Source organism: Miscanthus floridulus, chromosome 8 (genome assembly GCF_019320115.1).
Source record: "Miscanthus floridulus cultivar M001 chromosome 8, ASM1932011v1, whole genome shotgun sequence".
Taxonomy (NCBI): domain Eukaryota; kingdom Viridiplantae; phylum Streptophyta; class Magnoliopsida; order Poales; family Poaceae; genus Miscanthus; species Miscanthus floridulus.
The window spans coordinates 39,343,681-39,464,394 of NC_089587.1; the positions used below are offsets into that span (position 1 = coordinate 39,343,681).

Consider the following 120,714-nt stretch of genomic DNA (forward strand, 5'->3'; position numbering starts at 1 on the left):
CTTCGTTGTCATTGCCTAGCCTTAATCGGTCAAGCATTTCTATGTCCTTGGCATTTTGCACCACATCTCCATTAACCTTGTCATCCTCCGTTTCATTGTCTACTTCCATTTTGATCGCTTCGGGTAAGACTATCTCAAATGTGCCTGGTAGCCCATCTTCTTGAAAGAACTGTCCATCATATGTGTTTGCGTTGAAGTTGTAATCGTCATCGTTTGGGGCAGGTAGTTTACCGTGTGGAGACACCTGCTGCACAATAGCCCAACCCTTAAGATCCGCTTTGTCTTGGTTGGCATATCGCATATAATACACCTGCACGGCCTATTGAGCCATAATGTAGACATCTTTTCCTGGATAGACGAAATCTTCTCGAATCTCGACTAGCCCAAGATGAGGGGTCCGTCTCGTTTCTCGAGGATTAAACCAGTGGCATTTGAACATGACAGGTTTATGTTTGTGACCATGAAATGAGAGTTTATATATTTCCTCAACTCTACCATGATAGTCGAGGCCATCAGTGCCAGGCGTGCAAACTCCGCTATTTGTGGTTTTCCGTTTGGGCCGAGTCTGCTCATATCTTGTTGTGTGGAAGCGATATCCGTTCACGTCATAACCGGTAAATGACTGCACCCTAACGTCATAGCCGCCTGCAAACTATCTCAACTCCTCACTCATGGACGAGTCAGTCTGGGCCTGCAAGCTCAAGCATGATATGTCGTTATATTAATCGAACGAACGAGAAACTTGGAATATGGAACGTGGGAGCTAAATTGGACATTAAATGAAATCAGGCCTCCCCACACCCGCACCCCGAGAAAGAAGGGTGTCATGTTCCTGCGAGGTAGGATCCCTTGATTGATGCCAGGACTCATGAACAAATTCCCTGTCCGAACGAGAATCAGTGGGGTTGCATGAAGAATATTCAGGGCGTATTGAAACAAGTTCGTTGAGAACTTACTCGACGAACGGCTGCACCTCGGGAAGGTTGGTCAACACATATAGCATGACACTTCGCCACTCTTCATTTCCCAATATCTTATTGGTCGATCCACTTGCACTGCCGAGTTGGCCTTGGAACAGGCTGTGGGTCCATTCATTTTTGCCAACATTGTAACGAGGGAGTGGATTATGATTGCTAGGAAGTTTTGGCTTGTAGTATAGTGTTGTGAAGTTTGCCACCTCCTCCCTTAGACTTGCCTCTGCAATGGAAGCCTCAATTCTGGCTTTATTTGTACATTTCTTGCGAAGAGTCTTTAGACATCTCTCGATTGGATAGCACCACCGAGCTTGCATGCCCCCCCCAAACGTGCCTCGGACGGGAGGTGCACAATCAGATGCTGCATGGGCAAGAAGAAGCCGGGTGGAAAGATCTTCTCCAGCTTACAGAGCAGCACAGGTGCCGCTTTTTCCAAGTCCTGAGCGACGGTCCGAGATATCTCCTTGGCACAAAGCTGACGGAAGAAAAAGCTCAACTCTGCCAGCACTTACCAGACATGGTCAGGGACATAGCCTCGGACCATCGCTGAAAGAAGCCGCTCAATCCATATGTGGTAGTCATGAGTCTTCATCCCGTTCACTCGTAAAGTGCCTAAGTTCACTCCCCTGCTCAGATTCGCTGCATATCCATCTAGGAACATTAACGTCTTGATCCATTTTAGTACTTCCCTCCTTTGATCGGGTTCCAAGACGAAATCGATCTTAGGTCTTTTCCATTGTTTGTTTCGGCCACTGGGAGGCCGCATCTCTTGCTTCGGTCTATCACACAACATCGCTAGGTCCACTCTAGCCTTAATGTTGTCCTTAGACTTGTCAGTGTTCATGAGAGTTCCCCAAAGTGCCTCGGCGATATTTTTTTCGGTGTGCATTACATCAATGTTATGTGGCAGAAGAAGGTCATCGAAATAGGGGAGCCTCGTCAAGCCAGACTTATGAGTCCACATATGTTCCTCACCATATCCCACAAAACCACCTCCTTCATTGGGCATGAGAGCATCTATCTGAGCACGCACCTCAGCACCACTCTTCATGCGCGGTTTAGGGTCTATCACTGCAACACCTTTCATAAAGTTCTTGATGTCTTGTCTGAATGGATAGTTAGAAGGGAGGAATTGACGATGCCTGTCGAACGACGAATACTTGCCACCCTTCTTCAACCAAATGAACCTCACAGCTTCCTTGCATATTGGGCATGGGAATTTCCCGTGGACACACCAGGTGGCGAATATCCCATACGCCAGGAAGTCATGCAGGGAGTAGTGGTATCAAACATGCATCTTGAAGGATGATTTTGTAGCTCAGTCGTATGTCCATACCCCCTTCTCCCAAGCATCGATCAATTCATCAATCATAGGCTCCATGTACACACCCATATTACTCCCCGGGTGTCTAGGAATTATCAACGACAAGAAGACGTTATGCCGTTGAAAGGAGATGCCGGGGGGGGGGGAGATTCAGGGGGATAACAAACACGGACCAACATGTGTATGGGGCAGACAACTATCCATAAGGATTGAACTCATCTGTTGCCAGCGCGACACATACATTACGAACCTCAGCAACTTTGTCAGGATGTTTGTCATTAAAGTACATCCATGCTTCGGCATCGGACGGATGCACCATCGTCCATGGCTTGTACCGTACACCTTCTTTATGCCATGTCATCTGTTTCACGGATTCCTCGGTCATGAAAAGCCGTTGGATCCTCGGCACAAACGGAAGGTGCCGTAGGACTTTCGCGGGGATCGTAAGCTGTCTCTTCTGGCCATCTCCAGAGTCTACCTCTAGGTACCTTGAGGATTTACACTTTGGACAGTACTTTGCATCCTTGTGATCTTTTATAAATAAGACGCACCCCTTTGGACAAACATGTATCTTGTCATATGGCATCTTAAGCATACGAAGTAGTTTCTGTGACTCGTGCAAGTTCTTCGGCAGAATGTGCTTCTCTGGTAGCATGCTGCCAAACACGGCCAACATCTTATCAAAGCCTTCGCGACTCAGATTTAACTCGGCCTTCAACCCCATAACACGTTCAATGGCATCCAGCTGAGAAACCGTTGTACTCTCATGAAGGGGTTTCTGTGCCGAGTCCAACATTTCGTAGAAGGCCTTAGCGGCTTCCTCCATCTCCTCCTTCTCATGTCCTTCCACGAAGTGAGCTTGGTGAGTGTCATCTAGCATGTCTGCTACTTCGGCATCATCATCAAAAGCCTCGAGGCGTGGTCTCACCACCTCCGCTCTTATACGATCTGCTTCACCATGGTAGATCCACCGATGGTAGCCAGCCGTATAACCATTGTACACAAGATGTTTACCCATGGTCACCTTGTCTACCCTTCTGTTGTTGTCACATTTGCTACAGGGACACCAAAGTTTAGAATGTCCTTTAGCTACACCCGAGCTCCATGCATGTTCCAAGAAAGCATCTATCCCATTCACCCACTCAATGTCAAAGTCACTCCTGCTTCTCCGGCCAGTGTACATCCACTAACGGTCTTCCATCCTTCCACATATACAGAACATAGTAATGTAACCATCAATTGCATCTACGCGGTGCTCCTACTCTCTAATAGGTGAGGATAGGTTCTAATCCCACCCGCGGATGCGTAGATGAGGTTAGTTTCCATGCTCCGCTCCCTATCCGAGACAGAATTTTGGCAGTACCTCCCCGCTGTTCTCCTGATGCACGTCCTGCAAGGGAGAGTGTGTATCCGGAGAACAACAGGGGTGATGCCAAAACACCATCTCGGACCGGAGCGGACCATGGAAACTAACTTATCTACACATATGCGGGCTGTCCAAAAAACGTGGACAATCCAAAACAGATACGGTCGCAGATATACAAAGATCTGTATACCTCCAACCGTATCTCTTTCGGACGGGAGACACCTAACTAGGTTACGCGACCAAAGACCACATACGGATAGAGGGGTTATACCTAGGGTGCCGGTGAGGTCAGGGTAGCGGGTCGGTGGAGAGTCGGTGCAGTGGCGAGTCGACGCGGTGCAGGAAGACCCGCAGCACCGACAAAGACGATCGGGGTCACCGAGTCCCTCCCACAGGTCCTCCTACAAAAAAGGGCAAAAATAGTTAGTGTCGACTCAAAATTTCGGCAGCACCTCCCCTACACGGGGAGGTTCCCAAAACCTACAAAAAACATGGCACAAAGGCCAACAACCACATATATACCAAACATGGGCACGAAGGCCAACAACCACCAATATATCAAGAGGAGCCATGTATTTTAGTTCTCTTTCCATTCAGATGAAAGTATTGAAGTAGTACAACAACAATTACTACTAACCCTACAACTACTACTAAAACTACTACTAACAACTACTTAACTACTAACAGTACTAATACTAAGAACTACTTAACTATTAACAACTACTACTACTAACCACTACTACTTACTAACTACTACTATTTACTAACTACTACTACTACTTACCCTACAACTAACACTACTAACTAATACTACTAACCACTACTACTTACTAACTACTACTATTTACTAACTACTACTACTACTAACCCTACAACTAACACTACTAACTACTACTACTAACACTACAACTAACTACTACTAACTACTAACTACTACTACTAACCCTACAAGGGTAGGGCTTACCTTGGCGGCAAGAACGACAAGAGCGAGGGCCGACGACGACGGTGGGGATGACCGCAGCAGCGCGAGGATCAACGGGCGGTCGGAACGAAGCGAGGATCGACGGGCGGCCGGGTCGACACCTTCCTCTTCTTCCTCCTCCCCTTTCTCTTTCTTCCTCTTCCTCCTATCCCTTCTCTTTCTTCCTCCTCCCCCTTGTCTTTCTTCCTCTTGCTCCTCTCCTTCTCCCTCTGCTGGCCGGCGTCACAACTTGCTTCAAACTTTCTCAATTTTTACCATGGCCTCCACATGCGATAACAAGACGCCTCGACAAGTTTCATGATTTTCGGACTTCGTTTGGATTTTATATAATTTAAATACACTTTTACCGCAAGTACATCGCCATGTTACGACAACAAGATGCTCGTAATTTCATGCGAGTTCCTGGATACGGCCTCAACATAGGCCAAACATCATGAATACCATTTTTTGAATGACCAAATTCCATTATTTCATGTACATGCGGTTCAAATTTGAAATAGTCGAAAAAATTCAACGAAACAAAAATAATTAAGGAAATATAGTAAAAATACTCAAAATTGTCCCAAATTTTGAAATGGAGTTTCAATTAATGTAGCAAGGCCCAGGAAAAAATGGGGAGAAAAAAAAACAAATTTTTTTTTAATTTGCCGAGTGCCAACCTTGACACTCGGCAAAGACTGTCTTTGCCGAGCGCCAGGTCATAGGGCGCTCGGGAAAGGATTTTTAAAAAAAAAATTGCAAAAACGGTTAAAAAGTCTTTGCCGAGGGCCTAACGGTGATGCCCTCGGCAAAGATTGACGGTAGAAGACGGACATCGTGTTAGGCGGTGTTGCCGAGGGCCGGCCCTTTGCCGAGGGTTTAGCCCTCGGCAAATAATTATTGTTGCCGTGTGCTTGTCTTTGCCGAGGGTCTGGCCCTCGGCAAAGAGTCTTTGCCGAGGGCTGTTCTTTGCCGAGGGTCAGACCCTCGGCAAAGACTCTTTGCCGAGTGCCCGATTATTTGCCCTCGGCAAAGGGACAGGCCCTCGGCAAAGATGCTCTGTCCGGTAGTGTATGTTCTATATTATTTTTGTTCAATAAAAATTGATTTACAACCCTACTTGATATTTACGCGAATCATGGAATAACTTTTTGATTAACATTCTATTGATCCTTCTACGTTACGACACTTCACTACTCATTTCACCACATGCATTAACACACAAATATGATGCTCATGACATATTTTAGTAGATGATTAACGGTGTAACACTGAGGATGTTACACTATATGACTTACATGTATGAAAACTATATCGTAGTTTCTAGTTTGAGACTGTTCTAATCGTGAACATGAGTTATATATTTCTTTAATAATTATTAATTCATCGGTCTAGTCTGTCCATGTAAGAGCAACTCTACACGAGCCCTCACATTAGGATCTTACTTTGTAGTCTCTATATGACTAAGTATGAAAACTATACACCCTGTTCGCTTGGGCTTGTTTGGCTTATAAGCCGTACTTTTTCAGCTAATGAATAGTATTTTTCTCTCACACTAAATCAGTCAACAGTACTTTCAGCCATGGCTTATCAGCCAAACAAGCCCAAACGAACAAGACGTATATTGTAGTTTCTACTTTGAGACTGTTCTAATTGTGAACATGAGTTATGTATTTCTTTAATAATTATTAATTCATCGGTCTAGTTTGTCTATGTAAGACCAACTCTACACGAGCCCTCAAATTGGGATCTTACTTTTGATGAGGGCTCTCCTTACTTATTAAGGTCAGATTTTTTTTTCATTTACTTTAATAGGAGCCCTAAAACGAGGGTCCTCAAATCCATTCTAATAGGCACTGGCATATAAGGATCCACTCATAATTAGACCATATCTACCATCGTTCCAATCTACCGAGCTATGGGGGCGCGAGGAGGAGGGAGGATAGGAGGACGAGGAGCATCGGAGACAACAAGTGGAGAGGAGCCGAAGTGAGGTCGGATGCCTTGCCGCGAGAAGAGCAGCTATGTATTGAACGGGCCTTGCCGGGGAAGGGGGTGGATGCCGGAACCGCACCCGACAGGGCTTCACTGGGAGAGGGGAAAGAGAGCTAGGAAAAAAAAAAAAAAATGCGCGAGAGTGAGTTGGGTTGGGGGGGGGGGGGGGGGGGTGTGGAGCGGGGGGAGCTTTCCTAGGAAGAAGTATGGAACTCCCTACACACCTGGTTGAGGAGGAAGTTTAGCGACCTTCGTAAAGTAGGCATTCGAGTTGAACCCTTGTTGAAGTTATCTATGCATGTAACGTTTAATCAAATGGAAAAAGGAGTAACGTTCAGAACAAGGAACAAAGCAAGCTAGGAGTAGGCCGGTTCAAGTGCCTACATACGGCGCCTATTTGACAAATGCTACCACTGACTGTCACGGCTTTGATTCACAAGCTTTATGCCCCAGCTGACGTCCACTGCAGCGCCTGATGTAGGGCGTCACCTTGTCCAGATCCACGTCCCTCCTCACCGTGCAGTCATAGGACGACGGCGAGTGGAAGCACGGCTCGACGGAGAGCGCGCGCTGGCACGGCGGTTCTGGCGTCGCCTGACCCTCCGTCCACTCCTCCCACGGGGACGGCCTCGACATGACCCACGGCTGCAGCCCGCCGAGCCCCTGCGCGACGTACCCGAACGTGGAGAAGCCGCTGGTGACGAGCACGTCGCAAAGGCTGAGCAGGTACATCTCGCTCAGCGCCTTCACGTCGTGCGCTTCGTCGCGCCACCGCTGCTGCCCCTCGTGGCTCGGCTGATGCACGCCGCCGGCGAGTCTGCCGTCGTACTCGCCCTTGAGCCTCTCGTAGTACCACGAGCTCAGCGACGTCACAAGGACACCGTAGGACGATGACGTGCCGTTGTCTTTTGTGGTCGTCTCTGGGAGCAGCTTCTCGTCGCGGACGCAGGACAGGAGCTGGTCCAGGATTTGCTGCGGCGGCTGCTTCTCATGGAACACCCTGATCTGAATGCCGACGAGGCGGCCGGCGCCTGCGAGGTTGGCGCTGTAGTAGCTCGTGACAGCGCGCCAGACGGCGTTGCTGGGGTGGAAAAGGTACCGACCCAGGTGGTAGAACGCGGCAGTCTTTCTCCGGGAACATGGCCTCGAGCTCTCCGACGAACGGCGGCGTGAGGAACAGCCCCGGCACGAAGTAGCCGTCCGCCCTCAATGAGCAGCCACGGCACTCCGCGGAGGAGCCGCTGGTGCGCCCCGCAGTAGAAGAGCTTGTCGTGGAAGCCGTACTCGCCAGCGAGGTGGAGGTACACATACGGCGGCGGCTGCTGGCGGAGACAGCCACGACACGTTCCCGTCGGTGGACACGCCGGCGGCGCCTGTCCGCAGCATGTTCCCCAGGCTCTCCTTGGACTCCCCGTCGTAATCATCGAGCTTCCTGAGCGGGGAGCGCCAACCGGCGCGCGGCAGCTGCCACGTCGCGCGCGGGAAGGGTTCGCAGAAGAGATCGGGCACATCATCCTTGCCTCCGTTGACGAGGAGGACGCGCTCTGTAAGCACCGCGTAGAGGAAGGCCGATGCGACGGCGAGCATCCGGTTGCCGAGGCCTCGGAAGCTGATGTTCACGAGGTACCGGCAGTCATCGCCCCCGACCTCGGCATCGTTGGATTCAAGCCGCCGGAGTGCCTTCTTGTACGCGACCGTGCCGGGGCCGCATCGCTTTTGGAGCGCTTCTTGCTTCCGCAGCTTGGCGAGGAGGTAGGGTGATGGCTGATGCGACGATTTCTTATGGTAACCAGCGAACTCATATCGGCTCCGGCACGACCGGTAGCCGAACTCAGCCGTGAGAAGGCCGTCGAGGAGATGGTCGGCGGTGAGGTTAAATGGTGGTTTGTCTTCAAAACCTGATTCGTCGTCGCACATAAAGAAAAATTAGAACGTAGTAATAATCACTAGGCTAACTCGATCGACTTGGAGACTATGCGCATGCAGAGGAAATGAACTATTTTCTGATTATTGTATTTCAGTTTTCAAGCATGTTTAATATAACGTAAAGTGATACTTCATCCGCTCTAAAAAAACGTGATGTTTTAGATTAATGCTTAATAATGAAAAACTATCAATATAAACATTACCTTTATCTATTGAATATGGTCAGCTCATCAAGAAACAAGCTGCTAACTAAAAGGAATCCACACCGGCATGCAGATCGTAATCTCTAGCCGAAGACATGGGAATAGCGTAGCGTCCTAGAGCTAAAATAGCGATACTCTATCTCCTAGTGTCGACTAGAAAGAGCACATGCAAGTGGTGATGAAAACGATGTTGGCCAAGGTCAAAGTCAAGGTTTGACCAAGTCAAGGCAAGGTGCCATGAGCACTTGGTGAACACCGAGGACATAGAGAGCACACACATATTGACATAGGGAGCACACATATATCGGCTGCACAACTTTAATTTGGAGGGTTTGTTGGTCTTAGCCTCAAAACTTCCGATTTATGTATTGGTTTTCGGGTTTGGGACTCGGATCATAAATTAGGAGGGTCTCAAAGCGGCAAGTCTTAGCCAGGTGCAAGGATGCTAAGCAAGAGATAGACACCTCTTAGTCTCGTTCTTCACAAAGGTAGGAGGATGTTGGGGTAGGCTAATCTGATGTACATGTGAACCCTTAGTTGTTTTTTATAAGAAATTCGTATGAAATTCACCTTTCTTGTCTTATCCCATTTGAATCATTTGTTTTTTATTTTTGTGAATTTCTGCAACCTTTTCTTGGTGATATTTTGAGCTGTATAGATCTAATAAGCTGAGTATTTTGGAGTTGATTCTTAGGACCTATGGCCATGATGTATTAGAACTCAATACCTAATATTCCCCATGATTTGTTCTCAAAATCCCTATTTTCTTCACCTAAAGTCCAAATCTTGTGATTTCTTTGAGCCAGTGTTCACCTACACGTGTCTAAACGACCACCTACATGCGTCTAATTGGGCTTACGTGCATGGAGGAAATTTTTTGATGCTATTTATATTACACGACTGTCTATGTGACTATGTGTACGACTGTATGTGTAATTGTTTATTTTCTATGTTAAATTGTACAACTATGTTCATGCCTCAAATTACTCTTAAAATTTTATACAAAATTCAGTAAGTGTCAAGTGCATTGAATTTTCTCCATAAACCCCCGTCGGCTTCCCTCTCTCATACTCCATATAGTGCCAGATCTCTTGAAGTTCTAGGTGGCATATTCCTCAGCCGAGAATCGAGATCCCACGCGCGTGGTGTATCGACGGGTGCCAAATCCGGCCGGCCTCATACACTAATAATATGGTCCACGGGTGGCGTTGCACTAGCATGTTTCAAATTGGCATGATTATATATACGGCCTGCTTTGCACAGCTTCATGAGCTGTTTTTTTTTACCAAACACCTTTCTTTAAAACAGCTCATGGGGTGAAGTTCCTTTTTTACGCTCTCACAAAGGATTGGAGGGAGGTGAAGCTGAAAAAAGTAGTTTTTCCCATCTCTCTTCCTTATTTCCCTTCTCAATCATGCATGAAGTTATTGATGAAGCTGTTTTGCCAAATAATTTATTCCAAAACAGCTTAGCTTCACCAATAAAATTGCTCATAAAGCTATTTTTTCTAAAAAAAAACAGCTTCACTAATGAAGCTGGGCACCAAACGGGGCCATGTATATGACCGCGCACAGAAAATATACATGCTCCAATTAATACTATGAAAACCATATTAGTGGTTCAGTTTTATCGGTTCTCTTGTTCTCTCTCGTACACAATACGCACACATCTGCTATCGATCGAACGTTACACACAACAAGCTTAGCTTATTACTAGCCGGTCTGTTATTAGAGACGTAATTAATCACAGTCGTCTATCTCATGCCCACGCGTGATCTTTTTGTATAAAAACGTGCATGCATATATGCACGGAATAGATATTGGAGGGGGGATTATTAATTTTTAGACCAAAGGCTTTGCAGCCCAGCTTCTATTGAAAGCTGAAAATGTAACAGGTTTATGCTGGGGATACCAGCTCTTACATATGGAGGGGGGATTATTGAAAATAGACTTTACATAAGATATAGGATTTAGTTATATATATAAATATGCTGGCATGCATGAAGCCAAATTAAAATATAAAACGATAGATATAGATGATATATAATACACACCTTGTAAGTGGTGGAAGAGCAAGGAGTGCAGCATCCCGTCAGGTGAGCTCCCGCCGGCGAATAGCACGACGATGACGGTCGCCCCGACGCAGATGGCCAGCAGGGCCCTCGTCCTCGTAGTGTTGGAGGAGCACCGACTGTGCGGCTGTGGCCACCACCTCCTCCTTCCGGCCTCGTCCACCTGCAGGTCGGGTGCCGCAGCCGCCGCCAAGGACATCGTCGACGGCGGCCAGTCGTAGTGCTGCCTCTTGGCTGATGCGTATCCCCGCCGGGCAGTGGGGCTACTACTGCCGACCTTCACGTCATCATCCATGCTCTTGCTTTCCCTGTCTGTTTTGTTAATAAGTTGGTCTATGTATATATATATATATATACGGAGTATATAGCTACTAAAGCTAGCGAGCCATAAGCAGTTTAGAAACTAAAGCTGGCTTGAAATAAAGCTAAGAAAGCATATGCGCATCATGTACCCTGAAGGAGGACTGCAGTTCAAGAACGAAGGGGCGGCGAAGCTGCCGTGGGGAAAGTAACATCGGCTGGACTCGCTCGTACTTTAGTACGTGTACGCGGCCCGGGGCGACGACCAGACTTGAGAGGAGAAGAGGCTGGTTTGTACGTTATTGATGAGCACTGGAGGATAAGTCTGGACGAGTACATCACTTGGCCGGCGTCACTACGGGAGAGGTAAAATTCCTCGAGTGTTGCAGGCTTCCTTGAGTGTCAAAAATCAGGTACTTGGCAAAGCCAATCTTTCCTGGGTGTTGCACTCGGAGAAGAATAGCACTCGGGGAAGAGAGGCTTTGCCGAGTGCCGCAGAGTGCCTAGCACTCGGTAAAGAACGGCACAGCGGCACTCGGCAAAGAAAAATGTTACTTGACGACCTAGCCCGCCCACACCGTTAAAACTAAAAAAAAAAATGCTTTGCCGAGTGTCGCACCCTGACACTCGGCAAAGAGGCTGGCTTCCCCGAATGCCCTGTCATGGCACTCGGCAAAGGGCCTCTTTGCCGAGTGCCAGGGAAGACACTTGGGGAAGAATTTTTTTTTTGTTTTTTTTTTGTCCCATTTTTTTGTGAGGCCTTCTCACATTATTTAAAACTCCTTGTTCAAATTTGGGACAATTTTGACTTTTTTTTTGGTATATTTCGTTAATTTTTTCGTTTCGTTGAATTTTTTTGCATACTTCAAATTTGAACTGCAGGTGCATGAAATAATGGAATTTGGTGATTCAAAAAATGATATTCATGATATTTGGTGTATGTTGAGGCCGTATCCAGGAACTCACATGAAATATCGAGCATCTTGTTGACGTAACATGACGAGGTACTTACGGGAAAAGTGTATTTAAATCATATAAAATCCGAACAAAGTTCGAAAATCACGAAACTTGTCGGGGCGTCATGTTATCGCATGTCGAGCATCTTGTCATTTTTTAAAATTTCGTGTTCAAATTTCGGTTCGAACTTGTCATTTTTTAAAATTTCAAATTTGAAAGGTTCAAATTTTGTCAAATGATAAGATGACCAAAATAAAAGTTGTAGATCTTGATGAGTTGAACAACTTTTGTATTCATCACTTTTACATATTCATCACTTTTTATGTTGAAATCATTTTGGGTCTCAAATTTTGGTTCGAGCTTGTCATTTTTTATAATTTCAAAATTTGAAATGTTCAAATTTAGTCAAATGACAAGATGACCAAAATAAAAGTGGTAGATCTTGATGAGTTGAACAACTTTTGTATTCATCACTTTTACATCTGAAATCATTTAGGGTTTTAAAATTTGGTTTGAACTTGTCAAATTTCAAATTTCAAATTTCAAATTTTAAATTTTAAAATGTGTAAAACATTGTCACATCCAAGTTTGATCAAACTTAAATGATGAAGCATGATTTTAAAATTTTTAGGAAAAAGAAACCATCACATTTGGAGTTAGTATGAGAGAGAACAACTAGTTACAAAGTTTATCCACAGATTAAAAAGAGAAAACACACTGTTCTAGATGATCCTTCCATGATCATAGTGAACAGTGTGATTTTTCTTTTTAATCTGTGGGTCAACTTTGTAACTAGTTTTTCTTCCTCATACTAACTCCAAATCTGATGATTTGTTTTCCTAAAATTTTCTAAAATCATTCTCTATCAATTTATTTTGTTGGTTTTGTCAATATATACATATAAAAAGTTTGAACAATTTAAATTTTGAATTTAAAAAAAATGCAACTTTAGACAAGATTTTGGTACCCCAAATGATTTCAGCTGAAAAAGTGATAAATACCAAAGTTGAATAACTCATCAAGATCTACAACTTTTGTATTGGTCATTTCTTTATATGACAAAGTGGTAATGACATTATTCACAAATGTGACACATCTTTCATAAGGTTTTATAAACTATATGAGACATATGTAAGATTAGTGAACAATGTGTGCTAAGAATTTATCAAATGAAGAAATGACCAAAATAAAAGTTGTATATATTTATGAGTGGAACAACTTTGGTATTCATCACTTTTTATGTTGAAATCAATTTGGGTCTCAAATTTTGGTTCGAACTTGTCGTTTTTCAAAACTTCAAATTTGAAAGGTTCAAATTTTGTCAAATGACAAGATGACTAAAATAAAAGTTGTAGATATTAATGAGTTGAACAACTTTGGTATTCATCACTTTTTATGTTGAAATCATTTTGGGGTCTCAAATTTTGGTTCGAACTTGTCATTTTTTAAAATTTTAAATTTGAAAGGTTCAAATTTTGTCAAATGACAAGATGACCAAAATAAAAGTTGTAGATCTTGATGAGTTGAACAACTTTTGTATTCGTCACTTTTACATATTCATCACTTTTTATGTTGAAATCATTTTGGGTCTCAAATTTTGGTTCGAACTTGTCATTTTTTAAAATTTCAAAATTTGAAAGGTTCAAATTTAGTCAAATGACAAGATGATCAAAATAAAAGTTATATGTATCTAGAAAAGTCATAATGCCTTATAATTTGAAATGAAAGGAGTATTTATCGTATATTTATTTATGAAACCCAACAGAGACGCATACATCTACATACACGCACCACTCACCCTCGCAGTGGAGATGGGCCACGTCACCTGAAATTGTTTGCCTGGACAGGGTTCAGCCACGTCGCCCGAAATTCCCATCCACACAAATATCTTGCAGCTTCTCCCCCTCCCCATCCTAAATCGCAAAAAAACACTCCCATCGTCTCCTCTCTCTGTCTCTTCCGAGGCCGCGCTGCTCCTCCCGCGACCTGCACCTCCGCCCCCTTCGTCCCTTCCTCTCCCCCTCTCTCCCTCTCCCTCTCTCCCAACGTGGTGGCATGCTGGCCCCCTCCTCCGTCTCTGCTTTCACCTTCCCCTCTCTCCCTCTCTCTCGCGCGATGCCGCGGCGCATCGACCGGCGAACGGCGTGGGCGGGATGGCGGCGCACGGGCGCCAGCGGCTCCTGCAGGTGGCCGCCGCCATGACTTCTTCCCGCCGGTCCGCGTGCGCTCGTGGCCTCGACGAAACGACAAAACCCTAGGTGCCTTTGTTCGACGCCTCGGTCTGCGCGTGGCCTCTTCCTTGGCGGTGACGGCTCGGCTCGGCAGCCGGATCTTGAGGTACCTCACCCTCTTCTTCTCCTCGTCCTCCGTCTCATGGCTCGTCATCCAGATCCGTTATCCTACTTAGCTTCTTTTTTTACCAGTGTTCCCATATGATAGTCATTGCATAAATAAGATTATCAATTCGTTTTTTTCGTATAAAGTACCTGATGAGTACAGTTGATAGTTTCCTTGCGCCAAATGAGCTTATTTAGATATAGCTTATTGTTTAGTATTTGCAGATTTACTGTGGGTTGTATAGTGAGAATTGATGACGACCTGAACCTTTTTGCCTGCTTTTTTTTTTCTTATCAGCCCAGTTATGCATCTTGCTCTTTTTAAAATTTTCAGTCCACATTTGTGAGACCTTTTCACCTGTTCAGTTTTCTAATCTCCTTTTTGCTTGTTTAATCTAAGAAGCTGTACTCTGCTATGCATATTGTTGTTATTTCCTTCCTGTCCTCTTTTTGTTTTCTCGCACGTTGTATGCATATATGTTCCTAATCGATTTTTAGAAGAAACAGAGGAGGGCGAGTTCGTAGTTTACTAGAATTGAAATTACATTGTGATTCACTTTGTTAAGTTCCTGTTAATTATGGCATGCTGGTGTAAAATAGACAGTAGTGATCTGTTCCATCAGAGATCACCGGTTTAGTATTCAAACTGAATAACATATTGGAATGTGTTGGTATGAAGAATCTGGACAGAATTTTATTACATGGAAAACTAGAAATATTACAGGCCAAATTTACAATCAATCCCACCGCGCCTACTCCAATTCAGCTAGTTTGCTCGAATGTAATTAGTAACTAGTAGGCAATAGGCATTCAGGCCGGGAAGAAGGGCATTGCCAAAATGAATATAAGACAACGAACCAAGGACTGCCAATCAAGCGAGCCACCAGGTTTGAGAATAAGGTGGGATCCAAGAATGTAGTGGCTGGTGAATCACTGATCAAAAAGCGGATTTTTGAGAGATTCTTCATCGATCTAGTGGCCGGTGAATCACTGATCAAAGAGCGAGCAGCCGCCAGGTTTAATGATTTTGTGGGATCCCTGGATGTAGCGGCTGGCGAACCGCTTCTTCTTCCACAAAGATTCAGACAAAACCGAGCTTGGATAGAACTGAAGAAGATTTGGCGAACGAAGAAAAAGGTAAAAGGGTTTCAAATTAATAAAATAGAAGGAGGTTATTCAGTAGCCATCGCACCGCACTGGAATTTTCTGCTTGGGAGGGATAAAATTCCAGTTAATTTGCGGTCTTCAACAGAGAGGGGTTCTCTGGAAATTTAAGTAGGCTCAGCAAGAAATTTCAAAGAAGTAGGCTTTCGAAAATTCTTATTGAATTTCTTGCTTGGGAGGGATAAAATTCCAGTTAATTTGCGGTCTTCAACAGAGAGGGGTGCTCTGGAAATTTAAGGAGGCTAAGCAAGAAATTTCAAAGGAGTAGGCTTTCGAAAATTCTTGTTGAAGGAAAAGGAATTTTCGGCTGAGAAGAATTTTTAAGCTAGCTTAGACCAGAAAATATAAGTCAAGGATGATTTTAGGAAGGTGTCTAGAGAAAATAGAATTGATCTTTTGAGCACTTAGGACACCTGCAAGTGATATAATTTCGATCCCGGCCTCTGTACAGTACGGCATCCTATCACTGATCAAGAGAAGTTAAAATAAAATGAAATTATCTCAAGTTGAAGCATGACTTACTAGCTTTGAAGTAATAATTGAGGGTTCCCATTTCTCATTTGGACTTTTCACATCGATGATTCACGGTGTATGCTCTGGCCCACATGGGCCCGGCAAAGTCCAACATCGAGTACAACCCGGATGCGGGCCCAGAGGCGTACACCAACTCCAGCGTCCACACCCGCCTCAGTTCGTACACGGAGGCGTCAAGGTTAGTCCACGGGCCGGACTACAATCCGAGGACCGAGGAGCGCCTTGATCCTGAGCGAGTGATGAGGATTGGGCAAGGCAAGAAGCATGGACGGTTCTATATTGGCGACGACATCCTCGACACGGGCTCTACTCCTCTCAACCGCCTACGAGCAGCGAGCACGAGCTCTAGCGTGCCCATAAGCCAACGGCCGACAGCGGTGGCGGCACTCCAGGTAAGTATTCCAGTTTCATTCGTCGTTCTTTGACTTTTACGTTCCTTAGCTCTGCATTATTGAAACATTGGGGTCAAATGTTGCAGGCCGAGGTGCAGCAACTTCGGGCCCAACAGGAGGCCCAATTCATCGTTCTTTGACTTTTGCGTTCCTTAGCTCTACATTATTGAAACATTAGGGTCAAATGTTGCAGGCCGAGGTGCAGCAACTTCAGGCCCAGCAGGAGGCCCAGCTGGCTGAGCGGGAGGCTGAGCAGGCCGAGCGTCAGAGGATACAAGCTTTAGAGGCCCAGCAAGAAGGTTTGCTCAAGTTCATGCAACAACTTGGGCAGCAACAAGGTTGGGAGATCCCAACACAGCTGCTTGCACCACCACCACCACCACATCGTCGAGAGTCTACTCCGGTGAGTATGAGTACGGATGTTTTACTTTCTTTGCTCATGCTTAGTGTCAAACCTAGTGATGGCCTTCGTGCTGGATTTGTTGATGTGTCGGCCTTCGTGCCGGATTTGTTGATGTGTCGGCCTTCGTGCCGGAAATGTGGTTGTCGGCCTTCGTGCCGATGTTTTTCTTGTAGGTTTTGGAAACCTCCCCGTGCAGGGGTGGCGCTGCCGAAATTTTCAACTTTTCTTTAAACTCCTTACATTTTTATCTTGTCACTCACGTGTAATCTCTTCTCTTTTTTGCAGCATCAATCGGGGGCGGCGTCGAACCATGTCGGAGGGTCGCCGGCATCGCACGTCGGGCCATCCCCACCTGGACACTCGCCGGGATCGCACCCTGTGGCGTCCCAACCCTCACAGTCGCCGTGAGCTGCCTGCGGAGTCGTTTTTATGTATTGAACTTGTGAGCTTGGAATAGTGTGTACTTTTGAACGTGTGGTTTGTAATATATTGTGGATTTCGGACAAATTTGGTCGTTTGTGATATATAAATATGGTTTGTGATATATTGTTGTTGATTTGTGGTTTGTGATATATATATGCTTTGTTGTTTACATGGAAAAGGAAAAAACAAAAAAAAGAATTTTTAGAGGTGGCTTCCCCGAGTGCCTGAGCTGCGGCACTCGGCAAAGAGGGTTTTTAAAAAAATAAATAAATTTTTTTGCCGAGTGCCTGAGCTGCGGCACTCGGCAAAGATTATTTTAAAAAAAATCAAAAATCTTCCCCGAGTGTTGCACTCGGGGAAGAAAAAAAAAGAAAACGACGTCGGCCGTCGGCCAACGGCGTCAAATCTTTCCCGAGTGCCAGCACGGCACTCGGCAAAGCCTTCCCCGAGTGCATGATTTTCGGCACTCGGGAAAGACGCTTTTGCCAGATGAGGATTAACCGGAGGGTCTTTCCCGAGTGTTGCACTCGGTGAAGACTTCCCCAAGTACAACTGGGCCTTCCCTGAGTGCAACTGGCACTCGGGAGGAAGCCACTAGCTGCTGTAGTGCGTCGGGCCGGTGGACAATTTCGTTCCTGTGGTGCGGGTTGCCGGATTCCGTGGTGGGCTCTCATTGTTGATGATCTGCATGCTGTCAGCTTGCCGAATGAATCCGCTGCTGCTGCCCGCTGCCGGCCGGCGGAGTCGAGACTCGAGAGACGAGGCATCCAAGCAGGTGAAGTTGATCTATATTCAAGAGATAAGTATGGACAGGATGAGGACGAGCACTAGCTCGGTCGGTACGCTTTTGCAGTGGGCGAGCGGCCCGTTGTAATCGAAGGTTGAGGCAATACTGCTTGTAATCATTGAGGCAATAAAAAAAGTATGGACAGGACGACGACACGATCGTGCGTGCGCCGTGCGGGACTTTACATCGATCACCCTGAGTCCCTGACGGCGGACAATTCCACTGGTGACGCGGGTCTCCCGGATCGGGGTTCCGTGGGCACGAAGCTTCTTGGTACCGAGCGTACGTCTGACCATGGCACTGCCATTTTGTGAGTTAAACCGGCGCGGCAGTGCTAAGTCACAAACCGGCAGTGACTAATATAAGAAAACCTAGGCTAAAGCACAAACGGTCTCTGGTCTAACTAGCATATGAGTTGTATACTTGTATTTTGCGCCAGATAAAAACCGGAAGCAATGCACTATGGCCGTCACCTTCACTACTATACACAGCAAATTTATAGAGACAGGCAAAAAATTTGCACAGATGGGTGGCCCATCCTCATGTAGCAGAGGGTCTATGTTAATCTTGATTACTAGAGGCGGTTTCATGTGTCCGTCTCTATAAACAATTTCAAAAATTAACAGATATAGCCTGGTAACAACGATGGCCACCGAGCTCATCGAGGACCTAGAACTATGCCACCAACCCCAATAGGCCCTCCACCACACCGGTGCCCCGAGCACATCCTCTACATCACTAGTATAGGATTGATTTTTTACTAGCGGTTAAAATCGTTCTTCAGGGCCGGTTCAAAAAACTATCACTATACCATCAATTGTAAAGATAGGGCACTTATACCATCGGGCATTTAACCGTCCCTGAAAAAGCATTTTTAAGGATGGCTCCATTAAGATATCTGCACCTGAAAATCTTATTTTCAGGGCCAGTTGCAATAAGAGAACCGTCCTTGTAAATCCATTTTCGGCTATCCTGCAGTGATAATAGGCACAACATTGCCGGGACAAAGCATCACCCGACAGTGGTACTTATGATATCACTATCGGGTTATCTTATGAACCGGCAGTGATATGGCGAGTGTCATTGCCAGTTTAGGCCTTGACCCGGTGATAGGATCTAGATGGCTAGAGGAGGTGGATAGCCTATAAAAAATTTCTACAAAAAATCACAACACTAGAGCAAAGCTATTAGTATAACAAATGATCCTAATAGCCACTACTGGCTCTAGCTCTACAAACACCCAAGCAATCCCTACGTAATTCTAGTAGCAAGTGATTGACACGAGATTTATCCCCGAGGTTCAGTTGCTTGCTGGCAACCTACGTCCTTATTTTATTGTGGCGAGTCCCCAAATCATGATTCACACGCTACTAGCGTGACAAGCAAGTCCCACGACTTGGGTGCTGTAGGAATCAATCAAATGGTCCACTCCAACTAGCCATGAGCATTCCACTAGAGTATATCTTTGCACTCCGTGAGGTGGGATAAAAAATCTCACAAATCATAGGTTGGAGGACGAGAACAATCACCAACACTCCCCTCAACAACAACAACTCCAAGCCGTCTAGATGATGGTAACCACCAAGAGTAACAAGAAATCTGCAGCCCAATTGAAGTAACACTAGATGCAAATCAACAAAGCAAATGCACTAGATCTCTCCCAATCTCACTTTGGATCAACACAAGTCAAGAGATGAGTGGAAGGTGTTCTTGTAGGCTCACAAGTGTGTTGGATTGCTTAGAATACCAAGAGATCTCTCAAAGAGTCGGCCAATGCCTATTTATAAGCATCCTCCAAAAACTAGTCATTGGGGGGCTGCTAGTGTGATGTCTGCGTAGGCACCGGATTGGTCTGGTGCCCATCAGGCAGTTTCACCGGACTATAAGCTACGTGTAAAAGCCCCTAAACATATAGTTCGTGATCCCATGTCAGTACCACCGGATCAATCTGGTGGCTTTGAAAGTTCTAGCCCATAGAAACTAGCCATTTGAAACTCCAACGACTCTCTGATAAAGCATAGTCCGATGGTCACCCTCTCTAGTGTACCACTGGATCAATCCAGTGCAATACACGGTGGTTCCAGAAGGGATTTTTGACCATCGGATTGATCTTGCGCCTAGCACCGAATCAATCCGGTGAACTCTGAGAAAACACCCTTAGCTTCTGGAATGGCTAACGCATTATCTGATGCTTGTTAGTGCCTAACCACCAGATCAATCCAGTGGCTAACCCTACATAATCTCAGCACAGTTGGCACTCCTCTACGTAGCGCATGATCCGGTGACCCTGTTGCCCTAGCACCAGACCAATACAGTGGGTGTAGAGTCGTCCCAAACAAATCCTTTTCGACCCCTTTTTCAAATGCGCTAACTCCAACAAGTGTCCACCATACGTGCAAGTGAGCTCGCATTTTCCAAACATTTTTCAAAGAGCGGCACATCCAAATGTAGTAGAGGGTCTCTGTTAATCCTGCTTACTAGAGACGGTCTCATATACCCGTTTCTATAAGCAATTTCAAAAATTAACAAATATGGCCCAGTGACAACGAGGGCCACTGACCTCATCGAGGACATGGCACTGTGCCGCACTACTACCACCCCAATAGGCCCACGACCACACCGACACACCCCAAGCACATCCTCCGCATTGATCCATACGTCAGCCTCCCAGCCGTGGACAAAGCTCCTGAGCTATCGACATTGTTGCCATGGCATCTCCTAAGCTACTTATGAATCAAGTTCTTTCTGTCACTAGTACAAGAAAAGATTTTTTTAAGACACCTCCTATTTCTTGCAAGGCCGGTTTACTTAGCAAACCTATGTAACTAGCTCTAGGAGCATTGTAGCTTATAAACCACCCTTAGAAATGCATTTTTGGAGGTGGTTCTGTTAAATAAACTGTCACTAAAAATAGATCTATTTTCAAAGACAGTCGGCTAAGGGAACCGTTCCTGAAAAATAGATGATCAACCGCCCCTAGAAATCGTTTTTAAAAGAAGTTGACTAAGTCAACCGCCCTTAAAAATAGTTGCAACACAAATAAATTCATAATTTTTTAGATCAAGTCAGATGAAGACAAAATTTATATAAACTATAGAGCTCGACGAGATCTAAAACTTTATAGTTGATGAAATTTTTATTCGAGATTGTGAAAGCCCTAGTTAATTTGATTTTGGATAATTGATGAAACCTAAGTGAACTAACCCTTTGCTCTAAGTGACATGAGACAGGTTGGTTCACTCCAAGTGATGGAGCTAGATGGCACTCAAAGTGATGGAGGTGGCCAAAAGATGGTGATCTTGTGCTCCAATTTGGCAAAGAGGAAAGAGAAAAACAAAACCGTATGGAGATCAAGGCAAATGTATTGCTAGGGATTTTGTTTTGCCAATCAAGACGCAAGAGTGTGTGATTGGATTTAGGATAGATAGCCGCACTATTAAGAGGGGTGATCTCATGGTTAATACGGTTATCTAGTGCCACTAGGTGAATTGACTCCATGCGTTTGCATTAGCTCCTAGTGTGTGCTAACAACCCTTGGAAAATATGTTTGTGAAATGCTAACTCACGTGCACAAGTGTTGGAACTTGGTAGAGTTAACACATTTGCACAAGGATTGAAGTGTTGGAAGATTTGGAGGTGCTATGGCTGCATCGGACTCTAAAGCCATAAGCATCGAAAGCTAAGTGTTTAGCGTCCGGTGGCTAACCCTAGCTCAGCCTAGCACAACAGAGAGCATCGGACGCTAACAAGATAGGCATCGAACGCTGGGGTTTAGCGTCCGATGTGTTTTTGAGCGCTCTCTATTTGGCTCTGTCTCAAAATAATTCTGCGGATGCTAGCATCGAACGCTGGCAGAGGGAGCACAGGATGCGGCGGTAACACTGTTCACTGGTTGACTAGACTGACGCGGGATCATCGGACGCTGGGCGTCGTCCGATGTGTCTTGGGAGGCTCTGGTTGCTCTCTAGACCGCATCGGATGCTGGTGAGCATCTCGTCCGATGTGACACTGGACTCTGAGATCGCGGGCGCGCACAGGGAGTCGTTGGGCACCAACGGCTACATTTAAACAGCTAGTGACATGTGTCGCGCGTGTATGGCATCGGACTCTAGCTTCAGCGTCTGATGGGTGGACTTGAGCATCCGATGCCTGTGCAGTGAGCCCAGTGACGTGGCCAACGACTCCTTGAGCCATGGGGGCTCTATAAATAGGCCTTGGCCAGGATTTGCTCACTCTCTTGGCTCTCTAACTGATTGATACACCTTGTGAGCATACTCCTACACCTCCCACTCATCTAGCCTTTGATTTGTTCATCCAAAGTGAGATTTGGAGAGATCTTAGTGCATTTGCTTAGAGTTTGAGCATCTAGTGACACTAGAGATCATGTGAGCTGCGGGATTGCTTTTTACTCTTGGTGGTTGCCGCCACCTAGATGGCTTGGAGCAGCAGTGATCGTTGAGGGAGGTTGGTGATTGTCTCTGGCTCCGATCGGTGATATTGTGAGGTGTTCTTAGGCTTATTCCCCGGCGGAGCGCCAAAAGCCACTCTAGTAAATTGTTTGTGGCATTGAGTGTCCTCATTTGTGTAGGTTCTTACGGCACCCTTGTGTAGGGTTAGGCTTGTAATGCCTATTAGCGCGTGAACCAGCCATCACAACGGGGACTAACTTGTCGGCAAGCAAGTGAACCTCGAGAGAAAAACCGTGTGTCAATTGGTTCATTACCTTTCTTGGTATTCATTGATTGACACTTTCTGGCTCGGTATCACCCTCTATCTCTCTTGCATTTCTTTCAGATATATATCATGTGTAGAGGTGGCTTATCTAGCTAGCGTAGCATAGAAGTAATTAGTTAGCTAGTTGGTTAGTTAGTTGTAACTAGTTCTTGCTAGCTCACTAGATTAGAAGTAGTGACATATCTCTTGATTGCCATAGAGATTATAATTCACTAGTATATTGGATAGGTGGCTTACCTTTTTCATTAGAGCTAGAGCAAAACTTGCAATTTGCCATTTAGTTGTCTAATTGGTTGCTCTATTATTTTTGTAGAAATTTTTATTAGACTATTCACCCTCTCTAGCCATTTAGGACCTTTCAGATTGTTTAGATGCCCATATATATGCATATATTCAGCCCGTTCGGCTGGTACGTTTTTGGATGATTTTGGATGATTCAATAGTATTCTGTGAGAGAGAATAAGCTGAAACAAGCTGATAACGTACCAGCCGAACAGGCTTAAGTTCTTCGGTTTTGAATTTTAAAATTTTGAATTTATCAAATGATCTTTGATAGAGACATGTCCTATATCAAAGTTCTAGTGCTCAACGAGATCTAAAACTTCGTTGTTGAAAATTTTCCTATTTAAAATTGTTTACGAGTTAAAATATTAATTATAGATTCGTATATATTAGATCAAATGGATAACATCATATAAGTAGGCGGAAGTGACTGTGCGGTGTGGTGGTAGGAGATAGAACGCCCGAGGCGAGAGGTTGTGGGCTCGGATCCCGACGGCTGCACTTGCTTAGAACTAGGGAAAATTAAATCCTGTGAGTTGATGGTTGGTCCTCCGTGCCGGCATAGACTATGCACCTTCCACATTATGAAAAATGCTATCAAATATCAACATGAAGAGGAGTATGACAATGCTACAGAAATATCATCACCATCGGTTGGGAGCCCCCGTCACCGCCGGTTTCGGCCCTCGGTGGTGAATGTCGATGGTTATAGCCATGGTTATGACCTTCAACGATGATTGGTTGTCACCGCCAGTTTCGCGCTTGATCTGGTTGTGACGACGTCATGGTCACCGCTGGTTCGTAGATATATATATGGCGTTGATGATCCTCTAATCACAGTCTGTTCACGACATGATCCGGCGGTAAAGAGCATTTGGTCACCACCGGTCAACGGTGCAACCCGAGGGTGACGAGCAATTGATCGATGCTGGATAAAGGCTTAACCCGGAGGTGACGATGCAATAAAGACTATTGGGTGACTGTTTCATCCGACGGTAACGACCACTTTATCAGCACAAAGTAGGTGGTCCAATGTGACTGGAGACATCGAGCTCAACAACCATTCAACCACAAATGAAACTCTCTAGCCCTTTTGCCTTTAGAAGCAACACAACCCTTCTAAGACCAGATCAAATAGGTATGGATCCCTTCCAATTTAATATCATCAATTAGGCATCAATTCTATCTTCTGCAGCGATTCTGTTAGAGCAACTATTGCGTTACCGGAGGATGAATTTAATTTTCACCTTGCTTTGCAACAATTAACTGAGCTAATTGCTCTAGCGCTCTCTGAATGCCGACATCCTGGTTCTCCCCCATTTGTTCAAGTTGATTAATCTTGACCACCAGCAACTTGATCGATTTTTCAACAAGCAGCCAACAGTCTACAATGCACAGCAGTGCAACACCAAAACACCTTGCTTTCTCCTTTCCAGACGTGTACTGTAGCAACACCCCAAATACTAGTATTGAACAGCAGGCACCTCTGCTATCTTCAAATCTTCCACCAATTAGCTTTCCCTAGATGCTCCACGGCAAGAACTGAAACGTCCACAGCAATAACAGCTCAAATCACAGTAACAGACTAACAGCCTAACAGGCACCCTCAAATCACAGTAACAGGCACCCTTGCTCACCAGGGTAAATCTGAATACTAATACCTCTTCATGACTTGGCTTCAGCACTGCTAGGCTCAATAGCTTCCAATTCCAGCGCAGCTGCCTTGCGCTCCTCCTCCTCACACCACTTCTCTCCTCCATCACCCGTGCCGTTCTCTGCGTCCGCAGCCACCAATTCAAGCAGCTGCTATCACTTTCTTTCGTATGCTTCTGTGGAGGTAAAGGACTGGGTACCCCAAACCCAAATGTAGTGCTTTACGTTCAAAAAAGAAAATGTAGTGCTAGCTTTTTGGCGCATTCCCCCCTGTAGGTCTAGTAACACTTGCTGCAGAGTGAGAATTGTTGCCAAAACTTTTCCAATGGTGAGCTCTTTGGCCTTGCAGAATGAGAACAATTCTAGATATTGAAGCTTAGGGATCACATTATTCCATAAGTCATCCACAAAAGAACTGAATGACCATTAGAGATAGAGGGTACTGCAGTAACTTTAAACAGATCCACTAGCTTCACAATACTCTCCACCGCCACGAGAAGGAACCCGCTTCGCATCTAAAGGAAGTTTGCCATGTAAGTACCATGGCAGAGTTCTAAAGAATACTTGAGGCGTCTCATAAATTTAAAAGATTTTATCAACATTCCTTTTTTTTAAAGAGAAAAATTCATGGCCGATTCCTCAACTTGGCATAAGGTGTCACTTAGGTCCCTCTACTATCAAAATGGTATTTCTGGATCCATAAACTTGGTTTCGGGTATCATCCAGGTCCAAACAGGTCCTAACCCCGCTACGTGGCATGCTGAGTGTGCATCTGACGGGTGGGACCCACGAGTCAGGGGAATAAAAACACCCTTTTCTTCCTCCGGCTCGCGTGCGCAGGAAGCGCCGAGCTCACGGTTGGGTGCGTGCGTGGCCCCGGCCGGCGAGGGCGCCGGCGCGAAGGCTGCCGCCAGGCGCGGCCCCGGCTCGGGCGCGCCCCCAGCCCCGGCCCTGGCCGGCGAGGGCGCGGGCGCGGGCGCGGGCGCCGCGGCCCAGGCCGGTGAGGTGGCGGGCGCGGCCCCGGCCGGCGAGGGCGCGATCCGCAATGCCGAAAAGCAGAGCGGCGGCGCGGAGGAGCGGCACGGTGGAGAGCGCGCTGTGCCAGGCCGCATCGGCGAGCGCGGCGGGGCGGACTCCAGCGGACTAGGCCGCGACGGCGAGCGTGGCGGGGCGGACGGCGCCAATCTCGGAGACGGACCGCGAGGCTATGGCGGAGAAGAGGCCGACGGAGCTCAGGAGGATGCGCACCACGTCCTCCACCGTGAGCCAGCACAGCTTCCCGAGCACGCCCCTGGGAGACACCGAGGCCCCGAGGCTACGCCCGCGCCCTCGCCGGCCAGGGCCGCACGTGCGCCCAACCGCGAGCTCCAGCGCTTCCTGCGCACGCGAGCTGGAAGAGGAAGAAAAGGGTGTTTTTTATTCCACTGATGTGTGGGTCCCACACGTCAGATGCACACTTAGCATGCCACGTGCCGTTTGGACCTAGATGATACTCGAAGCCAAGTTCATGGGCCAAGAAATACATTTTGATAGTACAGGCATCTGGATGACACATCGTGCCAAGTTGAGGGACCGGCCATGAATTTTCCTCTTTTTTAAAAAAAGTACTTTGTCAAAGAGGTGCATCAAAGAACATACAAAGTCAAATGCCACAAGAATTTGTGACTTGATGGAGTGCCTCAGGTCTCCTCCAGTCTGATTAATAATACCAAACAGATTGATTTCCTCTGTTAATCATAGGTAACAACATCACAAAATTTATCGCACACAGTGAATTTGTCTGAGCTAGGGATTATTACAAGTTTTGAGAAGATGCACACAGTATCTGGGCAGCAATACTTTTACACACAATCAGACTGAAGAAAACCAACAATATATTTTTTCCCGGGAGAGATGTGAGTAGTATCTGGTAGGCTCCGGTGATGATGTCTTTTTGGTGCTGAGACTGAAGTACCAGCAAATCTAGTGACGCCATTCTTCCAAGGTTGGTGTTTCAACTCCAATGTTCTTCATATCCCTGATGTTTGCTGAGTAGCATATAGGAGAGATGCCTTAGTTCAGTCACCAGTAATCACATTCGAACAGATTAAAGAGTGACCAAACGGTATACTCTTTCATTATTCTGGTGTGACAGCCATGACAGTTAAAGTAGCCAATTAATAAGCTACGGAATGTAACACTTTGCATGGTTACTCACCCAAATGTATTTCTGGATTAGCAGCAGCTGTAGCATCAGTAATAACCGTAACTTTCTCATAGTCCAGTGCGACAGCATCGAAGACAGTCTGCCTGATGCAATTTGGTGTTTGGACCCCTGAAAAACAAACACATAAATAAAATAACTGAATAATGATACCACGTGGTATTGAACTCTGTTAACCAGAAAATAATGATGATGATTAACAATTTGCAGTGCTAAACAAAATGAACTCAAATAATTCCGACATCCTCTGACAAAATTAACAAGTTCATTTTTAAGATGACCATGCAGGCATGCAGCTCTTTTCTGAATGGGACAATGGAGACTCGCATTGGAAAAAACGACTTTGCATCTGTATATAGGTAGTAGACAGAAAACAACTTTTACATATGTATATAGGTAGATTTACATGCATCATGAGTTCTTACCAGTTACAACCAAGTTCTTGATCCCTGAAGTTTTGAGGACAGAATCGAGGTTGGTGGCAAAGAAGGAGCTGAATCTTCCTTTCACCAGCTTGTACTCCCCGTCCTTGATAACAAACCCGTCGGCCAGCTCTGCACCTTTGGAACCTTTTACAGCCGGACCATTCCCCCTGGAATAAAAATGCCTGCGAAACAGTTCAACGTCTCTTCCAGTAGGGTCATGCTCTCTCACAACCTACATTGCAGTTCACTAGTCTCAATCAATATCATGTTTCGTCCAATTGGAACAGGTCATGCATGCAACAACAATTAGACCTGGAAGAAAATTTGTTAATCTAAAATTAAACAAGGGTTTTCCCTATTTTTAAAATAAAAATAATAAAAAACAAATATTTCATCGATTACCTCATTCAATCCTTTTTCTAGCACATGCACATCCATATCCTTATCCTTATCATTTTCCATGGCCGTCCCATGTGCCCATGTTTTTGTACCATTTTCTTATTTATCAATACTACTTCTAATTCCATTTGTAGTTATTTCTATTCCTAAATCTCTTGCATGGGCCTTACTAATTTTTTACTTACATTTAATCTCACTAAATTGGAATATGTATTATAAGTTGTATGAAGGCTTCAAATCGTATTGAGAAACTCCCAAATCGTATCGAGATGGTTTTGGATAGCAAATATATATATAAATCTTTCATACCAATTAAACAAAGTTTATTTGAGAATTTTTGAAATGGTAAATATGAAAGTGAATCAAATGATCAAATCAGTTTAAAGATGAATTTGATCCCAAAACATGGTAAAATGAACACAAAGTGACAAGCGCACATAGTAGTAATTGTATATCCATGCATATTATTGTTTTTGCAATTTTGCATCTTGTTATTTGTTGCATTGAACTTGGTTTGTTCCTAGAGAACAGAAAACAAAAGGGACTTCAATTTTGTGAGTCTAGAAAATCCAAGAAAATTTGTTGCAAGAATTGGTGAAAGATGTTGACATCCAAATGAGGAAGAGGTTTTGTTTACACAGTTCAATGGAATAACTTTTTCCTTGTTCTTTAGTGCAACATATAGTCATATAGTTTAATACACTCTAGATATAGGTTGTTTCAATTTTCATCAAAGTCAAACTTATTTAACTTTGTTCAAGTTTATAAAAAAATATACCATAAAATATGTTGTGCTATAGTGCATTTATTTGGTATACATTGTAGATGTTAATATTTTTCTATAAAATTGATAAAATTAAAGAATTTTGACTTAGGGCAAAACTAATAAAGTGGTCTACTTTTTGGAACTAATAAGGTAGTATATATATAGAATTCATAGAGAGAAATGGAAAGTATACCTTACCACTAAGGCACTAAACTTGAGTAAAAAGCTGGTTGTAAAGTTCCTTATTGACGCTTCATAGTGCAGGATTGCCGAACTAAATGATTCATTAAGAATGGGGACCCTAGGCGCTGGAGGGGGCCCACCCTCTAACATTGTTGCTTTTCTATTACACATTGTAGAATGTCTTTCCTATTGACATTTGTCCCCCTCTCTTACGAAATCTAGGTCCTGGCTTCGCTATTGGATAGGACCTCTGATAGTGGAATAAATTATTTGGTCCTCATAGTGCAATTGGCTAAGAAAGTTCTGTTATGTCTCATTTGGATCACGAGTAAGGATGGCACGGGTCGGGTTTGGATCGGGTGGAGTGTCTGGGCATCCAAAACCGAAACCTGAACTTAAAATCCGAATCCGCCCCGAACACCTGATTCGGGTTAAAATTCGTCCCCGAAACCCGACGGACAATTCTGAAACCCAAAAAAAATTACAATAAATCAACAATAACAGCAATACAAAATATGATAAATTAGCAAAACAGATTGCAGATAACAAGATGTAACCATGAAAGTACTGGCAGGCAGCAGCTACAAATTTACAGAATATTGTATAGAATAAATTAGGTTAGCCATGTACAGAATAAATTAGCAAGCAACAGCCGCAGCTAGCCATGTACAGCATCAATTAGCAAGCATCAGCAGCAGCAGCAATTAGCCAAGGCAAGCAGCACCTGCTCGCCTCCGAGCTTACCATTGATAGGATTTATAGGACCTCTAGGTGTAGATTAGTGGGGAAAATCTTAATTTAGATAAGCAGACTTGGTAATGTACCTTGTCAAGTGTAGTCGCGGCCGTGGCGCCACCAACAAGGTGGCCGCGACGTGTCAGTGTAGGGGAAGCCGTGCAGGCGCCTGCTAGGTCGTCGACGGTAGCAGCAGCGCAGGCGCGGACCAGTGGCGACGGTGAAGGCGGTGTGGACTTCCCGTCGCTTACAGCGCGCCCTTCTAGATCGGACTAGGGCTAGGAACCTCGGTGGGGCGCTGGCGCCTACGGTGAACCTCGTACCTTGCGCTCCGGCCCCCACCTTCTCTTTATAGCGCTGCGCGATGGGGGCCCATCAGCCAGGAGAACGGCTGGGCGCCCCCGATCATGGCGCGAATCAAGGGCCCAATTGGCCGTTGGGCCAACTGGTGGAGATCAATCTAACACCCGCGGCCCTACTGGGCACACCGCACGCACGAGCTGAGTGGGCAGCGCCAGCTGCCAGCTGCTGTAGTGCTGCCTTCTGGACGGCGGGCAGTGGCCAAGGCAAGCAAGACGCTGAGGCGGCCTTCGGTGGGTGCCTGGGTGGGGTCGAGCCTTGAGCACGGAGCACCGGGGTGAGCACGGATCCACGGTTCCACACCGAGAGGAAGAGGTCGAGGGCTCCACCGCTCGAGCTCGAGGCGTCCCTACGCCGCCGCCGCGCGCCCGACTACGACTACCCGAGCGGTGGCTGGGTCTAGGGGTGACTAGGTGAGGGTTCTGAGGGAGAGGATTTCAGGCTTATATACTAGGGTTGTTGATGGGCTGCTAGTGGGCCAAATTATTTCGGGTCTCCTGATGGTGATCCGCGGGCGAAACTGAAAACCCGCCCCAAACCCGCTAACTTTCGGGTATCCAAACCCGAAAAACCGTGGGCGAGAACCAGACATCAAAACCGAAGCCGCTAGACCCGAAAACTGCGGATATCCGACCCGAACCTGCACCACTGTCCATCCTTAATCATGATAATCATGTGGTATTATTAGGCTGTTTTTTATTAATAATAACTCAGTGCGTACAACCAAACAAATCTCCTGGATTACTATGTATTCTCACTAGGGTGGGTGCCACGCACTACTCCGCGCCCCCACGCTGCCTCCGTGGAATGGGCCATGGAGGAAGAGATGGTTGGAGGTAGGAGCGCCATGAGGGGGCGGCGCGCTGCAGGCGAGCAGAGGAAGCCACATTTTTTCCCCTTCGGTGACGTTTCAAGAGGACCAGACATGCCAAGCCAGCAGTATATGGTTGATGCATGGACCACGGCAGCAGGGTGACAATGGAGAGTAAGCAGAGCGAGCTAGAGCTAGAGAGAGAGAGAGAGAGAGAGAGGCGATAAAAACACAACCATAAAGAGATAGATAGGAGGGCGCAGGTTTTTTCTGGTTGATGTGGATGGTCGAGCCTCCAGCGGACCGTCACCAGTTAGGCGTTGGCACATGCTCATATGACTTTTCTTCGAGAGAGAAAGCTAGGCAATTGTAAGACACGGAAATTGTAGAGCAAAAGGATCTGATCAGTAAAATAAAAGCTGAAGTATTGCAGTTATTATAACTCGATCACCTAAGAACAACTCCAACAGTTTCCTATCCCTCCTCCCCATCTTTCATTTTTTGGCAAATTGAGAAAAAAACAACCTCCAACAGTTTCCCATCCCTCCTCCCCATCTTTGGCAAGTTCGGAAAAACGCCTCCCCAGCGCGCATATATGCGCGCGGGATACGACTTCGCATCCGGGGCTCTTCGTTTCTTAGCGGGGCTCTTCGTTCGCTTAGTGGGGCTCTTCGTTCGCTTAGCGGGTCTCTTCGTTTTGTTAACGGGTTTTTTTTATTTTACCAAGTCAAAAATGCCAAACTCTTGGAGATGGATTATTTTTTTACTTGGCATATAATTTTGTAAACAGTACAGTTAATTAGAACATGCTCCCTTCCTTCCAAATTATAAGATAGTTTGACTTTTCTAGATGTATTACTTTAACTACGTATCTAAAAATATATAGTGTATATTTAAGTGTGTAGTAAAATCTAGGAACGGAGGGAGTACGATGTAATTAAAAGATTCTTCTCAAGAAATCAGTAGTTCATCAGGATGCCACGTTTTTGCATAGAGCCGGTCCATTATTAAGCGAGAAGAAACAGAGAAGCAAGTAGACCAACCGTGTTTATATGTATTGTATATAGCAGTATATCAAAAGCGACAGAAAGCCAAACCAGACGATGAAGATGCCGCGCTCCCGAGCGATGGCGACGGCCTCGGTGACCGCAGGGATGATGGCCTCGCCGCCGGGCAGCAGCGCTGGGCTGCTCATTGCCGGATCCACGAATTCCTTCTGCAGCCAGCAGCAATAGTGCCATCCATCAGATCCCAGCAGCAGCCCAAGAACCAAAGATCGACCATGGCATGGAACCAGCTGAACACACAAACCAGCAGATATTACCTGCATGTCGATGACGAGCATGGCAGTCTCGCTCCACATCGTCGTAGGCGCCATGGAAATATAGCTGCGATTACTACTCTCGATTCCTGGGACTGAGCCTCTACCAGGGCCTTCTCAGGCGGTGGAGGAATTTATATATAGTGCGAGAGCAGAAGCCCTGCAGCGGACACGACAGCAACTGCAAAATATGACAGTTTATAAGTCACAATTATCTACAGGAAAAAAGGGTAAAAGTAAAAAAAGGAACAGCATGCTTCTTTTGCAACAATTAAACATGACAACAGAGTGTCACAGACTCACAGTGATATAGACAGCACTGCTTAACTTTCCAATAGCAATGGTCAAGTTTACAATGCAACAACCTTGAGAACCCTTCTCGTATCCTTATTACCTCCGTAGGAGGCTGGCCGAGATGTTCCTATTTATACTGGCTACAAAGTAATATGAGGCCAACAACATCTTTTACAGTTACAAAAGAATCATAGTATGTCGGTCTTGATCGCTTGCACGAGCAGCATAAGGTGTCTAGGTTAGCTGGTACGATAAGAATGGCAACAAAATCATGGAGACAAAGTGAAGTGGTGGAGCTAGAAGCCCCAATACATAGTGATTAAAGTGGGCGTAGAACGAAACATGCAACATCACCAGGGCCTATTACTACTACATTGATTTGTAAAGGTGGTTATTCATTTATAGGGCATGTTTGGATGCACCAAACTAAAATTTAGCTAGCTAAAATTTCAAAGTTAAATTTTAGCCAGCTAAAAGTTTCACATGTAAACTTTAGCTAGGGTATTTGGATGCTCCAGCTAATAGACTCAGCTAAATTTTAGCTGCCTTTAGCTGAGTTGAAATAGCTAAACTCAGCTAAACTTTAGCTGGTCTTTTAGCTAAGCTGTTTGAATGCCTAACAGCTTAGCTAAAAGACTAGCTAAAGTTTAGCAGGTGCATCCAAATAGGCCCATAGAGATGGTTGTCAAGGGCATCTAGATTTCTAGATGTAAGTATGCACCCGCCTCTAGAAACCAATTTGTAGTGGCAGTTGGTGTTTTGTATCGCCTCTACAAATTGATTTATATCGCCTCTACAAATTGATTTATAGAGATGATTGGTAATGCAGTCCATCTATAGAAAATCAGCTGTAAAAGATAGAAAAAGATTTTTAAATTTAATCCTAGGAGAAACTCACTAGTAGTGAAGTTCTGTGGTTCGTCTCAAGAAAATCAATTTTCGGCAGTGTTGCCTTCGGTTTCCAATATAATCTTATCTTAAAGAGCATTTTTTGATACATTCCCTATTAACCTGACAAGCAACTCATGGAAGAGATGGATCAACCTCATGGTAAGGCCATATTAGGAAAAAAAAAACCTTGGGCCAAATAAGGAAGTAAACTTTTTGGTAGGCCAAGAAAGGAAGATGATTAAAACTCAGGGCCAAATAAGAAATCTCTCCTTTTTCGACCTTTGTGTGATGTTTCTTCTCTCATCTCTATGGCATGAGGAGACGCCCAGCTACGCACAGATGCAAGGCAACCCAAGGTGTGTATATCTGAAGGAGTCCCTCTCAAGAGAGTATTTATTGGTATGTCCTGATGAAACCGGTGGTTTGGTTTCTGCAAAAGATGCTACAAGATGCACTTCTATATGTTCGCGCATGATATGCTCATGTGGTAGTGCATTGTAGGGTCAACAGTTGTTGAGGTTGTATATATAGTGACTGAACAAGAATAGATCGGTGAGTGAGGAGACAAGCTTGCAAAATGAGACAGAGAGAGTGTTGCAACGAGAAAAGTCACAAGTGATGACAAAAAGGGACAATGACAAAGAATGAAGAAGAAAGATAGTGACCAAATATTATATTGAAGAAGTCGGGATTCTCTATTTTTGTGTTTGTCATTTGCTCTCTTGTCCAATCATATAGTATGCGTACTGTAGCTCAATAATAACCTTCAGTACTCTGTATACATCATTGAAAATTCAATGATAATTTCTATGGTCCTTAGACACCTGGCTGGCACGCATCAGTGAGACTAGGTCACTACAAAGTGTCCCATTGTATTTGGTTCTTGTAATTGTTGTTGGGTTAGACCTAATTAGAGATATCATATCCTATAAAACAAGTGTTTGCCATCATAGAGCGTACACGAGAGTGGTAGCTTGATAAAAACAATACTTGTTCATTTGTTAGAAGTAACATATATTTTCAACCAAGTTTGTTATTTGATCTCTGCATTCCCCGTTAACAGTTATATATGTTCCTTGTAATGATCTACCTATATCCTTTTAGACAAAATAGCAAGTGATCCATTTGGAAAACTTTGTTAAGCTTATATATCTTCATCGTCGCAAACTATGAATCAATCGCGCGCTTAGATAAATTCCTCTGTCAAATCTAATAACAGATTGATACCCTGTCAAACAGTACTGCAGCTTGGATTTTTAGGGTCGGTTGGTGACCCTTTGTAGAGACGGTTTTGCCAACCGCCCCTATGTAGGCGTTGCTGCAAATCGAGAATTTGTAGGAGCGGTTAGCCCGGCTTATGAAAAATTCTCTAATCTAGGGCAAAAAATAGAAAAAATTTATTTTCATCCAGTATGGCCGGTGGGAATTGAACCCACCGCCTCCCACTCATGTAATACTCATCTAACCAATGCACCTCACACTCACTTATGTCTATAATATATTTTTTTTCTCCTCATATTATCCTCAACCGAATTTAAATTGATTGTTTGAGACCCTAAACGAATTCAAATGAAAAAATTGTCAACTACAAAGTTGTATAACTTTTCGAGATGTACAACTTTTTTTTGTTGTTTATCCATCCGAGGTCGTTTACAAAATTTGAATTTCAAATATGAGAAACTCAAACATAGTTTTCTTTGATAAGATGATTTCAAATCAAAAAGTTGTCAACTACAATGTTTAATAACTTTTTGAGATCTACAACTTTTAATTCAGCTGTTTCTCTATCCGAGGTCACTTGAAAAAATTCAAATTTTAAATTTGAGAAATTCAAACGTAGTTTTCCTAGACAAAATAAATTCAAATGACAAGTCATCAACGACAAAGTTCTATAACTTTTTCAGATCTACAACTTTCATTTTGGTTGTTTTTCCATCCGAGGTCGTTTGAAAAAATTAAATTTCAAATTTGAGAAATTCAAACGTAGTTTTCCTTTACAAAATAATTTCAAATAAAAAAGCTGTCAAATACAAAGTCCTATAACTTTTTGAGATCTACAACTTTCAGTTTGGTTATCTTTTCATGTGAATTTATTTGAATAATTCAAAATTTGAATTTCAGAAAATAACTACTCAAACAATAATTTGAAATAGTAAATGATTTCAGCTAAAAAAGTCATAAAAAAAGTTGTAGCACTCATCAAGATCTACAACTTTTATTTTGATCATTTGTTCATCCGACAAAGTGGTATTATACATTGTTCACAAATTTACATCTATCTTATAATTTATGAAACTATATGAGAGATATGTAAATTTGTGAACAATGTTTACCATCACTTACTCGGATGCAGAAATGACCAAATAAAAGTTGTAGATCTTAATCAGTTCTACAACTTTTATGTTCACGACTTTTCATTTGATATCATTTAATCTTTCAAAAAATGTTGTTCCAAGTTACTATTTTTTAAAATTCAAATTTTGAATTGATAAAACAAAGTCACATGAAAAGATTACCAAAATAATAGCTGTAACAACACAATAAATTGATAGAGCTTGATTTTTAAAAAAATTATGAAAAAAATCATCAAATTTGAAGTTAGTACGAGGGAGAAAGACTTGTTATAAGTTTTAGCCACAGATTAAAAAGACATATCAGAGTTCTTGAATAATTTAAAAATTAAATTTCTAATAGCATTTTGGAATAGTAAATGATTTTAAATGGAAAAGTTGTAAACAACAAAGTTCTATAACTTTTCGAGATCTACAACTTTTATTTTGATCATTTCTCCATCCGAGATCGTTAAAAAAAATCAAATTTTAATACTTAATTTTTACTATTCGACGTCTATTTGTTGGACAGCTCTATATCCAACCACACTTACAAATCAGATATATAAGGGCGGCTGGATATAGAGCCGCCCCTATAAATAGGGCCGTTTGTAGAAGTGGCTGATAACATATATATTTGTAGGGGCGGCTCGTTTGGGAACCATATATATTTGTAGGGTCAGCTTAATATAAAGCCGTCTCTAAGAATAAAAAGCGACGTTGCTATAAATCCTTTCTGTAGCAGTGAAATAAAAGATGAACTGCAAAAAGAAAAGCAATGTCTGTTAGTGCAGTGATGAGTAGCATGAGAGAGAGAAGTCAACGAGTGACAGGAGTATATACGGATGCCATTGCCTTGGGGGATAACACGAAGGAAAAACCCGGCCACCATAAAACCCGCACCGACAATGCTTGATAACATGCAAAATTGTGCAGCCTCACCAGGCACACCAGCAGGTCTAAAAAAAATACATACTCCCTCAATTCTAAACTATAGGATGTTTTAGCTTTTTCATATATATTTAAAAAAACAAAACATCTTATAATTTGAAATAGAGGGAGTAGCGGGTAGTTGGAAACAGATATGATGTAATGAACTAATGATTCAGGAGAGAGAGGAAGTAAAGTTGTCAAAATTATAGATTCTAAATCGGACTAGAGGTTTTTAGGTAAAATTGTAGTCATAACACTGCAAACATAAAAATCATAAAAACATAGATGACTACTTATAATAGAATCGCAAAATCAGTCTCCTTGGTCAAGATTGTAAAGACGTATGTAATGGCAAAATCACATGTTTCGACAATGATGAGATGTACAGGCCTATGATGGTTTCTACGGCTGATAAGCTGGCTGAAGCTGTTTTATTGTGAGAGAAAAACATTGTATCATAACTGATAAGCCAGACTGATACGTTCAAGCGAACAGGGCCTGCCCGTGCCCTGTGGTCTGTGGGGTAAAACGATAGGCCTATATTAGTAGCCATCTGCTTGCCTCACCCGCTAACACCCGGACCTACCTATATGTGCGAGATTGCCATCGCCCTGGGAAAACAACTAGGAGGAAAGACAAGTGTCACACACTACTACACAAGATCTTTTACGCAGCGTTTCCAAAAATGGCCTCGAAGGTGGGCGGCCTAGTTGCCCGCCTCGGTTATTCGAGGCAGGACATCCGGGCCAGCAACCGTCTCGGTTAATACTTAACCGAGGCGGGTGCTGTAACATAACCGCCTTGCTTAATCGATTAACCGAGGCGGTCGCCTAGAAACAACCACCTCGGTTAATCGATATTAACCGAGGCGGGGTGTTTTACATTGTCCGCCTCTGTTAATCCATTTACGGACACGGGCACTCTTAAAGGCCCGCCTCAGTAAATCAGGCCCAGACGCCCAGCCCACTACCGCCTCCAGCATATAAAAGCAAACACTAACCCTAAAACACTCAACTCTCTCCCTGACCCCATAGCCACCAGAAAAGAGCGCTCGGTATCCACTCCCCTCCCTCATGGTCTCCCCATCCCGCCGCCCCTCCCACTCCCCCACCGCGCCCCTCCCCTCCCACTCCCTCTCCCTCAGCGGCTCCTCCCTCTCCCCAACAGCCAGTGTAGGGTGGCTCCTCCCTCTCCCTCTCCTCTCCATCTCCCTCCCTCTCTCCGATGGCGGTGGGGGGCAGTGGCGTGCAGCCGGGCGGCGTGGCGGCGCGGGGCCAGGCGGTCAAGAGGCGCACGATGGCGCCAGGCTGGGCGGCGCGTGGAGGCGACGGCAACGTCCTCCGTCTATGGATCTGGACCTGATGGTGGCGCGGGGCTCGATGGCGCGCGATAGGTCAGCTCTCCCATCTCCCTCTCTCTTCCTCTCTTCGTTTCCTCACTCTTCCCTCTCTCTTTGCAGATCTGTAGCCGACGAGCAGCGCCCCTCCCTCTCCCTCTTCTCCCATAGGCGAGCAGCGGGTGGATCCGGAGCAGGGGGCAGGGGCCAGCGGATCCGGCGAGGAGGCGAGCAGGAGGCCGGCGGATCCAGAGCAGGGGGTAGGGGCCAGCGGATCCAGCGAGGATGCGAGGAGGAGGCCAGAGTTGAGGCGATGGTGGCATCCTGCGTCGCCGAATCTGGCTAGTGGGCTCAGGAATGGGCGCGCCGGCGGGCTCGGGAACTTTTTGGTTTTTTTATCGATTTACCGAGGTGGGCGTTGTAAGCAGCCCGCCTCGGTTAATCGATTAATCGAGGCAACCGCCTCTGTTATTCACGGATTAACCGTGACCTTTCAATGGAGGCGGTTGCCTTTGCCCACCTCGGATAATGAAAAACGCCCGCCTCTGTTAAGTTTAGTGTAGTTGTGACATGTGGCCACATGGGATAGTGTTGTTTTACGTACTTTATTACTTCAGGTAATTACAGTAATTTGATTCAATAGGCTTTGTGGGTTGGGAATGGTTAGCGCCCGGACATCTGGCCCTAGTCCCGCGTCCGGATGCAGATCCTCGCGCCCCACGCTTGCTCTGTGCCGCACGCCCCTCCCACTCGGGTTCCACGTCACCCAAACGACTCGTCCCACGCTGCCCGCCCCCACACGAGCCCACGCCATCTGAACATCACCGACATCGAGAAGAGGATGATACACCGAGGCCAGGCAGCAAAAGGTGAGGAAGGAGATGCAGCACCCGATCTACTTTTAAAACATCCAAATAAAATATTTACAACATGTGTTCGAAACAGTTGAAACTACTTGCAACATACATGTAAAATACTTGAAAAACATCTAAATACGCTTGAAAAAGTCATTGCAAAATATATGTAGCATCCAGATAAACACACATGCAACATCAAGATAAACACACTTATAAACATACATCTAAAAATAGATGAAACATTTAGAACAGATGCTTACAACATACGTGTACAACCATTGCAACATATGCAACCTCCTGATGTAGTTTTGCAACATCCATATGAAACACATGCAACATACCTATAAAACAGCTGAAACACTTGAAACATACACTTGCAACGTGCAATTTTCACCCTTCTTCTTCCGGACGACGCAGAGCAGAGCGGGTTCCGGCCAGCCGTCCGCCAAGAATTGTTGCACGGCATGGCAACGGCCAGCTGCGCTTGCACCTGGCATGGTCTGGCCACTCTGAATCTCTGATGTCGCCAACTGAGGACGAGTGCGTCGCAGCGGCGCCAACGTCGAAGCAGCCACGACCTTCTGGTGGGGAATGGTGGCATCGGCACCACCTCGACGCGGCGGGCGACAGGGCACGGTACATAGGGGCGGGGACGGGGCACGACATGGCGTGGGATGGGGCGTAGAGAGGTGGAGCGTGCACGGTGGGGGGATGGAGTGCGGCGCAGCACGGCAGCGAGGAGGCGCGGTGAAGCCGTGACACGAAGCGAAGTGAGTGGTGATTGGGGATTTCTGTTTTTCTAGGGGAGGTGGGGATTTATGGGGAGCCGCGCTGCACAAGCCCAGGAACGGCGTGTCCGGACAGACGCCCTCACCAGACTATTAGCATTGTGGGTTCTATGTGATGTTAATATGCACACACACACAACATGACACGTGGTTTGTTCTTATACTTTAAATTTACTCGCACTACCTATTTACTACCAGGGTCATCAGAATCAGATCACCTTGGGCAATATATGCTATGTCCTTACATCATATACATGTGACAACCACGGGCTACACTACGTGATATAGTAAATGTTTTTGCTGGGTGGCTACTAGTTTTTTAGTTTTTGGAAACGTATACACAGCACGGGGGTTTTCCTTGCTGTGAGCACCTGATTTTTTCCTCTTCACGTCTTCTTCTTCCTCCGACACCCACTGTTCTTCTTCCTCCTCACCCCCGCCGCCGTCGACCGTGCCGCCGCGATCGCCTTCTTCTCCTCTCCCCCTCCTCCTTCTTCCGCAGCGAGCTTCGGCCATGGACACCCCCACCCCCAACATGGCCTGGTCGCCTCCGCCGCCAGAACCCTAAGGCACCCTCCCGCCGCCCTCACCGCCTAGCCGCCCTGCCTCCCCCGAACCCCCTTCTTAGCCTGCCAGAATTAGAGAAGAAGAGAGGGAGAGTCGGAGAGAGAGGGCATGAAACCCTAATGCCGGTGAGCTCGTCATCTCCGATGCCAGCGACCTCCTCGCCGGAAGCCTAGGCGGCTTCTTCCTCTTCGACGCGGGCGCGGGCGCAGGCGGGAGGAAGAGGGGCGGTGGAGGAAGGAGAAAGGTGCGGGGAGGCGGTGGCAGAGAAATTGAGTGTTGAACGCTCAGAGTGTAGGCTAGCATTTCTCTTTTTTTAAGACCATGCATGTTAGATTTTCATGACACAGGACTTGTAGCTGATAAGGTGTACTCTTGAATTAGTATCATTTCTCTAACCTAAAACGTGTTTTAGTTTAAACCGAAATACTTGTTCACGTTCTGCAGTCAGTCGTCTTCAGTAATCAGCATGAAACTTACACAGTTTCTCACGTCACATCTGCATCCTATCATCACACTACTAGATGATACCGGCTCGAGCATATTAAGAGTCTTTCTAAATCTCACTCTCTAAATTATTATTTGAAGAGTCATTTGCATAAAAATCAGTTTTCTATATATTTTCACTCTCCAACAGTTGTTCTATATCTCGTGCGCACTTTAAAGAGCCATTCCCATTTTCTATTTTTGGCTAGCGAAAATTTCGGAATAGAAGATGATTATATTTAGATAACCATTTAGAGAAACTGTTGGATGATAGTTTTTCACCAAAACCTATATTCCTACATTAACATTTAGGAAGGATACAGACTCTCTCTAACGCTGCGTGAACTCCAGGTCCGTATACATATAGGACTATCACTCAATTAGAGCAATTAAGCTTTGACACCTAACAAAAAAAGTAAGTAATTAAATTAAAGGCGGTATGGTGAACAGTGAAAAAGGAAAGCGAGGTCACAAGTTTAACGCTTGCAGATCACAGGGACATTATTGGACCTCGCTCGCTATCTAACACCGAGTGGGAGCCTCAGAACTGTCTGTCACTGATTGTTCATTTGGATGGAATTTGGATTCCATTTGGTTCCGATCGACGGATGGAGAGCGAGAAAAGTCATATAGATCTCGCTCTCTTGAAAAGTAAGATAAGATGCCTTTAACGACCTGTCTTCCCCTCAACTCGTCCCCATCGTCGGTTGTAACTCAATCAGACTTGCTTGCACTGACAACGGCCTGCCAACCACACGCATGCAGTACTTCAAGGCACCACAACAAGTTAGGGCCTGTTTGGTACACACAGCTTCAGCTCTAGCTAAAACGAGTTTTAACTGTGGCTTCTGTGACAAAGGAGCTTTGTTTGGCTCCGACTTCACTAGTTAGAAAAATGATTGATAGAACAGCTTCTTATAGTTGTGAAAAATAATAAAATGTCTATAATACCCTTTATTTTTTTCTTTTCTCTTTATTTTCTTCTTTTTTTCCTTTTGTTTATTTCTCTCTCCATCCTATCCTATCGAATACTCACAGAATCTCTCGCAGCCACATATTGTGCAGCTCCCGTAATCTGGAGCTGAAGGATGCGCCACCCCGCGCCCATGCGAGCGTCAGTCCCGGCCTCAGCACCTCCCCGCACTTCCGTGGCATGTCTCGCCAGCCTCGGCTTCGCCTATGTCGCCGACTCACCGTCTCCCTGACCCACACCATCATCATCCGGCCTCGCCCACGGCGCCGTCTCCCCAATCCATGGCAACTCACTCTGATCAGCCTCAGCATCTCCATGCACCCTGCGCTGACCTCGATGTACCCTGGGCAAATCGGACCTAGATGCGCGCTGGACCCCCCAAGAGGAGCTCGGAGCTAGGTGAAGCTCCTTTTTTTCGAGCCTGTTCCATAGAGCTTATGAAACAGCTTCACAAAGCTGTTTTTCAGCTTCTCTACCAAACAGGCTCTTCTGAAACAGCTTCTCACTAAAAGCTGTTTTCAGCTCCCTCACATACACGTTCTGTCAGGAGTTATGATACCCTGGTATCTCAAGACACCGATTCGTTATTAGCCGCTCGGGTGGCCCACGACAGACCAGCAAGCACAAGCCAAGCAATCGTGGCCCATCTAAGCCGCGCAGACCTGGCCAAGCAACAAGGCGAGGGGTCGACCACGACCTCTCCCTTCTCCTTCCACGCACAACACAGCGCCACACAACCTCTCCTCCATCCCGACCTTGGAAGGAACTGGGAGAGGTTGAGCTCCATCAAGTACGCCTGCTCTGACATGTGTAGACACGCCCCACTCACTCCATCAGGACTAAGGGGACAACTATCCCCTCAGACCAGACAGACACCATCCCTGCGCTTATGCAGCGCGGACAAGACAGCACCGCCAGACGGTGACCCACCGTCCAAATATGGCTGGACGACACGGGCATACGGCCCCACCCACTATAAGATGGGACTCACGACTGCGGCATTGACTTTCAAGGCCGATCAAGCCAACAAGGGCCACGACCCCGAGGCTCGGGATCGTGGTCATCGGCTTCACGGCCTAGTAGGACAGCCAACGACGAGGGAGCGGCGACCAACTCCCATACTGACACCACCAGAAGGACGGGAGACGATGACGAAGGCCACAACGAGCTCACAGTCGCATAGGACAGCTGGTGAACCACCACCGTGCCAATAGTGCCGTCATGGCCGGCACTATAGCATCACGCCACACCATGCTGTGACATGGCACAAGACCATAACGACAACCACACCTGGACGTACGCTGACGCCAAGACAAGACGGCGTTCCTTGCAAGCCAAGATAGCTAGTTTCCCCTCCCTCAGGCTCACGACCACTCAGTCGGGATAACCTATCTCTCTTTATGTAACCTGCCTCCGGACTCTATATAAGAGCAGCCAAGGCACCCTTCCAAGGGGACGGTCTCTCGAGACTTCATTCGGGCAATCCCTCTCCACTCTCCTACCTCTTTCTCCATTCTTGCATATCCCATTGTAAGAACTTCAGAGCATTCAACCGAGGAACACGCACTCGAACTATCTCTGAGACTGGACGTTGGGCTCTGGCCTGAACTAGTGTACTTCCTTGTGTCTTCGGATGCTACCATCGTATTCCTAGAGCAGCGTGACACACGTATAAATTCACTCGTCGGGTGACAAAACACCGACACGTTCTCTAGGTGAAGCTGAAAATACTAGCTTCTCCCAGCTTTCGCTCTGCTATCTGCCCTAAGAAAATGGTTACCAAACGTTTATGAAAATAGCTTTGTCTTTACTCGTGAAGCTACTTTATGGAGTTGAAGCTAAAAAAAACTGGTTCAGTAACGAAGCCGAGCTGTACCAAACGGTCCTGAAATCAACTCCCTCTCCCTCTTGGCGCTCATCTCAGTGGTTGCGTTTGGCTAGGGGGAGTGGTAAAACAGCTCCTGAAGCTGTACCAAACGGTTCTGAAATCAACTCCCTCTCCCTCTTGGCGCTCATCTCAGTGGTTGCGTTTGGCTAGGGGGAGTGGTAAAACAGCTCCTGAAGCTGTCTCGAAAGCTCCTACCAAACGCCCCCCCCCCCCCCCCCCCCCCCCCCCCCCCCCCCCCCCCCAGTTTCTCTGGCTTGGCTCCTAAATTCATTTAAATTGGGCTCCCGAGCTCATGTTCCCCGCTTGTCGTTCAAGGGGAAACGCAACACGCGACCGGTCTTGCGAAAGCCCAGCGTGCAACAACCCTCTCATCTGACCAATCAAGTGCACGGACACAATAAAAAAAAGGTTATGATGGTGGTGTAGGACACGTCCGTGCGTGTAATCAAATATATCACTATCGTCGCTGATGTGATGAATAAATGAAAACTAGAAAGCAACTTCCGGCGTTGCCGCGCGCCTGCGAAGAGTACCTGTGGTTCGAAGCCTGCTTTTTTTTATTTGGGCCATTCATTTGTTGCTGCGACCTCCTTGTTTGTTTATTTTTTATTAACCAGACACGCATAATTTGAAACTTCGGTGTTTGTCTATCGGCAAAAGATTGCAATAGAACTCGTAGTATTATTATGTCACGGAAGAACATTAGTGGATGTAATAGGTTGTCGTACCACTACTATTCAAAAAGAGATGGTATGTGGACCAGAATTTATCAATGGAAGATACATTCAATGGACATCCATGAAGAACAGTGGAAAGTGGAAACAATGATATGGCTCTTTCGCAAGATAATAGATGCAAGGCTTGTAAGTTTCAAGTGACTGCTTCGGTATATAATATTAGCATGTTAATAAGGACTTGTTTGGCCGGGCTTTCGGTAGCTTCGGCTCCACCTGACACCCTACGCCGAACACTGTAGCATCACTGTAGCAGCGGGGCTGTTTTTCACTCCCCAACTTTTCTCTCTCACTGTAGCGCGGTTACTGTTCACGGAGCCAGTGAAGCGCTCCTCCGCTCCGGTACTGACACGCTACAGTCGTGAACAGTGTAGGAGCCGAAGCCTCGGGGAGCCCGGGCAAACTGGTTCTAAGTCATATTACAGTGGGCACACCAATTCAGAAACACAGTACAACATAAAATTTGCATTGTACCTTGTAAGGCCTAAGTAATGTAGAAATTTCCATGCTAAATGAAAGAACGACAAGGTACATTTGGTCTTTTAATTGAATCAATAAAGGAGGTAGACTCTGATTTTGTAGACAATATCACATTAACTCATCGATGGCTAAAACAACAATAAAATGACTATTCATTGAGAGTGGGACAGTGTTTTTTATGGAGAGCAACTGTAGAGTAAACCGATAAAAATAGGAGTGGAAGAGCAAATTATAATAACTGGGTCATGTTGTTGCATTTGAATTTAAGAAAATAACTTTGAAAGTTTATTTGACAGTATGAAGTTGTTGCAATAGTCAGCTAATGTGCAGAGCATTGAGGATTTGAGATATAAACAGCAGGTGACTGGTGTCAAATAAAACACTGGAAAAAGAGGAGACTAAAGGAAGATGGCGTCCCCAATGAACTGAGGTGGTGTCCAGTTAACTCCTATAGGATCTTGAGGTAGTCTCTAGTCCGCGAAACTCTGCGCACATAGTGAAACTTTATCTGAGGAGGTGTGCAATGGTTCATTTAGTCCTTTTACTTTTCAATGTTTGAAAGTATCAACATAGTGAAAAAAATTAGAGTAATCTCTGTTAGATTGATCACCACCAGTTGGCCCAACGGTCAATTGGGCCCTTGATACACGCCCTGATCGGGGGCGCCCAGACGTTCTCCTGGCTGATGGGCCCCCATCACGCAGCGCTATAAAGAGGAAGATGGGGGCCGAGGCGCAAGACACGAGGTTAACCGTAGCCGCCAGCTCCCTACCGAGGTTCCTAGCCCTAGTCCGATCTAGACGGGCGCGTTGTAAGCGACGGGGGGTCCACACCGCCTTCGCTGCCTCCAGACCGCGCCTGCACTCTTGCCTTCTTCGAGACCCTAGCGGGCACATCAAGCTACTGCTACTTACTCGCCGGCACCATGGCCACGACTTCACTGGACGAGGTACATCATCAAGTTCCCTATCTAAGTTAAGTCATTACCCGCTAGATCTGCGCCTAGATGATCCAAGAACTCTATCAATAGTATCATAGCCTAACTAGGCGTAGATCTAGCTCTTGGGGTAGATCAGAACAAGAAAGTAGGAGGGAACTCGATTTGTTAATTGGATCAAAACTCTAACTCAACACGAAACCCTAACCCTAGATGGATGGACGGAGAAGGGGAGGACCTACCCGGTTTCTCGCCACCGTCGCCACCACCGCGCGCGGGAAGATGCACCTGCCGCTGCGTCACCGGCACGCGGGGAGATGGCGAGCCACGCTCGTCGCCGTGCGCGCGAGCCCTAGCCGAGGACACCATCACAGGACCGCTCGACGGCGGCGCGCTCACCCACTGGGGAGCGCGCGCTCTGGCGAGGGGACCCACGACGGCGGCGTACTAGGGTTTTAGGACGAACCCCACCTGCAGTGTGTGTAGGAGTCTAGGGCATCGTCGCCAAGATCCGCTCAACGGCGGCGCACTCAGCCTAGGGCGAGCGCTCGTGCCAGCGAGGGGACCGGAGGCGGCGTCGCTCCACTGCTCTCTCTTCTCTGGCTACGCTGCGGGTGGCTACCAGAGCTGTTGCGCTGAGCACTGCGGTGTAGAGAGAGAAAGTGAAGAACGCAAATGAGCTAGGGTTTCAGGCGCACCACCGCGGTGGCTAGTTTTAATCTCGCGAGAACGACGGACGACCGTCGGATCGCTACGGGACGGCTGTGCATGCTCGGACCGAAAGAAGCCCAGGCGGGGAAGTGAATTCCCGACCCAGGCCTAGGTTGTGGCCTGGGCGTGGGGGAGCGCGGCGCGAGCGGCCACCAGTGGGGGCGCACTAGGCGGATGGGCCGATTTCGTTGAGGACCACAGAATAGTAGCACATTTATGTTTATTCATTTTCAGAAGCAAATTTTGATGATTTTTATTCTAGTCTAAATCTCTGTCAATATTTGAACCAACAGGATAATTTTTTCAAAGGGTAGTTGAGTACAGTAAAATACTTCTGAAAAGTAGATAATTTTTTTTCATGTTTCCATTGCAAAGTTTAATGTTGATTATCTTCTAATTAAATTCGAACAAATGGGAGAATTTAATTTGAAGAATAGTTACTTTTAGTAAATTATGATTATGTTTGTCCTCTAATTAAATTAAAACCAACAGGAAAATTTAAATTAGAGGAGTAGTCTGATTTGTTTATGTTAAATTATGGTATTGTTATTTTGTGACCAACTGTTGATGCTAATAATATTATAATGAGTTTAAGGTTGAAGTTTAAATCTCTGATAAATTTTACACCAATATGGTCAATTTTTCAGAGAGTAGAGAAAGACCAAGAAATGCTCTTGAACTAATAGAATGTATTTTATTATCATGTTTCACTGCAATGATGTTAATTATCTTCTAATTAAATTCGAACCAATGGAAGAATTTAATTTTGAAGAGTAGTTATATGTCTTTCAAGTTATTTTATGAGTTTTATGCATTAATTCTATTTTCTGCCCAACGGTGATGTAGAATTGATGCAGAAGCATCTTGTAAGTTTCATTTTTTTAACCGACGAGATCACTCGGCTGCATACCAACGATCTGCAATGTTGGGTTATGTGAATGAAAAGGCTTGAGTCAAGCCAGTTCAGGATAAATTTTTTTGTTAGTTTACTAATTTTCTGATTAAATTGGAACCAATGAAAAATTTAATTAGAAAATTAAAGTATAAGTGAATGTTTTAATCATCATGACTAAATTTTTTGTTACGGTAATTTGTATATAGATTTATCCCGCATGGAGAGAAATTTGGCATAGTACTTATGATAGTCAATCCTGCATGGCGGGAGAAGTTTTGTGATGACTCATATGTTTTTGTATCCCGCATAGCGAGAGAAGTTTAGGTAGCCCTTATGCTATCCTAGTATTGACTACGGCACAATAGAAATACACCATCATAGTCAAACTAATCAAAGGACAAGAAAAGATGCAAGCGTGACTTGCAAAAATACAATTAATAAAAGACATCGTCGAGTTTTTAAAGTGGAATGAGGAAAGTGTACTCCTATACGAATCAAGAAATAACTTTATTTGCATGGCATAATCATATGAATGAAGTCATAAGTGTCTCCTCATTCATAATTTTCTAAATAGTTTTCAAAATTATGGCAATATAGTTTATGCCATATTTCGAGGGGAAGAATTGTGAGATGAATTAAGAGTAAGAATTAAGATCAATTAAGAAACTACTCTTCATTAAGAGTGAGATAAAGATTTTGATGAATATGACCGTCGGTCATAACAATGATACCCCTAAGCAGAGAAATAGCTAAATTCCTAGATTTTTTAAAGTTCTGAGAGAAAGATAGCGTAGTCACCATCAAAGATATTAAAGCGGTGCTTAAAGCGCCATATAAGGTTTTAACAGATTGAACCCAAATAAGAAATTAGAAGATACACTATCTTTATAAAAGATGGGACGATCTGGGAGAGCACGGTATGTAGAGACCTATGACTTAAAGAGAAGCAGGGACTACGTGCCCACTTTAGTGATTCAAAACAACGAATTTCTCGATACCTGTTGATGTTGTATGACTTATACAACACCTGTTGTTGGCTCTTCGAAGAAGATGAATAATATAAACAAGGATCTTGTTATACAGGAGCCTGTAGAATCAATTAGCCTCTTGGCAATGAAGAGCAACAACATCCTCACATGAAAGTGCCAGTAGCTGAGGACCCCAGAAGATCTTAAAGAATTAGTAAATCAATTTTCTGATGACTATGAAGTCTATGTTTGTGAAGAAATTTAAATGGAGGGTGATCCCACCTCATTTGAAGAAGCCATGAGAAGCATTTACTTGTTTGAATGGCAAGAGGCTATGGAAGTTGAATGAATTCGATGAATACCAATAATGTTTGGAACTTAGAAGAAATTCCTAATGGAGCCAAAATAGTAGGCTGTGAAAAGGTCTATAAGATAAAATGTGACTCCAAAGGGAATGTGAAAAGATATAAAGCATGACTTGTAGCAAAAGGACTTTACGTAAAGAGAATGAATAGATTACGAATGAGAGTTTTATCTCCAGTCTTATGCAAGGATTCTTTTAGAATCATAATGGTGTTATTGGCACATTACGATTTAGAGTTACATCAGATGGATGTAAAGATGGCATTCCTCAACAGGGATTTGTATGAAAATGTTTATATGGCACAACCCAAAGATTTTGTCATGGAAGAAAAAGAATGTATGGGATGCCGTCTGTAGAAATCCATTTATGGGTTAAAATAAGTCTCTAGACAGTAGTATTTGAAGTTGATAAAACGATAAGAAAGTTTGGGTTTAAAAAAATGAGGACAATAGCGTTTATGCGAAGTTCAAGAATAGAAAATTCTTTTTCCACATCCTGTGTATAGATGACATCCTACTCACTAGTAGTAATGTTAATCTGTCATTGGAAAAGAAGAAGTCTTTGTCCTCAAATTTCAATGTGAATGATCTTGGTGAAGCCTCATTGGTTCTAGGAATTGAAATTCACCGAGACAGATAAAAAGAGATATTAAGACTATCGCAAAGGCATACTTAGAAAAGATTCTAAAGAAATAAAGTATGCATGCGAGTAAACCTACGCCTGCTCCTATAGTCAAGGGTAATAGATTTAGGAACTTTCAGTGTTCCAGAAACCGATATGAGATCGATCAAATGAACATGTGTTGACAGAATATCGTCGGTAGTCCTCCGAGGGGTTTTCCACGAAGGTAGATTGATCAGGTAGAGGAGCGTGAGATCAAGAACAAGAAGACAACATGGTTCCATATGCTTCAGCTGTTGGAAGCTTAATGGATGTACAAGTAAGAACTTACCCTGACGTAGTTTACGTATCCGGGATATTTTAGTAGAAGTTTAGTCTAGATATAGATCTCTGAATGGAGTTAAGAATGTCCTGTATTTTTTTGCAAAATATCATAGGCCTCATACTAAGTAAGAAAGAACAAGTACTATCAAATAGTTGTGGGTATAAATGTTAAGTTTTAGCGAGATGTGTAGTGAAATCCACTGTAGTTGCTAACACTCACAGTTGGAGTATTATTATGGAAAAGCTTCAATAAAACAGTTATGGTGTCATCAATGACGCATACCATAGTATAGCTTGTCATGAGGCCTTAGGAACAGGCAAAAGTGGTTAAGGGAATATGTACCCGGATTTAACAATGGTAGTCAACAGCAATAACCATTTAAAGTAGTTAACTCCTAAGACAACAGGTTAAGTGTGCTGCCAAACACATTGACATTAAGTTATATGTTGTAAAGGAGAAAATCCAGAATCATTTTGAAAGCATTGAGCATATAAGTACCAAGCAAATACTTGTGGATCCGCTTACCAAAGGCTAACCACCAGTGCGTTCAGGAGAACACACAGTTGACATGGGTTTACGGGAAAGCCTATAATTTATGGATACTAAGGGCCTAGTTGAGAATCTGTTTTAAAACTGAGAGATACATTGTAGCTGTTTAATCTAATGGCAACTGACCGTGACGATGAGGCACACTCTATGCATTAATCTGCGACGGAATGGGAAAAAGATAAAGTAAGTTAAGTTTAAGTCATAAGGTGATATCAAGGGGGAGAATGTTAGATTGATCTCCACCAGTTGACCCAACGGCCAATTGGGCCCTTGATCTGCGCCCTGATCGGGGGCGCCCAGCCGTTCTCCTAGCTGATGGCCCCCCGTCGCGCAGCGCTATAAAGAGGAAGGTGGAGGCCAGGGATGCAAGACACGAGGTTTACCGTAGCCGTCAGCGTCCCCACCGACGTTCCTAGCTCTAGTCCGATCTATAAGGGCGCGCTGTAAGCGACGGGAAGTCCACACCGCCTTCGCCGTCACCACTGGACCGCGACTGCACTACTGCCACCTTCGACACCCTAGCGGGCGCGTTAAGCTACCTCTACTCTGACACTCGATGCCACGTCGCTGCAGGCGCCATGGCCGCGACGTTGCTTGGTGAGGTACATCACCAAGTCCTTATCTAAGTTATGTTTTACACATTGATCTACGCTTAGATGACCCTATAAATCCTATCAATCTCAGCACAGTAAAAGTTTTGTTTGCATAATTTTGCAATCTAAAGAAGCAGCATGCCATCAATATGATAAAGTAAATTCCCTGAAAATTAGAGTGTATTGAAAGTAACAGAACATTCAGTTGTTTTATTTATGGCAGGAATGCTCATATGGTTTTGGTAAGAACTGCACAGGTATTGAATCGAACAGAAAAAAAAATAGTATGCGGAGTCATCCACCGGAAACATTAGTAAGAACTATTTAGAAAAGGTCGTATATAATTTGGGAAGACTAAAACAGGACCTTCAGTTATAACCAATCAATCTGTGAGGATTCAAATACATGTGGCAGTAGATAATTTGAAGCTTGAAGGTGTTATCCAAGGTAGCTGAAACCTAGTTGCATATGCAGTACTAATTCCTCAACAACAACCGAAATTGAAGATGGAAAGCAAAGAGAATTCACTCCATGTTTGAACCGCAAGAAAAAAAATCCGAATAGAAATGTTAAAAGCAGATATTGATTTTTTGCATAATACTTCAGGTCATCTGATACCTGAGCAGATTTATTCAACTGGAGTAACCTGCAAAATCTGTGCATATAAACAGCTATTTAGTACCGTTAAGTGCTTGGCTCAATTTTTAGAGTTTGGCCAAGTATTTTGATGTATTTTCCTGTATCTTTCTGAGGAAGGTTGCTAACAGTAGAGATAAAAGTAGCGTGACATGAATAGAACACCAAGTTTCAGATATTTGCCATGTATTTCTAAATTTTTCCTGCTATCTATTTCTGGGGAAGACTGCTACATGCTAGCAATAGCATTGAAATGTCTTGTGAAAGTACTGGATAGAAGGTGAATTAGTTCCAATCAACAAATCTAGCATTAAATGAAAATGCGTGTTACACCAGGTATTTGTGTAACAGAGTTCAAATATAACCAAGTTGACAAGCATTTGATTCATTGGTTGTCAATGAAGCATCTTTAAAGTGGCTTGGGCTGAATTCAGGTATTACCTACAACTTGCATACAGTGCTTATAAAAAAAACATCATGGTATATCTGAATAGCACTGTCAATATTAAGGTTTCGCATTTGCTCGACTAGTGACTCTAATGTATTTAAAGCCTTGAACAGGGGGACAGGGTTAGCTAAAATTAATAGAGACTAACCACTTGTGCCTGCGCTTCGTCGCGGGTGACGTACTTACGACATATTTTGTTCGAATTTCTTTTTTATTTATACGAACAAATTTGTCCTGCCCGCACTTCGCTGCGGGTGATTTACTTACAACATATTTTATTCAATTAGTTTTTTTTGCTACGAACAAATTTGTCCCTCTTACCATGTATGGGTAAAAAATTATCTATATCTAGGTGCAACAGACACTTCAGTCTATTGCAATTGCTGGGTGCAAGAAGCTCATTAATGCCGGCAGTCTCAACTACTCCCTCCATACTCAAAAATAAAGTCGTTTTGGACAGCGACACAGTCTCCAAAGTATTACTTTGACTCCTTGTTTTTATAAAAATATTTATCAAACAGTGATATATGTATATTTTTATGAAAGTATTTTTTAAGACAAATCTATTTATATGGCTTTCATATTTCTAAACTCAACAACTTAAAAGTTATTCATGATTTATATTCCCAGACCCCAGCCTTATCCAAAACGACTTTATTTTTGAGCAGCGAGGGAGTAATCACTTTGCTGCAATAACGAGCATCTGTTTCCAGCAGGCATGCATGCATGCACATGCACATGCACATGCACATGCGACTGCATGCATATGCACACTCTCACTCAAGTATGCATGCATGCTTTAATCAGTGCGGCCATACAAATGAGGTTTGGTTAATTAAGTTAACAAGGCGTACAACAACCCAAAACATCATGTATTAACGCAAAGAACGAAATCAATAACATGCCTTATACAAGGAGCAAGTAAGATTAATTTGCTAAAAAGACTTCGTTGGCATTGAATCAACTAATCCAAATTCCTAATGCACTGGTTAGACTAAGGTACAGTAATTACCTTTCAAAAAGGTAGAGTGACTACGCTAAAAAACTGGTAGAGTAACTACACCATACACTAAAAAAGGGTAGAGTATCTATACTAATAGACCAGTCACCCATACACATTACCGTAACTATCCCAACAAATAGTAAGAGCTAGAGTTAACTTAATTGGACACACATGGTTTAACACATACGGAGTATTACTTATTATCATGTATGTCGATGCAACCATAAAAATTACTACTCAAATGACACAGCAACACATGAGATATTACTCGGAAGACAAAGACATGAGCGTGTGGGAATTAAATGTATGTGCTAATGCTGTAATGCATGCATGCGTGTGTGCTTGTTTCAAGTTTGTATGCGTCCAATAGAGGTACAGTGTCAATGCTTTCTTGGTTGGTAGAATAAATGCCTTGGGTAGAATAAATGGTGGGCCCCTTGAAGCGATAGAGCATGCTTGCCAGACTCTTGAGGTGGACGAGATGCGTGGCGCTAAGCTAGAGGAGCTGTCATATGGACCGCTAGAAATAAATCATATATGGAGGAGACAATAGAGGCTACGTGGACACTCTCTGAGGCCGCCTTGATGGCGTGCCTTCGTATTTTTAATATGTGGCCGCCTGTTTGCTTAATGGTATGGAAATTAGAAAAGGTCAAATGTCATGGCCCTCACCAAACATTGTATTTATTTGGGATTTAAAATTCCATATTTCTTCAAAAAAAAATATTTGGGTAGCTTTTTAAAGATTTATTTCCATAACTTTTTTGGCAAAGTCCTTTTAACCTTTAAGCTATCAACATAGTTCGATTTACCTCCCTCGTGGTTGATGTGGCGCCGTCAAAGGGCGCCTAGCTCAAACGGTTAGGTGACCCAGCGGCACTCCTCAGGTCCTGGGTTCAACTCCCCGTGGGAGCGGATTTCAGGCTGAGGTTAAAAAAATCCCCTCGCCCGTCCCCCATGTGCCAAAGCGCAGTGGAAGGCTCTGGCCCGGTTCTCACAGGGTGACGACACCTCCTGCGTCAGGATGGGGGCGGGGGTTCGGGGGTTTTCTAGATCTGTGAGAAGATCCTTCTTCTTAACGGAAAACCTGGGGGCCGACATAACCCCCGCAGGTCGAGTTTTTTTTTTTTTTTGTTGATGTGGCGCCATGTAGGACGTCTGACATGATACCATGTCAAATTAAACCGCTTTGAAAATGATCCAAGGAGGACAAACTCCAGTCTCAATAGTTGAAGGAGCCAAGACATTTGATTTTCTATAGTTTGAGGAGGTAAATAAATCGGCTCATAACAATACTTGAGGAAGTCAAAAGGACTTTTTTTTCCCCACACATGCAGCAGCTCCTCATTGGGCCCTCGCATATGTCTCGTCGTTCTGGGCTAAACTGCTTGGAGTTCGGCTTACTGGCCCGTTTGGTCTTGACCGCGTCTTTGCGATCAGCTCGCAATCGACAGCCCACGCCTTGGGCCTTGGTTCATAAAATTTGTTCATCTGCTGCAAGGCGTGCAGATTCAGTGCCGTATTCCGAAGTCAAAGCAAACACATGGTATGCTGAACAGAACTCTACACATAGGAGGGATTACAAGTTTGCATATACTATATACCACCATCTGCCATTGTTGTACCTCACAGTCACAGGGTATAACACTACAACTACGTACGTGCAGTCACGTAGTTAGACGCAGATTAGAAAAAGGAAATAGATGCAGGGAGGTTGCATGCATCTCATACATCAGGTGATCTCTCTTTGCTGGTGCTGCCAAGAGACAGGGTGAGGTGGCAGCAGACCCTAGCGGCGCCATTCTTCCACGGTTGGCGTATCCACTCCGATGTTCTTCATATCCCTGATATTTGCTGGGTAACACATGTAGTAGATGCCATCAATCACCAGGAATCCCACAAAACAGAGAAGTATATAACAGTATATCATCTTTGCCAACTGTCAGACGTTGCAGCATTAAATTCGATAGCAGGAGCTCTGGTCGTTTCTTCTTGAGACAATGTTTGTTTAGTTCAAAAAACTTCATCTTTAAGAAATATCCACCTTTCAAAAAAGTCTGTGTAGCTTTCCAAAATGTTTGTTAGCTAAGGTCTATACATGGTGTCTATCCATACTAACTCGTTTGTGAACCTGGAGAAAGCATGGGCTAAACTCCTACATTTGCTTCAAAATGTGACCACATGAAGAAATAAAAAAGGTTAAACGATCTGTCGTCTAAGCACCAGATAACTACAAATTCAACAGAGTATCTACCTTTCAATTTGAGAAAAACTATGTTGAAAATTCAATAGATGTACATACTCTTCATCCAATGCATACTGAGAGTAGAGAGTTTTATGTTAGACGTGCTGGGTTTTCTGCTAAGGAATCTAGTTAATCACAGGGCTATTGTCAATTCTAACTTTTTTGTGAACCTGGATTTTTTTCGAAACAGGTTGCCCTCTTTCCATTACTACAACGGAAACTGTGGATAAAGCATTAATTTAAGTCCTAATTTCTTAATGAATTGAAACTATGGTGATAGAAGCAACAAAAAGTTCAATTATCTCTCATCTATCAGACCACTTTCAATTGTGTATCCGCCTTGCATTCGACAAAAAAATCAAGAGAAAAAATCAATAATTGTACACTCTTTATCTAATGCCCTGATTGAGACTTCAGAATTTGATACTAAGCATACTGTACTGCTGTGCGGCGCTGTGGAATCTAGTTAGCTAGAGGATATTGGCAATTCTAATGGGATTTTTTTCCTATTACAGGTCCAACAAAGACAGTTCCAACTAACAGTTGCATAAAAAGTTGGAAATAAGAACAGCTTTTGAAAAGAATATGTCTGATCTTTGGCTCATCACTTCCCAATACCGTAACTTAAATATCTATCCAATCATATAGGACAAAATAAAATTTAAAATAAAACTCGGTGTTGCTGTGTATGGGTGGGACAAAATATGTATACCGTAAAAAATAAGCATTATGAATAATCTACTGCTTTTAAAAATAAATTTATAAGATCAGAAAATCTAGAATACAAGCTTTTCCTCTTTAATGTCAACGAACATGTCTAACATCAGTCTAATCATAGGCATATAAAATTGTAAAGAGCGGAAATATCATTTCGATGTGGAAAGTAATATAGGAGATTTATGAAGCAAGAGTACTTACACAAATGGATTTCTGGTCTTGCAGCAGCTGTTGCATCAATAAGAACCGTAACTTTCTCATAGTCCAATGCTACAGCATCGAAGACAGTCTGCCGAATGCAATTTGGAGTTTGAACTCCTGAAAATCAACACATACATGTATAAGTAGCATGATGCTGTATGATCTTGATCTCTCTCTCGAGCAGAAAAGAAAGAATGGCATCATTGTTTCAAATAAGTTTCCCTTTTTGGGTGCACAGGTTGCTATACTGTAGAAAAATGAAGAATTGAAAAGGGTGACAGAAGGAAAAGGACTAACATTATTAAGTAACAAGGATATAATAATACAGAAATCAATATGTCATACGTCTAATGGAGGCCCCCCCAACCTAGAGCAAACGGGCCAAGGGAGGCCCAAGGAGGGGCGCCGGGCGCCTCCAGCGCGCCTTAGAGGCTGCGCGCGCCGCAGGAGCAGGGCGCCACCGCTCCCGCCATCGTCATCTCAAGTTACCATATCGAGTCGATTAGAGTTTGGATAGAGTTTGGTTAGCTATGTAATAAGAGTTTGATTAGTATGTAAGAAAGAATCCAATCCTATAAGGATCTCCCATAGGTTGCTTGGAGTCCAAGTCCTATAGGAACTATAAATACTAGGGGGATGTAATCAATCAAACTAAGCAATAGACGAGCGATTGCTCCTTCCCTATCTCTCTCCCTCTCTCCCTGTGCCTGCCGCTCCCTCTCCCAGCTCCGCCTCTCCCTCCCATGCCGCCAACCCTAGCCGCCGCCCCTCTGCCCTAGTGCTGCCAGCCCCCTCCCCCATCTCGCCTCATACACCTGGTATCTCGGTGACCGGTCCGATCCCACGCCGCTGCCATGGGTGCCAACGGCAACAATGGTGACATCAAGTCCGCCTTCAACAAGCTCGTCGCCGACCTCCACACGCAATTCGACGACATCAAAGGGCAATTCCACTCCATCAACGACCGCTTGACGACGATCGAGCAGCGTGGTGGCGCCGAGGAGGCCGCCGCTGCCGCTGCCTGCGCCGAACGCGAATGCAAGGCGATCGCCACCAAGTTGGAGGTCGACGCCAGGAAGGCCATGCAGGACGCAGGCCGTGCCTTCATCAAGCAACAAAAGGAGGCATCATCGTCATCTACAATTCCTGAGATTGTTGATGACCTGGAGGGCAAGCTCTTCAACGACCTCAACAAGATGGAGCCCCCCAAGACAAATCTACCTCCGCCGTTCCCATATCAGGGGACCCTGCCAGGCTCCTTCCCCGTCCTCACGCCATGCCTCCACAAGCTCAACTTCCCCACGTACGACGGCAAGGAAGATCCATTGCCGTGAATCAACCGCTGCGAGCAGTTCTTCAGAGGCCAGAAGACTCCGGAAATGGAGCAAGTCTGGTATGCATCTTACCATCTGACACGTGGCGCGCAGCAGTGGTACATGCGCCTGACGCAAGGCAAGACGGTAACGGACTGGGCGTATTTCGCTCGGTGCATCAACGAGCGCTTTGGCCCCCCTACACGGCGCAACTCCCTCAGCGAGCTCGCTTCCCGTCGCAAGACGGGAACCGTCGACGACTACACCGAACGCTTCCGGGCACACGTGGCTCGTGCCGGGCCTCTCGACGAACAACAACAAGTGAACATCTACACCGCCGGCCTCCTCGAACCCCTGAAGACCGACGTTGAGCTTCAGAACCCACCCGACATGGAGATGGCCATGTCCTTGGCTAGGGCATATGAACGACGCCTCGCAGTGGTCGCCGACTACAACAAGGCGCCACTCACCAAGCCGGCGCCGCGGGTGCTGCCTCTGAAGGCGCCCCACTCGACACCGACCTCGACGACTACAACAACGGCGTCTCTAGCAGCCCCCCGACGCCCGTTCAAGCGTCTCACCGCCGAGGAGATGGCGGAACGTCGACGTTCCGGGCTCTGCTTCAATTGCGACGAACCCTTCTCACGCGGCCACAAGTGCAAGCACTTGTTCGACATCACGGCTGTCAACGACTACGACAACAACGACGATGACACCAACGTTGACAATAGCCTCCTCATGATGATCGGGACTGGCCAATCCCCGGTGCAGGGACACCCACCCATGTACCTGGCAGGGGTGGTGTCAGGCACAAGCGTCCACATCCTCGTCGACACGGCGCTACGCACATCATCGACATCAACGTAGCCCGCCTCATCGGCCTCCAGGAACAGCGCATCAACACCGCCATACTTGTCGGTAGCGGGAACGAGGTCCCCTGCCACGCTGCGGCTTTCAATGTACCACTTCGCATCGACGCCGATGTCTTCGACATTGACGCCTACCTTCTCGACATCGGCAACGACGTCGACATCACCCTCGGCACACCTTGGTTGGCTGGCCTTGGCCGCCTGACCTGGGACTTCACCACCATGCAGCTGCAGTACGTCCGCAACGGGCGTCTATTCACCTTCACCACCGTGCAGCGACGACATACTCCAGCTACAGTTCTCGCCCAACCAGCACCTCCGCCGATCGAGCGTGCAACACGAGTGGTGACACTACCTCCACCCCGCAACATCTTGAGCAGGGCGAGTCGAGCTCGCCACCCCAACGCCCTCGACTACATCGACACCACCAACGTCATCTTCGAGCACCTGCACCAAGCTACACTTCGGCAACGTGAGCTCCGCACCATCGCCATGGCCATAGCAGATGGCGTGGCCACCTAGGCTTGGTCACTTGATCAAGGCCTCCTCTTCTTCGACGGTCGCATCTACCTCCCGGTAGCATCGTCGCTTCTGCCTGACCTTTTGCAGGTTCTACGCCGAGGCGGCTCGGCCAACATGGAGCTCTTGGCCCTGGGCGCCCACCCTCCACCGATGAGGGGCCAACACAATGGGTGCCGACGAGCATCCTACTTGGACGCCCATGGCTACAAGGGTACCCTATTATGTCAGCGACGATCGACTTCCTCGACAACCTAAGTCGTTAACTCGTCCGCATCGACAGCGTCCACATCGCACTACGACCCAACTCCACCGAACACCATCTTTCGCTAGGTGAGATCGTCTTGGGCTACTTCATGTTCGGCACCATGCTCGACCTGACGACGTTGCCCTCGACACGCACGAAAACCACTGTTTGGCGCCGCGTTCCCACCTACCTCGCCCCCGACGCTGAGAACCGCATCCACGACTTCATTGCTCCACCAAGACAGATGCTACACTTCGCCTTCGGAGCAGCAATCCCGCGACCTCTACTCGTCACGGCTCATCAGGCGACATGAACAAGCACGGACACGGGCGCGCACCTCTACTTCTTCTACAGCTACATCAGGAACCTCCTCTGCTTCGAGTTCTCGCCGACACGTACGCGGGAGAACATCATCGTCGCTGACCCAGTCTACGGCCGCACGCTTGGCCGCGTTGAGGCCATCCTTCCCGGGCAAGACTTTCCGCCCGATGGCGTCGACGACTGGACCCTACTTTGGCACGCGGACGCGTCGAGTGGAGAAGGGGGGGTGTCATATGTCTAATGGAGGCCCCCAACCTAGAGCAAACGGGCCAAGGGAGGCCCAAGGAGGGGCGCCGGGCGCCTCCAGCGCGCCCTAGAGGCCGTGCGCGCTGCAGGAGCAGGGCGCCGCCGCTCCCGCCATCGTCATCTCAAGTTACCATATCGAGTCGATTAGAGTTTGGATAGAGTTTGGTTAGTTATGGAATAAGAGTTTGATTAGTATGGAAGGGAGAATCCAATCCTATAAGGATCTCTCATAGGTTGCTTGGAGTTAAAGTCCTATAGGGACTATAAATACTAGGGGATGTAATCAATCAAACTAAGCAATAGACGAGCGATTGCTCCTTCCCTATCTCTCTCCCTCTCTCCCTGCGCCTGCCGCTCCCTCTCCCAGCGCCGCCTCTCCCTCCCACGCCGCCAACCCTAGCCACCGCCCCTCTGCCCTAGTGCCGCCAGCCCCCTCCCCCATCTCGCCTCATACAATATCATGTTAGCGAAATGGCAGTCACTTCCATATCAATAAATGTATACCAGTGCTTACCAACAATAACCAAGTTCTTTATTCCTGCAGTTTTCAGGACAGAATCAAGGTGCGTTGCAAAGAAAGCACTAAATCTAGTCTTCACTAACTTGTATTCCCCTTCTTTAATAACAAGCCCATCAGCCAGCTCCGCTCCTTTCAGACCTTTCACTGTTGGACCCTTTCCCCCAGAGTAATGCTGCCTGCGGAAAAGTTCAACATCTCTTCCAGAAGGATCATGCTCTCTGACAACCTACACTCAAGTTCACCATACATCAATGTCTCGGCAGAGAGCAATGAAAGGGCCATATGATTAAATCTATTACTCTACTTTCTGAATGATGCTGCTTTATGTGAAAAGCTTTAGGTTATGCTATGAGATATTAGCTTGCCACATGTTTCCAGTGAATATCTGAAAAACATGTTCAGCACAGTACATGTACACCAATGCACCTAAACATCCAAGATGATTTAAATGAATACTGGATAACTTATTAGAAAAGATTTCAGGCTTCAAGCAGTATACAATCTAGTTCTTGAAGGACAAGTGCCTGAAATTGGAAATATATACCCAACAGATTATTTGTTTTATTACTTTTGAAAAGAAGAGTTTAGAAGAACACACTATTTAAACATTTAACAACACATGAGCTTTGTGTTCTTTCCTACTACCTAATCAAGAAATACGGTAGCTCTCGGGTCAGGTGTCCCAACTCATTACCTATCATTAAAAATAAATATATGCACATTGTCCTGCGTTCTTCAAAAAATTGGATTGATTGCAAACATCATATATTGTAAAACCCCCAATTTTGTCATGTCCCTTTTTTGTTCAGGATCTGGTTCTAATTATCCCTAGAAAAAGTGGAAGGCAAAAGGGAACTATTCCGAATTGGAAGTTAATCAGAGCAGACACAATGAGAAATTCCAAGAACCATTGCACTTCCCGGCCATCCAACGCTGAATTGATGCAGATGTCGAGAACCAAACAACCCTCAGTACTGTACTACTGTTGTGACTAAAGGAGGTTCAGGAGTGGCAACAAGACATTGGTCAATGAACCTAGAAATTGTTGGAGCGTCCACATGCATATGACAAGAGGGAAATTAGTAGAATTAGCCTATTAAGGGTAGGGGACACGCATCACACATTGCATTGAAGGAGAAACCTCTGGGATAGAGGTATTTTATTGTGTCCCTGAACGTTTTTTTTTTAAGATAAAGATGTCCCTGAACGTGCTAATTCATGTTGGCCTGTTCCTTGCGTGGCAAAAGCTCAAACAAAAATAATTTTGAAGCTAACGGTATGGAGGCAGCAAATTTGGATCCTAGCACTAGCATCGTGTCAAGAACTTACTTAGAACGCACGCAACAAAAGATTCCTCTTTCGCTGGACCGAGAAATCAGTACGCCTCGTTGCATTGACCCAATAATCTAGATGTTGATGTCGTACTAGACAAAGAAACTGTGCAGAAATTACGATAGGGAAGGCCAAACCAGTGATGGCGAAACTGACCCAGACGAGGAAAATGCCGCGCTCCCTTGCGACGGCGACGGCCTCGGCGACGGCGGGGACGACGGCCTCGCCGCCGGCCACCAGCATCGGGCTGCGCATCTCCGGGTCCACGAAGTCCTTCTGGATGGAGCAATTCCAGCAAACACCAAGCCATCAGAACCCAGAATTGAACTTGAAATCAAGAAAACCGAAACAGCTCCCCTGCGAGACGTGGAGAGCGAGAACCGGAGAAGAAACAGACCTGCATGTCGATAACGAGCATGGCCGTCTCGCTCCACTTGGCGGCCGCCATGGACCGCCGCGATTTGGCGGGAGCCCTCGGGACAGTGGCGCCGCTGCCGCCGGAGAACCAGCGGCGCTTCAGGTAGTGGAAGAGGAACTTGTCGAAGGAGAGGAGCAGTACCAGCAGGCACGACAGCAGCGCCAGATGTGATGGCATAAATCGCCAGGAACACAAAAAAGGGCAAAACAAAACAGGAAAACGAGATGGATTCGATGTGATGCGAGTGCGATGGTGCAGTAAGATTTTTATTTTATCATGTCACACGCGGTGATTGGAAGAGCGTGTGTCCGGGATTTGAGGTTTGGGTGGCACAATGGTATGTGTTGTGTATGCGAACGGGGACTAGCTTGGTCAGGACGGAGACATTTTTAAGAGCAGAAGAAAAGAAACGATAGAATTTGTGGAGGAATGAATGAATTTACTGTGGTTTGGTTGGAATGCATGAATTACTAGTTGATGATAGATACTCAATGGTAAGGAATAGGTCCAGGGGGGTACTTTTGTGATTTAGAACATAGAATTTTAATATGAATTTAAAATATTTCGGTCCTGTCCGTTTCTCTTATAATCCGTCTTTTTCAGTTTGTTTTTTCAGTTAGAAACCGTATTTTTCTCTCACAACAAGGGGTAGTTTTGGCGCCATTGTCATTTAGAAGAGAGAATTTTAATATGAATTTAAAACATTTCGGCCATGTTCGCTTATCTTATAATCCGTCTTTTTCAGCTTATTTTTTCAGCCGGAACAGTGTTTTTCTCTCACAACAAATCGGGGTAGTTTTGGCGCCATTGTCATTTAGAACAGAGAATTTTAATATGAATTTAAAACATTTCGGCCATGTTCGCTTCTCTTATAATCCGTCTTTTTCAGCTTATTTTTTTAGCCAGAACAGTGTTTTTCTCTCACAACAAATCAGAGGTAGTTTTGGCGCCATTGTCATTTAGAACAGAGAATTTTAATGTGAATTTAAAACATTTTGGCCATGTTCGCTTCTTTTATAATCCGTCTTTTTCAGCTTATTTTTTTAGTCGGAATAGTATTTCGGCTTATTTTTTCAGCAAAACGAACGGGGCCTCATGGTAGTAAATAAATAACAGGTTGGTGTTTTGACCATCTAAAGTCCTATCCAAGTACTCCTTTTCCCCAATCCTATAAGATATACTTTAGAAAAAAGGAAACATATATTTTAGAAAAAAAAAAGGAAGTTATCAAAAATAGGTATTGATCACTGGTTTCTCTTCCATCGATATCATATTGTAAATTCATACTAATATAAAGTATTTCAATATGATATAACTTTTGTACAGCATATAGCTTAACGAAGTATTTGTCAAAATTTGTCATGTTTCACTTTTTGAAAACAAAATATGGCTTACACTAACGGATGGAGGGAATAACCAGCATGATCTGAACATAGAGCACCAAAAATCTGGACATAGCTGAGTAGCATTTATCTCTTTATTGGTACATTTTTCTTTTTCCATAAGAGTAGCATGTGACGACAAGTTTTCATGATTACAGCATATTCGTTCACCGGTTTCCTCCGGAATTTTTCATAGCTATTTGTGTGGTGTTCCAAGGATTGGAGGCATGGAAAACCAGGGTCCAGGAGACCACAATATATATTTCCCTTTCACAATTTCTTTTTTCATCGTATCAAACTTTTTAATGTAAATGCCTTTTTACATTTTAAACTGTTTGATTCACATATTATACATGTATAGCAAGTATATCATACACATTTCTGCAATTTATTGAAGACTTGAAGTAAATCTCCCAAAGCTCGCAGAGACAAAACAAACTCTCCCAAAATGTGCTTATAGACCCGGACCGCATTTTAATACATTTTAAGTTTTTAACTCTTATGATAATTGTTTTTTATATTTCCCGTCCTGTACCTACCTGCACAAATCTCCCACCAGACGACAAAAGCCTTTGGCAAGAGGACTGCATAATTTCAGCCCTACAAGATCCGCATTGCATCACATCTCAAGCCGGGCTAAAAGGGAACGACAACAGTTCTGCTACAACTTTTTGACCCATGTTGCAATACATCGCAAGAGCAGAAAAAAGGGAGCTCCACAACTCTAGCCTTTACACCCTATCATGTTCCATTTTGCCGTATATTCAGAGGGATGTCTCTATGAGTCTTGAAATAGTCTTCCCCAACAATAGAAGGTTCTGTGAAAAGCATCATGCTTTCGAAAAGATGGGAAAACTGTGAGCTAACAATGATGTTGATGCACATGCAACGTCAGATGCTAGTTGTACCATGAAAAATTAAGCAACAAGTTCCTGTGCAGATCACTGCAACGGTGAACTCAGCGCCTCAGCTCAATTGGAACCGGGCAGACTTGTACGAATAGACCAACTGGAACTCCAGAGCAAGGGTACACTGCAGTGAACTAGTCTGAAAAAAAAACATGTTTGTTCTACCCTGGTAGTTTGTGCCTTTGTGGATTGTAGTAGTAAACAAGGAAAAACCACATTGATATCAATGATGCTTCTCCCTTCATTGTGACATTCCTAGGTGATCCTACAGGCCTGGGGGCTTAAGAAATGGGATTGGGACGAGACTCTCTACATCGATTTGGGTGCCCACAATGTTATTTACAACCTCGTTCACAACAGTTGTCCCTTTCCACCCATTGAACCACGGGCCTCCGCCAACTTCTAGTGCTGCCATGTTGCTTGTGGCATCTAGTATCATCTGCAACAAAAATGATTTAACATGTGGGTAATGTAGCATATTCCTTGTAGTGTAAAATACTTGCTGCTTTCTGATCATGAACATAAAGAATGAGATTGATGATTTGGTCTACAAGTTGGACAGTTTTTAAGTTGGTTTTGGCCACCCAAAAAGATCAGGAAAAGGACAAAACGAAGAACATGAAGATCATGCAGGATGTAACAGTAAAAAGTGACTTATTAATATGAGAGCTCAAGGAAACAGGTGCCAACAACTTCATGTTAATGCAAGCATACCTCTCCCTTGCTACCATCGTATTTCTTTTCCCACAACTGTAGCCTTAGATCTCCATAGCAGGTGTCTTTGCACGCTGGTACCAGTCCAGCTTCGATAGTAGGAGCTCGCAGAGCAGTTCCTGGTTCTGTAGTGGTTGCTTCTATTTCTACCTGCAAAATTATAAGGATGCATATATTTATCAAAGGTTGCAGAACAAAAAGGTTGGCTGTAACAGTCAAACCACCACTAGAGCTTGACTGCAAACAGAGACTGCTACAAAGCAAAGTTCTTTCATATTATCCTACAACTATGAATGCTAAATGAGTACCTTATTAATTTAGAATCTCAGCCAACATTTGATAAAAAGGGCAGACCCAGTGCCAGAGGCTCCCACATGAGTGGGGTCTGGGGAAGGGTTAATTACCAGATGAGTTTTAATATTATGCGATAATTACCAGATGAGTTTTGTTCTCGCCAAACATCTTCCAACGACCCCACGGTGCAATGTCCCAGTTTACTGTTCCAGTCCAAGGTACGAATTCAAAAAATTGTCCCTCGTAATGTATTCCAATCTGCAGGAAAGAAAACAAGAGTACTTATACATCGTAGTTGCATGATATATCTTCCGTTTCGTTGTTACAAGGTATACATTGTTTTGTTTTTATGAAAGGCTATACTCTATTAAAAATTATATGACGCCTTCGTGTGTGTGCTCCTATTTCATTTGTACTTGGAGGAGAAAATATTACCACTCAATATATTGACTAAATGGCAGTTTCCTATAGTAAAACAAGAGAAGAGACTCATAAGTAATGACACAACAGGTACAGCTACATTTGTTTGTAATCATTAAGATTTAAGGTGCTCAATGTGATGCAGAGATTTGTATATGCTGAACTTTAGGAAAGAAAATAAATGATCTATTCAAGAATACACAGGAGAGCTTAATATCATATTATTAAAAAAGAAAATATGGTACGGAAGCAGTTCAAACCCTCAATAAATTACCACAAACATGCCACAAACTAAAGAAAAAACACAGCCAAAGAACTACCAGCCTAGCACAAGGTAAACAGCCTAAACTCCTTAGCTCCGTCTGCAAACCACATGGCAGCCTCCCTTGTTATTGTCCTAATGACAATACTAACGCTAGGTGATTCTCCATTAAAAAAAACACACCTATTGCAATGTTTCCACGTCGCCCAAGTAACCAGAATTACACGAAGATAAACGATTCAGGCAAAAGTCCGTGCTACAGTGATTCAAATAGTAAAACTTACAGGAAAAGAATTAAACATATTAATGCAAAAATGGATAATCACTAAACTTATATTTAAATCAATACAAAAGAAACAGTACAGCCCTTGTTCGCAAAAGAGGAGAAAAGCTCTGATGCAAGTAGTCAACCTTAAACCCATATGTTTTACATATAAACAATTTTTCATTGCTTCCATTATGAATAAGTAAACATCCAGTCACTGATATAGAAATATTCCAGGTTAGTCCCTCAGGCTGAAAAATTAATCATTGACTACTAAGAAGTATTGACCAAGTGTGTCCTCTCATTTATCTGAAAAATGTATATGTAGAGGACTAGGTTTGAGCTAACAGTACAACTTATCAGCAGGGTCACAATATCTCATATACGGATAGCTAATGTACTCTTTACATGCTGAGCATAAGAAATTGACAGACAAATGGAAAGAAACAAAATGAATAAGCTTCTGATGATACTTCTTTCTTTGTTTTGTTTGTTTACACGTGGACTTATCTATCCATTAAAGTACTAACTAGTGGCATAACTATTGCAGTAATTGACCAGAATGACCAAGATATTTTGTTAGAAATCATATTTCCACAATCACTGATGACCAGTAGGTCCATAAATAATCTTCATCAAATATCCTTGTTTCACAATCACATATCCTGGTATGATGAATTAAGTAACTTATAATTTAGTAACTTATTGTTATGGACCTTGGTGTGGCCCAAGAACCTGCCTGCCCAACCTTGACCCAGGGAGGCACAGGAACTGTGCACGTGCACTGTAGTATGCATGCAGGTTTATGATTCTAATGCGTGATTACTTACCCATTTGGTTCAGTAGGGTTATATCAGGTAGCCTCCGGATTATTCCAGATTGCAAGTTTGTAATTGATTGCTTAGGGGTTATGTTACTTGATTGTATAAAGAGAGGCAGCCTAACAAGGAAGGGCAAGCAGGAATCAAGGGGTAAGTGCCTTGTGCCCTCATCTCTTTGCCACCGCCTAGCCATTGCCTCTCTCTCACCCGGGTGCACGCCTACGGCATATGCTCTAGTCAGCTTCTCCCTTGTGTGATGCCTCTCTCCCTCAGCAATTCCCTCTCATGGATGCATGCCCATAACACATAAGTGCGAAGTAGAAGTATGGACCAGGTTAAATCTGAAAAGCAAAGTATCACAATTGTACCAGTGAAGGACTTTCGTAGGTATCACCAAGTCCAATTTTCCTCAACCCGCCAGCAGCAGTTAAAGAAACTTCACCAGAAGCTCCTGAGAAGACATTGCACTGGATCTGAATGAAGCAAAGATTCAATTAAATACATTGATAACCCATGAGACTGCAACTAACAAAAAGCATAAAGAAGAATAATCTAATTCGCAAGGAAAAAGAATGGAAGACCATAGCTTCCAGAACACATCAAGGAAACAAGGAGCAACAATCATTTGGTAATCTTCGTTGCTGAGCACTAATTAATTTTTTACAGAAGATATTACAAATATAACAGACCAGACCACAACATACTTGCAAAATTCACCATACAGACATGAATCTGACTGAGACTTAGACACGCAGCGATCAATACCATCATGACTGGGTGGCTGGCACAAAAGACTAATTGAAAAGAGCAATTTTCATAAGCAGCTACAAGAATTTGCAGCAAATTCTATATTGTACACTATACGTCAGCAGAATCATGATTCCTTATCAATTCAACACTAAAAAGAAGGGTAAAGATTATTATTTTTTTAATTGTGGGATGAAATCATGCCTTCTTATTCCAAATAATACACGATTTCATTTGATAATATAATGAATTTATGGCATCATAACTAATAGAGGATCAGAGGGCACAATGATTACAGATAACACACCCAATACCACTTTCTTGGAAAACCTCCACCCCAGTTCTTTTCTGAGTAAGATGGAGCATTTTCAAATTCAAACCGTTCTCCATCCCATTCTATCCATCCTGAAAAGTCCACATATCACTGTTGTTAATACTACTCCACACTGGAAGGAAGGTATTGAGAGGAATAATAATATGGCATGCTACAGATTATTTCAGAAATTTCCAATTAAACGCATGGCTCAAGGAAGCAATTATGCAAATAGCAGGAGATCAAGTCATGTTCCATAGGGCATACCAACCAAACAGTTCAAAACTTACATATGTATATGATGCCATTTTAAATCTTCTACTAACTATTCATCCAGATGCACCACAGAAAAAACACACAATTTTTAAACAGGTTCATATGCTCCAAATGGATAGGACCTATGGCCGAACTTACATGTCAATCTTATGAGAAAGAAGGTGTGTACACAAAGAGAGAAAGAAGCATGGGAAACCCCAGGGCACACCAAAAAAAATAAAACTAGAAGTATACCCCACGCGTTGCCGCAGGATTTTCTTAAAAATAAATCTGTTATATACATAGCATTATTATAGATATTCTTGTATAATGTGTATACACATATATGATTTTGACTTGCATGTTATTTCATTTTACTGTATCAGATCAGGTAAAAAATTGGCAAGGTAATAGAAGAAAAACCAATAGAATATTTGATTACATTATAGAAGAATGGGTGATGAAACAAATAGCGTATGTAGATGACTTGTATGTTAATAGATTAAAGATTTAAAGTATTTCACATGATAGAGATGACATGGACATTTTTTGTAATTAATAAGGGATGACATGGACTTAGTGGAGAATGATGTGGACACCTTGCATGAACATTTAGTGGGGTCACTTAGTGGGAAATGATGTGGACACCTTGCATGAAGAGAGAAATATCTTGTGGGGTTTAGCTTTATAAGAGTTATAGATTTTACTGTCATGACCGACAAAAAATGCAGACAGTGAGGCAACAAAAGAAACTCTTAGCAGATACCTCAAATTCTTAAGAGGGCTAAAGATAGAACACAATTGGAGAGAAGTAATTTGATGGAAGATAAGAACAATCTTAGAGTGGACCAGCTGCACTCCAGATATGACTACATGCTACTAGGATTTTTGCAAGAATTACTAAAAAGTAAAAGGACGCAAAAACTTTCACATGCATCATTAAGAAGTACAAATCAGCCAAAGGGCGCCTAGCTCAAACGGTTAGGTGACCCAGCGGCACTCCTCAGGTCCTGGGTTCGACTCCCCGTGGGAGCGGATTTCAGGCTGAGGTTAAAAAAATCCCCTGGCGGGGGTTCGGGGGTTTTCTTGATCTGTGTGAGAAGATCTTCTTAACGGAAAACCCGGGGGCCGTCATAACCCCCTGCAGGTCGAGTTTTTTTTTTAAGAAGTACAAATCAACAGTGCTATTGTGCATCATAGTTTATGAACGAGACGTGAACTCAGCAACGCAATAGTGGAATATTGGCTGTCTAACAAGAACAAATCTATGAATAGCAGGTCTATCAGTAACTCAGTATCTTTATTTTTCTGAGCACAAAGACAAACCTGTGGACAAGCCACCAGCCATGCATATTTGCCAATGAGGTTCAAAGAAAGGAAAAGCTGCAAGCCAACCAGCTGTGGACAACTGCTTAGATTTGACATCACCCCACCCATAAACTGGACGAGTGCTGTACTCCCAGCGAGCTGTTTGGACATTTGGCACATACTTTGACCTGCGAAGGTACAACTAGCTCACATCAATCAGAGAAACAAAAGTACCGATCTAATATTGTGTTTTTGTGTGCTAGCCTCCCTATTGTTGCAGGTGATTTGCTAGTTTTTAGTTGCAACAAGATCAAGAGAGCACAACTGTTATAAAGTTCAGACTAGTGCTATAAAAATGAGTAATCATTTTCTAAATTTTCCTGGCACTTTCTAACAAGATGTAGTCAAACGTCCTGTACAGAAGATGCCTATTGAGTCACGGCTGTGCTGCAGGCTTCTTAATGAAATGACACAAAGCTCTCTTGCGTTGTTCGAGAGAAAAAAAACAGATGTGCTACAGGCTGTCACTATGAATGCCTTTTGTGGTGCTCCACTGGAGTGAAGGCACTCCAGGAGCTGCTGGTCAGGTCATTTACTGGGGGATAATACTCCTAGTCTTGGCACCTAATTGGTCACCTGCTGTTAAAAAGGGCCATTTGTTTCTTGTTTTCTCTTGTTTGTGGTGTGGCTGTGTCAGTGAGTTTTGTCTGTGTTTTTGGGCGACTTTTGTCACTCTTGCGTACTCTCTTCTTTCTTAATGAAATGGTACAACTCTCTTGCATGTTTGAGAAATAAAAAAGATGTTGCCTATTATCATCTTGAACTGGGAGCATAGTTAAACTTCTAACTTTTGCAAAATATACAAATGTTAACAAAGAGAAGTCACTATTACATATTGAAGGGGCAAAACAAATGTTAAGCAACTGGGCCTGTTCGTTGGTTGGGGCTGGTGCTGGTTTGGGCTGACTGGTGCTGGTTTTTTGTGAGAGGAAAACACTGTTGGCTGGCTGGTTTGGGCTGACTGAAACCAACAAGCGAACAGGCTGACTGTTGTTGCAGTGCTATGCAAGCAGCCTAATAATAGCAAAAACAAATCTTTAATAAGATGAGATATAACATGCCTTCCATCATCACGTATGAAACCCTGATGCCAGATTGGGGTGACTTGAAACCCTTCCAAAACACGTTTAGAGAAATCCTATAACCGTTGAGTATCCAATGAGAACCCTTTACATGTTACAAAATTTCGATAGAATAAAACAATAAACCAGCAGAAATACCAAATATCATGTATGAACAAAAGAACAGGAAATTTCATATTCCCCAGTCATTCTTTAATTAAAATAAGATATAGTGATATTAAAGGATTACAATTGTATACATTGTATACATCAATGGAAACCCATCTTCTCAAGGAAGACATAGGATAATGGACAGAATCAATACATAAATTGGTGATACATGTTCCCAAAAGTATCTTCACCAAAAATAAAATAAAATGAATGGCATTGAAGCATGAATAATATCATATTTTCCGTACTTAAAAGTTAACAGAAGAAAAGTAAACATAATATTTATATTAGTATATATAATCAATATTATTATCAAAATCAAAGATATTGCACTTCAGCAACTATCAAGTTAAACTATCACGGACAAACAACGATTCCTTATTGTGCCACCTTGATAGACAGATATGGAGTAGCTAAGTGTATGTCATCCAATGTGCTTTGTGGTTCAGTAAGGAGCTCTGTGTAGTGCAAAGTAAGTACTTCATATCATGTTATGAGTCCTTGGATTTCAAAAGAAGACATAAAACATCTACCTGAGGGGGCATCTCCCCTTGCGGGGGAGTTGACTCTTTATTGGGAATGAAAGTGTTTCCCAGCATTAGTTCATGCCTACCTATCCAAATACAGCTTATTAGTTGGGAATTCAACAACCAGTGATGCATTACTAAAGTTCCATGAAACCAGGAAAAGCAACACTAATTGTTAATAGAAAAAACTGAAACGCACCAAATTTATATTTTAATATGCAGTTTATTACTTTATTTTACTTTGCAGTGATTAACCATAGTCACAAAGTTTCCGGGTTGACGGGGTCGAGGTACGAGGTCGCGGAACGTGGTACGCTACTTGCAAGAGATTTTTACACTTCGGGTCGACAATGAACCCACAAACCTGGGTTGGGGTCGACAAACCCAGGTCGAGGGTCGAAGACATCGAACCCGTTTTATGTGACTTTGTGATTAACCACGCCCTATTAAAAAGTAGCAGTCTTTGCCCACGAAGGCATGCAGTTGAGCTTATATAAAGAAATAGCAACCTAGCAAACTGTAGAGAGATACAAAAACACAGGGTAGCTCCTCTCAACCAGAGGTCAGGAGAACCTTGGTCCACCAGGTAGGAATTCCCTTAATCAATATCATCAAGGTATAATCAACCAGAGATGATAGAGTACTTTTACATACATAGTTAGCTTTTTATAATAGGTTTTCAACCGAGAGTAACCGTTAATCTACATCAGATGTGATTTGTGATTAGTTTTGTCACACTCCCTCCATTTCATAATGTTCGTCCAATCCCATCGTGAAGAAAAACAAGTGCTCCAAATTTAGGAAAAGTTAATGAAATGAACATGCATGCCCCTATCGAAATGCATGCTACAATTGTTCAACATCTTTTCAACGGCTAAATATAGGTTTCCTCGATGAAAAATAATTGTGGAACAAAGCTTCCTAAAAAATGAACAGATATTGCCAAATGGAGATAGTATTAACATGATTTTCACCATGTTTTACAAATATTCACATTCACATCAGAAGCTGAGTTGTAGACACATTATTGTGACTTTGCCAAGGTCTTAACATTTTGTGGAAGGAAAAAGTAGTTAAACATTCAATAAAAATGTGCTTGGACCCATGATAAACTAAAAGGGGTCATGTAGTGGAACAAAACAATCAAATGTCTAAAGTGGCCCTAAGTTGCTCATAAGAATACATCATGGCATGTCCACAACTAGTATCATGAAGACCTCCAATTTTGTGGTGGCTAGTAGTGCACTACATTTTCGCTGGAACTGGACCATGAGATATGAATTTCATGTATAAACGCCATGACACAATACTAGTTCATTCAAATAGGGTAAGAACAGTAGCACTAACTTGATTTTCTGAAGTTCATTGCAAATCTTAAATCTGCATGAACTTGCAGTGCAGTACCACATTGTACATGCTATGAATTTATCATGCTAACCTGTTTCTAACTACAGAGTTTCCATACAACAAAGTAAAAATAAAACAGTAACAACAAAAGGACAGAGAGACTGAGCAAGAAGCTTACTTCCCCAAAAATTGTTTGATTTCTCAGAGAACTGGCATATGTACTTATCGTCCGCGCCAAGGATTTGTGCTCCCACACCAGTAAAGCGTGGACCATATACCAACTTGTCCAAATCACTCATACCATCACGGAAGAGAGGGTTCTCGACAGAGTACATAAAGCAGAAACTCTGCCTGCACTCTGGAATCGACACCTTGAAGTACCATCCTTCGAAGAAAGGTCGAGCTGTGCCATCAAAGTGGTACCTGAAAAAATTGTCCAGCCACATTTAAGTATTCTGTCTCAGGCTTTTAGCGCTTGATGGTAGCAGCGTGTAACAAGAATGAGGGTAACAAAATAGCAGCATTGTGGATAATCTGAGCCCTGTTGAATGGGCGTGAACTGCGAATTGGAGCTCTGAAATGACCACATTCATGCCCCTAAATACCAAGCAAATGTGACGATGTGTTGGCTGATTCAATAAATTTAGGGTATTTGGTTTGAGGAATCAAACCATTCTAGATAAGGTGGTGCATCCTGAGTTCAGTTCTTTAAATTTGGTGGAATGATAGAAATATGGTGAAACAATACTAGTACTGGTGATAATGGATCAACTCATTCTACTCCACAGACCAAACAAAAACAAAATATGGAGTTAGAAATGATGGACTAACTCATTCTTCAAACCAAACACCATCCTAGACTCCCCAGCTGGACTCCAGGAACACTACCGAATCTCAGAACCCCGAGACGCGTGGCGCTTACCCGCTATGCGGCGTCCGGAGAGGCCGGTCCTGCGGCGTGGGCGCATAGATGAGCGCCGCCGCCGCCGAGGATGAGGAGGAGGTAAAGGAGGCCGCCGAGCTCGAGGCCGCGAGTGGGACGACCCCGCGGCGGCAGTGTCGGCGGCCGCTCCGTGGGAGCACGACGCCGGAACGCGGCGTCACGGGCGGCAGGGTGGCTGCGGCGGCGAGGTCCATGGGAGCAGTATAGTCCAGTCGCCGAGCGGGCGGAGCGGCCACGGTCCACGGGTTTTTCTTTTTCTTTGTTGTGGGTTTCACAAAGCGTGCGCCACGTGGGGCCATACATACATGCACTGGATGAGAGTGGACGGGCTCCGATGTCTCCACGGCAGCCTCCGTGGCGGGCTGGGGGCCATTCGCTGTTTTTTTTGTATTTTTTAGGAGCGCTGCCAAAAAACACGAGTAGTCCCGATCCTAAGATTTTCATATCCTGTTTTTTTTAACCATTTTCATAGCCTGTTTGATCCGATAGACAAACTAGAAGCTAAAAAATAGTTTAATCTATTCAAACAAATTGAGGAGCTAAAAAAATTAATTTTTGAGACAATTTTTTCTCCCTCCATTCCAAATTACAAGTTGCTTGGACTTTTTTTTACCTCAATTTTGTTATGCATCTAGATATAACGTATGTCCAGATACATAATAAACTCTACTCCCTTTGCCCCTAAATAACTGTCGCTTTCTGCTTTCTGAGAAATAACTTTAACTAAATATATAAAAAATATTAATATTTACGGTATAAAATTAATATCATTATATAAATAATTGAATCTATTTTCATAATAAATCTGTTTGGAGATATAAATGTTGCACGTATTTTATATAAATCTAGTACGGCACGGAAACTAAAGCGACAGCTATTTATGGACGGAGGGAGTATGTACTAATAGGCCTCGTTCGGCTGGTACAATGTTTGGCTTGTTCGGCTTCTTTTTTTTTCAGCCGGAACAGTGTTTTCTCTTATAATATTTCAGCCAGAACAATATTTTCAGTCACTTTCAGCCAAGTTTCAGACCAGCGAACAAGGTAAGTCTAAAAAAGGGAGAGCAACGTGTTGCGGAAAAAGTCTAAAAAGGCCACTATGCCTACTAAAGCACCTTGGTTAATGGGAACTCAAATGTGATACAAATAAGTCTCAGAAGATACATTTATATAGTTCTCAAAGTTGTAGTTCAAACGAAAGCATACGCTTAAACCACGCCAAAAGATATTGATGATCCAAAGATCCTTACAAATCAGAGCACACTCGCTTGGGCCATAAGCTAAGTTGCGTGTAGACACGACCGAAAGGATCAATATGCCTAATAGAGGGTGTAAGAACTGTGACGACTAAGAGGAGGGTGAATTAGGCAACTTAAAAACTACTTCTAAAACTAAGGCCTCTAATTTTCTCCTGGTCAAAACCTATGCAAGAAATAAACTATCTAGATGTGCAACTAAGATTTTTTGCTAGGTGTATTGCTATTTCTACCGCAAAAGAGTTATACAACCTAGGTTTCAATCCTATAAACTAGCCTATCAAACTAAGCTAAGAAGGTAAGCATGCAACCAAGGTAAATAATATAAATGCAGAAAGTAGGGTAGAGTGCAAACTCCCGTCGATGAGATATCGAGAAGTCTAGTCCTTGTTGGAGCCCTCGTAAGGACCGAGCTCTCTGGCGGGTAACTCCATGGATAGCTCTCATGTCTTCCCCACGCGCAAGTGGTCCCCGAGATGGCCGCTCCCGGACCGCTCCCCGCCGGCTTCACTATCAAGATTTCGACCAAACCGTCACGAGCCTTGTTCCCTCCGGTACATGGTAGCAGTCACACCACAAACACGGTTGGTATGGTCTCGGAAGACTACAAGTCTCTCCGGGGTACAACAATGATGCAAGTAGCACCGAGTGCTAAGAGGTATGCAAACATCACTAATCACTAGGCCTATACCTAGAATTCTGACACTTTCGCAAATTCTGAGATAGACTCAGAAATTCTGAGGATTACAGAAACAGCCCATAAAACTTTATTTTCAAAGCCTTTTCAGATGTGCTCAACTCCACCAAGTGTTCCAACATATCAAGTGTATCAGTTAGCATTTTTCAATCATTTTGAAAGACTTTTCTGTTACACCTCACAACGTCACTAAGCGCAATACATATGCACATGAGACTCACACTTAGTGGTACTAGATAACCGTTGTAACTAAAAGATTTCCTCTCTTTATAGTCTGGCTATCTATCTAATAAACCCGTTCAAGCACTTCTCTACACAATCGTAGACCTTAGACCGGTGAAATAAAATACCCTACAAGTGAAAGGTTTAAAATGGCTAGAGGGGATGAATAGCCTATAAAAAATCACTACAAATTCACTAGAGCAAATGGTTAGTAACATAAATGGCGAAATGCAATTTTGCTCTAGCTCTACAAGGGTTGCAAGCCACCTATACCAATAATTCTAGTTAATTAATGTCTCTAGATCACACAAGGCTATGTCTAGCTAACTAGAACAACTAATTACACTAAGCTACACAAAAAGCTAGCAAAAGAGCTACACTACGCAACTACCTCTACAACAAGTATGAAACAAGGTAGTGCAAGAGAGAGAGGTAGAGTGATTATACTATCCGAGGCAAGCGCTCAATCAATCAATATGAATACCAAGATATGACACCAAGATTTATCCCGAGGTTCACTTGCTTGCTGGCAAGTTACGTCCTCGTTGTGTCGACCGTTCACTTGGTGGTTCATGAGCTAATTGGCACCACGCCAAGCCCTCACTAGGGCGCCGCAAGAACCTACCCGAAGTGAGGGTGACTCAATGACATGCACAATCCAATAGAGTACCTTTTGGCTCTCCACCGAAGAAAAGGTCAAGAACCCCTCACAAGCAACTGATCAGAGCCAGAGACAATCATCAACTCCGCTCAACGATCCTCTAATCATCGGGCCATCTAGGTGTTGGCAAACACCAAGAGTAACAAGATCAGGACCATCCCAAATCACCCAACTAATGCCACAAGATAATACAACTCAATGCAATGCACTAGAGGCTCACCAATCTCCTCAAATGATGAAATGAACTGTGCAAGTGAGTGGATTGTGTTTGCTTAGCTCCCAAAGGGTATGCACAGGTGTATGAGGTGCCAAGAGCATGGCCAACGTCGGCCACCTCCTCTACTTATAGCCACATAAGCAAATAGAGCCATTAAGTTGGCCCTTTGGGGTTGTTCCTGCGTGGGCACCGGACAGGGCGGTGCGCCACCGGACAGGGGGTGGCGGTTGTCGACGGCAGAAAGCGACAGGTAGCCACTGACACATGCAGCAAGCCAAGAGAAACCATGTGGTGATGATCCCGAGCTCTCTCCGAACATAAGGTGGACATTAGACCGGATGGTCGTGACCGAGGGCGTGCCAGTCAATTTGACCCTGTAATTGACAAGGAGAGAAAATTCACCAGTAATTTAAGATGAAACATACCGGTGTTTGTCCAAACAGTTCCAAATATGCGGCTAAGTAGCCGATGAAATAAGGCTATCGACTAGAGAGTAGATATCTAGCATGTTCACGATGTAATGTAAGCAAAACAAGCATATCTGTAATTATTATTTACTCAGTTACATGGATCTAACTTAGCCGATGATCATGAAAACATGCGAAAGATTTAAGGATAGGTGTGTAAGCATATATATGAGAAACATACTGGCTTTAACTGAGATGAAAAATAGATAAAAGCTTGTAAATAACCAGTACATCCTCAACAAAATGGGCTATCGACTAAAATAACCGATTCCAGTGATCTTGTCGTATAGCATAAGATCACTCATTCGTTGGATATAAATAAATCTACAAACAACTAGGCTCAATCTATTGTAAAGGCAATAGGTTGAGTCGTCTGATGCAGCACTGGCAGTAGAACCCTAGATCAAAGACCAGCAATCGATAGATCTACTTACATCGCAAAGAAATCATGAAAGCATGTTATACGCGTGAAATCTCAAGCATCGACTAAATAGCCGATGGAGACATAGCGGGTGGCTAATGCCATATTCTTCTTAATAGATAGATCTATTAACCGACAATGTCTAGTCCGACACGCTATCAACAGGTCGAGTCGGCTGATGCAGCATTGATAGCGGAGTCATACAGGATACTAGCGATCGATGAATCTATCTCTTAACAGAACACGACTTCAAACACCCGCTATGTATGATCAAGATCGAGATAGATTAGTCATCAAACAGGATCTAACGTCAAGAGTTGAATTCAACCATGATAATAACCAGTAGACGATAGATCAGAATAATAAGACCAATAAATCTCAATCTAGATCGGACAATTGGTGATATTATATTAAACAATAAACTATTTAACACAACATCGATAACTTTGATTAATACCAACATTTACAAGAGATTAGTCATCTGTTGTAGCCTTGTAAAGGTTGATATGAATCGATAACTAACCTATACCGCAATTGGTAAGAGATCAGTCGTCTGTTGCAGCCTTACAAACAACAATATAGAACGATAACTAACTTACACCGTGACTTCCAAGAGATGAGTCGTCTGTTGCAGCCTTGTAAGTAACAATACAAATCATGACAAATACTCACAAACAAGCCAGAGGTTAGGTCATCCGATGCAGCCCTGCTTGCCCAAAGAACTCATCGAAATCTACTCTACTCCTACTCCTAAGGGGTGGCATAAGCCAAAAAGTAAAGGTACTTGTTTGGTTGATCGATGAGAGATGTCTATTACAATAGCCGAGGTTCAATATTTATACCTGAGGCTTGACTACGAGTCCTGGTCGAACAAGACCGATCACAAAACTTAGAAAAGCAAACAAAAACGTCCCAATTTAAGATAACTTGGACTCCAATCTTTCCCTTCTATGGAGCCCGACACGTCTTCTTGCTTCATGCCTTGCTGATCCTACCGATAGGGCCCATTCCCTTGGAACGATGACGTCACCTTATTCATTTGCTGGCAACTTGGTTAGCTGATCCTTGCTGAATATCTTGGCTTTTCTCTCGACAAATTTAGACCTCGGGATCCTTTCCTCTTTAACCAAATTTTGGTGTCAACACATGCCCCCAATTTTGAGATAAAATGATTTTATTCCAAAATTACTCCCTATGACCGTTGCATGCACCGTACTTCCAACCATCTGCTCTGATCTCATGCTGACTTCTTCGGTCTTCTTGCAAATTTATCTCATTGGCTCTTCTTGATCAAGGATCATATCGAAGATTATGGTGTTCGATCATTAGGCGGTGATCATCTTCTTGACCTCTTGAGCCATTCTTCCCTAATTTGACTCATGCTTATAGCCGATCTTTTGTTTCTCCTCGAGCTCAGCTGATACCTGGTCTTCAAATCCTTCTATCCCTATCAACTGCCACATTGGTGATCCTTTTTAGATTGATCGCCTTTCTTATCGAGATCTCAAGCTTGGTCCATCAGCTAATCCAGATTGAACTTTAACTGATCAATCCTAGGGCCTACCTCCGGATGCATCTATAAATACAAAACTACATCGGATAACATTTCATGTCCGCACCTCGGATTTGAACGAAACTGTAATCAATCTTGATGAATAAAATATTTAAATATGTCGCTCCTACAACTGCTACCTTCTCATTAGGCCACGCATGGTCTCCTCAATATCCGAGAAGGCCTTTCGTCTTCCATGAATCAAATTTATTTTTCCATGACTCAAAAATATCCACCAGTGACCCACTCCGGCTATAAGTATACCCCCAAAGGATAGCCGATGGGTCGTATTTGTTCTAGCTCCACTCACATCGTCATGCAACTTCTCTTCCCCTTGCCTTTAGATCCAAAACCGCATTTGGAGAAGCATGGACCACAACAAGCATGTCGCTGATGATTTTCTAGAAGAGAACCTTCCTTCCCATCGGTGCCTCTGTTTTTAGGGGTAAGATCGAATCTGTTCTTGATCTCTTATCTCCTTTTGCTGACCCATTTGATTTTGCAGTGGTGATCGCTCTGGCGCCGCCTATGATGCCCAATCGGCAGTGCAAGCGGCTGCCTCCTCCGACTCCACTGACTCCTACGATAGAGATGATGCGTGGCGCTTCTGTCGTGAGTGGAATGCGGTGGTCAACCGCTACTCCGAGGCTACCTGGCGCAATGGGCAACTAGACTTCACCCTAATCGCCTCCCAAGCCGCCCTCTCCGCCGTGTTGGTGGAAGCAAACGTGGCCCGGTTACAACTAGTGGAGTTGGATGCCAGAGTCGTCGGTAAGACCTTCAACATCCTGGTTTCCTTTGATGCTCCTCATCTTGCCGATCTTCTAACGGTTTCTTGCGTTCCTTTGTTTTAAGCTCTGACAGCGCAACTGGAAGTCCTCTAGTTGGCGATAGGCGACACCTCCAGTGCCCTAAACACCCAAGGTGACACTCTGGAGGCTCGCCTCCAAGACGTTACTATGTGCGTCAGGGAGGTGGCCCTTCATGGTGTCCGTGGCGGTGCTGCCGTCGCCCTAGCAATAGCCTAGGTGCGCTCGGGGCACGATCTTCGCTTGGTGGAGCCCGGCTTCTCGGAGGAAGATAACCCTAATGACTACCAGGACCTGGTGGATGACTTCGAGGGGGGCCGGCGCTGCTGTGGCAAACATAACCTCGGCCGAGGAAGTTGTGAACAATGTCTTCCTCGGTCCTTAGTTTGTAACTAGGGGTTATGTTGAAAAATGAATAAAAATTTATTTTCTACTTGTTCTCCATGTTTTGGTTTCGTTCACTTTCCTTCACTGTCACCAATCTCCTTCAGTGATAGCCTTCAAATTGATAATGAGGATCCTATTAGAACACTTCGAACTTAGGTCCTTGATCCGAAAACAGCCGATTGGACCAAATTAGCTAACTCTTTGGGGTCAAACCGTCCGCGGTCAAGCGTAAATACCAAAATTGCATTGAGCAAAATCCCTTCTAAATTTGTGTTCTGGAACTTGAATGACAACGCGGTCACCAAAACCGACGCTATTTGTTTAGATGCTTCAACTATAACTCGAGTGGTCCTAAATTCGTAATTTCCACCCCTTATTTAGACCCGATCCGAGGCACCAGGTACAAATATTTAGTCGATGCATTTCTCCACCTTGTATAAACTCTCCGTTGTTTAGCGATTGACTTTCAATGACCCTTTCAAGACTTCAAAACTAGCTTCTCATAACTGTCTTCAATTGATTAGCTCTCAACCAGTTTTTGGGTCCAGGTTGTAACACAAAACTGCTGCAAATGGATTTTCAAATCTACAGCCTGGAACCAAACAAAAATGTAGAACGGCAACTCCTCACGTCCAACTACTGCTTTTCTCATTTGGCCACGCGTGGCCTCCTCGGTTCTTGGAATGACCTTTCATCTTCCATTAACTGCTCTTTATTTTGACGAGGCTTGATAAACCTACCTGTGTCAACTTTAGTTATAAATGTATGCTTTAGGGGATAGCCGAGAGGTCACATCTGCACTCACCCCTGCTCTCATCACTGTATCACTCTTCCTTCTTCTCAGATCAAAATTCCAATCTTAGTCAAGAATAATGGCGGACGGCAAACGCCCCGCTGGCGATATTCTAGAAGAGGATCTCCCCCCACGCTAGCGCCTTCACGTCCCAGAGTATGCTAGAATTGCATTCCTGATTCTTTGGTAATCGCCTAATCTTGGTGATTTTGTTTTGTAGGAACGTCACCCGGGCCGCCGTCCAAAATTGTCTAGCGAGGTTTGAGGCCCAACCGATGGCGTCTAAAGTTTCCTCCATCGACTCCGATTCATACATTGGAGATGATGCCCGGCGTTACCTTCATGAACGAGATGAGGCGTTGGGTCATTATTCAGAGGCGACTCAAGAAATTACCGCACAGATTGCTAATTAGCAATCCTAGCGAAGTACCGCACCGGCTTTTGCTTTCTTAGGCCGAATTAGGATTGCTAATTTTTGTTCTAAAGGCAATACTTCGCTAGTACCAGCGGTTCATCCTAGTGATAATCTAAAGTTGACCACACTTAAGAATTAATTCTTTAATCTCCAGGGCTTAGAATTTCAAAAAGAAAATTTACTTCCAAAATAGCCGATGATGATTCAAGCACTAAGTCTTTTATGAAAACTTAAGAATCATCGGTCGTCAAGCTCTTTCAAAGTGTCATGCAAGTAAATCCAAATTTGACTCCTTGAAATAGAACGGCCATATTCTGTCAAACTTGATCCATAAGAGAAATGTTTAGCCGTTCCACAACAACCAACTAGAGGAGTCATAAAAATAAACTCTTAGAGCCGATTGCTTGGATCGGCTGTTGACGTTCATCGTTGACCCTGATGACGCCTTCTTCCTAGATTCTTCTAGAAAAGCACTCACAATCTTCAAACTCCCAATACGCTGGATTGGTAGTTGCCACGCTCACAGAGGTGTCGGCTTGAACAATTTCAACATTATCTCCCTACCATTGGATGAGGTATTGGTGCATTGTTGAAGGGATGCAACAATTAGCATGGATCTAGTCACGACCAAGGAGCATACTGTATGTTCCCTTACCATCGATGACGAAGAAAGTAGTGGATAGGGTCTTACTCATAATCGTCAATTCGACGTTAACTATCCCCTGTGTCTTAGATGCATTATCACCGAAGTCCTTCAACATCATGTCAGTCTCAAGCAAATCTCTAGGACCCTTTCTAAGCTTGCAAAATGTGGTATACGCCATCAGATTGTCAGCAACACCTCCATCGACTAACATCTTGGTCATCGGCTTCCCATCGACAAATTCTTTCATGTATAAAGCCTTCAAGTGCTGATGCTGAGATGGTTTATCAAATATAGCTTGTTGGGACTGGAGGGTTAGCTGAGCTACTACTTCTCCTAATTCTTCTTCATCACACCATTCTTCATCAGATTCTTCTTGCTCATTCTTGGAAGGAGCTCTAAATTCTATAGGTAGGATGAAGACCATATCAATATTAGCCGATGGCTTACCCTTATCGGCTGTTTGCTTGACGCGCCATGTCCGAGGCCGATTATACTTATGAGATTCTAACTCTCTATTCCTCAAGCATTGAACTCTTCTTTTCTAGCTCCTTGTTAGACCTCCTAGACATCATTGGCCTTCTTGCCAAATATACTCTTTCTCTTCATCACGACTAGCCCAACTCTGATCATATACACGCTTGCCTAGTCGATCATGAACTCCTTTATTTTTTATGCGCTGATCCATGTCATTAGATTAAAAACTCAAATGCTCATGGATAGACCGGCAGTTGGCTTGAGATTGCCTAAAATCTTAATATTGATTACTGCACTCTAGGCAGTTACATCTTGTGGGTAATTTCAAACCTTCATTCTAACAGTGTCTGAAGAAAGGATAATTCTAATGTAACTCAGCTTGTTCTCTTTCATACCTTTCTTCCTCAGACTGACATTCATATTCTTCTTCTTTAAGCCGGCGCTAGTAGTCCTTCTCCTTCTGGCGTTGCCACTTGTTCAATAAAATTCTAGAAGTTACACGAGGACGCACAGCAACAGCTCTGGATGTCTTTCCTTGTTCATATCAGTCCTTTTGCTGATCACGCTGTTTCTTAGCTTCTTCATACTCATTAGCCAATATTTGAACCTTGGGGTCAACCGACCCATCTTCTCTAGCTTTAGCTGATGTCAAGACCTTTGTCTTCCCTTTGGCCAACTGGAACTCTACCATATGCACCCCTGGAAAAGGATGCTTATCTATGTCCATTGTCGGTTTCTTAGCTAGCTCAAACTTGTTTTTTCCTTGCTCGATCGCCTTCTAAATGTGAAAGCGGAAGATTATGCACTCATTAGTACTGTTGTTAGTAGCATTATGGAACTTGTAGTACTTCTTCCCTTTAAGTTCTTCAGCCAAAGAGATCACATGATTTGAAGGTAATCTCAACTGCTTCTTCTCTAGCAGCAAGTCAAAGATCCTGTCTGCTTTCTTGACATCAAAGTCATAGGTGTTCTCTATTTCCTTCACCCATGGACAACATACAAAAGCCTTGCCCCATGTCCATTCGGTGATTACAACTTCTGGATCGTCCCCATTAGAGTCTGCATCATAGGGATCAGTCATAGCAGCTGTACCCTTCAAATATTTCTCTTTACGTAGGGCCCGATGCTGATTCTTAAAGGCAAACACTCTTTGAACTAAATGGGCCAAGATTTTAAATTCATGGCCATCAAACTTCTCTCTGATTAATGGAGACATCCCTTAAAGGGCAAATTCAGCCAATTGGCCATCAAACAGATTCAATGAGTAGCAACAACTTTTTACTTCTCTGGATCTTTGAATAAACTCAGAGCCGGACTCATTGTTGCTCTGCCTCATGCTTGTCAAGTTTGTAATCTTCTTCTCTCTTGTCCCACTATAGAAATATGCGTGGAACTTATTCTCCAGATCGGCCCACCCAGTGATTGAGTTTGATTCTAGTGATGAAAACCAATTGAAGGCCGGTCCAGACAGGGACAAGGGGAAGAATCTAACTTTATGTGCCTCCTCAACAGAAGCTTCTCCAAGCTAAATGAGATAGTAGCTGATATGTTCCATGGTTGTCATCTCATCTATCTCGATAAATTTGGAGTAATCTAGGACTCTGTAGCGTGGTGGGAGTTGCACAATATCATACCAACCTGTCCTTTAGGCTTTAGACTGAACTAGCTTTGCATCATAGCAGTTATCCGATTAACAAACTCATTAGCATCCACGCTAGCAACTTCTTATCTCTGCTGCCCTTGAGCTTGAGCCTGAGAACCTTGTACTTGAGATTATTGACCTTGAGCCAGAGGCTACTGGAGTTGTTGAGCATTATAACTGTAAGGATTCTGATACCTAGGATGTGGAACATCTTGGAAGTACTCCTAAGGTTCCACAATCATTTTATACATTGATCACATGTAAATCCTAGGTCAAACTAAACATATCATCACTTAAGAGCTTAATTAGATGAAGTGACCCACATGAACATTATTCCATTAAGTATCCTAAGTGTAACTAAGGTATTTTAGTGACCAACATCAACCACTTGCACTCAACCATGCATGATCATAAGCATACACAAAGGGAAATCATAAAATAACAAGTCATGTTTCACATGTTTCAATTGCATGTCATATGTGAAAGCTCATATAGGAATGCTTGATGCTTATGCTCATGCAATGTAAGTGCAATTATGCAAGCCTAACACCTAGGGTGTTACAAAATTCACAAAAATTATGGACAACCCGTGTTTCAAATTTGTTATATTCCCTCGGGTATGTGCCCACTAACATTTTGTAGGAAAGAATGAATATAAGCTATGCCTATTCAAGGTTTGGTATGAACCTACAAACCCCAAACCAAACCACCACTATATCTGTGGAAGTGGATGAACAAATCAATAGGCTACAAGTAATGTCAAAGACAACCTAGCATGGACCTTTCCTAAGACTCAAGCTAGGATGCTGATGTGAAGCAGGGTGCAACCGACCTCATATTTGTCAGAATATGCCTGCTTTCATCATCTTTGAAGACACCATCTCGCATGTCGACAGCAAGGACAAGACAACAAGATGCCACTACATCATGGCATGCATCATCGTGTCAACAAATATCAATAATCAATGAGGTCTATCGATGGTGTCTCATAAGGCCGTTAATGACCATGATCGCGAGACGACACCCCTTAGTCATTTGTAACACCCTAAAATTTGCATTCTTTTAAAGTAGTAAATTTGAATTATTTATGCAATTATGTGTGCATTTAAATATAGGAAAATAATATTTTTTGTGAAATTAAAATCAATCATAAGGATATACACATGTTGATGCACTCATGCTGGAGCATTGTATTTAATATGTTGAGTGGTTTTGATTTAAATTCAAAAGGATCCAAAAATCATTTGGAAATGGAATTGGAAAATTTATTTGGAAAAAGAAAAGAAAATACTTTTCCCTCCCCTTCCCTTCTTCAATTTAGCCTGCTGGCCATTTCCTTCGCCACCGGCCTGGCCTGCTAGCCCAACTTCTCCCCTAGCCCGCTCGCCTCCTCCCGTTTCCTTCCCCGCCGGCCCACCCAAGCCGCAACTATCGCTGTGCCCTCCCCTCTCTTTTCCCTTGGGTTGGCCCAGCCTAGCCGCGCTGCCTTCCTCAACCGCCGCCTGTGCCTCAGTCGCTGATGACCCGGGCCCACCTGTCGGCGCTGTCCCCCAACTCCGAGCCCCACGCCCGGTCAAGCCAGTCATGCCGCAACCGCCGCCACGCCCACTTCGGTCGTGGGAGCGTCCCCCCAACGCCCCGGCCTCTACAAAAGGCGGTCCCGAGCCCATCACCGCTCCCTCTATTGCCCCCGCTCCCTTCTTCGCGCTCGCTGTGCAAGGAAGCCACAACCGCCACAACCGCAGCGCTGGGATCCGCCGTTCGCCCCTCCGCGTGGTCCGCCATCCCCGTGCCACCTCCGACCTTGTTTTGCACTGCGGTGAGACCCCCTTGCTCCCCTCTTTCTCTCTATGCCTTCAATTTTGAGTTTCATAGCCTCTAGGGCCCGTTTCGTGTGCGCCCATGAGCTCCACGCCACCGGCCATGGCGACCACCGCGTCCTCCGGCCGCCTTCTTGGCCTGGACGAGGTCGCGTGCACCCCCTCTATCCCCCAGTGCCCTCGGTTCTTCGAACCGTGGCCCATAGACCCTAATCCGCGCTCGCTGGCGTGTTCCTCGCCGCCAGCCATGGAGCCCCACCGTAGCCGCCACTGTTCCAGCCGTCGGCGTCTCCTTTCTCTCTCCCGCCCATCTATTCTGAACCATCCATCCATGATCCAACAGCCACCGATGGCCGATACCCCTTCGCGGGTCATTTTGCTAAAGAGACCCCCAAGTTTGGCAATTTTGAACCCGCAGTCCTCGGCCGTTGTGATTAATTCCAGATTTAATTTTATTTAAATTCAAAAATAGTTCCTTCTATTTACAGAAATGCCACTACACTGTTTTGCTCATAAAATCGTCGTTTTAGCTCCGAATCGACCCGTTCAAATTGCGTTAGTTTCGTAATTGCATAACCTATGTGTTAGTACCACTGTTAACCATGTTTGCAACTTTTAAATTTCATGGTTAGGTTTAATTAAATAAATTGCTATAGGAAACCTCGTTTAATTTATAACTTTCGCGTTTTAGCTCCGATTTTTGTGAACTTCGCGTTGACGTGATCGTAGCGAGACATAGATTCTTTTCATAAACATTTTATCTTGTTTTCTATACTGTTGGTGTACTGTTCTAACTGTAGGATTGTTTGCTTTGCATGAATGCCTTTGAAATGTTGTATGTTGCCGTGCTGGTCACGTTCAGACGGTGAGAACGTTGGAGACCAAGAGTTCTTTGACGACTAGCAGGACCAGTAGGAGTTTGCTAACCAAGGCAAGTATAGCATGGGATCTATCTTGATGCCTATTCACATTTATTAATTACTCATTTGTATATGTCTAATTTTGATACCCGTAAGGACATCCTAGTGTTTGATTATCCTGTTCCTTGTTCTCCTATGGGTTATATGCATATGGGTAGTTTGCTAGCGCTCAATGTAACTATACATGATCTACATAATGAAATAATGGTTCTATGGAACGAAAAGGTAAAATTGACTTTTAAACAACTGAATTATAGGGCGAAGGAGCAAATGACTTTCGATCATGATGCTCTCGGCCCTCCATAAGGACTTATCTGTCGGCAAAAGCTAGGACTGACAGTGCAACCGTGAGGGTCACATGGCTCTGACTTTAGCTCAGTAATAGGACCTTTTCTAGCTTGTTAAAGGTTACCTTTATGGCGCAAAAGGAGCTTGCCACGTTGGGTATAGGGCTACCTCTGTTCCTATGTGTATAGCCGCGATGGATATGTGCCATAGGAAAAGGGGGTTCCTACATCTGTCTGCCGAGGAAACCTAGCGGCCCTAACTTGTTAGAGAAACCTATGAAATGGCTTCATAGTATACCCTGCCCGCTCACCTTGGCAGTGATATGGGAGTAATTAACCTAGGCATATGGGAATCACGACTCGTGGTGAATGTGCACAACCTCTGCAGAGGGTTACAAACTGTTATAACAGTCGTGCTCATGGTTACGAGCGGCCCGAAAAACTCACAGAATAACTGGTTATTTATTGTTGCTCATTTATGATGTTCTATGATGATAACGTGATACAATTGATTCTGATATTTGATCACGTGGGTTTAATTGGGGCTTAAGCATAACTTGATAATAGTTGATGATAAAATCTTGACCTACTAAAAATGCTAACTGCAGTAAACCAATGTCATCCTTTTTGAGCTTTTATAACCCCATGTTAACTTGTTAAGTATGGGAAGTACTTACGCTTTGTTTACTTTCAATATTTGGATAAAAATCTCGGATGGGTAACAGATGTCAATGGATATGAGGAGTTCTTAGAGGACTTTTAGGCTTGTGGTCAACAGTTGACCGTCCCTGTGTTGGAGCTTCCACGAGAGAGCTATCTTTTTATTTTCTGCTGTGTTGTGTAAGACTATGATATGTTATTAATCGTGATGTAAGATACACCGTGATGATACTTTTGTAATTTGTCAACTCATGTGTGTGACTGATCCCTGGGCACACATGAGTTTAGTGCATTCAATTTTATCCTTAAAATTGGGTGTGACATCATTAGAGATGAAACTTTCATGCAAGTATCAATGAGGTTCCTTCCTAGACCATCAAGACAGCTAGCATATCGCTATCAAACATGAAGAACAACTCTCCACCATACTACTAGAGGACAAAGACAATCAAGGAGGAAGTCGAGTCTACATCTCCAATGAACACCAATTCGCCAACCAAAAAAAGCAACAAAAATCAAGAAAGGTTAACAGGAGTAGAACATGCAACTGTCTGTATCCTTGTCTCCTGGATCAGATGGTGCAAAGAAAAACTAGATGTAAGGGAGAGGACCTGCTCAATGGACCTAAAAACCATGAGTCCTCGCTGACAGTGTCGAGTGATATAAAAGTCCAAATATGGGAGAGGAAGGCCAACTTTTCTACAGTTGATACAATCTTGTTCTTCTTCCTCCCAGGCTCCCGTTGCTCTGGCACACTGGTTTGCAATCCCTCTGCTCAATATCGCTTTGTTCTATAAGTTTGAAGTTTAAATATGTTTACAAATTTCATACATGAAAATCAAACTTAAGATGTAAATTAAAATCGATCCTTGCGAGAAGAAGTTTTTGCAACAATTGAGGCACATTATTTAAAACATGGGATAAAAGTTCTATGCTAATTAAAATGTAAAAACCAACTCTGTTATAGCATAGAGGATAACCTTCAGCTCTATGATAACACTACCCTTGCTTCGAATCATTTTTGTATACTCCTTCGGGTATGTGTTGTCCACTAATCTTTTGTAGGAATGAGATGAGCAAAAGGTCCAAACAAAGTGTCAAGATCTAGAAAAGAAAGGACAGAAGGATGACATGATAAAAGAATGAGAAAGAAGGAGTGCGATATAGGAGACAAGATGCTCATGAACAGCTCAAGCAAGAAGAAAAGATCACCACAAGTCATCTACCCTTCATCACAGGGTGTCATCACGCTCCAATAATGAAGGTAACATCTTAAGGTAAGTGGTCATTATTTAAAAAGCTTTCCTTTGATCTTGGTATTCACATAAACGAAGAAACATACATGATTGAGTTACAACTTTGCTTGATCCAACCTGATTAACTCAACATGTCTTGTTCCTTAAGTTTGTTCATAGCACCACTTTCTTGATCTCATAGTCTTAACCAATTGAGCTAAAGTGTTGTATATCTTATCTTTGAAAGATGATAGTCATAATCATATAAAGTTTGATACATTTTGTAAAGATGGACAATCCTTCCATAGGTTAAGCAACTCCACTCCTTTTGACAAATGTATTCAAATGTCACATTTAAACTCATCCTTCATATCTTATCACCCATGTTGAAAGAATAAACAATGCACATAAACATCAACCTTATCATGATTCAATGTGCATAAGGCTAGAGAAGAATAAATATAGTTTTGGTTCTATTGGTGTTTTCCCACCAATAGAGCCCATGCACTTGATGTCTACCTTGTCTTTATGAGCAGAACACACTTTGAGCAAAGTGTGGGGGAGTCGATCCCCCAAATTCTACAAGTGAAAGTTCTGAACTGGTAATAATGATGCACACAAGATGTCGCCAGCTTTTACTACTAACACTGATAAATGAGGAAGAACAAGCCAAGAAGGATGAACCTATCAAACTAAAATCTAATTCAAAACCAAGACAGGTTTGGCAAAAGAAGGTGGTACCACCATTGGAAGCGCCACTACTGGAGGCGCCACCACAAGAATCCTCATCTTCAAGAGCGAACTGAGGTACTCAATCAATGAACTTCGCAAGGAGGAGTCCCGTTCGAAGGACTTCAAACACCGAACCCTCACCAAAAGGTAACTCGGTAGTTACCCACGTTTATTCATTGCATAAAATTTTATTTAGCATTTTTCATTCTTGACTTCTTTGTAAAAAATGATGATAAAAATATTTTTTACATAATCATATAAATTAGATACACAACTTTTAAAACTTTAATTTTAGCATGTTTAAATTCTACATTGCATTTAGAAAACTTGTATGCATGGCATATATATAAAAAAGATGTGACTCTACATAATAAATTTCACTTAGTTTCATCCTAAGTTTTGCATCAAGAAAATGTTTAAGCCCCATATGAGCAACCATGTGGTGTGTAACAACCCATATGAATGTTCATTGTGGTGGCAATAAAAAATCATCAAACTTATAAAATAAAATAAGTCAAAAGCCAGCTTGGGGGAGATACATCCCCATAAAGAAGCTAGCTTGGGGGAGATGCATCTCCAAATCCAGGTACTCCCTCCGTCTAGAAAAAAAACACAATTTTAGCTTTGAACCTAGACACGACGCGTAAGCTTTCCAAGATGTCACTTGTCTCGATGGCCCCATTGCCAACCTACTGATGGTAATATCATCTGTGGTTTCTCTAGTTGGTATGTTTTGGTCCTTCAACTACATAGTTAATCGTTGCTTGTGCTGTTTCATAACCCACTCATCTGTATGGCCATTTCTCTCCTCACTAATGATAGCCAAGTGTTCATCAATGTATGGTTGCATCAGTTCTATACTCTACAAGACACTGTAATACGCCCGACTCACTTCTTTGTAATCATGGTCGATGAACACTTTTCTTACATTGGTGCCCTTCCTAGCCAGCCTAAGAATCGGGTTTACCCATCCCTCTCTGTACTTTTAGGTACTCTTGACAGCACTCGATGACTTCTTTAGTACCATAACCCTCTATCATGGAGCCCTCTAGGTATGCTCAATTATGCACGTATCGGCTTAGAACCGACATGCCGCTCATAGGACCACATTTCATGCAAGTAGCAAGGGCCCAGGGAATCTATCTGATGAACCATGTGAATCATGAGATGTGGCATTATATCAAAAACAAGGAGGAGGTAAACACATCTCTAGTTGGTTTTAGGTCTCCACAACAAAATCATGTAGGTCACTCAGCTCTTTCTTGCCAATCGTCTTCTATGAGATCTTTGTAAAGAAGTAGCACATGCGGGTGATGGCCATATTCAAGAACTCTGGCTTTATAGCCCTGATTGCAATGGGTAGGAGCACTGTCAGCATCACATGACAATCGTGAGCCTTGAAGTTTTTTATTGATAGGTCCTTCATCGACACTAGCCTCTTCACGTACGATGAAAACCCAGTCGGAACTTTGATCCCCCTAAGAAAAGTGCATATCGCCCTTCTCTCTTTTGGGTCAGGTTGAAGCTAGCCATGGGCAGAGTGTATTTTCCATTACCCTCAGGTACCAGGTGAAACTCTGCCTTCACATTTAGCTGCACCATGTCTTTCCATGATTTTAGACCATCCTTTGTCTTGCCTGTGTCCATCAAGGTAGCAATGAGACTCTCAATGACATTCTTCTGCACATGCATAGCATCAATGGCATGGGGGACCTCCAAGTTCGGCCAATAAGGTAGATACTGAAAGAAGATCGATTGTTTCTTGAAAGGTATGCCGGCGACAGGAGGTGTGCTTCTTTCTTTCTTTGTCCCATCTAGATTCTTCATTCCGAGGACGACACGTATGTTTTTCACCATTTCAAACACGTGTTGCCTGTTTTTATGTCTCTCTAGAAGGGGTTCATTCTCTGGCTTGTTGTCATAATATCTAAAGTATATCTTGCTGTGGTATTTGTGATTTGTCTTTATGAAGCGTCGGTACCTTAGGTAAATTGTCTTCTTGGATGCATCCAGGTACACCCATGTAGTACCATCCAAGCAGACTAAGCATCATGTCTTCTCTTTGATCTGTCCAAACAATGCAAACAACACAGGGTAATCATTGGTAATAACAAAGATCATGGCTCTACATATGAAGTCCTCCTTTCAAAACACATCGTACATCGACTCCCCGTGCCTCCCACTGGTGCACATATGGGTAGCAGTCCCGGTTGGGAAACCTCCTCTAGTCCCAGTTTCCCAACCGGGATTGCCAATCCGAGACTAAAGGCCCGCCCTTTAGTCTCGGGCCATCAAATCGAGATTGAATGGGGGCCTTTTAGTCCTGGTTACTTATACCAACCGGGACTAAAGGGGCCTTAGGCTGAGCCCTCGGGCGAGCACCTCCAGTCTCAGTTGGTATAACCAATCAGGACTAAACATCACTTTTTTGTTTTCTTTTTCTTTTCTTATACAGTTTCTTTCCATTCAATTTGTTTTCATTTCAAATAGTTTCATATATGTATTATATGCTATACTATTGTACGTCATCCATAAATAAGAACAAAACTAATTAAATAAGAGCTTATATATTACAATGATCATCCCCATTCATCAAGTTCATACAAACCATAATAATTTAAAACAAGTCATTACAAACTAGATGTCCAAGTACACCTCAAAGTTCAATTACACACCAAGTTCATGCAAGCGCAAGTTGATCACCGCCAAGTTTGACTACGTCGTATTATGTACTCGGTGAAGTGTAGGTCACCGATTTTGTATCCACAAATATCATTGACGTTGAGAAATGCATTAAGTAGTGCACTCTCTCTTGCTTCAAAAGTATGAGCACAGGGTCTACAAATGATAGAAAGCGGTGGTCGAGAAGTCGGTGGGTCAGATGATCCTCTCTTAGTCATAATCAGCTTTTCTTGAAATCCTTCCATAGTGAGTGTTGGCCATTCATCAGCATATTTCCAATCAAAACCCAATCCATACATTGTCTTGTTTAGAAGGGCTTCAAAGCTACAATCTGCATAGGTTAAGTCATAGTCCTCAACCTAGAAGTGTTGGCAGACAAAATTAATGGATATGAGAACAAAGCTTTCCAATAACAACAAATCTGAATATTAGATAAGAGTTTGACTTCGACTTTACCATGTCATTTCGGTTGGTTCGAGCAATCCTTGCACAGAAGCCCGCAACATCATGATGGCAACCCGCATCTATTGCTTGTATCGTCAAGGATGATAGTGTAGGCAGGGTGTACCCAATATTCGCAAGCTTATTCAAACATGTAATGACAGCATATTTAGTTGCAATTTTGTTACCGGGCACCTTTCTTCCCACCTGTGAGATTTGTACAACACTTGTACCCCTAATAGCGGCGATGGAAAAGCCAACTCGACATTGCATCAATCGACCATCATCTACCTCAAAACATTCAACATCCACTCCCTCAACCCCGAAATTCGAGAGTGTCTCTTCAAGCCAAACGATTGGGTCAATTACCTACGATATATTTAAGAAACACATATATATACATATCAGGAAATTATATTGTGTACATGCATATTTAAAACATATTAATTTATTAAAACATATATCGTTGCTTACTATGCTTGGATGATTGAACGGTACAACCGGCAACCTTGGTTCGAATCCCCAAGTAATACAATAGCCCCAACTCGGGACGATCGGTTCAGGGAGACGTCCATCCATCTCTTCTCACTAAAGTTAATATATAAAAATTCATATCACTGGAGTCAATATATAAATTCATACACCAAAATTCATATATTCATATATATGTATATACAAAATATCAAAATTCATATGTACCACTGAAGTCAATATTTTTCATATACCAAAATATCATGCACTAAAGTCTATATATCAAAATTAACATGTAAACCCTATATATCAAAATTCATATAACTGGACCCCACAATATGCATATCATATATATACAATATATCACACTAAAGTCAATATATCAAAATTCATATCACCAAAGTCAGTATCTTTCCGCATATATACTATTCTATAGCTAGCTACAAAATAACTTATTTTGTAGCCACTTTGAGTTATGCTAATTAATATGTTAATTTACGATATTATAGTAACTCATTACTAAGTGGTTTACTATAACGTTATGATAAATATTCCCATGTGTTATAGTAACCCAACTATCATAAATATATATTGACATTATCGTAAATTAGTATATAAAATTATCGTAAATGGAGGTGGCTATAGAATAACTTATTTTGTAGCTGACCACTGAATATATCAATTTCTATCAAAATATATCACTAAAGCAAATACAAGTCAGATTGAATGCAAATAGCTAGCCAATCAGCTTAAGTTATTAGGGGTGAGTGCTCAGTTTCACACAGCAGGAAGGGATATGATGAGACGGGGTTGGCACACCTGGTAGCGTAGCAGTGAGGCAAGGCTGGAGACGATCGAGGTCGAGGACGGAGACGAAGGTGCCGACGGAGACGACGTGGAGGCCAGAGATGAAGGCACTGGTGGAGAGGAGGACAAGGATGAGGCTAGCCAGAGACGAGGACGAGGGTGCCGCCACGCGCACCTAGGAGACGAGGACGAGGGTGAGGCTGGCATGGCTGGAAATGAGGACGAGCGCACCCCCGCACGCACGCCATGCAGACAAGGGGGAGGCCGGCCGGTTCGAGTCGAGGGCGAGGGAACCACCGTGTGCACCGGAGCCAAAGACGAGGATGAGGGCGAGCCGCGTGCGCCGGAGCCAAGGACGAGAGGTCGAGGCTGGCCGACCGGGGGTGGATGAGGGCGCCGCTGCGCACGCCAGAGCCGAGGACAGGGATGAGCCTCGCGCATCGGAGCCAAGGACAAGAGGTCAAGGCTGGGAGACCGCCAGTGGTCGAGGACGAGGGCACCACCACGCGCGCTGGGGAAACGAGAACGGGGGCCCGCCGCGTGAGCCGGAGAAGATGGCAAGGTCGGACGAGCACACGGCGCGGGTGGCGAGCTGTGGAGCGACGGGGTGGAAGATTGATCTGGTTCTCAAGGTGGCGGCGATTGAAAGGAGCAAGAAGCAAAGCAAAGATGAGTATATGTCGGCCCACAACCTTTAGTCCCGGGTTGGGCCACAAACCAGGACAAAAAGGCCTTTAGTCTTGGTTAATGGCCCAACCCGAGACTAAAGTTTGTGATGTTTAGTCCCAGGTTGGGCCACCAACCGGGACTAAAGGACTTTTAGTTCGAGTTTGTGGCCCAACCCGATACTAAAGCATTCTTTTGGCACGCGACGAAATTGTTGTCTACTCGGCAGTTTCGTTTCCCACCCATGCAACAGTGTTTAACATTTCCTTTATTATAAATAGACTCAAAATTGGAAATTATGTAGTAAAAAAATATAGCTCAAAAAATTGCAATACAAAAATGCTTTCATATACAATTTATAATGCTTTTGTTTCATTACATGTTTAATAACATATGATACAAATTATAATTACATTTTAAAAATTCAAATTTCAAATTTGAGAAATTCAAACATAATTTTCCTTGATAAGATGATTTCAAATGAAAAAGTTGTCAACTACAAAGTTGCATAACTTTTTGATATCTACAACTTTCGTTTCGGTCATTTCTCCATTTGAGGACATTTTAAAAATTCCAATTTCAAATTTGAGAAATTCAAATATAATTTTTCTTGACAAAATGTTTTTAAATCAAAAAGTTGTCAACTACAAAGTTGAATAACTTTTCGAGATATACAACTTTCATTTTGGTCATTTTGGTTATAAACTATATGAGATATATGTGTAAATTTTGAACAATGTTTACTACCACTTTGTCGGATGAAGAAATAACCAAAATGAAAGTTGTTGATCTCGAAAAGTTATTCAACTTTTATGTTTATGAATTTCCCAGATGAATTCATTTACTGCTTCAAAATCTTGTTTAAAGTTGCTATTTTTTAGAATCAAATTTTGAATTGATAAAACAAATTCACATGAAAAGATAACGAAAATGAAGGCCGGTCGAAACACAATAAATTGATCGAGCATGATTTTAGAAAATTTTAGGAAAAAAATCATCAAATTCGAAGTTATTATCATGGAGAAAGACTAGTTACAAGTTTTAGCCAGAGATTAAAAAGAAAAATCAAACTTCTTAAAAAATTTAATTTCAAACAGAATTTCAAAATAGTAGATGATTCCAAATGAAAAAGTTGTCAACTACAAAGTTGCATAACTTTTCGAGATCTACAATTTTTGTATTGGTTGTTTCTCCATTTGAGGTCATTTTAAAAATTCAATTTTCAAAATTGAGAAATTCAAACATAGTTTTCCTTGACAAGATAACTTCAAATGAAAAAGTTGTCAACTACAAAGTTGTATAACTTTTCGAGATCTACAACTTTTGTTTTGGACATTTCTCCATCCAAGGTCATTTGAAAAATTCATATATGAGACACATACGACATCGAAAACAATAATAAAGATCTTAGAGAATCTTAGAATAAATATTTGGGGTACACAAAAATTATATATATGATAACAAAGACCCAACAATAAAATTACATATACGATAACAAATATCTTATCTCAGTAGGTCAATGTTACAATCAAAGTATACCAATATATTATAAAATAACCACCTGAAAAACATTCTTCTAGCACCAACGGATAGGAAATTGGGCAAACAACAACGGATGAATTGGGATGAAATTAGGCACAATAGAACACTGCATGCATGTCGTCCTGGGAGATGAATAGCGCCTGGTGGCCGGTTTTATCAGCGTGAGCAGCGGGGTGGTAGGTGGGATGAGTGGTGATCAAGCGGCGTGGTAGGTAGAAGCAGTGGTCGGCAGGTGAGGGACTTTTAGTCTTGGTTTGTAACACAAATCAGGATTAAAGGTATCATTTAAGCCCGGTTTTTAGTATAAACTGGGGCTAAAAGGATTTTTTTGTTTCTGTTTATTACTCCGTCATAATGCCTTATGTTTTTATTTCTCTAATTTTTTATTTGTATATGCATTTCAATCCTACGCGAGTTAAATTTCAATTCAACCAAACATAATTATAATATCCATACAAATAAACCTAATGAAACATAATTAACTTATATACAAACATAATTAAAATATCCATACAAATAAACCAAATTAAACATAACTGTTCAAATAAACCTAATTAAACATAACAGTACAAATAAACCTAACTAACACATGAACCTTACAAACCGGCCACAGCTCTAGCATGTCTCTACTGCTAGTAGTGTATGTCTCGAATTATGTAACCATGGTCATTGTCTATGTAATGTAAGGACCGCACTAAAACACTATTCATTGCTTCACAACAATGAAGACATGGTATCCCATAGATCTAGCCTACTGACGAACTATCGATGGCCTGGTTCTGCTTAAATCTCACTCAATACTGGATACCAGCTGTCGTCCTCTGGACCATCACTTCCACGAAGTCCCAGGCATACCCCCAGTCGCTTAATAGATTGCGTGAGAATGGGCTGCAAGCCACATGTAGCATAGGTGAAATCATAGAGCAAAATCTGCAAGGGGACAAACAAAAAATATCAAAAAGCGCTCATATAATAATATAAATAAATAAACATTACTCTCATATCATACACAACATACCACATTCATGTGGTTGAATGTCGCATGCCTTTCGCTTACTCGCGGCACATCTAGACTATGCTGATGTAAAGCTTCTATCTTCAAGGACGAGAAATCAGGCATACGGTAGCCAATTCGCTCAATTGCCTGCAAAGAAAGCAACACAGCATCAATCTAGGCCCCTATCTTGGTCGGCGACTGTCGTCTAGTCTGCACGATGTCTTAGCACACCTCATTATTGTACCTAATTGGGATGTTGAAGGCGAGACTGCACGTCCATAACTCGTCTCCTTCATCATTCACGACCACACTTGTCGTCGTCTCGAAGATGTCCCACACCCCGAGCAGCCATAGTGCTGATTCTAGCCACTTGACCGGTTTTATAGTCTGTGATATATACAACAATTAAGTTATCAATGAATGTATATATGCAAAAATTATATTAGCACATAAAACTTAAAAATATTCTGTACTATTGATGGGTCTAGGTGACGCGGAACGGACCTATCTGACGATGGCGCGAATGGAAGATCGCCAGGCTAGAAATCTAGTTCATGTGGCTAGGGAAGTCCGCCGCCATTCATCGTAACTAAAAAAACTGAAAAAACATCCCAATAAATATAGAACCCCCATATAAATATACAATGCAACGATATATATTAGAGAAACATATAAAAACTAAATCATCAAGATATATATATATATATATACATGCCAAGTAAACTTAAACATTTTGCACATAATTTTTTAACGATTATTAACTCTCATCAAGAAGTAATGTAGCTAACAAAGATCTAGAAAACTATAAATGTTTAAGGTTATATAGAAATGATGTATAAATAAAAATAAAATCCACCATTATTATTCCTAATCGAAAAAACCACATATTTCTATACTTATTACTAAACCATGAAATGATCTACATTATTAGCAATGAAAGATTAGAAGATGAAGTTGCTAACCTTTAGAAGATTGAAGATGAAGCCGACGACTAAGAGCAAGAACTTGCTCCCCCAAGCAAGAACATGGCTGAACACACGCGCACAAGCAAAGACCAATTTGACCGGCTATGTCTCGGGCTAGGGGGACATAGGGGGACACTGGAAGTGGGTATATATAGGTAGGACCTTTAGTCCCGGTTGGTGAACCCTACAAGAACTAAAGGATCAACCTCTAGTCCCGGTTGGAGCCAAAACCTAGGATAAAAGGCCAGTGGGACCTTTGGTCCCGGTTAGTGGTCCCAACCAGGATTGAAAGGTGACCTTTAGTCTCGGTTTGTACCACAGACCGGGACTAAAGGTCCCTGCTGCACTATCCATTGGGTAGGGGATTTTAGTCCCAGTTGGTAGTTCCAACCGGGACTAAATCTCTTATTACTCCCGGGCCAAATCCAAGCTAGGACTAAAGCCAAAAACCGAAAGTCTATTCTCTACTAGTGTCCATAGCCTCTCCATTTCTTGCATCAAAGGCTAAAGGAACACATCTATATGAACGCCTCCTTGTTTTGGACCTAAAATGAGAATAGTGAGGAGAAGGTACTTTCTCTTCTGACATAGCCACGTTGGGATGTTGTATATGGTCAAGATCACTGGCCATGTGTTGTGGTCATTGGTCCTCTCATTGAAGGGATTCATTCCATCGATGCTCAAGCCAAACCGTGTATTCCTTGGGTCAGCACTGAATTATTTGTGTATGTCATCAAAGCATTACCACTGAGTAGCATCAGCGGGGTGTGCAATCACATCATCAACCACCTTGCGATCATCATCCCACCAGGGCATGAGTGTGGCTTCCTTAGGGATTAGGAACATACACCTCAAGCGGTCGACCACTGGTAGGTACCACATTACTAAGGCAGGAATTCTTTGCTTTGCATCGTTGCCTAATGGAGTGTCCTCTGGGGGTTGAGAATTTGTACCACCTTTTTACCACCCTTCTTCCTCTTGTTCCCCGTGGAGGCTTTATCTCCGTCTTAAAGGTCGTTGTTCTTGTACCAACTGGCCCCACACCTGGGACATTTATCTAGTGACTTGAACGTGTCGCCACAAAAAAGGATACAGTGGTTGGGGCTTGCATGGATTTTTCAACCCCCATTGTCAATGGACTTATAACCTTCTTCGCTTGGTATGTGTTGGCGGGAACTGAGTTTGGCTATCGCAGCAACCATGACAGGAGATGCAATAGATTATTGAAACTACAGTCTGACCAGCCGTACTTAGCCTTCAGGATGAGTAGCTCAAGCACAAAACGTACCACTGTCCAGTGTGTCGGACAAGCCTTTTCAACACCATACACAGTCTCCTTCGATGATTTTTTTACCATTTCCAAATTTTCTAAACCTTTTAGGCTCTTTAGTAAAATCTCTGGTCCAAGGGCCTGAATAATTTCCTCCAAATCATCATAATCATTTTCATCCCCGACACATGGTACGCCATCATTATTGGCACCACCTTGATCATTACCATTCCAACCACCAGCATCACCACCTTGTTCATTGTCAAACTTGAGATCCATTCACGCATCAAGTTCTGCTGAATATTGGGACAGGGATTCTAGGGTTCTGTCGTCGTCTTCCTCCTCATCGTCGTCGTTAACAACAACCGTTTCACCATGATGAATCCACACTGTGTAGTCCTTAACAAATCATCGCATAATCAAATGTGATCTAATGATAGTCGTATCTGTCCATGTGATAAGGTTCTTGCAATCTTTACAGGGACAAATAATTGTATCGTTATTCTCTGTCAACGTCGTTGCATGCTTCTCTGCGGCTTCAATAAATTTATCCCCTTCTTCACGAAAACATGCCTTAAGCCTAAACGAACCATACATCCAAGAGTTCATGTACTCCATCTTTTACAACAACAACCAAAGAAAATACATTAAATGACCACATATTCATATATAAATATAAATCAAATATAATTACATGAAGCATATCAAACACACCATGATAGAGGATAATTAATTAATGGCCTATTTATGCATAAATAATTAAAAATACATATTTGTTGATTACAATAAACAATTTCAAAGACAACAATTAGCAATAATTAATATTTTACCCAATATCTTTCATGCAAACCCTATTCCAATTTTATGAAACATAAATTTACAAAAATAAAATTAATAAAAAAAAATCAAACCCTAGATCTAGATCTAGATGCACATAAAACATCCATAAAACTAACTAATTGTTCACTAAAATTAAGAAACATCGACCAAATGAGGCTATGATCTTATTCCCCTACCTAATTTACCCTAGTGCATTCAAAATTTGGGTCTAATTTGCTTTATAAGTAGCTCAAGCACCATAGAAGGGAGAGAAAAGCAAAACCCTAATTACTCACTGACCAACCATTAAAACTTCAAAAAAGTTTGGAATAGCATTTTCTTACCTTTTACAACCTCTCCACCAAAGGATTTGAGACTAAAACCTCCCCCTCTTAGTAGAACAATTTTTAGGAGGTGCCCAACGCCTCCCAAGCCTTTTTTCTCGGGTAAGAGTGAGTGACCCGAGGAGAAAGAAAGGGGCTGCAGCCTTTTATACGTGGAATATTTGTAAGGGCGGCTGGTGATTGAGCCGCCTCTACAAATCGCAATAGTGGGGGCGGCTAGTGAGTGAGCCGCCCCTACAAATCGACGTAGGGGCGGCTTGTATCACCAGCTGTTCTTACTGTGCCATTTGTAGGAGCGGCTGGTCTTGTGGGTCCCGAGCACGTCCACTGTAGAGGCGACTCCATCACCGTCCGCTCCTAAAAGAAATGTTCCGTTGCTACAGACTTTTTCTATAGTAGTGGTGATAAATTGATTAAACTTAGACCGAAATAGCACGCACACTTATTACACATTTCGACCACGCATAGCGCAGTGACGACGCCCAAATGATGAAGACTTAAATGAGTTACTTACAGATCCACGCACTCCTAGCCTTAATAATTAATTATCTGCAGCTAGCGGCCCTCCCCATGGCATCCAAATTGTTTGATCTCGCTCTAGACAAGATCTCTCGTACATAAACACACAAGTTATATACTCTTTCTTCATCCCTCTAGCTATCGGTGTGCATATATCATACGCATAGAATCAAGAGGAGCCAGCCTTGAACATTCTCTTTCCACCAGGATGGCTGCTCCTGATGTTATGCATGCAGCCCCCATGCCAGCATGCCGCGTGATACACACACGTACACACAAGTGTTCACAGCACGCTTCGTCCTCCATCATCTACCCACCGAACCCCATGCCGAACGCCGGCGCAGCTGCCGCCCAGTAGTCTCCGGGGCCAGCGACCACGTCTCCCACGTCCAGTGTGCAGCTCACCGGGACGAGGCACAGACCCCTGCTTCTCAGGTCCTTCTTCGCTTCCTCACAGCTTTCATCCTGGCCACAATTAATTTTAACTAACCACATATATAACCAATATATATTACAAAATATATGCGCATATATGTGAAGATAAACCATGCATCTGTCTATTCCTTTTTTATTTTACATGTGTGTGTGTGTGTGTGTGAGAGAGAGAGAGAGAGAGACAGAGAGAGAGATCAAATTAAACGAGCTGTGAATTGATTTGCATATTAATCTAGTAGTGTAGTACCTGCTCATCAGGCAGTCCTCGTTTCTTTATTGCACTGTCATGCAGGAGCTGCACGTATGGGCCAGCGATAAATCATATACGCGTACATTAGTGAGAGGCCAAAGACAGTTTTGCAATGATAACTAAAGATGATGTAAAGCTACAGACAAGTACTGGCCCATGATTAACTTTCCTTGATGCTTTTCTGTATACATGCATGCATATGTACCAATGAAAGCTAGAGACTTTTGACAAACTAAAGGCTCCTTTTTTTTGAACAAAAGTATCTTTGTGCTTTACTTAACCGATCGATCAGATGCGTGGGTATAGATCCCATGCACAAAGCAGCATATGAGACTAATCGAGTAGATAATGATACCTGGCCAGGGTCTTCTGGAAATATGCTGTGCCTTTCTCCTCCGTGCACCTAAAAAATTGAAGGGTGATTAAAGGGAATCAGACACCTTTTTACCGGTATATATATACATAAATTGGTTCGCCAGGCATAAAGTTGCTGTCAATACTTTTATCGAAAGATCTCACAAAGATACGATGCTTTGAGTAAAATCATACGCAGATGCATTTTCTATTGTGTACTGCTTGCTGTTCTGCCTTAATTAATCTTGTCATGGCAATTCTATACTTCTCTGCAGCAGAGTGCATTCTCAGTAGTGCATGTGCGAATCCTTTGTTCAGAAGAATAAACAATTGTGTCATAAGGGTAGCTAGTATACTTTATTGTTATTAACTACTGCGCAATGCATATTACTATAAGCCAAAATATGATCAGGACACACGCAAAAATATATATCCTAGCTTCCAAGAACATACAACAAGGGTGTGCCACTGTACCCCTTGTGATCTGATCATCTGAAAAAGGAAAATTAATGCACCAAATGGTACTGTATGTACACACCAATCGCTTGTGTGTGTTGTGTCAATAGCATTTGTTTCCTCTGGCAATCACATGTACGTACAGCTGTGGAGCGGTTCTCACCAAATGGTCAGATTGCTTCTCCAAAAAATGGACCGCTGATCAGTTCTAGTGACGAAACTATATATTACTCTCTCTATTCCAAATTATAAGACGTTTTGACTTTTCTAAAAACATAGCTTTTGCTATGCACTTAAATATACACTAATGTCTAATGCACAGTAAAAATAATGTATCAGGAAAAACCAAAACGTCTTATAATATTTAGAACGAATATATATTACAGAAAATGCTCAGATGTTTTGATTACTTTAGCAGCGATAGGCTAAGGTTGCAAAGAATATCCCATGTGTTTCTCATTTAAATGACTTTTAGATATACGTTTTAGTTTGCATAATCTTTTGCTTCCTGCTGAAAATATAATTAAACAATCTCAACATTTTATATACTGATAAAAAAATGAACATAAAATCATATTTGATGTGATTTTATGGTTTATTTTTTCAATAATCCTTATTCTTCACATATATTTGCTCTACTTAATGTAAATTTTTGTGTAATACTCAATCAGTTACATGTAATATTTTTGTACTGCCTCTCATATATATTATAATTTGCCATTATTATATGGTATGACCATTAATGTAATAAATAAAATCCTACTGAGACGAATAACTAAGATTAAGTTCAACTTAAGGTGTCCTTTCATTTGGAAATTAAAAATACTATATATATGGTCGGGTGTAGTGTAACACATGTCAAAAGAGTAAAATATAATTTGTGCATTAAGTATTCATATATAATTCTCATAGGATGGATGGATTGTCCCTACATGATGGGGGCATGCATATCCAACTGCTCGATTTAATTAGAACGGAGATTAGTCCATTTCAATCTATCTGACCTCTTAGGGGGAAATGAATTTGCTAGCTTGTACATACTAAGATATTTATTTACCGAAAAGGGTGGGGTGTGGTCATTTAATTATAGTACGTGTTGTGACTACAATACAATGCAAATGCAATGCAAGCACTTCAATTTGTTGGTTAAGCACCAACCTAAAGTACTGCAAGCCGAACTAGGGGACAACGAATAGAAATTATCTCATATGTGGACCACCATATGAATTTGGACCCCAACGCAATCCCGCGCGCATATATAAGGCTCCGATCCATCCATTGGATCATTTGGATCTGAGAGCTAGCTAGCTAGCTAGGGTGCCATGGTATCCATGTAGAAAACGCACACCGTGTAGTATGTGCAAAGACTTTTAACTAATTTGTTTCTACCAGAAGATAAGAGACCTGTTTGGATCTCGGCCGCAGAAACCACGCCAAAAGTGCGACGAGTTGTGGCGGTGGCGTGGTTTCTTTGGCGCCACACTCTGTGACGGGCCGTTTGTGCTATAAAAAACTGTGGCAACCTAGTTTGAATCACCAATATAATGTCAACCAAACAGCCCCTAAATCCCTTACTAGTACTTAACAAGCGTCAATCTCCTGTTGACCCAGTCATCACCAGGTACTCCTAGTCCTAGCTATATATATACTTGGCCCTATTTAGTTCCCTCTCAAAATGCCAAATTTTTCAAGATTTTCCGTCACATCAAATCTTTGGACGCATGCATGAAGCATTAAATATAAATAAAAAATAAAACTAATTACACAGTTTAGACGAAATTCAAGAGACGAATCTTTTAAGCCTAATTAAATTATGATTGGACACTAATTGCCAAATAACAACGAAAACACTACCGTGTCGTTTTACCAAAAATTTCGGCAACCAAACTTGCCCTTGTCCTGTTATCCACGTAGGGGGAGAGAGAAACAGATGCTGTGAGGCGCGCGCGCGAGAGAGAGAGTGCTGGGACGTGATGTGCGCATGAAGGCGCGCAGATACGATGATGATGAGCAGGAGCAGCAGAGCTAGGTAACTGATGCAGCAGGCAGAGCATGCACCGAGATGGCAGGCAAGCGGGCAGCTAGACTAGCATCGGGAATTGTGCACGCAACGGGCTGCTGCTGCATGGACATGATACTCCGTCCTACTCCTACCACCATCTCGCGCCATGGCAGGTACACACATGCGCACATACTGTAACTATGCATGGAGTGATCGAGTCAAAGAATCCAGAGGAGGAGGGGCCGGAAAGAGATCAGAGAGAGAAGCTGTAGCCATGAGCTACAGTGGTGCCTGTAGTACTACTCACACTAGCCTCGTGGAGCTGCTGCTGATGCTTGGAGCCGCCCCCACCTCCATTGCTGCCTCCCACGTACGGCGAGCTCAGAGCCTGGAGATAGAATATTTATGTAGATCAAGCAACAAGTTAGGCCCCGTTCGCTGATCTGAAATTTGGCTGAAACTGGCTGAAAAATATTATTCTGGCTGAATTGTTGTGAGAGAAAAACACTGTTCTGACTGAAAAAAACAAGTCGAACAAACCGAATATGGGGTAAGCCGTACAAGTAAAAGTCACAGCACATGCATGCAGAGAGATTAATTGAGGTAGTACTATGTAATAATCTACTACTACTACTATCAAGGAAGAAGAGAGATATATACTCCATCGAGACAGATCTAGCTATGGCCGGAGAGAGAGAGAGAGAGAGAGAGAGAGAGAGAGAGAGATGCGAAGAAATGAAGGCTGTGGCAGCTAGCGTGCTCGGGGGCAGAACACGGCTATCTCCTTTCCAGAAGGGCATGCTGCACGTACTGATGCATAAAACCAGGCTTGAAAGATCGCGTGCCGCGCCACACATCGGACAGATTAACACAACACGCATGCAGCTTTAGCAGCAGCAGCCTCTTTTTATTTGTCACTTGACTGCTACTAGCTCCTTCCTTGGTAGGAGGAGAATGCGCGTTAGTTTTTGCATGTAACAACGCTCTAGCTAGTTTTTGCAGGTTAGATAGATCGGTGTGCGTGCGCAGTGGCAGTCGACAGTATATATAGTATATATAACATACTAAGAGCTTAATTTGTTTCAACTGATGTGTGAATAAGCTTGCTAAGATTGATCCTTCAAACCCTAGCTACCTGCATAAATACGTTATCATCTAAACCTCGGCTATATATATACCATCATGTAGACTGTAGCAACATAGACTGGTATGTACTCCCTCCGTTCCAAATTATAAGTCATTCCAAGAATCTTGGAGAGTCAAAGTATCTTAAGCTTGACCAAAAGTTATACGAAAAAATACACAAGTTCACGACATCAAATTGATATACTATGAAAATATAAGTAATGAAGAATCTAATGACACTTAGTTGGTATCATAAATGTTATTATCTTGTTATATAAATTTGGTCAAACTTGAAAAATTTTGACTCTCCAAGATTCTTGGAATGACTTATAATTTGGGACGGAGAGGGTACTATAATAAAGCAGCTCTCCAAAAAAGTGCTCGGTGTTAAGTGCACACAAGTGTGAAAGCAAACAAGGGAACAATTACATCGCATGCATGGCAATGCTTTATGTATGATCCTTTGTACTGTACTACTGTTTGAGGCCAGGGCTGCAGGTCAGGTACGGGCACGCATGGAGAGAGAGCGCGTGTTTAGTTGGGTGAAAGTTGGAAATTTGGCTACTGTAGCACTTTTGTTTTTATTTGGTAAATAGTGTTCAATCATGGACTAATTAGGCTCAAAACGTTCGTCTCGCAATTTCCAATCAAACTGTGCGATTAGTTTTTTTCGTCTACATTTAATGCTCTATGCATGTATCGTAAGATTCAATGTGATGGCTACTGTAGCACTTTTTAGGAATTTAGGGTGGGAACTAAACACGCGCGTGTGAGAGAGAAGAGCTGGACCTCAATTTGACCATGGAGGAATCTGATGTACCCAATGGCTTCAAGGAGTACTGACGCTGTGTCAGTCTGCCACAGAAAAAGAGAGGGAGAGGTTAGCCCATGTCAGGATCTCGTTTTTGTTTTTTTCTATGTAAAAATGGATCTTCTTTTACATGATACAGTCTCTGGCTAGCATCAGAGTTAGGAAAATCGTAGCATGCAAAAGACAATGATGCTTAGCTGACTCTAATGGTGGGCCTTCATACTATATATAATTGATATTAGATCCCCCCAGCTCATATAAAACATAGGGCCTTTGATTACAAGTATTTCCGGACACTCTCTTTCATTTGAATTGTTCAACTGTATAATTTAATTTTATGCACAAAGAAAAACAAGCTGTAATGTGAGAAGAACCATTTTCTTTTTTCTATAAGAGCAGAGCCATTTTCTATTAGGAGTAGGGGAAATTAGTTTTTGTAACATATATACATGTAATTAACAAAAATGACTTCTCAGTTAGTTTGCTATGTGGCGTCTCACCTATATACCAAATTCTACGTTCATTCTCTGTAGACTTGCACAATGGATGATATGGGCTGCTATTTCATTTGGTATATACAAAGTCTAATCTTTCTCTTAACAATTAAATACAGACAAGAAGGGGTTTAAAAAGGTACAGTAGCTTATTAGTAATATCATATTGGTTCATGTCAATTCAATAATTTTGCGATTGTGCCCTTAATTTGTCTCCGTGAACGCCTTTTGTATTAGATTTTTCTATCTACAAACTGGGAAAACATCTAGCTAGCCTTGTTTATGAAGTTATGACTTATGACTTCTATAGCAAGTAGTATTCCCTTCAAAACTAGCCATTATTATTTTTTATGTTCATAATTTATATTTGATATTCTGATTCTGATAGATGCATGCCATTCTAACTCTTTCCACTCGCTGTATAATGAAAAGAACATAGGATACATAATTTACAGTGTTATATATATATATATACCTTTCCAAACGGGGAGACAAGCTGGTGGAGAGCAGTTATTCGATCCCCTAGCTTCTCCTTCCTCACCTGGAGCAAAAGAACAAGCAAAAGATATTAAAATTGCCATCATTCCAACCCCTGCCAATCTCACACTCTGACACCCCACAATGATTCCATGCCTGTCCATTTCAGCATGCATGCTTCAAAGCTCTCTAGCTAGCTGCTACACTGATCTGGAGTCTGGAAGACTGCTGGCCCATGCATGCTCTGATGCTCACTGGAGAGAGAGAGAGAGAGAGAGAGAGAGAGAGAGAGAGAGAGAGAGAGATGACCTTCACAGTAGATTGAGCCGGGGAGGGTTCTTGGGTCCTAGCCTTCTTGAAAGCTGATCCAGATGCTGTGCTGATGCACTAGTGGAAACACAGAAAGATGGAGCAAAGTCATTAAACTTTCGATTCCACATAGTATAATTTATTTACTTATTTACTGCTTATCAGCTGGCATGGCCATCTATATTATGTTAATTAGCACTTCGATATATGATTTAGTAACCAATTCACCTCTCTCTAGTCTCTCTCTCTCTCTCTGTGTCAGGTAAGCTTAAAGAAAGCCTTTTTACTCTCTTGAGTACATTAAAAATTAACGCAACCTCGTCTAAAAGCAGCTACGATGTGCATGCGCAGTTACGCACATGGATAAATCAGCTTTGCATCCTCCTCCATAGAAACTGAAATTAAAAAAAAAACAACTTTGCATCCCTACCTCACGTGGTGAACTGCTGCTGTTGTTGGAGAACTCCAGCATGTTGCTTCCGAGGGAGGTCGTCGTTGTGGTTATGGAAGAAGACCTAGGAGAGGAAGGTTTCTGCTGCTGCGAGGCCTGCTGCTTGCTGTTCTGCTGGAGGACGCTGCTGCTTCCCCATGGAAATTGGATCTCGACATCACTTGTGCTGCTCCCGTAGCCGCTAGCCGCTGCGGCACCGTAGACGACGTAGCTGCCGCTGCTCCCTCCAGCTTCTGAACAAATCGTAGATGGAAACGCCATCTGGCTTTCCGTACTGCTAGTATTTGACAATCCCCCTCTGGCCGGATGAAATCAGCAACTTAGTCAGAAATTAAAATGCTAAATACGACAGTTTACTGTTAACTGAAACATGCATGTTATTATTCCTTATATTTCATGCACCACTCAGTTTTTTTAAGAGTAAAATGCATCAGAGGTTCATTAAATTTTGAGAGGATGTCATCTAGGTCTATCAACTCTCAAACTATATTTTTTGGTCCCTAAACTTTTTTAATGGCTTACTATATGTCCATACTCCTTCGTTTATGTTTGTATTTTGCAGAAACCTCCCTATATTTATTTTTCTTTCACACGCTTACCCCTCTCGACCATCTCCGAATCTCGACATCTTCCTCAAGACCATCTCCTAGGATCCGAAGTTGTGGGTGCAGCCAATGGAGTTTGACCCGTACAGGTTCGTGTCCGGCACTCCGGCGGCGAGACGGCGGACATGACGGGGTCGGCGGGGATCCGGATGATCCAGCTCCGCAAGGGGCGCGCGGAGGATTTGCCCCGGACTTGCCATGGGGACGACGCACATCGCCCTGATGGTGGCGCAGATATGGTCCAGGCGTTCGAGACTTCGAGTGGAGCGGGCACCCGTCGCAGCCGCCACTGGACTTCAAGGACAAGATGGAGTTCACGGTGGTGATGGATCGGCCACTGCTCGCAGCGGTGAAGCTCCGAAACCTCTCGTTCAGTCGTTCCGATCGAACGCGTCCATGGGAACAGGGTGTGTGCGCTTGCGTTTGCCGTTTGCGCATGTCAGCTAGCGTGGCACTGTGGCAGTACGACGTCGTTCGTACGTGTGCACATGATGCATGGCCATGGACCAGGGCTGCATGCTGCTGCTCTGATTTCATTTCAGGACTTCAGGACGCAAGCAAGTTGCCACGTGTACTAGCTAGCTACTACTCTCCTGCGTCGTAGTCGTTCATGAGCTGTTAGCGCCTCCATTGTATGATGTACCATATAGTACCATACACGCCTCTTACTGCTGTACTTACAGGGACTTCAAGGTCTCCATCAAACATCCGCTCCATCATGGACCAGAGGCTGGCGGGCCACTACTCGGTGAAGGGCGCGCACGCTGTGATGGAGGTAGTGTTGCAGTGCACGGCACAGCAGCCGTGGGACAGGCCACGCATGGTGGCCATCGACCATCGTCCATGTGTTGGAGCGGCCGCAGGGTAAGCGCGTGAAAAAAAAGAAACATAGGGATGTTTCTGCAAAATACAAATATAAACAAATGGGTATGGACCTATGGTGAATCACTTAGAAAGTTTAGGAACTAAAAAATACAATTTAAGAATTGATGGACCTAGATGACACCCCTCAAAAGTTAATGGATCTATGGCGTATTTTACTCTTTATTTAAATAACTATTATCTTGTTGCCAATATCAAGAACTACATGTGTCAGTGTTCATGAGTAAACTTGTTGCATGTCACTCATTTATAGATAGAGATTAGAGAGAGGGGGAGGGGGCCGGAATTAATAGTACTATAGAGTGAATAATTACGTACTGTAAGAGCTGGATCCATGAATCCTGCTGGCCATGGCTGCTGGTGGTGCTGCTGTCATGCTGCCACGGAGGCGACGTGCTGGTCGTGGTAGGCAGCGGGTAGTGATTCGAGAGCAGCAGCGAGGAGAAGGAATGGAGAGCTGACGAAGAAGAAGGAGAGGGCACGGCAGCGGCGGCGGTACCGGTGGTGGTGGTGGTGGTGGTGGTGGACGGCATGAAAAGAGAAGGGTGGTGCTGCTGCTCAAAGGGGGGCCCCATCAAATTATTGATGCTCCACCATCCATGGCCATGGCCTGCCTCCCCCATCTCGCGCACTAGAGCCGCCGATGATTTGTGGACGACTCCCCTATCCATATTCTCCTCCCTCTCTCTCTCTCACGATATGTCACCGATACCTCGATCTCTCTCACGATATGTCACCGATACCTCGATCTCTCTCACACACACAAACAAAGTGCAACAAGCACTTGCTTGCCCTCCTCTCTCTCTGTCTCTCTTTCTCTAGCTTTTGTGCACTCGTCGATCGATCGCCACCATCTCTGCTTCGATCGCAAAGCCCTTTTACTTGTTGAGGTCAACCTCTAGACAGAGGTGGGAGAAAGCATATGGGCCTTTAGGAGAAGGATGGAGGGGAATCTCAAGTGTAGTGGCACTGGCTATACGTACTACTGGCTAGAAGAATTGAAGCTAGTGGAGTGGAAGGGTGCGTGTTTGAAAGAGGGCATGTGTTTTATTTCAGCTCCCCTCCCCCTACAACTTTACCTGTTTCCTTTTCCCTGGCTGCCCTTTTTCTGCTGCCACCTCTTGGTTTTATTTCTTTTGCATTGCATCGGCCTCCTTTTGCTTTTGAGAAGAAATGGGTCAGGGAAAAGTTTACCTTGCATCCAGGCTTTAAGGAATAGCCTGATTAAAGCTGAATAATAATGCATGAGAGGCACCCATAGAAATAAAGGGGCTATACATATATCTCTCCACTCTGGTTAAATAATTGCAGACACTACATGAGGATCGTCTCTGTATCCATTAAAAAAAGGATCGTCTCTGTATATATATTATTGTCAAAATTCTAAAAAAATGTACAAATATATGTAGAGAGGGAGAATCTATTATGATATCTCCACTCCACATACATAACTTCAAGATCTAGTTTCACCTGTGAGATAAATTTTGTCTCCCATTCAAGTTCCATCTAGTATAAATTTTACATGTACATCATATAACGTGCTTGGCCCATCTCTGCTTTAATTTTTTTTAGAATGTGAAGAACTTCCTTTTGTTTCCTGAAAAAGGCAGGACAACTAGAAATCATTGCTGCATTAGTTAAAAATTCATGAGCACATACAAACAAATTTAACATTCAAGAAACAAAAACAGTGGATATATATAGTTGGAGACCCAGTCAACCTTAGATCGAAATACTTCGTGTCTACATCTGGTTGGGTTAGATGTCCAACGGCCTATATAATTAAGTGCAGTTCCGAGCAAATAGTGAATTAGCACTGAAGAAGGAATATTCCTGATGAGTTAAATTAACACAAAATACTGCTATAGTAAGTTGTTTAGAGGCTAAGTTTAACTCTGCAGGTTGACATGTACATTTTGGCAGCGCCTAGTTGCTACTGCTAGCTCTCCCGCCAGTAGTCAGTCTAAGGGGGTGTTTGGTTCCTACAGAAAAATTTTAGTCCCCTTCCTATCGGATGTTTGGACACATGCATGAAGTATTAAATATAGACGAAAAAAATAACTAATTGCATAGATTGTGGCTAATTTGCGAGACGAATTTTTTAAGCCTAATTAGTCCATGATTTGACAATGTGGCTCTACAGTAAATATGTGCTAATGGCGGATTAATTAGGCTTAATAAATTCGTCTCGTAAATTAGTCTCCATCTATGTAATTAGTTTTATAATTAATTCATATTTAGTTCTCCTAAATAGCATCCGAATGTCCGATGTGACATGGACTAAAATTTAGTCCATGAACCAAACACCCCCTAAGCTTTTTTAGCCTTCTGCATCTGGTGTATGCTGGCTTTGTGCTTTCTTGACGCTCGTCGTTCCTTTTCCTGCTCGGGAATGCAAGCGTGTAAACTACTGATACCTAAAAGACCGAGCCAAATTTCTCACGGATTTTGGGATGTTCATACGCAATTAATTACTTTTTGTTATTGATGAGATCGAGAGACTATACCAAATCTTTGTCTCGCTTTCCTTGTCCTTGATATCCCCAAACTCTTGATTTTGGGGAGAAGCAGTAGCTAGCTTCTAGACTAGCTGCTTGCACTACTCGCCAAGTATGATGTCTATACCACTCCTACATTATTGTAAACACAGAATTACTGTTACTATCTAGAGCTGTTCTTATATAGTTACCTTGTCGCTTTCTCCACACAGTAAGGGCCTGTTTGGAATATAAAAAAAATCATGTTCATGTGTTTTTTTATGAAATTAAACTGATTCCTATAAAATTTCTATGTGACTCCTGTAAAATTACTACGTTCCAAAACAGAATCTAAGTAGTTAACTTGTGAATAGTCTGGAAGATACAGGTAGCTCACAATATGATAGGAGGTCGAAAAGGCAAAAAATAGGGACCACTGCATATATATGTAGTCCCCCCGTGTCCTCTCTCTTATGTCAAACTGTAGTACCCGGTTTTAAAGACAAAACCAGATACACACCATATGTGAGTCCAGAAAGTCAAATCTCACATATAGCTACAAATAAGGATAATATCAATAGACAATGCTCAATATATAACGTACTTAGTATAGAGAATGTAACCTTAGATAGCAAACAGTGGAAAGACAACTCCGATCTTTGGGTGAAGACTCCAAATCCACAGGGACGACTGACTGGCTGACCACAAGCCTAACTCTTCTAGACTAGCAATCTGGTACCCATCCGAGATTTTTATCCAAAGTATAGAAAAGTAAAGCAAGCGTAAGTACATATCATACTTAGCAATATAATATGGGGTTCATGAGACTCAAAAGGCTGACACTAATTTAACTGCAATTAGCTTTTAATAGGTTATCTTTTAAGCAATTGTGCAGCAACGAATCTATCATAAGCCCATAAACACATGATCAGGTAAACATGAATAATAAATAGCATAAACAATTAGTCATTAGTGATCATCTCTATTCCATAAGGGTTCCAAGGCCGCTCGTGTCCGTGAGCACGACTGTTATAATAGTTTTACACTCTGTAGAGGTTGTACACTTTCATTGTGAGTCGTGATTTACCCCTTCGCCCGGGGTGATCAGCCCCTTGACCCACTACCAAGGAAGGTCGGCAGGGTTCACTATAAAGTCTTTCAAAGGTTCGTCTAACAAGTTAGGGCCGCTAAGGTTTCAGTCGTCTAGCCATATGTGGCCCCCTCTAGGAGTGGCACGCGTGGGCACGTGGCACGGTACACACACCCTAGCAGGTAAGGAAATATACCAACTAGTGCCCCCCCTTCTCACGCCATAAAGGTAACCACTGACAAGCTAGAAAAGGTCCTCGTACTGAGCTAAAGCCAGAACCATATAGCCCTCACAGCTGTACTGTAAGTCCCGGATGATTACTTACAGATAAGTCCTTAGGAAGAGGAATTTGAAGCATTTAGAAAGTAGCTAAACACTCCAGCCCCCTGTTTCCATGTTGCTAAAAAGTCATGTTTTAATGTTTATTGCATATACCATTAATCAAGTTACAAGATCATGGTTTTGGTTAAGCACTAGCAAAAACTACCCAATGCAATATCCTAAAGGTACCAAGGTACAAGATATCAATATCTAGGATATTCTTATTGACAACAAGGTAGACACATGCAATATGAATTAAGTGATTAAAGGTGAATAGGTAACAAAGATGGTCCCATGCTATACTTGCCTTAAATACCGATCCTTCGGTAAGCTTTAATCTTCAACGTCCTTCTTCTTCTGGATCACCACGTATATCTCACCGACTGGACGTAATCATAGAACACCACACAAACATCCATACACATACATGCATAGCATGCAATTGCAATTATATCAGAACAATACACCAATCATAAAAGAATAAGTAAAAGAGTTTGAAATATGATTCTACGCATCGCTACGAACACACAATCGCGAGAGACAGGCTAATCGGAGCTATAGTTAAAAAGATACATCTACCGGAAGATTTTGCTTATAAAACGGAAAACCATAGGCTTTATTTATTTTATTATATAAAAGCATGTATTTGATATTTCAGAGAGAATACTTAAGTTGAATTAAGTTAAACTTATATTTGGTTTTAAAAATCAAAGTGCAATTTATTACATTTTATTTATAAATCTAGTAACATAATTATTATTCAAGTTGGGATTTAAACAATGAAATTCCAGAGATTTTGACATTAATACTAATGCGTAGATCACGTCGTTATGAAACCAACGCAACTTGAATGGACTATTTTAGAGTTAAAATGAATAAATTATGATTTAAACAAGTTTTCCTTTAATTAAATAATAGATTAAATCTACCCAAGAATTTTAAATATTGAAAACATGCCTAGTATAAACACGTAGAAAACGTAAATATGGTCCTAACGCAATTCGAACAGGTCAAATCGGACTTAAAACGCAAAAGTTACGCATGAAATAAGGTGCAATGGCATTTTTGTAAATAAATTGAACTTATTTTTGAATTAAAACAATAAAAATATGAATTTACACGTTTATTGGACTGCGTGTACTATTTTTGAAAAATATAGGGACCTAAACGAATAAAAACATGACCAAATTGTATTTATTTTGAATTGATCTGGACTGTGGGTTAATTACTAAAAACTGCAGGGACTAATATGCAAAACGTGCATGGCTTGATCGCGGGTTGACCGCGCTGCTGACCAGGACGACACATGGCGGCACACGATTGGCGCGGTGCGCCACGCGTGCGGTGGACACGCTGACACGTCACCGTGGGCCAGGTGCATGGGTCCAAGGTGGAGCAGCCACTTAACCCCGAAGGGGTATCTAATCCTAACCATTCATCCAAGATCCGACGACGTAGGTGAAAGGGTCGACCTCCAGCGGCAGCACAACACCTCCGGTGAGCCTTCCATTGCCGGCGGCGAGCCGAGCCCGGCGGCGAACGTCGGGAGGGTGATTTTGGCCATCCCAACCCAATCCGAACGCATGTACGTGAAGCGCGGAACCTCGTGAACTCGCTAGGGTACCAAATGGGGATGGGATCACGTTAGGGGTGGCGTTCCCCATGGTGGTGCCATGGCTGACGCCTTGGGAGCTCGCTGTTACGGTACTCTCGTGCACCAAATGCGACGTGAAGGGATCGAGGAGGTTCAGGAGCTCACCGTGAGTCGTCAGGAGGGGAGCACGGCGTCCGGCAAGGGTTCCAAATGCGCGGCTGGAGAGAGAAGGAGGGGGCGGGTGAAGATGAATCCGAGCAATTGAAGGTCAAATCGAAGAATTCGAGGTACCTACGGCACCGGTGGGTCACGGCGGAGCTCCGAGACACGTCGGCGTCGTCGATTAGGCACCAGAGCAGTGGGGCTACGGGCGGTAGTGGCGAGCTCGAGCAGCGGTCAAAGAAAAGAGAGAAGGAGGGGGTTTGGCTCGGTGCTTTATAGATGGCGGGCGCTACGGTAGAAGGAAGGGGAGCGGGGCGCGATGATTTGGGCGCCTGCCATACGGGCGCAGAGGACCGGCGGCTTGCTGTAGGTGGTGCGCCATCACCGGGAGTGAGAAAAGAAAGGTGAGCGCGCGGGGAAGGAAAGGAAGGAAGGGGACGTGACGGCTGATGGATGGGACCCGGTCGCAGTGAGGGAGAAGGGGAGAGTGAGGCGCGTGCGAGCGCAGGCGTTGCGGTGAAGGGCCGAAGCGGTCGCAGTAATGGGCTGCTGAGCAGGCCGGTGCAGGAAGGAAAGGGAGGAAGGGAGGGAGGCGCCAACTGGGCCAGGCCGTGCGGAGCAGGAAGACGGGAAGGAGAAAAGGGAAGGGATGGCGCGGAGCAGGAAAAGCCGAGCAGACCGATGCGGGCCGCGGCCGGGAAGGAGGGAAGGAAAGGAGGAAGGGACTGGGCCACCAGCGGCCAGGCCGGGAAGAAGAAAGGAGCGGGTCGGGGGAAGAGGAAGAGTGGGCCTTCGGGCCAAAATGAGAGAGAGAGGAGGTTTTTTCGGCTTTTTATTTTTTTTTGCAAATCCTTTTTCTTTTCTTAATTCAAAACAAATTCAAATATGAACCGAATCGGGTATAAATATGATTTAAAATACACTTTTTAATTCAAATATAAATGAACCAATTTTTGGTAAGTTTTCTGAGAATAACTTTTTAAATTCTTTCATTTCCTAATTTTCTTTTCTTTTATTTCAAAGCCATTTTCAAACCCTTTTCAAAGACATTCCAAATTACTTTGGAATTTTGGATCAACACCACTCATCACGATAAACTTTTATGCACCAACATGTATGCACAACCAGTTGCTAAACCTTATGATGAATTTTAAATTAATGAAAAATTTTATTTTCCTATATTTCGTGTGCACAAAAATTCATAAATAAATTATTTTAGCTCTATTTCAAAAGAGGCAAATTTTAGGGTGTTACACAAACCCACGGTACTAGCTACTTCTCCTACACATGTCTATCTTTGTGCATGATTATTAGGACACTAATATAATCTATGTTATTGATGGATATGCCTCTCTGTAATTTTTTTGTTCTTGGTCTAGCATGCGGTACAAAGGAAAGAGTGATGACAACAAAGTACAGTAATAATTGTGAAGTAAGGACGAATTGCTTTACACGGTCTCTATGCTTCGTTCATGTGCGCAATATCCAAACACATTATTGGATAGATCCTAGTGTACGGGACACATACATTATTATATAATTCATTGTAAACATTCAGGGCCGGTTTGGATGAGTATTAGATTTTTAAAAACCAGTTTTTGCCTCTAGTTTTTAAAATCTGGATTTTGAGCAAAAATTGGTGGGGGTGTTTGGATCCTCCGGTTTTTAAGAATTTGGCTTCATTTATTCCTCACAGGGTCATAAGAAACTGGCAAAAGTTAGGTATCAACAGCTTTTTGGTTTTTAAAAATCTAGCAAAAATTGACACAAGAAACTGGACAAAAACTAGCCTGTTTGGATCCCACCCAGTTTCCAAAAACTAGATTCTTAAAAACTGGTGGGATCCAAATAGGGCCTCAGTCGTCACTGTGTTTGAAATTCTAAATAATATGTATTTTTATTTACTGGAAAATGCAAAAAAATCCTTTTTACAGCAATATTTCATCATTAACAAACTTCTTAATTTGTTCATGAAGAAAACTAGTACTCGCCTCATCCAAACTATAATTCACTTTAGCTTTGTTCTAAGTCAAATTTATCTAACTTTGAACATTTTTTCTTAAAAAATACATCTACAAGTTTAAATAAATGCATCATCGAGACACATTTTCATTGGAAACTTTAATAAAATACATTTGATGTTGTCAATGTCCGTGCACTTTTCTATAAACTTGGTCAAAATTATAGAAATTTAACTTAATAAAAAAATCAAAGTGAGCTATAATTTGAAACAGGGAGAGTACCAAGTAACAATTGAACGCAACAAATGAAATATATTGTTGTTTGACCATTAATTTAATAGAAACAGTAACTATGCACATAATATCATGGATTTGTAGTGAAAATTTATATTTAAAATGTAATATATATATATCATCATTCTCATTAAAGTTTTTGCAATCAAAATTGCATTTTGAACATGTCGATGCCAAAAATATTGTACATGTGCAGACAAACAAGCACTACCGGAGACCGACTCTTTGCCGAGTGCCAAGTGGTTTACCGAGTGTTGTTTTTCGGGCACTCGGCAAAGACGCCATTGCCGAGTGTTTTTTTTGACACTCGGCAAAGAAGCTTCTTTGTCGAGTGTTTTTTTTACACTCGGCAAAGAGCTTCTTTGCCGAGTGTTTTTTTTTGACACTCGGCAAAGAAAATTTCAAAGCATATTTTAAAGCAGTAAATTAATTCAAATGAAAAAGTTTTCAACTACAAAGTTGTACAACTCATCAAGATGTACAATGTTTGTTTTGGTCTTTTCTTCATATGACAAAGTGAAAGTAAATTTGTTCATAAATCTAACATATCTCTCTTGTAGTTTATGAAACTACAAGAGAGATATATAAGATTTGTGAACAATGTTAGAACGACCATGTCGGATGAATAGATGACCAAACAACCAAAATAAACTTTGTAGATCTCAAAAAGTTATGAAACATTGTAGTTGGCAACTTTTTTATTTGAAAACATCTTGTCATGCAAAACTGCGTTTGAATTTCAAAATTTTAAAATTCAAATTTTGTAAACGACCTCGGATGGAAAAACTTTCTAAACTAAAAGTGTAGATCTCGAAAAGTTATGAAACTTTGTAGTTTACAACTTTTTTATTTGAATTCGTTTAGGGCCTCAAACAAGCAATTTACACTCGGCAAAAAAAGCTTCTTTGCCGAGTGTTTTTTTTTTTACACTCGGCAAAGAGCTTCTTTGCCGAGTGTTTTTTTTTACACTCGGCAAAGAAATTTTCAAAGCATATTTTAAAGCAGTAAATTAATTCAAATGAAAAAGTTTTCAACTACAAAGTTGTATAACTCATCAAGATGTACAATGTTTGTTTTGGTCTTTTCTTCATATGACAAAGTGAAAATAAATTTGTTCACAAATCTAACATATATCTCTTGTAGTTTATGAAACTACAAGAGAGATATATAAGATTTGTGAACAATGTTAGAACGACCATATCAGATGAACAAATGACCAAACAACCAAAATAAACTTTGTAGATCTCGAAAAGTTATGAAACTTTGTAATTGGCAACTTTTTGATTTGAAATCATCTTGTCATGCAAAACTGTGTTTGAATTTCAAAATTTTAAAATTCGAACTTTTCAAGCGACCTCGGATGAAAAAACAACCAAAATAAACTCTGTAGATCTCGAAAAGTTATGGAACATTGTAGTTGGCAACTTTTTGATTTGAAAACATCTTGTCATGCAAAATTGCGTTTGAATTTCCAAATTTTAAAATTCAAATTTTGTAAACTCGGATGGAAAAACTTCTTAAACTAAAAGTGTAGATCTCGAAAAGTTATGAAACTTTGTAGTTTACAACTTTTTTATTTGAATTCGTTTAGAGCCTCAAACAAGCAATTTATACTCGTTTTAGTATAATATATTGGGAACTAAAACGGAATCCAGACACAAGTGACAGTGTAGTGTAGTGGTAGAGGAGGTTTGTGCGTAGCGGGAGGTCTCGGGTTCGAATCCCATCGGTCGCGTAGCTGTGAAATTTACGCGAAAAATGCCAGAGATGGGTGGGCGCTGACCGATGGGGCCCTCCATCAATTAAAAAAAATTCCATTTTTTCGGTAAAAATTCCTATTTTTTTCGGGTTTTTTTGGTTCTAACTTTACCGAGTGTCGGGCACTCAGCAAAGGCTTTACCGAGTGCCCGACAAAAGACACTCGGCAAAGACGCCTTTGCCGACGCATTTTTTGCCGAGTGCAAATTGGGCCAGTGAGTCCGGTAGTGAAGTGGATGTACAACATACAATTTATTTTGAGAGTAAAATGTACTGATACATGGTCCTCAAACTTTGTTTAGTGTGTATCACATAGTTACTCTTGCACATGTTCTACTACATGAGGTCCGGATAACCCATATATGTTCCCTCACTCTACTACATGCCAATTGATGTCGTTTATATATATATATATATATATATATATATATATATATATATATATATATATATATATATATATATTGTTCATAGTGCACATAAATTGCCATTATTTGTTTACCACTCCCATGCAAAAGAACAAGTTTGTGCTAATTGTAGTGATTTGTATCTTGAGACCTAGAAGTGCATTTGAAGAGACCGATATAAAGACTAATATGACACAAAGAAACAAGTTTTAGAACCATCACCAGCGCATTTTACTCGTTGATTATTGACATAGTGAGTGTACAACTTCCTGAAAATGAGGCAGTGTACTGTATGGGTGATCACTAGTGTACCCTACGTACGTATGGTGTAGATACATATAGGTCGCTACAAAGTATGTGGTGCCTATGAGCCTATCGCATTTGCCCATCTCTTTTTGTTCCCCCTCGGTGGTCACCTGTCGGCGGCGGCGCTTGTGATCATTAGTCTAATCCTAGCTTGAGACCTTGGTTATATTAACGGAAATAGTGCTACTACGTTGCCACGTCATGCGATCGTCACTGTGAAGTCATCACAGCGCTGAGGGTCATCTGCATACACACTATACTGGAAACTAAAAATTCCCTGTGGGTTCAAGACAAACCGTTCTTCCTTTTTTTTTTCTGTTTTTGTAAGAGAGTAGTAGTAGTAATATATACCTAGGGTTCCCTGCATGCACATTATATATCGTCGTTGCATTATTGTCGTGTGCTATTATTTTTAGTATGTACTAGCTCGGATAATTGGAAAGCAAGACCTCTTGCATTATGGAGTGCGATTACTTAGCTTTGATATTTTGAATTATATATTAGCACAGCTTTCTAATGT

The 120,714-nt window shown here is 43.1% G+C and overlaps 5 protein-coding genes and 1 pseudogene across 7 annotated transcripts; 1 reads left to right on the plus strand and 5 right to left on the minus strand.

The window, feature by feature from the left end:
- Positions 1 to 6,883: 6,883 nt before the first annotated feature.
- On the minus strand, positions 6,884 to 11,411 carry LOC136471703 (galactoside 2-alpha-L-fucosyltransferase-like; annotated as a pseudogene).
- Positions 11,412 to 16,158: 4,747 nt separating this feature from the next.
- Positions 16,159 to 17,377, plus strand: LOC136468908 (uncharacterized; the record flags this gene model as incomplete). Its single annotated transcript, XM_066467308.1, has 3 exons — positions 16,159 to 16,503; positions 16,697 to 16,906; positions 17,192 to 17,377. Coding segments are annotated over 3 exons (678 nt in total), but the record flags the coding sequence as incomplete, so codon positions are not given.
- Positions 17,378 to 26,420: 9,043 nt separating this feature from the next.
- LOC136476214 (probable inactive nicotinamidase At3g16190) lies at positions 26,421 to 32,148 on the minus strand. The gene is made up of 5 exons (XM_066473969.1): positions 31,992 to 32,148; positions 31,764 to 31,883; positions 27,414 to 27,645; positions 26,983 to 27,099; positions 26,421 to 26,812 (listed from the first exon to the last, which is right to left on the minus strand). Exons 1-5 carry the CDS (start codon positions 32,043 to 32,045, stop codon positions 26,748 to 26,750), a joined length of 588 nt encoding a protein of 195 aa, XP_066330066.1. The 5' UTR covers positions 32,046 to 32,148; the 3' UTR covers positions 26,421 to 26,747.
- Positions 32,149 to 54,119: 21,971 nt separating this feature from the next.
- LOC136476215 (probable inactive nicotinamidase At3g16190) lies at positions 54,120 to 61,929 on the minus strand. The gene is made up of 5 exons (XM_066473970.1): positions 61,520 to 61,929; positions 61,279 to 61,398; positions 59,785 to 60,016; positions 55,756 to 55,872; positions 54,120 to 54,446 (listed from the first exon to the last, which is right to left on the minus strand). Exons 1-5 carry the CDS (start codon positions 61,715 to 61,717, stop codon positions 54,382 to 54,384), a joined length of 732 nt encoding a protein of 243 aa, XP_066330067.1. The 5' UTR covers positions 61,718 to 61,929; the 3' UTR covers positions 54,120 to 54,381.
- Positions 61,930 to 63,877: 1,948 nt separating this feature from the next.
- Positions 63,878 to 73,601, minus strand: LOC136476216 (tocopherol cyclase, chloroplastic). Its single transcript, XM_066473971.1, has 10 exons — positions 73,318 to 73,601; positions 72,574 to 72,818; positions 71,055 to 71,134; positions 70,351 to 70,427; positions 69,248 to 69,417; positions 67,661 to 67,758; positions 66,975 to 67,079; positions 64,980 to 65,096; positions 64,545 to 64,694; positions 63,878 to 64,269 (listed from the first exon to the last, which is right to left on the minus strand). The coding sequence occupies exons 1-10, from the start codon at positions 73,530 to 73,532 to the stop codon at positions 64,096 to 64,098; spliced, it is 1,431 nt and encodes a 476-aa protein (XP_066330068.1). The 5' UTR covers positions 73,533 to 73,601; the 3' UTR covers positions 63,878 to 64,095.
- Positions 73,602 to 101,042: 27,441 nt separating this feature from the next.
- On the minus strand, positions 101,043 to 110,850 carry LOC136471705 (transcription factor bHLH68-like). 3 transcript variants are annotated; one of them, XM_066469445.1, is made up of 9 exons: positions 110,143 to 110,849; positions 108,317 to 108,635; positions 107,887 to 107,964; positions 107,576 to 107,641; positions 106,585 to 106,650; positions 104,978 to 105,058; positions 102,214 to 102,261; positions 101,856 to 101,903; positions 101,043 to 101,638 (listed from the first exon to the last, which is right to left on the minus strand). In XM_066469445.1, the coding sequence occupies exons 1-9, from the start codon at positions 110,493 to 110,495 to the stop codon at positions 101,483 to 101,485; spliced, it is 1,215 nt and encodes a 404-aa protein (XP_066325542.1). In that variant the 5' UTR covers positions 110,496 to 110,849; the 3' UTR covers positions 101,043 to 101,482. The 3 variants fall into 3 exon arrangements, with proteins under 3 accessions (XP_066325542.1, XP_066325544.1, XP_066325543.1); XM_066469447.1 differs by lacking the exon at positions 106,585 to 106,650 and having other exon boundaries at positions 110,143 to 110,850; XM_066469446.1 differs by lacking the exon at positions 101,856 to 101,903 and having other exon boundaries at positions 110,143 to 110,850.
- Positions 110,851 to 120,714: the final 9,864 nt, after the last annotated feature.

What these genes read in the sequence shown, in the direction of transcription:
- LOC136476214 (XM_066473969.1), bottom strand. Translation starts at nt 32,045, where the DNA reads ATGGCGCCTACGACGATGTGGAGCGAGACTGCCATGCTCGTCATCGAC. An exon ending in CAAGAACTTGGTTGTAACTG is followed by an intron (nt 27,100 to 27,413) that starts GTAAGAACTCAT and finishes TTTGTTTTTCAG; the next exon opens with GGGTCCAAACACCAAATTGC. An exon ending in TAATCCAGAAATACATTTGG is followed by an intron (nt 26,813 to 26,982) that starts GTGAGTAACCAT and finishes TATGCTACTCAG; the next exon opens with CAAACATCAGGGATATGAAG.
- LOC136476215 (XM_066473970.1), bottom strand. Translation starts at nt 61,717, where the DNA reads ATGCCATCACATCTGGCGCTGCTGTCGTGCCTGCTGGTACTGCTCCTC. An exon ending in TGCTCGTTATCGACATGCAG is followed by an intron (nt 61,399 to 61,519) that starts GTCTGTTTCTTC and finishes TGCTCCATCCAG; the next exon opens with AAGGACTTCGTGGACCCGGA. An exon ending in AAAGAACTTGGTTATTGTTG is followed by an intron (nt 55,873 to 59,784) that starts GTAAGCACTGGT and finishes GTTGATTTTCAG; the next exon opens with GAGTTCAAACTCCAAATTGC.
- LOC136476216 (XM_066473971.1), bottom strand. Translation starts at nt 73,532, where the DNA reads ATGGACCTCGCCGCCGCAGCCACCCTGCCGCCCGTGACGCCGCGTTCC. An exon ending in CTCCGGACGCCGCATAGCGG is followed by an intron (nt 72,819 to 73,317) that starts GTAAGCGCCACG and finishes CAATTTTTTCAG; the next exon opens with GTACCACTTTGATGGCACAG. An exon ending in AAGGGGAGATGCCCCCTCAG is followed by an intron (nt 70,428 to 71,054) that starts GTAGATGTTTTA and finishes CAACGGTTATAG; the next exon opens with GATTTCTCTAAACGTGTTTT.
- LOC136471705 (XM_066469445.1), bottom strand. Translation starts at nt 110,495, where the DNA reads ATGGATAGGGGAGTCGTCCACAAATCATCGGCGGCTCTAGTGCGCGAG. An exon ending in GCAGCAGTTCACCACGTGAG is followed by an intron (nt 107,965 to 108,316) that starts GTAGGGATGCAA and finishes TGTTTCCACTAG; the next exon opens with TGCATCAGCACAGCATCTGG. An exon ending in AGCAGCTCCACGAGGCTAGT is followed by an intron (nt 102,262 to 104,977) that starts GTGAGTAGTACT and finishes TCAATTTTTTAG; the next exon opens with GTGCACGGAGGAGAAAGGCA.